Source organism: Oenanthe melanoleuca, chromosome 23 (assembly GCF_029582105.1).
Source record: "Oenanthe melanoleuca isolate GR-GAL-2019-014 chromosome 23, OMel1.0, whole genome shotgun sequence".
NCBI lineage: Eukaryota > Metazoa > Chordata > Aves > Passeriformes > Muscicapidae > Oenanthe > Oenanthe melanoleuca.
The window spans coordinates 1,863,344-1,976,109 of NC_079356.1; the positions used below are offsets into that span (position 1 = coordinate 1,863,344).

Below are 112,766 nucleotides of genomic sequence, written 5' to 3' on the forward strand. Positions count from 1 at the left end.
ATGGAACAAAAAAAAATAAATAAAGCTGAAACAGTACAAGGAAAAAAAAACAAAAAGATGCTAAGAGGATTCCTGGTACAGATTTTAGGCTGGGGGAAAGGGGAAAAAAACTTCCTTGCTTCAATCCAACAACAGGAACAATGTAGTGTCCTGGTCCACACCACAGCCCACTGGAAAGAGAGGGTGTGAACCAAACTGTGCAGGAGCCCAAGGCTCCCTGCCCCATCACAAAGCAACAACAGCCATTTCTGGGCATAAAGAGATGATTAGGGAATAAAGTATCACCATAAAACCACCCCAGGACATTGGGGAAGCCCCGTGTCAGGAAGCCATGAATGACACAGTGATGGAGGTGGCTGATGTGGTGACTTCAGCCACTGACCAACAGCCCAAGGGCTGGATCTGGCAGTTTGTCTGCTCTCCCAAAAAGGCCAGTCCATCCCTGGGCTGATGACAGATGGCAGGACAGAGGGGAAAGACACAAGCCTGGGGTTAGATGGGTCACACACAGTGTTTGTAAATTTGGCTGCAGCGGTTTGGGTCCTTAATCCTCGAGATCTCAGCACAACAAGGACCCACTGGTTGTTCTGGGCCAAAAAGAGCAATGAGAGAGATGCTAGAGAACTGGCCAGCCCTTCCCCAGCTCTGCTCCCCAGCCACCAGCTGGGGCTGTGTGAATTGCAGCAGGCACATCTAAGCTGGTCCCTGTAAAATAAAATATTACTGATTCAAGAAGAGGGAGCTCTCAGGACACAGAGCACAGGAAATTGGCACACACATGGAAGCTGTGGATCTCTGGACACCTTTGCCCACTGCAATGCCTCCCACCTTCCCTTCCTGCAGGCACTGGCTCTTCTCAAACACCCCAGGTAATGCTGGGGGAACATTTGGGGACAATGGCACAAAGCTGGCACACAGCTCTGCTTCTGGTCAAACTATTTTCAGACTGGATGAGCAGCTGATTGGTCTTACCCTTGCAGAAGAAGGGGCATGAGTGAGAATCATCTGCTGATTTGTTTCCAAAATGAAGGGCAATTTATCACCTTTGTGTCCTTCAGTAATGCAAATGCTGTGGAGATCCCTTTCCCACCTGCTACTCACATCCAAGAATTCCTGCCCCTGCTCAGGTCTTGCAGGACACACCACACCTCTCCTCCAAGTGAGAGATGTTTTCATGGCTGGATGCCTCTGAAAAGACAAGGACAGACACTCCCCCAGCATTTATTCCTCACCTGGGTGTGCATCTGCATGTGAACTTGTAGGCAGGTGGGTATATGTATGTGAGCGTGTGTTTATTAAAAATGCATTTGGCAAAATCTCTAGAGTTAAAAAACAATCATTACATAATTATATTGAACAATTAACTAACTGATTCATCAGCTGGAGCCTCACCAACAGCACCTGAAACCTATCCCAGGCACCTAACAAGGCAGAAGGTGGCACAAACAAAAGCAACTCCCAGAACATCCTGGAGATTTATGTCCCTGTGCTCAGTCCAGGGAAGAGAAGACACTTTTCATTCCTGGCATCTTGGAGCTGAAGGCTCTCAGGTGTTACCTGCTCTGAGCTGCTGGTTTAAAGTGTTTTGATATAGAAATATTCCTCGTGGTCAGTACCATTGCTCAGAACTCCCCTAAGATGCCCTTTCTGTCCAACTTAGACCTTTCCTCTGTTCACCAGGGTCTGCAAGCACCATGAATATGCAGGACACTTAAAACTCCACAAAACAACCCACTGCAAGCCAGCAGAAAAGTTCTGTCTGTCACTGCCAATGCCATGGTCTATAACACTGTGGTTAAGAGTTGTCTGGGAGAGGACAGAGACAAAACATGAAGTTGGGGAAGCAAGCTGAACTATGTAATTCCCTGCCTTCCAAGCAGGTAACTATGCAACACCAATATATTTTAAAAAGAAGTCTCTAGGTTCCTTCAAAACACAAAGCAGACAAGGAGCATCACCACTGTTGTTTCATACACTTCTGGAATGCAGCATGTCCTGAAGAGAGCACCAGAGCTGCTGTAGCCTAGGCCTGTGGTGTTAGAATTTGGCTAGCAAAGCTCAGTGGGTGGGCTGCACTGGGAACCTGAGACAGAGCTCATCTCAGAGCTGGAAAAGACACACAGCAAACAAGTGTACAATACTCTGATCACCATCTGTGTTGGGAAGGTTGGTGCACCTAGAAGATGCTGCCGACTGAGTACCAACCACGCAGGTGATGCCAGCAACTAACCTGGGCCCTGGGAGCACCTGGCAAGGGTGCATCCTTCAGCACCAGCCCAGAGGGACCTGCAGCCCAGCCTGGCAGTGCCAGCGGGTACACAGCCTTGGGCAGCGGCAGAGGAGGAGGGCACCGGGGAGATGGCACTGGAGACATGGCACAGGAGAGGTGACACCGGGGAGCTGTCACTGTCCCACTCGCAGCGTTCAGGGATGCGGCGGCGGGTGTCAGTGGGTACAAAGCTTTGGGTAGCGGCACAGGAGGAGGGCACCGGGGAGATGTGGATGTGCCGCTCGCAGTGTCTCAGGGATGCAGCAGCGGGTGTCAGAGAGTACAAAGCTTTGGGTAGCGGCACCGGAGAGGTGACTCCGGGGAGCTGTGGCTGTGCCGCTCGCAGTGTTTCAGGGATGCAGCAGCGGGTGTCAGAGAGTACAAAGCTTTGGGTAGCGGCACAGGAGAGGCGACTCCGGGGAGCTGTCACTGTCCCACTCGCAGTGTTTCAGGGATGCAGCAGCGGGTGTCAGTGGGTACAAAGCTTTGGGTAGCGGCAGAGGAGGAAGGCACCAGAGAGGTGACTCCGGGGAGCTGTCACTGTCCCGCTCTCAGTGTTCAGGGATGCAGCAGCGGGTGTCAGAGAGTACAAAGCTTTGGGTAGCGGCACCGGAGATGTGACTCCGGGGAGCCGTGGCTGTGCCGCTCGCAGTATCACAGGGATGCGGCGGCGGGTGTCAGCGGGTACAAAGCTTTAGGAAGCGGCAGAGTAGAGAGAACACCGGAGAGGTGACTCCGGGGAGCCGTGGCTGTGCCGCTCGCAGTGTCTCAGGGATGCGGCGGCGGGACGGGACGGGCGGCATTGCCGAGCCCAGCACAGCCAGCAGCCAGCTCGCCGCGCCTCGTCCTTGGCTCCGTCCCTCCGCGGGGCCGGGCCGGGCCGGGCCGGGCAGTCCGGGCTCCAATGGGCGCCGGGGCCGCCCCCCGCCCGCCCCGCCCGCAGCGCTATAAGTGCGGAGCGCAGCCCCCGCTCCCGCCAGCCCAGCGCAGCCTGCGGAGCTCGGCGCAGCCCGCTGGGAGCGGAGCCCTGCTGGAGCCCGGAGCGGTGCGTACCGAGCAGGCACAGCCCGGCGGAGGGAGCGGAGCGGAGCCTTGCCCCGGGCGGAGCGGCGCTCTCCGGGAGCCGGAGCCGGCTCGGCGGGAGCGGGGCGCGGTGCCGTCCCCGGGAGCCGTGCCCGAGCCGCCTCGGTCGGGCAGGGAGCTGGAGCCATGGCCGAGCATATGCTGATGCCGATGAGCCACGGAGGCGCCGGGCTGCAGAGCTACCGGATGGGGGTGAGCGGGCTGCAGGGACCCCCGCAGCACGGGCAGCATGTGCTGAGGACGCTGCCCGCCGCCGCTCAGATGATGCCCTACGGAGGGGCTGCCGTGGACGGGGCGATGCGGCCCAGAGCCAGCCTCGGCGGACAGATGGGCCACCACCAGATGCAGAACGCGATGATGTTCAGTGGCCCGGGCCAGCAGCAGCAGTACATGGGGCCGGTGGGCACCCAGCAGCTCATGGCCAGCATGCACCTACAAAAACTCAACACCCAGTACCAGGGCCACCCGCTGGGCATGAGCAACGGGCCCATGGGAGCTGGTGGGCAGCAGTACAGAGTGGGGCCGGGCCAGCACCCGGGCATGCAGCACATGCCCGCACCCGCGCTGACATTGAATGTTATGGACACTGATCTTATAGACGAGGAGGTCTTGACATCTCTTGTCCTGGAACTGGGGTTGGACCGGATTCAGGAGCTGCCAGAGTTATTCTTGGGACAGAACGAGTTCGACTTCATTTCAGACTTTGTTAGTAAACAGCAACCCAGTGCCATCAGCTGCTGAGGGGCTTTGAGCTCCTCCTTGTGTCTTGGTGGTTTTGAGTTTGTTTCTAACTTTTCCCCACCTGCCATCCTCATTCCTCCCCCTGCCTTGCCCTGTCCTGGATTCCTGCCCTCCCCAAAAGGACAATCATCGGACACTGGCTTGCAAAGGATTGCTTTTTTCTTCTGTGTGTTTTTTCTGTGTGGCAGTTTCTGGAGAGGGGGTTGGTACACCCCAAACAGAGAGCAGATCAAGAGCTCCTGCTGTAGAAATGCCTCTAAATGACATTAACAGGATTTCTGGCTTAAGTAGAAATAATGGACTATGACTTTCCTCAACTAGGCTTGGAGCACAAGAAGCAGTAGGCAGCTGGCAGCCCTGCTGGTGGATTCTGTGGTGCCAGTGGAGTTGAAGGATCCTGAGAGGGAATTGTCTCCCTGGTGCATGGTTTGAACCAGTTTCCCCTTGCAACCATGGGTGGGGTTAGTTATTTGTTGGGATGTTTTACTGTGACAGTAAATAGGTCTTCAGTCATGTCTGTTCAGCTCGGGAAGGGGCACTTCCCCATAGCAGGCTTTTTTCTAACTTGCAAAAATAAAGTATGCCTTGGGGAAGGGTGTGCGTTTGTGCCTAAATGTTCATCTCCGTGGAACTTCAGATCTCAGACCTGTACTGTTAATCAGCTGTAAAATTTACCAAGTGTTTGAGGTTGATTCAGGCATGAGGCTTAAAGCTGCAGTCTGGCTCCACTTTTTTTCCACCTATGAAACCAAATAAAGACCATGTAACTGTATATTTCAGTTCTAATCTTATTTATTTTCCTGTGATTATTTATTTGCAAGGGCTCTTTTTATCATTTGGCTTTGGGACTGCTGGGAAAGATGCCTGGAGAGTACTGCAGCTTTAAGATGCTGTCTTTGGGAAAAGCAAGCCTGGGATAGTTTTCAAGCTGCTCTGCAGAATAGTCCCTTCAACTCGAGATGAAGGCGCAGGACTCTAAATCCAACACCTTTCTGAGTGTGATAAAGATGACTCGATTTCCAATTCCCTTGCTCAGAGAAGGTGAGCTGTAAAAGGCGGCGGGGTTTGGTTTCCTCCTGGCTCCCGTTTCCAGGCGCTGGGGAAGCTCCGCTGACTCCTGGCTGCTGCTGCCCCCTGGTGCTGCCACTCGGATGGATTTGCGAATAAAAACTGAAATATCTCCCGTGTGCATTTGCTCCGTGCCCGGGCTGCTGCAGTGTGGATCATTAGTGTTGCCTTTGTTCCTGTTGGTGGGCTGTAGCCTGGTCACTTGTGTGCCCCACCTGATATTCGAGTTGGAAGGACTGGGTTTCCAGCTTGATGTTCGGAACTAAGTGCTTGAAGTGTGGCTGGGAGGATGAGATGCTCCTTCTCTGTACTGAGGAGAAATTACAGATGTGGATAGTCTGTTGCAGAATGGTTGCTTTTGCTGACTGACCCAGGTGATAGAATCCTAGAATGGTTTGGGTTGGAAAGAACTTAACTTTCATCTAGAGTTACTCAGACAAGTGAGTGGTGTCTCCTTCCAGACTGGGTGCACATCTGACAGCTGAGCTACAGCTCTGCTAGCAGTTTTCTGCAGTTTTTATACCACAAAGGCTCTAAAACTCAAGATAGATATTTTTCTCCTACTCTCACAGGGCTTAGATTGTTCTATTTCAAGGGTTTCCAGCCAGTTCCTTTGCAGAGTTGAGGGATATTCCTAAATGTGTAGTGGGGCTGTGGATACTAGTATTGGAATGGCTGAACCACTTTGGACTGTCTGTCAATGTCCCCTGGTCTTGTTCCTTGCACAACTCAAGACCTGTTGTAGAAGTCCTGTCCTTTTGATGGTTATGCCTGTACAGTCCAGAGAGCTGCTCTGTTTTTGCTGAAGGTGGCAGAGCCTGGCTGGGCTGTCAGCTCTGTGGCATTGGGCTGTTGGAGACCTGGAGGAACTTTGTTGTGTCTGTGCAGCTGCAGGTTGTAGGCAAGCAGTGAAGAGTTGGCAATCTCAGAATAAAAGTAATTCAACCACAAAACAAGCGTGTTCTGGGCTGTCAGTTCTTGTTGGGGGATGTAGGCTCTGTGGTGCACACCTACAGTGTCCCAGTTAGAATGGGGGAGCTGTGTCCAGCCCACAGATGAGGACTATCAGCAGCAATTTCTGCAGAGCTTTCCCAGGTTTCTGTGTGATAAGGGCTTGGCACTCAATGGCCAGAGGTGCATCCTCTCAGAGAGCTGTGCAGTGCACTGTGCTGTTGATTTAAGTCAGAGTATGGGAACTGATAATACCAGAGATGTGGAGTGACTGGGGGTTCACGGTCAGGACTTTCTGGGGAGTCTCTCCCAGCAGGCTCAGTTGAGGTTATTTCAATGCTTTCATTTCCCCAAAGACCCTGTTAGGTGTGGTCAGTCTGTGATTTTCTAGAATACCCAGGTCAAAACCACTTATTTCTGCTAGAGGCCTATTGCTTCTGTCTGGGCTGGACAAGTGCTGTGATCACCTCCTTTGTAACACTTTCTTAGTTCAGGTGCAGTCTGTCCCCCACACCCTTGTGCTGCAGGCTCTGTGCACCCTGTGTCAGGCACACAGGACCTGGACAGCTTGGACAGCTCAGCTCTTGTTCCCCACTCAGCTGTGGGTGCACCCTGCCTGCCTGGGTCCCCACTCTGTGTGCAGAGGTGCCAGGGGGCACAGTGGGACAACCCAGCTACCTGGGCTGCAGGCAAGTCCCCCAAAGGTCACCAAAGATGTAACAGGGCTGAGTTCTGCTTTTCCCATCCAGCTGACAGCTCTCCATCCCACACAGGCAGCAGGATGATCCCCAAAGCTGTGACAGGCTGTGCAGAGCACTGCACACTGCTGCTGAATGACAGTGCTCCTCAGCTTGGGAGCTTTGAGGGCATATAAGTGAACTCCTCACATGTTTACAGACAAGCACCTCCCCTCTGAGGCACCAGGAGATTATTTTCTTTATTGTGGCTGGATCCTCTGTAACACTCCAAATAGGTATTTGTGTGATGTCCAGGGCTTGAGGCAGCCTCTGGGAGTGTGTGAGTGTGAAAGCACAGAAGGACAAGGCCTTTCTCCACATCCCTCTCTGACCACGTGCTCCTGGGGTGATGAAGTTTGTTGATAGCACAGGGTGATGTAGAGTTGCAAAGGTGAAAGTCTGGTGCAGAGGTGGTGAAGGATCTAAGAGTGAGTGACCAGGCAATAGCAGGAGCAATGCCTGGTAAATACAAAGTGATGGCTAGAGGGTTAATCCTCCTTGACTTCACACAGTGCTGAGCTCTAAACTAGCTACAGCCCCTCAGCAAAGATCTTAGTGTTACAATAAATGTTTCAAAGAAAAAACCTCAGCTTGCTGTTCAGGAGAACCAGACAAGCAAAACGAAAATCATTAGAAGATGAATGAAAAGTAAAATCAAACAGTGAATGCCCCACAGAACCAACAGACAATTTATCTGCATCCTGTGCACTGCCCATAATGGTGAATTGTCAAATATTCTGCTCTGTTTAGAGAAAAATGATAATGTAAAACTAGAGAAATGATAGAAAAAGAAGAAACAACTGAGTAATGTTTCTCAGAAGAAGCCAGAGAACAGCTTGGGACTCCTCAGTCAGGAAGAAGCTGGGCAACAGAAGTTTATAATGCAAGTGAAAGGAGAAGGTGACAGGGAATTATTTTCCCCAAGTGTGATGGGAGAGATCTGCTGATCTCTGCAAATTCAGCAGAGGCCAAGGTCAAACCTGAGTGAACAGAGGTGTTTCTGCAGGCAATCTGTAGCTCATTGAAGCTCTTTCTGAGGTATGGGAGGTACATGGAGACTTGGGGATACCTGAATATTTCTGTATGACCAAAACCATTCATCTGTGGCTCAAAAGATCTCCTGAATCAAAGGTTCCCTATCCAGAAACAGGGGGATTTTTTGTTTGTTTTGTTTTAGGGATTTTTTTGAGGGCTCTTTTCCTGACCCCTGCCATCAATGGTGTCTGGGTGATGGGGAAGGCCACCACAGCCAGAAGGATCAATGCAAGGGGCTCTATAGCACCCCCCTGGGCCAGGCAGGTGGGATGGAGGCCCCTGAGAACCCCGCTGTGGAATATTCCTAGGGAATATTCCCACTTTGCTGAACTCAAAACACTAGTGCAGGAATTCCCAGGAGCCTCCACGTGTCTCTACATGAATAGGGATTAGGGAAAGCAGCTCTTTGCCAAATCCAAGTGATATTCCAGAGACAAAGGACTAAGCCCATAGTAAAAGCTTGGCAAGTGACTGCTTTCACAAGCAGCTGATCCCAGCCCAATTCCCAGATCAGCCTTTGCCCTGAAGAAGAGGGAAAACAGGGATCTGCACCTCAAGTCTTTGATATCATGCTGTCATGTAGAAAGCCAGTGGTCCTCTGTGGTCCATCTCAGCAGTGTTTGCATGCTGAGGGCTCTTCTGGGGCAGGTCGTTGTTCAGCATGTTACAACACTCCCGATTTTCAGATGCTGGTTACATTCTGCCGTTAGGTTGCTTCATAATTGCTACACCAAGGTATGGACCAAGTCCTGCTTTTCCTGTTTCAACTGTTAATGCAGAATTCAGTTGATTGCAATGCACTGTAGTGAGTTGAGGAAAGTTTGGACAATCAGCCAAGTTCTGTGTCAGTTGTGTGTGTGCAGCTCAGAGGCAGTGGGACCTTTCCATGTGCAGGGGCTGTGCTGCGTCCTGCAGCCTCTGGACAGATTATTATTTCCTTTCCAGATTTGCCAAAAATATCCCTGAGTTCACATTTCCAGGGAATTCTGCAAGTTCAGCTTGCTACAAACATTCATGACCTGCTCATGACCACTGAAATACCAGGGGGGTGAAGAGACCTCAATGCAACAGTTTTCTGATCTCTCATCAGAGCTGCTGGCTCTGGTCCATGGTCCATCCTTGCTGCTTCAGCTGCAAAAAGAAAACAGATTTCCCCATGGAAATGTGGCTCTCCCTGCATGGCTGAAGAGCTGTGTGTCTGCCCCATCCTCTCCCAAACCCTCTGCACACCTCTGCCTTTCTTCAACAACACAAAACTGCAGAAAGGGACAGAGGGTTTTATTTAATTCTTTTATTCTCAGCCAAACCCCTGTGCCAGCTGTTTTGTCCAGGCACACTGGCCTTTGTGCTAGAGCCACAACCAAAAACCATCACAACCCTACAGGTGGAAAAATACAGGTAATGCTGAAGTACTGTGAGCAGTGCCAAGAGCAAACCTGGTTTGTCAAGAGGGCAAGGTTTGTCAAGCTGGGTAAGGAAAGGAACAGTAGTTTCAATAACTAAATCTAGCTGTAGCTTCCTCAGAACTTCTGGCAGGGTCCAATAGAAGATCCCAGCATCCCTGAAGGAAGAAGAGCTCAGCACAGAGCCACTGGCCTGCTGAGGGAGGGAGGGAAAGTGTTGCCCAGTATTCCAACACAAACTGGAAAAAATCCAAAGAGAGGATTCATCTCATCCCGCCCATGAAGATGAGATTTGAAGGTGCCTCTTTTCCTTTCCCAGGTGTTGAGAGGAATGGGTTAAAAGACTGGTGAGGAGGATTGTAAATGCTCAACTGACCTTGCAGCTGGGAATAACCCTTGATAAAGCAGTGTAAGCAGCAGACTGGACCAAGTTTGTTTACCTCTGCCTGGCTGTTGCTTTGGGGATCCCTGGGACAGCTCAGCAATGGTAATAAATTTGCTCTTTGTGCTTGAGCCATGGGTTTGTGGCTGTCCTGACTGCCTGCCTGTGCTGACTCACACAAAGTTAGCCAAGGCTCCAAGGCTGTGTTTTAGACCTCCTGGAGCAGCCAAATCCCACCTCTAGAGTGTGGCTGCTGTGAACACTGCACTGTTCAGCATCTTGGAAATCATTTGGAATCATTCCTCCTGATTTCTGCCTGTCCACCAAAGGGATCTGTCCCTTTGGACAAGCCCAGCTGTGTCCCACATTAAAGGCACGACTGCCACAAATGGCCAATTTCTCCTGCAAAGCCTTTGTAAGATTTCAGGGTTGTGAGCAGCACCAACTGCACAGCCAAGGGATTTAGGGCTGAATTAGGTACTCACTGGAGTTCAACATTTCCACAGAGTCACTACAAGCTGTTGGTACTGGAGCATGCCTCCAGCAGATGGGCAGCAAGACCTGCTCTATTTGCTCCTGTCTGAAGGATCTCTGGGTGAGCTCAAGGCAGCAAAAGAAAATCTGCAAGAGTCCCTGCCCCCTGCAAGGGAAGGCTCAGCACTGCAGTTTATAAATAGCCAGTTTCAGGAAAAGGCCCTTTCCGTTCTGGTGTCAGTGCTCTGTAAAGAATAAACAGCTTTCAGAGCTGAAAAAAGCCCTCCTTATCTTCCCCTGCAAAACCTGCCCCGTGTGCTCAGCAAGCTCCAGCATTTAGGGACAGCTGGGGTCCTCTCACCATCAGGGAGGCAGGCAGGAGACCCTGAGTCACATCCTCCACAGAAATGTTTGTGGCAGTTTTGACGTGGCCACCAGGCAGAGGGCAGGCTCATTAACACTGCTGACCTGGGTTATTCTCCAGAGGGGTTCAGCATACTGGAATAGTGCCCAGGGTGTGAGCCTCTCATTAAAGAACATTAATACACTTTCACAGATCACCTGAGCTGGACTATGGGCTAAATACATGGTATCCTGGAGGAAAAACAGGTGAATAGTCTGCCAGTGTGAGACTGGACCAACAGAGCTAGGAGCAATGGGAGGGAGCCTGCAGCTTCTGCTCTGAGCACTGGGCAGCTCTGATGGCAACTTCTTTATGGACTTGTCTAGCTCAGAATAGCACTCAGACCTCTCTAGTCGAGAGTTTCTGGAATCTTGGCGCTTCCTGGAAAGCATACCCTGACTTTTCCTTTTGTCTTCATCCCTGGGAACCCAGGACTACTCTGATGCCAGTGCAAAGGGGTTGGAAGGGACAGGTGAGGATTGCCATTGGTAGGGGTGGAGGGGAGGAAAAGCCGTGTCTATAGCTGGGTCCATTGCCACGGCAGCATCTTGAAGTCAGCTCTTTGGAGTGCCCCGTGTAAAGCACAACAAACCATGGACAGGGTGTGATCAGTCTGTCCTCCCCATCCCAGCATGGCTGTGCCCAAATCAGGAGGGACGCTCAGGAGCTGCGGAGTGATCGCTTGGGGGCCACCGGCCGTGACCTGGTCCTGGCACGGGCACCGCTACTCAGCCGTGGTACTGACAGAGCCAGCGTGGGCAGGACAGGTCCCCGGCACCCGGGGCCACCCGGGGCCACTGGAGGCCACCCGGGAACTCCCGCGGGGCGCTGCTGCCCCCGCGCGGCACCGGGCGAGAACCACCGGCCAGTGCGGGAGCGGGGATGCGGGAGCGGGGTGCGGGGAGAGGAGAGCGGGGAGCGGGGAGTGGGGAGCGGGGAGAGGAGAGCGGGATGTGGGGAGCGGGATGATGGATGCGGGGAGCGGGATGCGGGGAGCGGAGAGCGGGATGCGGGAAGCGGGGAGCGGAGAGTGGGGTGCGGGAAGTGGGATGCGGGGGGATGCGGAGAGCGGGGAGCGGAGAGTGGGATGCGGGGAGCGGGATGTGGGGAGCGGGAAGCGGGGAGCGGAGAGTGGGATGCGGGGAGCGGAGAGTGGGATGCGGGGAGCGGAGAGTGGGATGCGGGGAGCGGGATGCGGGGAGCGGAGAGTGGGATGCGGGAAGTGGGATGCGGGATGCCGGGTGCGGGGATGCGGGGAGCGGGATGCAGGGAAAGGGCTGTGAAATGCGGGATGTGGGATGCAGGGTGCGGGAGCCGGGTGCGGGATACGGAGAGCTGGGTGCGGAATGCGAGGCTCGGGAGAGAGGTTCGGTGTGCCAAGTTCTAGGTACTGAGCGCTGGGTGCGGGGTGCCAGGTGCCCAGTGCTGGGTGGAGAGTTCAGGGTTGGAGTGCCAAGACCTCGGTGCTGAGGGTGCAGCACCGGGATCCCTTCTCAGAGGCAGGTGCTGGCCCCATCCTTCCCACGGCCGCGCTGTTTGCTCCAGAGACGCGGGATGTGTGGGATATTTGTATCAGTGGCGATATCTTCACGCTGTGCACCCTCAGAACACAGAGCCAGGAGCCAGAGCCCTGGGAATCCTCGTTCTGAAGCAGAACACACCGTGAGCACAGCAGCATCACGGGGATTCCCTCAACAGCGACTGCTGCCACTTGAACTCCTCCTGCAGAGCTCCCTTCCTGCCCCGTGAGCTCCCCATGTCCTCTTCCCACTTGTCACAGGTTGGTATGAGTGTGACTTCCACAGTGGCAGCTGGGTGGGCAGAAAGGCAAATTTCCCTTCTGGGGCCTCACCACCCTCACAGGGAAGAATTTCTTCCTAATATCCCATCCCCCCCTGCCCTGTGACAGTGGAAAGCCATTCCCCTTTGTCTTTCATCCCCTGTCCAAAGTCCCTCTCCAGCTTTCCTGGAGCCCCTTCAGGCACTGGAAGGCCATTACCCTGCAGCCTTCTCTTACTCTATTACACAAGTTTCATCCACAGCCCTGCTCCATATTTACCATCATTTTGACCTGTTGTGGATGCTTCTGAAATTAGGAATTTTGTGTTGTACCAAGCATTTCTCAAAGAAATATTTATACTTTACTTTATGCACACATAACTGACTTCTCAAGTTCTTACAGGGCATGACCCCAGTTTTTTTATTAAAAGATTGGATGTGCTTTCCTTAAAATACTACAACTACTGCAGCAGGGAACAGAATAGGATCATCTCTAAAATTCCTTTACTCTTGATTTGCATTTGCATTATTGCTGGTGGGATTGCTGGGAACTGGAAGGATGTGTCCTCCTGCACCCCTCACCCTGACAGGGTTTGTTTGATAAACTCCTTTAGCAGCATTCATGGTGAATAAAACCAGCCTTTTCACCATATTCACAAAATTCCTACCAAGACATGAAAATGTGTAAAAGACAGCTGATTGCAAAATAAGTGCCAGGACACATTTTATTCTTAAGAACTCCCATTTTTGAGCAGTTTTAGTCTCTAAGGGACCCTCAAATGGCATTCTCTGCTATGCCTGGCCTAGTAGCAAATCTTACCTGGAGCTCACAAAGGTGTTGGACAGGAGGAGCAAGCTGTCACTCTATGAAACAGCATCCTGAAATGGGCTTGTATGGCTGTACTGGGGCAGGCACACTGCACATCTCTAAAAATTAATGTTACTCCCAGGTGATGGAAGGATCCCATCCCATCCCATTATCCCATCCCATTATCCCATTATCCCATCCCATCCCGAGAGGGCAGCTAGGCTTGTGAAAGCTCTAGAAAAGCACATCTTATGAAGAAACCGGGCTTGTTTATTCTCAAGGAGGCTCAGGGGGGATCACAGAGGTTGTAGTGAGGCGGGTGCTCATCTCTTCTGCTGTGCCCGCCGTGAGAGGACACTAGGAAACGGCCTTGAGCCGAGAGCGCAGAGATTCAGAGGAGATATTAAAAACCGTTCTGTCAGGCATTAGAAGGGCCCGGGGCGGTGGTGGAGTCACCACCCCCGGAGGTGTTGAAGAGGCGGCGGGATCTGGCGCTGGGTGATGCTTTAGTGGTTTGGGGGTTCCAGCGGCGGTGCTGGGCGGTGCTGGGTGATGCTGTGTGATGCTGGGTGATGCTGTGTGATGCTGGGTGGTGCTGGGTGGTGCTGGGTGGTGTGGGGTGATGTTGGGCGATGTTCCAGCCCCGCATCCCTCACCGCGCTCCCCGCGCTCCCCGCGCTCCCTCTCCCCTCACGGGCCGCGCCCGCCCCGCCGCGCGCTCCCCTCGGCAGGGCGCAGGCGCGGCGGCCGCGCAGGCGCGGGGCGGGCGGGCGCTGTCAGTCCGCGGGCCCGCGCTCGCTCCGGCCCGGCCATGTCGTACGGGCCGCTGGACCCGCGCGGCCCCGGGGCAGCGCCGCCGCCGCCGCGGGACTTCGGCGGCATCATCCAGACATGCAGCGGCAACGTGCAGCGGATCGCGCAGTACAGTGAGTGCGCGGCCGGGGAGGGACGGGGCGGCCCGGCGGGCAGAGCGTCTCCGCGGCGGCGCTGCCCAGCCCGGCTGCGGGGCGGGGTGAGCGCTGAGGGCTCTCGGTCTGTCCTGTCGCCGAGCCCCCTTCCCTGACATCTCGCTGCCATCGGTGCCCTCAGTGCGACAGGAGCGCAGTGTCAGCGCTGTGCCAGGGGTGAGGGCGTGCGGCTTTGCCCTCGCTGTGCTGCCAGTCCTGCTCCCCGACGGGATGTTGGATTTTATTAAGGACACCGTGTTGCACTTCCTTGGTCGCCTGGTTGTCATTAGAGAAAGTTGTATTGTATGATAATCATAGAAATCTCAGTGCTGATCGCTGAAATGCTGCTCTTTGATATAATTCTGTCTAAGGATACAAGCTTCTTGCTAGAAAAGACATTAATTGTTCGAGTGCCCATGCGAGTTTTTAAGGGCAAGATGGGTTGAACATGTTGGTTCCTCAGAAATCTGGTGACTCCTCTGATGATATGTTACTGAAAATGCTTTGCTCAGTCATGCTCATTTATCCTTGGTGTGGGCATTGCTGAATTGCTTCAAAGTTCGCCAGACAGCATGGCTTGTTGAGGTTTTTCCCTTTTTATTTTTTCCTTTACACTCCTTGTTTCTTCCTGCCACGGGATTTCTTTGAGCCTCCTGTTCTAAGCAGCTCAGCTTCTGTCTCTCATAGGACAGGCTTCTGCTGTCTCATGACCTGCAGCCATCCTATCTCCTTTCTGCCTATCTCAAGTTAAACAAATAGCCTTACAGTTTTATCGAGGTGGGTGGGAACACACAGAACATCTGACTTTGTGTTACAGTAGTTAACTTTATTACACTCCATATAAAAGCTTTCTATTCAAGCCTTTGAGAAAAAGATACATTGAGGCCTTAAGGGTGTCCTCATTTCTACTTCCCCTCTGAGGAAGAGAGCAGGCAATTATACACAGCTGAGTATTACTGACTTCTTTGGGGAGTCTCTGTGGAGTGAGCATTTCACACAAAATGTACAGAAACCGATGGCCTGAGCAGGCAGAACTGTTGTTTGCTCAGGTAATTTAACAAGAGTTAAAGCTAGAGGAGCATTGAAGTGTTTCATGAAATCTTACATGTCAGATGGAGTGAGCATGTGGAAAGCTCTACAGCCTGAAATTAAAAGGGCTTGGAGATGGAAAGCTGTTGACTGGGGCTCTGTGTGTTGGTGCATCCCCACTATCCAAAGAATAAAGAGCTCCAGCTTCTTCCTTTCATTTCCCAGACACGTTATTCTCATTTTGTGTAGACTGTGTGTGTTGCTGTTGGCTGAGATAAACTGAGCAAAGCAAACTGCTGAACCTGGCTCAGGGCAGGACAGACATTGCCTGGCCTGGAAAAAGAACTGTGCAAGAATCTCCCCATGCAGAGAGAAATAAGTCACAGAATGTCTGGACATTATGGCACAAATGCTGTTTGCCAAGTCCTCAGCATCCACACACAGAGTGCAGTCCTTGTGCTGTTTGTCACCAGCTTGACTGTGAATTTTTTTGACCTTCCTGTGTCTGACAGAGCTGTGAAATATGTGCAGTCTTGCTTGCTGGAAGCCAATTTCAGGGTATGAGGAGTTGCCAACCAACTCCTCACTGTATAACCTAATAGAAGTCTGAAATTCTAGGTGAGAATACACTTGGTGGATGTAAAAGCTAATTACTGGCTAATGACTGATTAACTTGTATTGCAGCTTTAGCTGATCTGCTGTTGCTAAAAGCCACTGGACATCCCTTTAAAAGAAGTGGCCATTGTAGGGATCTGCTGCTTCTCCAGCAGCACATTTACTCAACTGCAGAGGCTCCAGGCTGAAAGCAGAAGTTACACAGGAGGGTGTCTCTGAATTGGAAGAAACTTTTGTTAAATTCATGGGATAATTCAGTTCCATTCAGTTGCCTGTGGAACTGTATTTAGGTGATCCTTGGTCTTGCCTCTCACTGGCAGGATGCAATAGCATAGATTTCATTATTGACTTGGGACAATCAATCTTTGTGTTGCTGTTCTAAGTGCTGAGCCCAGCACTTCAGTAATGATAAAAACTGTGCTGCTGCAGAATAAAGTGGATCAAGAATAAAGCTTCTTGATCTGTCAGAAAATAATTCTAAGGTAGAGGGAGTAGGGAGAGAAAATGTACTTGCTTTTCAGGTAGGTTAATGGTTTGATGTGATTCATTGTGTGGTTTCGTGATCATGAGTGCCTACACAAAGGAAATAGTGGGAAAACATTGGAGATAAGAGAGAAGGAGTCTAAAATATCTCTCTGCACTACAGCATGCTTTCAAATTGACAAAGGCAAACTTGGAGGGGCATGTTGCTATCTGCTGTTCTTGTTTGTGCCAGTATTGTGAAAGGTTTGGACTATCATGAGTAGAAAAATTCAGATCTGGGGTGAGAGGGGTTTGAAACTAATAGCAACACTTGGCATTGTATTTTTATTTTTTTAACAGAGCATTAATAATTTAAGTAGCTTTAAAATAAAGTAAAAATGGCAACACAGCATGGTGAAGTTTTTCTGCAGCAGTGATAGCCTGAAATAGCAAGGCTGATAGAAACAGCTCTGTTAGTTGGTCTAAAAAGATTGGAGCTCTTAGCTCCACTGGCATCTCTTCAGGGTATCTGTGCCTCACTATCACTTCTTGTCTGAAAGTTAGTTTGTTAGGCTGGTTCATGCATAGCTGGGGATGTTTAAAATACAGTTTGCATTTCACAGAATCCCAGAACTGTTGGGTTTGGAAGGGACCTCTGGAGTTCATCTAAAACAGGTTCCCCCTGAGCAGGCTGTGCATCAGGGCAGGTTTGAATATCTCCAGGGAAGGAGATTCCACAGCTCCTGTGGGCAGCCTGTTCCAGCTTTGTCACCACTCAACAAATGAATCTTTGTCATATTTAGATGGAACTTCCTGTGTTTCAGTTGTGGCTGTTGTTCTGTCTCCTGACTCTGGCCCCATCTTTGGCATCCTCCCATAAGATACTTGTATATATTTAAAGCAAAGAATGTAAGTGTTGCCTTACTAGATTAAGTCAGATATTGAAATAAATTTAGTTTTTGGCTTTCTTTTGGGGAAAGCTAAAAGAAAACATTCAAGAAGGAATAAAATATGTTTGAAGTTGTCTTATTAACTAATCTTGTGATCTCTTTATCTTCAGCTGCTCAAATAAAGAATTTGATGAGCCAGCTGGGAACCAAGCAGGATTCCAGCAAGCTTCAGGAAAATTTGTGAGTATTAAATGAGCAAACATTGGTATAAATGTTCTCTCACTTCTGTCTGTGTTCTTAGGGATAGTGGCTTACTTGCTGTGGGGAGATGCTTTATTAGATACATTTAATACAGGAAAAACAGTCAGGAAGCCCCATTACTGGTGAAAAAGTAGCTTGTGGTACAGATGGATGTGGGCAGTAGAAAGATTAGCAGTAGTACATGGCAAAGTGTCATATGTAATTTCAGAAGAATAATATGCCAGTGGGGGAGAATGTAGAAGACATTTAAACAGGTGTAGTTCAACCTGACCCCTGGAGAGGCTGTACAGGGGCTCTCTGTGTCTGTGCATCTTTTACAAACTCATGGAACATACATAGCACCTTATGGAAAGTATAATTTCTGAGATCATCAAAGAAAACCTGAAAGTACATTCTTCATGTGACAGCACCTTGAATCTCTGAATGCATGATTATCCTGGTTTTATAATAGTGATTTTTAGATAAATTCATGACTTGTGGTAGAAAGCATGAAGGATGAGATCAGAGTCCAATTGGAAGTAGAAGGGATTTGTTTCCTTGAGCTGCTCAGTTGACTCAATCTCTATTTAATCAGTAGATTAAAGAATTAATCACTGGTGACCAAACAAATGCCTTCTCCTTTAACATCACTGCATAATCTCTCTTCTTTGGGGTGAGAGTGACTGCATCCCACAAATTATCAGCTGCCAAGCAAACTTTCCAAAATGCCTGGGTGGTATGTTTAGTTTACATATACAGTTTATACAGTAATGGAGCCTGAATGCCTTGATTTGTGTGCCCATTGGGCCAAGTAAATGATTTTCACTTAAGCATCTTGTACCCATTGAATGCTAAAGAAATTGCTTCTGGTTTTAGTATTTTTTCTTGCTAGTTTGCAGTATAGGTTTTATATAGTAGATTATATTAGATTCTTCATAGTAATACCTTTGTATTGCAATGTTATTAGAAAATGTAAAGGCTCAAGGGAAGGCCTTGCAATTCCTGAAGTTCAAGCTGGATTGTTCTTCTTTCTGACCACTGTTTTTCACAAAAATGAAGAATTTAATGTCAGAGTCCCTGTGCTTTTATCAAATGTACATTTAACCAATGGAGTTGGGGGTTGTCAAGTGAAGAGTTATTAATTGGCACCATAAGGAATTCACCCTAAAAGAGGGATTATGTTCACTGAATAAAGTTGTTTCTCACTTATGCCAGAGAAAAAGATATTTTTAAGCTACTGAATTATACTAGTTAGCAGGGAGCAAAGAAATTATTTTAATCTTTTTTTTTAAATGTAGTCCAGAGTCAAGCTGATGTTAAAAAAGCAAAGTAGGTCTCTGATCCTTTAGGTTGAAAAAAACGTACTGTAAAGCTGTATGATCTCAGAACCCCTATTTAGTCATTATTCTGAGTGCTAAAATGTTCAGTGGCTGCTTTTTAGGTGGATCTTGTATAACTACTTTGGAATTTCTGTTTCAGACAACAGCTGCAGCACTCTGCAAACCGCCTTGCCAAAGAGACCAATGAATATCTGAAGGAGTTGGGGTCTCTGCCACTTCCCCTGTCTGCTTCTGAGCAGGTAGGCAGAACTTTCTGGACATATTTCTAGATCACTCATTTCATGAGGGTAGACCACAACATCACAAAGCTGAACTGGCAGAGACAGCAGCCTTGTGCAATGAAGGATGATGTGAGGCAGAGAAACTCATTGAGCTGGCTGCATCCAGGCTGCTTGTATGGCTCTGGGGAAACCATAGGTATCAAACTTCCCAAATGAGAATGAGAGGCCCTAAGTGTCTGGTGAGAACTCTGTGTGCAATTCTGAGTAAATATCTGCAAAAATAATCTTATTTACAAAGTGCTTTAGTGGTGGAAAGTAGTGTTTTAGGATAAGAAGTCAGAGCAAACTGCCTATCATCAGAAATGTGAGCATGCCAGAAAGCTTTCCCTTGCTTGTGATTTATTAGTGGTGGAGGGAGGGGGATGCTGACTCACTTTGCCTCATCGTATTTTGCTTTATTCAAATACAAGCAAAGATCATGATTTTCTGTTAATAAATACTGGTTCCTGCTCCAGGGAAGGGACAGTTCTCTGCTGCTAGTTCCAATCCACAGCTGCCTGCTTTTGGGGTGCTGTTGTAGGATGATCTGGGGATGTGGGTCAGCAGATGTTGTCTTGCTCTAATTCTGTATTTAAGGTTTATATGCCAGTTGGATGCATGACCGTGCTTTGCTGGCTTGTTCAGCAAATATTTTTCAGTTAATCTTCTGTGATGAACAAAATAGTGTCATGTGCACCTCCCTGAATGCAGCCCAGGGAAAATTCAGTCAAAATCTGCAGAAGCTGGAATCAGCATGCTGAGGATCTGCTCTGGCAGAAGGGTTCAGAGAGTTCAGATGGAAGCTTCAGTGTATCATGAGGCTGCTGTAGTGGCTTATTATAGAAAAAATATAATGGAAAATATTTATTTCCTTGAAATGATTGTTGAATTGGTACATGCTCATTGCAGGATTACAGTCCTGGAAATCCCACAGTTTGAGCCAGCTATTGCAAATCTACTAGAAAACATAAGAACTGATTTGGAGAAAAGATAAACTGAAATGGTTATCAGGACTAAGGATGTTATCTGATCTAATAACAGCAGGCTTGTAGTGTGGCATGGTTGGGAGAGGCAGCTGAGGAGACTCAGGGTGTTATCATAAGTTCTGAGAGTGTGGGGCTTCCTGTAGTTGTGAGTTAAGTGAATATTTGTGTATATTTTGTTAAGTACAATGAGGTTGGCTAAGTGAAGGGATGGAGGGAAAAGGTGTGTAGTAAATGTGGTGAGTTTTTAAATGTGATTAGAATAAAAGGAATAGTGTACCTGAGGCTTTAAAACTAGATTGAAATTGGAGAGCCTTGTTGCACAAAACTGTCCTGCAATTGGCAAGGTATTGAGCAGCATTGGTTTAAGGAATTAAAACATGGTGGGCTTTTTGTTCTATGCAGCACCCCAGACCAGTGGCACCAAAAGATCACTGAATGCCAGCATTCTTTGTTGTTGTTGTTGTTGTTATGATGGTTTTTCAGGTGTCTGACAGTCACTTTGTTTGTGTTTTGATTCTTCAGCGCCAGCAGAGGCTCCAGAAGGAACGATTAATGAATGACTTCTCCACAGCCTTAAACAATTTCCAGGCAGTACAGAGGCGAGTGTCAGAGAAGGAAAAAGAGACTGTAGCAAGGGCTAGAGCTGGCTCCCGAATTTCTGTAAGTATTTCTGGGAATTTTGGAGGGACACAGTGAACTGTAAGTCTTCTGAGAGATCTTGTACTTGCCTTCCAACCTCACACCTGTTCACTGACACCTGACTGAGTTAATGACACCTGACTGAGTCAAACTGAGCCTTGGTGCAGTAGTTTGCCATTCCAGGTGTTGGAAGTAATCTCTCATTCCAGTGTCCTGCAGTGTCAGTAGAGGAGAGAAGGAATCCTGGTAGCTGCAGACATTGCAGAAGATGAGATGAGTCAAAGCATATTGCAGGCTGCTCTTCGCTTCATGTCAGCCCTATGCTATAAAATTTAAGACTTCAGATGGAAGCTTACCACACCTTCAGTTACATCTCAGATCTCACACTGTGTTGCTTTATATTCCTATTATTTTTGTCCTGCTAGTATCTCCAATGTATGTTCACTGTTATGTTTTGACAAACTCCTGTGGCTACTAAGAATTCATAATAAAATGGCCAATGAAAGCATTTCTCTCCTCTTACCTCACGGCTTTCTACTAGCTCTGCATTCTTAATTTCTGCAAGGGAACACATTTATCTGTTGAATTATGCTCTAAATTTTTTGCTTCATGTTGGGAAAGGAGGTTACAAATATTGACAGCTGATCCACAAACATGGACTGGCTGCTTTTGATCTCTGATTTGAAGAGACAATCTGAATCTAAAAATTAAATCTAAAGATGAAGCTAAAACTAATTTTACATAACCTGAGTTAAATCTGAAAGCTGCAGTGACAGTGGCATTCTCCAGGAACTCTCTGGATAGTTTGTGCCTTGGCCTTGAGGATACTGCTGGTGGTTTTATGCATGCTCCTGGTGGTCTGTGAGAGCAGTGACTCCTTTATCTCTTCCAGGCTGATGAGCGGTTCAGAGAAGAGCAGCTTGTTTCATTTGATAGGTAATAACTTCTTACACTCTTGAGCTTTTCACTACATAGAACTAAAGTTTTTCTGGTGTGATATATTACTGGAACTTGGGCCAGGCTCTGCTGGCTGAACACAAAGCAAAAAGAGTTGAAAAGCAGCTATTACAGCACATGTAATATGCTTTGTAAAAAACTGCATATGACAGTATTTTATCCTCCTTAAATATAGATTGTGTGATTGCTACCCTGAGGGGAATAGTAGTGCCCTTAGGATGTGGCAGCTGGAGCTCCTGATGTTCTGGCCTGTAAACACATTACCAGACAGGATTTCACTCTCTGTGACTCTTTCCACAGAGAGCTGCATGTTTATATCATGGGTTTGGGTGTTCTCTAGCAGCCCAGCTGGAGCTACAGCAGAATAGCAGATGGAGCTGCATAAAATTCAGAAGTCCTAGACATTGTGCACTGGCAGAATAATCCTGGAATGTGCACAAGACTGCATTACTGTCACCTGTCAGACAGTTGTGCTGCTTCTGCAGTAGCAATGTGCCTGTGTAGTAGGTGGCTTTGTAAAATGTTCCATCAACTCTGCAGTATGGTAAAGAGAGTCTGAGCCCCTGCAGAAATATTTGTGATTAATGTGTCAACTGAGCTGAAATCTGTTGGCCCTGTCTGTAGAAATCTTTTCTTATCTGTCTCATCCTCCCTGTGCAGACTGCCCTTCATCTGCTCAGCTGCTCAGTGTGTGTCCCATGGTTATCCCTGGGCTTTGCCTGGGAGCCAGGGGAAACCCCAGGTGTTGAGTTTTGCAGGTGCTGGGATGGGTTTGAAGGCCTTGCACACTAAAGCAGTGGCACCCAGAGATAAGAGATGATGGCACACAGTAGCTGTTCCACATTCAAAGCTGTTCCTGTGTGCCACATGTCAGAAACTTCTGCTTTTGAGATCTGCAAACCTATGGTCATCTCAGGGCTGACCTATGGAATGGTCAGCTGTATCTGACCTACTCATGGAGTTTATTTTCATTTCTTTAGGCACTTCTAAGACTTTAAAACTTACTATTTAGTGTTGTACCAAACACTGGACTGGTACAATATTTTCTGGCACACTTCTCTGTTGAAAAAATGGAGATGTTGTCCTTAAAGAACATTCTAAGCTGATCATAGAGATGGCCTCTATCCATCTATTATGGATGCTGGCTGCACTCTAATTAATGTAACTTCTGCAGTTGTGAAGAACCAGCTCATCAGGAGAGAGGTAGACTGGGATGCAAAGTTACTTAAGTTTTAGTATCTCCTTTGCTGTGTAATTTAATTCAAAATTCCTACTAGGCTAATGAATTAAAATACACTTTAGTCTTATCTCCAGATGTCAGATAGGCAAGAATCTTTGAATCCAGATGCTTTTCAGGTGTTCTTCTGTTCTATTAATGTGCTTGCAGGCTGCTCTCTACCAGAACTTTCACCTTAATTTCTCCCTTTTGGAGGGATGGTAAGAAGCAAGGAAGGTACAGAACTGAAATAGGCAGGTTTCTTCTATAATGCTGTAGATAACTGTTACATTCTAGAACAGAGTATGCTGTGCATGTAACTTCTTTCCAGTGTCTTCACATTGCCTGATCTGTCCCTTTTGTCAGTTGTTCAATTTGTGACTTGTCACAAATCAGTCCTGTCCTTGTACACAGTGACAGGGCCAAGAACCTGGGGGTTGTTCTGTAGGAAACTTTAGCTTTAACTCATTTTGCCATAAAATGCAACATGGAAGTACCTATAGTCAGAGAGACACTGACTTTCCCTCTCTTTCCAGTGGTGAAGACTGGAATCAGATGCAGTCTCAGGAAGAAGATGTGGCAATAACTGAACAGGACCTTGAACTCATTAAAGAAAGAGAAACTGCAATCAGGCAATTAGAGGTGACCAGTCAGTCTTGTATAGTTAACAGTACTGGGAGATAAATGACAGGATGAAGTGTTAATTAATGGGATGAGCTGAAAATGAGGAATAGAGTTCCTCATAGACAGGGCTGATGCCAAGATCATCTCTCTACTCCTGTTGAAGGAGGTGTATTTTCCCTCAGTGTTGCCTGGTGATCCTCATGTGTTCATACTGTGCTGATTGCTGCTGTGATGAAACAAATATTCAGTAGCTGCAGTAATGCCAGCTGCTAATTAATCCCAAATTGCACAGCTGGTAACACCAAGTCACCTCAGTCAGTGAATGCTGGTGTCTATTCTCACCCTTTGAGTGATGGTCAGAAGTGGTAGTAAGAGTACTAATAGGATTAGAAAATACTGTACCCAATGTTCATTGTAACTTGTTAAACTGTTGTCTTCAGGCAGACATTTTGGATGTCAATCAGATATTTAAGGATTTAGCCATGATGATTCATGACCAAGGAGATATGATTGGTAAGTGCATTTGGATAATAAGAAGTTTTCTCTTGGTTCAGTTACATGTTTTGCCAACATGGATTAAACTTTTCAGTATTTTGCACTAAAAGCATTGTATTTATGGCTATAATTGTTAAACACTGAAGCTCTGAAATATTTTGCAATGAATTCTCCTGTTTTTTTCCATAGATAGCATAGAGGCAAATGTGGAAAGTGCAGAAGTCCATGTGGAGAGAGCCAGTGAGCAGTTACAGAGAGCTGCCTATTATCAGGTAAATTCTGTGTGATTGCTTGTTTGTCAGTGTATTGGGTGATGTTGGACATATTTTGCATGTGGTTTTTTTTGGATGGAGAAAGAAGTGGTTATATATAACTACCCTCAAATCCTTAGATGCCAAGTTAAAAATAGCTGGTGGACATAGTTTGCTGTGATGAAAAAAGTGAGCAAAGCTGTAAAATCCAAGTCAGTAATTGTACATGAAATCATTTAAATTGTAAAAATGCAACACCAAGCCTAAGTGGCCAAGGAGAGATTGTATCAGAAAACTGTTTAGGAGTTTGATTAGAATTACCTGAAAAATCTAAATAGCTAGAAAGGTTTGGCCTTCTCTGAGGATTTTATTTTCCTTAAGAGAAGCAAAACCTGTCACATTTTGACTTAACTGCACTCCTAAAATTACAAACGTTCACCTGTAGAATCATGGAGATAAGGAACATGTAAAAGTGTTCAAGCTACACTGGTTACTTCTCTCAAATAACTGTGGGTACCAAGTGCTCTTGTTCACCCAAGTTAGTAACATGAATGCTAGCCTTGCTTTTTCCTCAAGTGTTCCTCGTGTCAGTGGCTTTTCTTTTTTCTTCTCTTATTAGAAAAAATCTCGTAAGAAGATCTGTATCCTGATTCTTGGCCTTGCTGTGGTCTGTATAATCATAGGACTCATTATCTGGAAGGCAAAATGAAATCTTCCCATGGAACCCAGTCTCACTGCTGAGATTTTTTCTGTCAGAGCAAACAGGCTGACTAGTCTTGGAGATGAATTGACCACCCTGAGAGAGCACAAGTTGGAACTACTTCCAGTAATAGATATTAGCAACTAATGTGCAGATAACTAGTATTTGGAATTAGTGAACCATGGAGACAGTATTTATCAGTTTATATACAAATTATATTGTTTTATGTAACTAAAATCTTGTGGTTTTGCTTTCTGTAACATGTTATTCCCTGTCCCAGCTGTATGCTGAAGTGTGATCAATAATTGGAGATGTCTTGTTTTTGACAAGTCACACAACTTCAACATTTTGTATGTGTAGGTAACTTTGTTGGACTGGAATGAGAATGATGTTCCAAGACAGCCCACCACCAAGTCACATGAAGTCACATGATCCAGCAGTTTCTAAAGTCTCCAGTATCTGCCCCATGGTTTTATTGTCTCCAGGTGGCTGTGGTTCTAGATTCTCATGGAGAAAAGGATGTTGTCACAGATTTGAGAGGCAAGGAGGGAACGTGTGGATGATAATTTGAACCTCTACATGCTGGTCAGTTTAGCCTTGAGACTCATAACTGTTTAAATTTTTTGGGCGTGGTTGGGGTTGTTTTTTCACAAAATGCATCACTTGAGGACAGAATGTTCTTTGACTTAGAATCTAACAGTGCAATCTCCTTAGACAAACTAGCTGGTCCCTTGCTAGTGGACAAATAAATATTTTCCAATGCTGACTCAAACACTAAATATAAAAAGTTTAGCTGCTCACTCCCAATTGTTTTTAGAAGCTTCCAGGGGGAAAAACACTTAAAAATGAGGAAGTGGGCATCTAAGTTCACAAGCTAGCAAGATTAGTGAAGGGTGTTAGCAGAAATCTTGATTCTGAAACAGTGCTCTAGAAGCTCACTTGTAGTGTTGTAGTAAATATTATGTGTGGCTTGTGAACATTTGGTATTTTCAATTATTTATGAAACAGAAAGTGCAGAAACTGGCTGAGTGAAGTGCTAGGATTTTCAGACTGAGGATGTGTGTGCAAATGAAAAAGATTGCTGGTTCCAGCTCACAGGGTTGGGCAGGACAAGCAGGCACTCCCCACTTCAATGTAGTTCTGAACTGACATGCACTGAGGGAACAGTAATCTCTCCAAAGCCCAGTTGGGGTGATGAATGCAGCACACTGACCCATTTTGTATTTAATCCTTATTCCATGTCTTGTCTCTAATAAAGTAAAGGTGAAAGCTGGGAAGGGAGTGCTCTCCCAACTGCACAGTAGTTTGCACTATTGCGCCATCATTCCATCGAATAATCATCAATAAACACTTTTAAAAGCCTCTGTCAGAGCTCATTTCTGCAGTTTGGACACTGGTGTGTTTGCAGTTCCCTCTCTAAGCATAGTAGAGGACTTTACATCAGGACAGTAGTGTTTCCTGCAGCTTCAGTTCTGTGGTCCCTGATTTTTCAGAATGAAACGAGCTGAATACACGAAATTCATTTCATGAGGACATATGAAGTACTTCTGTGCAGAGTCCTGTACAAAAGCTGATCCCAGAAAAATGAATCTCATACCTCAGAGCAGCATTGGGACAGCTCTGACTGTGAGCCTTTTGCTAGAACTTGGAGGCATTGGTGAGCCTGAATGATAAAATCTGACTTGAAAGGGAACTCTATTGCTCTGCTCCTTTTTTAAAGTTTTCATTGGAAATGGCAGAAGCAGAGTCCTTTGGGTGTCACACTGCCATATAACAACAAAAGCACTTAGCTGGTCACCAGACCTAGAAGGGAGCATTGTTTGTAGGCTACATCCTTCTTCCAGCCTGTTTTAGTCCTCTGGAAACTGGAATTGAAGGGACAGGTACAGGATGCTGAGCTCAGGGTTTCTGTAACTGCTTGACTCCTTTCTCCTCTCTGCACTTTGTTGACCGTGGCAGTAGAACTGCTGCAGATGCTATTTTTAATAGTCTTGATAATGGTCCTGAGCTTGAAAAGCCACAATCTTCAAAACGTGAAAAGCTGCCGTGGCTGCAGCTCCAGTGTGCTGGCACGGTGTGCTGGCTCTCGGTGTGTTCTGCCCCTTCCGGAAGCGTTCCGGGGAGCCCGGGCGGGCACAGCCCGGGGTGACCCTGCGGCGGGGACACGGGGACAGGCGGCTCCGGCTCCTGCCGGCTCGGCCGGGAGTGCTCGGAGCTCTGCTCGGCCAGCGGCGCTGCCCCCGTCCGGGGTTGGTACCGGGGCTGGCCCCGGTCCGGGGTTGGTACCGGAGCTGCCGCCGTCCGGGGTTGGTACTGGGGCTGTCCCCGTATTCCAGGGTTGGTACCGGGGCTGTCCCCGGTTGGTACAGGAACTGTCCCCGGTCGGTACCGGCGCTGTCCCGGGTTGGTACCAGGGCTGTCCCCAGTCGGTACCGGCGCTGTCCCGGGTTGGTGCCGGGGCTGTCCCCGGTCAGTACCGGCGCTGTCCCCGGTATTGGAGCTGTCCCCGGTCGGTACCGGCGCTGTCCCCGGTATTGGAGCTGTCCCCGGTCGGTACCGGCGCTGTCCCGGGTTGGTGCCGGGGCTGTCCCCGGTCGGTACCGGCGCTGTCCCCGGTTGGTACAGGAGCTGTCCCCGGTCAGTACCGGCGCTGTCCCCGGTTGGTACAGGAGCTGTCCCCGGTCGGTACCGGCGCTGTCCCCGGTATTGGAGCTGTCCCCGGTCGGTACCGGCGCTGTCCCCGGTTGGTACAGGAGCTGTCCCCGGTCGGTACCGGCGCTGTCCCCGGTATTGGAGCTGTCCCCGGTCGGTACCGGCGAGGCGAGGGCGGGGCCAGTCCTTGGGGGCGGGGCATCCTCAGGCCCCGCCCATCCCCGCCGTGTCGCGCGGGGCACGCCGGGACCGCCGCGCGCCGATCCGCGCCTCCCATGGTGCCGCGCGCCGGCTGAATGGGGCAGAGCCAAGATGGCGGCGAGCGCGGCTCCGGCGGGCGGCGGGTCCCTGTTCGAGTGCCCGAGCTGGTGAGCGCCGGGCGCTGAGGGGGGCTGAGGGCATGAGGGGCTGCGCTCCCCGGGGCCGCGCAGCGCTGCCCGGGCCGGCGGGTCCGGCGGGGCGCGGCCCTGCGGTACCGCCATCCACAGCGCCGCGGGGGCCCCGGGCCTCCCTGAGTGCCGGAGCTTTTCCCGAGAGCTCCGACACAATACGTGGTGTGTAAAAATCAAATATCGTGCTGTGTGCGTGTATCCGGTACGGGATATCTGTCAGCTTGGACCTGACCTGGGCTTTTTATTAGCTTGAGTTAAGAAGTGAGGGCTGAGTGGAGTGTGAAGGAGCATCGCGACCTGCCTGGGCTGGCGGGGGATCCCTGCAGACGCCCCGGCTCGCCCCGTGCTGGAGCACGGCTCTGTACCGGGGAGCAGGGCTCTGTACCGGGGAGCACGGCTCTGTACCGGGGAGCACGGCTCTGTACCGGGGAGCACGGCTCTGTACCGGGGAGCAGGGCTCTGTACCGGGGAGCACGGCTCTGTAGGGCGGAGCAGGGCTCTGTACCGGGGAGCAGGGCTCTGTACCGGGGAGCACGGCTCTGTAGGGCGGAGCACGGCTCTGTACCGGGGAGCAGAGCTCTGTACCGGGGAGCACGGCTCTGTACCGGGGAGCACGGCTCTGTACCGGGGAGCAGAGCTCTGTACCGGGGAGCACGGCTCTGTACCGGGGAGCAGGGCTCTGTACCGGGGAGCAGGGCTCTGTACCGGGGAGCACGGCTCTGTACCGGGGAGCACGGCTCTGTACCGGGGAGCACGGCTCTGTACCGGGGAGCACGGCTCTGTACCGGGGAGCACGGCTCTGTACCGGGGAGCACGGCTCTGTAGCGGGGAGCAGAGCTCTGTAGCGGGGAGCACGGCTCTGTACCGGGGAGCACGGCTCTGTACCGGGGAGCACGGCTCTGTACCGGGGAGCACGGCTCTGTAGCGGGGAGCAGAGCTCTGTAGCGGGGAGCACGGCTCTGTACCGGGGAGCAGGGCTCTGTACCGGGGAGCACGGCTCTGTAGCGGGGAGCAGAGCTCTGTAGCGGGGAGCAGAGCTCTGTACCGGGGAGCAGAGCTCTGTACCGGGGAGCAGGGCTCTGTACCGGGGAGCAGGGCTCTGTACCGGGGAGCAGGGCTCTGTACCGGGGAGCACGGCTCTGTAGCGGGGAGCAGGGCTCTGTACCGGGGAGCAGGGCTCTGTACCGGGGAGCAGGGCTCTGTACCGGGGAGCAGGGCTCTGTACCGGGGAGCACGGCTCTGTACCGGGGAGCAGGGCTCTGTACCGGGGAGCAGGGCTCTGTACCGGGGAGCACGGCTCTGTACGGGGGAGCACGGCTCTGTACCGGGGAGCAGAGCTCTGTACCGGGGAGCACGGCTCTGTAGCGGGGAGCAGAGCTCTGTACCGGGGAGCAGAGCTCTGTACCGGGGAGCAGGGCTCTGTACCGGGGAGCAGGGCTCTGTACCGGGGAGCAGAGCTCTGTACCGGGGAGCACGGCTCTGTACCGGGGAGCAGGGCTCTGTACCGGGGAGCACGGCTCTGTACCGGGGAGCAGGGCTCTGTACCGGGGAGCAGGGCTCTGTACCGGGGAGCAGAGCTCTGTACCGGGGAGCACGGCTCTGTACCGGGGAGCACGGCTCTGTACCGGGGAGCAGAGCTCTGTACCGGGGAGCACGGCTCTGTACCGGGGAGCACGGCTCTGTACCGGGGAGCACGGCTCTGTACCGGGGAGCAGGGCTCTGTACCGGGGAGCACGGCTCTGTAGGGCGGAGCAGGGCTCTGTACCGGGGAGCACGGCTCTGTACCGGGGAGCAGAGCTCTGTACCGGGGAGCACGGCTCTGTACCGGGGAGCACGGCTCTGTACCGGGGAGCAGAGCTCTGTACCGGGGAGCACGGCTCTGTACCGGGGAGCAGGGCTCTGTACCGGGGAGCAGGGCTCTGTACCGGGGAGCACGGCTCTGTACCGGGGAGCACGGCTCTGTACCGGGGAGCAGGGCTCTGTACCGGGGAGCACGGCTCCGTACCGGGGAGCACGGCTCCGTACCGGGGAGCACGGCTCTGTACCGGGGAGCAGGGCTCTGTACCGGGGAGCACGGCTCCGTACCGGGGAGCACGGCTCCGTACCGGGGAGCACGGCTCTGTACCGGGGAGCACGGCTCTGTACCGGGGCACCCTCCTTCATTTGTGCCGTTTGTGCATCGCTGAGGAGATCCTGGCTCTGCCGCCTCCTTTGGGTGCCAGAGCACGGGCACATCACCGCACCTGGCACTGAGCTCTTCTGTGCTCCAGCCCTGCCTGTCCTTGCAGAGTCCGGGCTGTCCCTGCTCACTCAGCTCTGTTGTACCTCTCAGTGCCTGAAGGTTTAGTTTAAACCTGCTTTTAAGTGCCTGCTTTTGTTGGTAAACCCTCTCATGGAAGAGAATTCCTCATGTATTTTAGGGTCTTATTTGTGCTGAACATACACAATAATAAATATCTACACAAGACAGGATGGTGTTCCATAAGATGATGACACAATAGACCAGATAAAGCTAAAATTATTCTGGATATTCAGCTTGAAATTTGAAGTATCATCCTTTTTGTTCCCCTAGTGTTTTTATACAACAGTGATCACAATATGCATTATATTCCTGGTAAGTTGGAATGACTTGTGCCTTTGGAGGCTGTAGATGGAGGAGCTGGGGAAGCACAGCTTGTGAAATGCTCAGCCTCAGGGACTTGCATGCTATTGCAGAAGAATTCCTAAAGAAACTTACTTTTGCAAACCTTCTGAGGTGGCTTTGGGTAGTAAAAGTGACTTCTCTGAGGTTCAGATTATCTGGTGTGTAGTTTTGAAGTGACCATCAGATGTTTAATGGATATCACCTGCCTGTCCTTTTGTCCTAGTGTAACTTGTATTTGGAATTGTGACTCTTTACCCTCTTTGACACACCAGGAGTGGGGATGTCAGGTTTGTCCTGGAATGGACATACATTAGAAATAGTTCATTTGAAAGCAGCAGTTGTTTCTCTTTAGTTTCTTTGACCAAGAACTGGCAATTCCTGGCAGTGCTTTTACACAGATTTGTGGAAACTGTGAGTTCCAGAGTTCTGCAAATTCCACCCTGTCCTTGAAGCTGGACATGAAGGTGTGTGCACTACTCACAGAGGCCAAGATTTTTAGGAAGTGGCTAAATTTAGCTTCTGAGTCCACATTTAGAAACCCAAATAATTGACCTAATTTTAAACTAACACAATAGAAGTGTGGTTGTCCTGTCTATGTCCTTAATAGCAACAACCCAAAATTTCTTGTAATGACTTACTTCAGTCAGGCTGCTGAGTTTCAGCTGGATATAGATCTTGTAACCCTGTTGGCATGTCAGCATTGAATCTGCACTGTGGAGGAGATCCTGGCTTGGAAAACTTCAGTTCTCTTACTTGGCACATTCCAAAATATTAATGGCCTTGTCCTTCTTTTCCTAAATGGTTTATCTTTGTTATAGAGACATGGCCTGGCCTGTGGAGCATGAGGTGAAGAAAGCAAAGAAACACAATTTTCTGTTTCTAGTACAGAAGAAATATTTCTTTGCTTGTAGATATTTAAATCATTTAAAAACCCGTGCTGGAATCTGGTTTTGTTTGGAGGTATCCTATGCAAATATTTAACTGCTGATCACTGTAAGCAGTTGATGTCTTCTCTAAGGCCAGCAAATCCAGGCTGTGGATTTCCTGTGGGAAATCCCAAGCCTTGGCATGTCCAGCTGCCTGGCCATGAAGGGAAGGGACTAATTATGCAAGGCAGCAAAACAGAGGTGCTGCCTGCCTAAGGCTGTCAGATGGACCATCTCTCTTCAAGTCTCTTTCTCACAGGATGCACAGGAAATGATCATTTTAGCAAGCATTAGAGGATTCAGACAAGAGCCATGCATTTATAATATATTGACTTAGAGGAGGTAATGGCAGTTGAACAGAATCTGTGGCCTGACCCTATTGGTGTTGGGGTTTACACTTCCAATATATCTGTTCTCACTCTGAAAATGTGGGAATAATCTTATGAAACAATGGTCCCATTGTTGCTCACTACTAAATACTAGTTTTCTTATTTAATTCAGTGTCATTTGAATTAATTTTTGATGTCATAAAACCTGAAGTTCTCTCTAATTGAATATTTATGGCCTTGTTCTCAAAACATTAAATTTTTATACAATTTCCAAATTTCACTGTATTCCATGGAGACTTTGTTCCTGAGTAAGTAACCAAGGGAACCAAAACAAGCCAGTATCACCTAGTTCTGTGTGGAACTGCATTGTATCAAGAAAAGGTGCACAGTGCCAAGGTGAAGTTGGGCAAATGCTGTAATCCAAGTGGAATGCTCTGTTCAGTCAAGGCAGGCACGTTTCTAATCAGAAATCTTCCAGAAAACACAGTGCAGTTCCTTCATTCAGTGAAGATCTGTAATCATCCAGTCTGAAGCACAGCTTTTTGAACTGTGTTGAGTACAATTGGAAGTTTAACAAGAATGCTTCTGAGCCCTCTGACTTTGCTGTGTGACATTTCCAGATCACTCCTGAAAAACACTTTAAAATTAGCATCACTTGATATCTGCAGTTCTGACTGACAGTGGTTTAAGCAATAGATTACTGAACTGTTCAAACTGGTGTTTGAGTTCTCTTGGAGTGCCTGGCTTGGAGCTGCCTGGGGTTTGCAGTTTGTCACTCCTTTTATCAGTTCTTCACTTGGACTTTTTGAGTTCCTTGGGCTCATTGTTAGAGAAGAAAAGCTCTAAGTGTGGGTATCCTCCCATCTTCTCTCTGATCCAAAGAATTTCTTTAATGATACTGGTGATGCTCATGTTCTCCTCACCAGTTAATTCTCTGGAAGACTTCACATCCCCCCTGGGAGCTTTGGAGGATTCAGGAGGCAGTCAGAGCATCCTGTGTCTCAGTCAGATACTTAAGCATCACAATCAGTGCATTTGCAGGTGTTATTTTCAGGTCACCTGCAGGATGTTGCCCTGGGGAGGCACTCAGGGCTGTGATGCACCATCTGGAAGGCACAGAAGAAGCTGCTTGTTTCTCATTTTCAAACACCAGCACTTGTTCTGGAGCCAATTTGATAGGAGAGCATTGGCAGTGCTGAGGGCTCTGTGTGTTCTGTAGGGAGGACAATCTGCTGACCTCAAGTCATTCTCCATCCTTCAGAACAGTGTAGGAAAATTAGTGGATATTTTAGCACATTAGTTAGTGGAAAAGGACTTTTTTAACATTAAACATAGCTGGTGTGTGGAAATTACCAAAAGTTGTGGTGCAAGGTAACCAGAACTTGGCAATTTCAGAAGAAAGGGAGAAAACAAGTTTTTCAGTGCTCAGAGGCAGATGGAGGGAACATTGAGAAATGGACAGGAATCCATGAAAGGAGCCTGTGTTTCAGTGAAAAGTGAGCACTGGGATCTGCAGGAGGCACAGGGGGACACAGCAGTGCTCAGCTGTGGCCTGGCTTTAGCTTGAGAGGAGGAGCTTCCCTGGCTGTGCTGGAGGGACTTCAGCTCATCACACAGACTGTGTCCCACGTTTGGGAACATTTCTGATTGGTGGTCTGCCCCCCACATCATCACAATCCCATTTCAGTGGTGAAGTCCCCACTTCAGAACACTGTGCTGGAGTTTAGCATCCCCTGCTTTTGCTGCTGTTTGTTCATCCAAAAGTAAGAGTCAATATTAACCATTTACTTCTTAGGGTGGTATATCCACAGTCTTTGAGAAGGGCTGACAAAAAAACTTATGAAAGTCTCAAGTGGTCAATTCAGGAAGGGCCAGAGAGAATTGGGCAGGCTGGTATAATGGGTTGGAAACAAGAAAGGAAAATGCTTAGGAAAGAAATAAAGTGGAAATCAGTGGAGACTGTGTTCTTACATGAAATTATTGAGAGGAGCTGGCCTTGCAACACAGAAGAAACCAGTAAATGTAAGGCACACCCAGAAATATGCACATCTCTGTTTAACCCCTTCAAACAACTTCAGCTAGCAGTGACTTTCTTCAGGCAGCCTGAGAGCATCAGTGCCCATTGTCAGTGTTCCCTGGGCTGGCTGCATGCACTGAGCAGAATGGGAATGTGATCTCTGCAGAGTTCCTCAGCAGGGCATGGTGCAGCTGGGAACTGGGTCACTGCTGCTGCCTGGAAAGCTGGTCCAGCCTTGGAGACAGGCAGCAGAGTGTTATCTGTGCATCTAGAGCAGATTCTGAGATATCTGGGCAGGGAAAGGTCCTTTGCTGCTGAGAGCTGAAGGATCCTGTGTGGTGCAGGGCAGGGTGTTGGTACCACAGCAGTGACCTGCCTTTGAGCATGAGAAATGTCAATATGTGAGTTCACCTCTTGTCTTGCTGGGAGCTGCTGAGTCCCTTTGCCCAGGTGGGTGCCCAGTGCTGGCAGGTGGATGTGCTGCAGGGGAGGTGAGGAGCAGCAGGGCTGGGGAGCTGTGCTGGCTGTGTGCAATGTGCTGCTGAAGGGCAGGGTCCCCAGGACTGCAGCTGCTGTGTGTCACCTGTGCTGGCAGAAGTGTGACCACAGGTGAGTGTGCAGAACACTGGCTCTTGGCCAGCACTTCTGTAATATTACAGGTTTTTGCCATCACCAGCCTAGAGAGGAAAAGTAGAAGTTTCTGTTCCTCTCAGCAGCCAAGAGTGGAGATGTGCTATTTTGAGGGTGACATGAGAAAACAGTCCCATCCTATCCCATCTCCAGTTGTTGGTCTCTTCCTGCCTCATACCATGTGCTCTCAGGACTTGTTCTGTTTATTGTGTAAATCACATGGTTTTCACCTGGAGAGGTAAAGCTTGAGATGCTTCATGTCCTGTTACCTTCACTCTTACCATAAAAAAATAATATTGGTTTATGTGTTGTCAGAAGGAATCTGCAGGGAGGAAAAGAAAATTATGGGATTTTCATATTTTCCCCAAAATACTTCTGCTTACATTTGTGTAGGTTTGGTCTGTAGCTCGAGCAGCTCTAATACTAATACAATTTTTATTAAATGTTTTGATGCTATATTTTTCTATATTTTCCAGGGCAGGGAAACCACCACCTGGCTTACACCTGGATGTAGTGAAAGGAGACAAGCTCATTGAGGTATGGAAGTAGGATTTGATGTATCATGTGCATAGGAACCAGCAGCAGAACATTCCCCATCATTTCCCACACTTATTCATAAGTATTTAATTTCTCTCATGTATTCATTATCTTCAGATCAGTTTTTTTGCTCTGAAACAAAGAATGAAGTGACTTTTCCCTTGCCTGTGCAAGGCAGCCTTGTGCAGGGCTTCCATCAGTTAAACCTCTTCCCTTTGTACTGCTTGTTTGAGAAGCATGTCTGGTCAGTTTATTTTTTTATTTTGCATTACAGTCAGATTAACCAGGCATCCTGTGTTTCACAGGAGTGCTGCTCTGTCCTACAGTATGAAATACAATCTGATTTCATTTTTCCTCCCACATTCAGGATCTGTGAACAGTGTTGTGATCAGCACAGATACAGCAAGTTATTTTTATTACAGCACCACCTCATTCTCTATTTCATATTGTCTTATATCACACTGAAAGTAACAAATAAAGAAAAGTCTCTTTACCATTGATTTACCAAAATCAGAGTATTGGTCTCGTACTCAACTGTGATGGACAAAAGACTCTCTAACAATTTAAAGTTAGAAAGTGTGTGTTTATTGTGAGGTAATCCCCTAATACACACTGCAGAATCACAGGTGATCACAGAGTCTATTTATTGACAAAGGATTCAAACAAATCCATATTCATAATAACAGCCCCTCCCATCCCCACTCCCTGTGGTAATTAGCTGGAATAGCTATTAAGCATTGATTGACTTCTTAAATTAAGTCTGGGGTTGTTTTTGTGGGGAGGGGTCTTAAAAGGAGGAAGTAAGGTGAGTCTTCCTCACCCTGAACTCTTCACCTTTTCTATCACTGACAATACAAATGATTTCTGGGGACAGTCCAATTTTCCAAAGAATGGGTTTCTGGTTGCATTGCCTGTTCCTTTGGATCTGCTCACTGGTTTGGTCTTTTCCCATTGTAAGCACAGCTGAGCAAACATGAAATGACAGACAATCAATTATTCAAGTTTCAGATAACTACTCCCTTCTAACTTTTAATTATTTTCAGCAAGGTAACTAAAATCCTAATGTTCTAAGATGAGTGTTTCAGGCAGAGAGAAGCCAAACCAGTGAATGTATTTCAGCTGTGGTGAGACTCCTCACTTGAAGCTGACTGAAACAGAAATGTTTCTGGGTCTAGTGGTTTGACATTGGCCAGGCACCAGGCACCCACAAAAGTCATTCACTTATCCTCTCTGAGCAGAGGAGGGGGGAAAAATTAATGAAAAATTAATGAAGGGCTCATGAGTTGAGATAAGGATTGGGAGAAAAAAAAAACACAATAAGGGCAAAACAGGTTCAAATTTAGAGGGATAAAGTAAATTTATTATTAACAGAGTTGGAGGATAACAAGAAGTAAAACAGGCCTTTAAAACAAGGGTTTTTCTCCCCCTAGCCCCTTTCTCTTTCCCACCAACAGCACAGGAAGACAGGGCATGGGGATTTTGGTCAGTTCATCACTCAAAAGCTTTTTCTGTTCACTCAGGGAGAGGAGTCTTGTCTGTGCCATGGGGTCCCTCCCACAGCAAACAGTCTTCCCAGAGCTCATCCATGGGCTGCAGTCTTTCAGGGCTAGGCTGCTCTAGTTTGGGTGCCAGGGTTCTCTCTCTCTCTGGGTCTCCCCTGGATCCCAGCTTTCTCTGGCATCCCCCTGCTCCCCATCAGCACTTTTCCCACGGGCTGTGAGTGGGTCTCTGCATCCCCCATGGATTTCATGCACTGCAGGGGACAGTTTGTGTCACCATTGTCCTGCAGAGGAATCTCAGCTCTGGCTGCTGGAGCACCTCCTTCCCCACTGACATGGGTGCCACCATGTTGTTTCCCCTCATGTTCTCACCTCCTCCTCTTCTGTTTGAAGTAAAAACTGCTGCTCATAGGAACCATTGCCAACAGGCTCCACTAATTCAAAGAGACTTCCAAGATCCCATAATGGTGGGGCAAACAGTGCTTGGGTGTGATCCTTGTGTTTCCCTGTTCAGTACAGGTGGCAGAGTTTTGCAGTTTAGTATGGTAGTCAAATCCTCTGGCAAGGATTTACTGAGCACTTGATACTAACCTAGCCATCAGTGCCCCAGCCTCCTGCAGAGGCCTGAGGGTCACCCTGTGATTGCTGGGTCTGCAAAGTGCAACAGCAAAACAAGCCATGCAGTGTTTAAGCTCAGTGTGTGAAGGAAGACACTGGGTTATAGCTCAGAGGCACAGAACATTTTGGAAACATTATCTTAAATTAAAGGCAATAAAATTATCTTCTCTGTTGAGGATTTGTTGCAGTACCTCCATGAATTTGTGTCTTTACAAAATCTCTTGGAAGTGCTGCCCAGTCAGGGCAGTATTGTTTGTGTGTAACAGGTGCAAATGAAAAATTACAGGATCCTTTTGGTTTCAGTTGTGGGCAAGAATGAGAAATGGTTTGATCACTTTTTGTGGTAGTTGAAATTGTGAGGTGACTGCTTGCAGAGCTGATCAGTGTTTGTGGAGAAATAAATCAGCTCCCACTTGGTATCAGAGCTGTGTTTATATAGGACTTACTTTGAAATTTGCAATAAAAGGAAAAGTTAATTCTCATCTTTTTTACAGCATGGAGTCATAGAATTCATTAGTGCAAAGGTGTTGAGCGTGGGAAGAGTCAGAGTGCTAAACTGAATGAGTAAGGAACTGCAGAGTATGGGATAGAAATGCAATGCTGGGAAATTAAATCCCCAAAAATCCTAACTAGGGTTCCTCAAAGGATGTGATGTAACAAACAGTTACAGTGTTCTTGGATCAATAGCTAGGTGAAACAACTCTAATCTTAAGGGAAAATATCAGACTCATGAAATTATGGTTAAGAAATGCAAGGAAAACCAGAGTGTCCAGTGTTGGCTGGTAAAGAAGGGAATAAGAGCAGATTTGAGTTTATGTATTTAGCAGTGCCCAGCTAAACTGAAATATTGATGAGCTGTTGATGCTTTGTTTTGAATTTGCTCTATTTATTCACGTTCTTGAATTTTTTTCAGGAAGATCCAAAAGTTTCTAGGAGTCTAATGAGCTTCTCTGTTTGATATTCTACCTCAGAAACTCATCATTGATGAGAAGAAATACTATCTCTTTGGGAGAAATCCTGATCTGTGTGATTTTACCATTGACCACCAGTCTTGCTCTCGAGTCCATGCTGCCTTGGTCTATCACAAACATCTCAAGAGGGTTTTCCTCATAGATCTGAACAGCAGTAAGTAGTGTGGCATTTAACCAGACAGAAGAGCTGTGCTTTAGTGCTTAAAGGTTCTTCCACCTTAGACACTTTTTCCTTTTCCATTGTTGTCTGCACTGTGGGCAAATGGATATAATTGGAATTTGCATCATAGGGAAAGAGAAGGGTTAGGGCAAAGGAGTGTTTGCTCCAGTCAGCCTGCAGCTGCCTTACTGGGTGTGTCAAACATTTCCAACTTGTAAGAGGGCAAGGAAAGGAGGAGAGTGACTTGGCCTTCCTGTCACAATTTTAGTGAGGCCTTGTCTTCTGAGGGTGATTTCCCAAAGTCTAGAACCTGTCAGGTGGGTTTTTGTACTGTCCAGACATTGGGATCTGCAGGAATACAGAAAGTAAAAGGTGCTTTTATTTATTTCCAGGTATAATTTACTTCCAGTGATTTTTTGAGGACTTGTGCTGTGTGTTATCTCAGTTTGTGAGATGGGTGCTTAAACTTTGGAACAATTGTTCCAATTTCTGAGATTCTCAGACTTGCACAGCAATACCATGATGCCAAGCAGGCTGATTTGCATTTTGCTCTCCTCAGCACATGGCACTTTCCTGGGCCACATCCGTTTGGAAGCTCACAAGCCCCAGCAGATCCCCATTGACTCCACGGTTTCCTTCGGCGCCTCCACCCGCGCCTACACCCTGAGGGAGAAGCCCCAGACCCTGCCCTCCGCTGTCAAGGGGGATGAGAAGATGGGTGGGGAGGATGAGGAGCTCAAGGGTTTGCTGGGGCTGCCAGAGGAGGAGACAGAACTGGATGTGAGTATGATGGAGCACTGCTGGCCAGGACAGCATTCCCTGCTCCTTTGCTTGTACAGGTTCTAGTAAAAGTTAAAAACATACTTGTGTTTTCAGTAAAGGCTCCAAAAACATCGTTTTAAACAGGACAGAGCTGTACTAAGAGTATTGCTTGCATTTTTCAAATAAAACAAACCATATACATAGTTTATATGTAACTAGTGTGTTAAAAAACTAAAATTCTAATATGATAAAAAGTAGTGGTCCAGTGTCAGCAGAGCACCCACTGAGTTTGCAACTGGCCAATTGTTTAAGCCACTGACATTTCAGTCTGTCACACAGGCCCACAAGACCCTAAACCATGTCCTTCAGTGTCTAAATGTCTTTTAAGTACCTCTGGGAATGGTGACTAAACAACTTCCCTGGGTAATACTCTCTTAGGTTCAGGTTTTTAACTTCGTGGCTTTGAAGACAGTCTGAGGTGTCTTCTGCTACCCAACCATCTCATCTGCAGTGATTAACCTGTGACCATGCTGCTTCCCAGAATCATGGATCTAGTAATCTTACTGTGCAAGGTTTGCCAGGGATGTGCTCTCCAGCTGACATTGCCCCAGGTCAGGACAGTTTCCCACTCTGTTCCCATTGCCAGTCACCTGTGAATGCTTCCCTGTTCCCTAAGGTAGCTCATTAAGAGGGAGGAGCAGTGTCTGTGGCATTCACAGGCTCTGGATATGGGAAAGGACCTCTGAGAATCATCAGCCAGCTCAAGCATCTGGAGTAGGCTGCCCAGATTTGTGCCCCACTCTAAAGATCTCTGCAGAGACACTGCAGCCCTGAACCTCTGCTTGTTCTCAGGGTCTGAAGGTGAAACTAAACAACAGTCGCATGATTAAATCAGACTTCATGCACTAGTTGCTTAAACTCTCTCATTTCTGAATTTGCTGTTAGAATCTGACAGAGTTTAACACAGCCCACAACAAGAGGATCTCCACACTGACCATTGAGGAGGGGAACCTGGACATCCAGCGGCCCAAGCGGAAACGGAAGAACTCGCGGGTGACGTTCAGCGACGATGATGAGATCATCAATCCGGGTAAGGAGTTTGCTTTCATCCTCTGCTGATGCCCTTCAGGGCCTCCTTCCAGAGTGCTCATAGGGATTCCTCATGGCTGCATATGGATAAGGAGAAAATAAATTTGGCAGTCAAAATAAGCTGCTGCCACATCTCACTGAAGTCTGTGACCTCTGTTTCTTCTGTTCTACCTGTAAAGTAGCTGCAAGCAGGATGGGGATGTCAGACTCAGCTGCATTGTTCTGTACTCTGTCAGATACTGGAGAAATGTCATGGGTCCAGAAGCAGGAAGGTGGTTTACATTGTTTGCCCTCTTTAGAATCTCAGTGGGAACAGAACTTGTTTGCTTTTCACCTGTCCTTTAATGCTTTCTTTACCTGCTGCCCCTGGCATGTCTCGAGCTCAGAGGGTTTTTGCTACTTTTCTGCACGTCTGAATCAAGTCATCCCTAATCTTCATTCAAACTGATGCATTTGAAGATGCATCCAATTCCATATTAGCAATTTTTTCTCCCTTGGCTGTTCTGTATTAATGGCATTCTTATCAATCATACTTTATTGGGATAATACTCCTGTTAATAAGAGCAGCTAATTAATGAGAAGGTATTTTGAAATACAGTGTGGAGGTGGTTCCGTTGGCACCCAGAGTGACCATTTAGGTTCATAATGTGATGCAGTCAGTGCTCAAAACATCCTATTGCAAACACCAGTCATTCTCATTACAAAAAAAAAAGAAAAATAATTTTTCTGGACTTCCAGAGGCTGACTGCTTCTGACTCCTCCTTCAAGACCCCCAAGGACTTTAGGGACTGGCTGCTGTGTCTTTAGCAGTGCCTTGGCAGCAGCAGCTTCAGCCCAAACTCCAACCTGTCTGATCCCAAACCACTCATCCAGCTGCTCCCATTCTCCATCTGAGAGAAAGCCAGGATGCCTGATGAGCCACCTGGAGACAAAGCCACTGTTCCTCCCTTCATTTGGTCACACTTGAGCTTAATGGGAGCTGCTGGAGTGCTGGCTTTGGGAGGAGAAGGTCTGTTCCAGTCTTTCATGTAGATTCCTTTACTCCACAGAGATTCTGTTTTTCCCATGTGCTTACTGGAGGCAGCACTGGTTGTGTTCACTGCAATCATCACTGTTTTTTTCACTGCAATCATCACTGCTCTGCTGACTGTTGTTGTTTTGCAGAGGACGTGGACCCGTCTGTGGGGCGCTTCCGGAACATGGTGCAGACAGCAGTGGTCCCTGTTAAGGTACAGAGTGACTCCTGACTCTCTCATTAGCACATTTTCATTGATGAACTCACTTTATGATTTATGAAACAGAGTGCTCCCACATGGAAAGTGTCTCATTGCTAAGCAGAAGTTATGTCTGTGTTTCACAGTTGTCTTTTTTAGCAAATTTGACCATTTCCCTTTGAATCCAGCTTTAGCTTTTTTCTTTAATAACACATGGGATCAATTTTTTTTCCTCCTAAAAAGAAACACTTTCCAGAAATTCAGTGCATTAGTTCCAGGCATCAAATAAAACTCTGGGAAATGTGGAAAATAGAAGGGAAAAATGAGAGTTTGTTTATTTAAATACTGTGTTTGACATTTCATAAGTTTGTGTACTAGTTTAGGTTTTGCTCCAAGATGAGCCTGCTGCCAGTGTTCTATTTAATTGGAATATGCAAGGAGGAAGAAAGATCTGCAGAACTTCAGAGCAGCTAAGGCACTGTGTAACAGCAACTTCACCTGTTGCTGGTATAGACTAAATAACATCATGTGGAGAAGGATAATATTCCGTAAACCAGACTGCAGGAGAAGATTTCAGTGATCAGGAGCTGATTACCCAAGTGATCTAGCAATTGCAGTTTCTTTCTGTGGGGTAGGGAAGGTTTGTGTTATAATGCTCTCAAGCACAGGGTGAGACTTGGGCTGTCATGTGCAGAGCCAGGAGTTGGACTCAGTGACCTTTGTGGGTTCTTTCCAGCACAGGACATTCTGTGACCTCTTTGTTCAGGGCAAGCTCGAGACTGGCAGGAGTGTACAGGAGGTGAAGAGATGCTCAGACTTCATCTGAATTACACCTGAGAGTCAGCTTTGTGCATTGTGCACCTCTTAGAATTTATTGTTGTGGTTTTCAAGGGAACCTGGGGGAAACCTTGTAGGACAAAGACTGGGACACGGTCTATTAGCACTTTGTGTTAGACTTAGGTGTGACAAAGGTCTGTTAGCACTTTATTTAGGTGTGACAAAGACTGGGACATGGTCTGTTAGCACTTCGTATGTGATAGATTTAGGTGCCTCTTGGGGGAAATGGTCTTGACAGCCAGTTTAAACAGGCTGCTGTTTGGCTGCATTGTGAGTAACTCTCCCCTGCCTGTGTGTGCAGAAGAAGCGCCTGGAGAACGCGGGCTCGCTGAGCACGGACGAGTCGGCGTCGCGGCGCATGCAGAGCTTCCCCTACAGCGGCGGCTTGTACGGGGGGCTGCCCCCCACGCACAGCGAGGCGGGCCCGCAGCCCCACAGCGTGCACGGCACGGCGCTCATCGGGGGGCTGCCCATGCCCTACCCCAACCTCGCCCCCGACGTGGACTTGACTCCGGTTGTGCCCTCCACAGTGAACATGAACCCAGCTCCAAACCCCGCTGTCTTCAACCCCGAAGCTGTGAATGAGCCCAAGAAGAAGAAATACGCCAAGGAGGCCTGGCCGGGCAAGAAGCCGACCCCGTCCCTGCTGATCTGAGCCGGGCTGGGGAGGGCAGGAGTCACCAACCCCAGAAACTTTCCATGTGCAGTATCGTCTTTTTCAAATTTCAGTGTCCTAACAGATGTAATATCAAGATTGGAGGAGTGAAATATCCTTTAAAGATCTGTCTTCAAATGTTTTTATATGTCTGTTAAAAAAAAAAAAATACAGCTCCCGTCTCCTTTGGAACCAAAACCCCTACAGCCTTTTCTTGGCCACCACTGTCCCAGAGGTCTTTGTGCTGAGTTTGGATCTACAAGTGGAAGGGGCAGTCCCACAATTTAATTATCACTTATGGCATGACCCTGCAGGTCCATGCATTTCAGTGCTGAGCTCGCTGTGGTGATACTGTTCCTGCTGGACATGCTCACAGCAGGGCAGCTCTGTCAAGAGGAAATGTTTGTGGGGCCAAGCCTTGCAGAATCTCATTGGAAGGAGTTATAAAACTTGCAGACTATAGGTCAGCTTTTATTTTTTATGTTTTCAAAACCCCACCAATGTGGGGCATTCTCTTTTTTTTATTATTATTATTTTTAGTTTGGCTACAGCTTGTTTTATTTTCCACATAAAACACTAGCTGATCCCATGGGTCATGAGTTGAGGTGGATAAGCAGCAGGTGGGTTCCTCAGCTTTGCAGAATGCAGTGTATGGGATGGATACAAGGTGCAGAGGATCAGCATTGTGTGCACTGTGCTATGGGGACTCACCTGGAGAACTCAGGGTGAAGCTAACACAGTGCAGTTTCTTTTAGATTTGGTGGCCCCTGTAACTTAAATAGTTTCATTTTTATTTGCAAATGGGACTTTTAAGTTTGAAGTATATGAGATTCAATAAGACAAAAAGCTGGGAAGACTGGCATGCTTCCCACACACAGGTATTTTGGCTGCTTGGAAGTGTAGGTGAGAATTGAGTGCTTCTGAGAGGCAGAATAGGAATTCTCTCTGGACTTGGGTTGTTTCTCAAGCCCTTTAGTTCCTTGGGTTTATGTTTGAAAATGATTCACATACTCAGACATATTGTGGCTGTACTTTACACAAGGTAAGGCCAGAGTTCTATTGTTCTTCAGTTCACTCTGGATTTTTGTACACACTGATGCAGTTCAGCTACAAGTCACATTCCTTTGCTGTTTGGGGGATCCAAATGATCCAGAATGAGAGCAGGTACCTGGCTGTTCACTGTGTGCAGGATTGCAGCTACTGGGGCAAGTAGTGCTGAGTTACTGAGATGGTGTTCAGTGAGCTGGGATGTTGGATGGGGCTGGATCAGTGCTGAGTTCCAGTTAGCTGGGATGTTGGATGCCCCAGAATCTGTGTGAGTTCTGCTCTGCAGTGATTGCTTCTATCATGTCCCTGAGGTGCCAGCAGGCAGCTGCCCAGCTCACAAGAGCTTTAGAGAGTGCTCTGTTCCCTCCCCACACCATCACATCCAGCTCAGACTATTCTTGTGTGGATTCAGCACCTGCTCCGTGATCCACTGTGCTGCTCTGTGTTTGAGTTGCCATTGATGATTCAACTGTTGGGCATTTGTTCTGCTCCCACGAAGACTCAAAATCTTCTTGTCTTTAGTCTGGCCTCTAGGATTTTCATTTCCCAGCCAGTTGCTTCTGAAGGCAACTCTAGTCAGGACAAACAAAAGTTGAGCAGGTTTCCTTCTTTTTGTTTTGGGATATTTTTGTTTTATTTTGGGGGGAAGAGGGTTGGGGATTTTTGGGAATTTTTGTTTTGCAAGTGGCTCTTTGCAAGATTTTTCTTGACATGGGAAACTTCACTGCTCGTTGTTTTTTAAAGCTCTTCTCCTCTCAGACTCTGAACCAGCTCTTATTATTTCAGAGCTTAGGGGCCACAGCTGGCCATGAGGGGATAGGAACATCGAGGGGCTTTGTACAGACATTTGTACACTTGTGTAATATGTAATAGGCCTTTTCACACTTCTGTTGAGCTTTTTACCTGTAACCTTTACTATGTTGTAAATTAAATGCAGATTTTGCCAGGTTGGAGAATGTAGTGTGTTCGTTGCAGTCTGCAGAGACTGCCCATGGTGCTGTGGCTCCTGGGAGGATCCTGCCACGGCACAGTGCTCTTCTCTTGTCCTTGGGCTGCCTCAGGCTGCAGCTCCTAAAGCTGCCCCAGCTGCTTTGCTGCCTCATGCTGCACTTTGGTACACAAGTGACACTTAGCAGTGGATTTTGAACACTGGTTGCTTTTGTTTTCCAGGTCAAGCTTTCTGAGGTTCTGGCATAATCCTCTTTGTAAGCTGTACTCCAGAGCCAGCTCTGCTGCTCTTGTTACCCAGCCTGCTCCTCCTACAACCTGCCTTGGGCAGGCTGAGGGCACCATGCCCTGGCTCTGGATCTGCACCTGCCCTGGGCTCTCTGGGGACAGCTGCAGTGACAAACAGCAAACTGGGTACAGGTAACCACAGGTAACCTGTAGGGTTAAGAGAAGCTCCCCAGCTTTGCTGAATTCAGTACTATTCAGGGCGTACATAAAGTTTTTTCCCAGTGCAACAGCAGCTGGGGCAGGTGCACCTGCACTGCAGTGTTGGCAGAAGGCTGAAGTTCACAGTTCATGTGCCAGCTGCTCACCTGCCACAGGCAGAAATAGCTGGAAGAGGTGAAGGTGTTCCCTCTGTGGTCTGACACTGCCAGTTTGGGTGTATAAATCTGTATTAAATGTAAAAAGAAGGGAGGAAACTCGCAGAATAATCTGAAGCCCTCTGCAGTGAGAATGCAGAGATGGGAACAAAGTGGAGACTAGTTTGCAGCTGAATCAATGAGCTAAAGGAAATGGTGGTAGTGTCCAGGAACATCTGTCCCTGCAGAACTTCCCTTCTCCCTGGTTTGGAAATACATAAATAAATAAAGTCTGCAGCATCCAGCAGGCAGCACAAGAGCTTGATGTGAGGTACCCCATGGACAGTGAAGTACCCAAACATCAGCCCCTGTGGCAGCAGGACTTGTTGGGGTGGAGATGAGATCGCCCTGGGGCCCTTCAGGAGAGCAGGAATAGCTTCCAGAGCAGAGCAGGTGAGTGGCCAGGTGAAGTGTGTACTTCTGCAATTACACCAGAGTAAAATCTGAAACCTCTAAGTGTCCCCCACAGCTCCTGCCCATGCTCGGAGCTGCTTCGGAAGCAGCCTGGTCTCACAGCTGCTCTGTTGGGAGCTGCCAGCTCGGCCCCCCTGCTGCAAACAGGAGCATTTCAAGGCAGGCAACACCGACAATGACTGCCTGTCTCCCCCTGCTCCCTCTCACATCTGCCTGTGCTCTGGGGAGCCCTGAACTCAGCTGGACGGGGCGGGGCTGCGAGCCCCGCGGGCAGGGAGGCACCGACACATCGGATCCGCCCCTACCTGGCTGTTTGAGCCCCACTCACGGCTCCAAGGACGCTGAGGTGGTGCCGGGGCGAGCACCAACCCCAGCGAAAAAAGCAGAATTTTCCCCCCTGCACTCCTCCCCTGTCAGACCCCCGGGAAAGCCCAGAGCCCGGCACAGCACAGAGCGCTCACCCTGCACCCCCAGCCGCCTGCAGTCCAGCAGCAGCACTGTGCCTGGCTCCCTGCAGGGTCTCAGACCTGTGCTGTAAAGCAGCACCTCAGCCCTCACTGGCCAAGGGGCCCAGAGCAGCTGCCAAGCCCAGCTGAGGGAGGGAACTCGGGAGGTGAATGAAGAGAGCACAGGAGAGAGAGTGAAGAGAACTCTTTATGCTCAACATCTGAGGCACAAATAATCATCAGTACTTCACCTTCAGCACTGAAACACCAAAGTTTGCTGAAGTCCAAACTCTGCCACTCCACCTTGCTTTGCTCATAAGCCCTTTGTTCATAAGGCTGCTGTGGAACAAAGCCACACAAGACTTCCTGAGACACCAGCTGTGAAAAAGTGTGTGCCAACATCAGGAATGTTGGCAGCAGCCTCTGGAACATGTGGCTGCTCCCTACCTCAGCCCTTGCCAGTTCATGCCCACAGGGAGGCCTGGTCTTCATCTGATTTGTGAGGCAGTCCCAGCAGAGGGGAGACACTCCTTGTTGCAGTCACTTTGGCACAACAAGGCTCTCAAAAACATTGCTCTTCACACATCAAGCTTGTCTAGAAAATTTCAAATCAGCATCATAGGGCTTTAGTAAACATTGACAAATTTGTCCTGGTTTCCAAGCAAGTTCTCAATGCCAAAGTCACCAATTCCCATGCAGTGTAGTGAGATCTCGTGCCCTCCTCCTCTTCTCTTGCTCTTGGCCATCACAGCCCTCGCTGAGAACTGAGAAATCCTAACAACATGCAGAAAAGCAAAAGCCAAACACTGCCAGCAGCAGAGGCAGAGCTGTTGGTTTTCACACACTCATCATACTTTACAAAATCGACTTCCCTGATGGCACACAGGTGATCCACACGGCATTCCTGCTGGCAAGGCTCCAGGTCATACCTGGCAGAGTTAAACTCATAGTACAGCTGCAAGTAGTGTGGGCTCCTGGAGATCCTCTCCAGCACCATCTGCATGGAGGGTGCAGAGCCATCAGGGACCTGGAAGGCTTCTGTCAGTCTGTACTCTTCTTCCCACACTGGGAACTCTTCCTCCCGTGCTGCCCCCACCATGTTGGCACGAGTAAGGTTCAAGTAGTAAGTCACCATATCCTGAGGGAGACAAGAACAGAACTGGGGAGACATGGGGCTCCCTGGAGAGAGACACTGGGCTGGGCCTGGCCCCCACTGCAGCACCCTCTGCCCCAAGGACCCAGCTGCCCTTGATGGGGCTCCCTGCTGAGATTGGGCACCTGGGGACAGCTCAGGTGAGACCCTCCAGAACCCACCCCAAACACAGCCTGTTTCCTAAGGGGTGGCTTTGCTCTGCTTGACTTTGACCTCCAAACATCAGAAGCCTGCTTCAACATCAGTTACTATCAACACTGTCCAGCAGCAAAGCAAGGGCTGCAGGAGTGTTACTTACTAAGCAAAGTTATCCTCTCAACAGTGAACAAACTCAAGAATCAAGTTTTCCACAGCTTCTGTTCTCAGTCTCTTGCCCTTTTTCTGTTTCACTGGCTCCCCAGCCTTGCACTGCACATTTTAGCATTCACTTCTGTGCTATAAACATGTAAACAGAGCCACTATAGAGAGCTTCATTCACAACTTCATCCCAAAGGAGGCCATAAGAACCCATCCTCCACCTCTTGGCAAAGAGAAGCTGCCCCTACAATTTACCTCAATTCAGATCCACTCCAAATGCATCATTTTAGCAAGAAGAGGGACATAAATAATTTTTCAGATGGTTTGAAGATTTTGGAGGGGGTCTGACAATTTGTTATTACTCAAAGAGTAGTTCTGTGATGCATATTATCTGGGGAGCAAAGCAAATGTCAAAGGGAACTCATTAAGGACATGAAGAACACAAAAACTGTCTGACCCTGGCTGGGGGAACTCATCCCAGCAGGATGCACTGGCTGCCAGGGCCATGCTTCAACTCACTGACATCTGACTAAGTCTTTGTGCCACACACGAGGCTGAAATATCCTGGGTCAGAGTCCTCTCCCACACAGCCACTCAACTTCTGTGGACTGAGAAATCCTGAAAAGCCTGTTTTGACTACAGGGGGTAGTGTGCAGTGTGGTGCTCACAGGGATCCCCTACCAGGACCTGAAGGGTGTCCTGGTCATAGTCGATCACCCGAATGGCAGGGTTGTTGGCTCCATTGCTCACTCCAGGTAATGTTGTTTTCCAGGGACTCACTCCAGGGGCCAGGAACATCACATTGATTGGAGCACCTTCACAGAAATGCAAAGCAACTGTGACTGGAGACCATGGCTTGTCCCACACCCTGTCCCCAGCACAGTGAGAACCTGAACAGATTGTGCTGCCAATAGCACCTTTGTCACCAGCTCCCAAAGGCACCAGCACACACAAAGATTAACACTGAAGAAAACTGGGGACTGAGCACAGGGCTGCTGCAGCCAGCAATGGGCTCTCCAATGCTGAATGGGCTCTTGCAGTGAGGGTGGCCACGGAACCACACTCAGAAAAGGTGTTCACACAGAGATTCAGCACTGCTCCCTCAGCAATGCCCAAACCCCTCAAGAGGGAACAGGCAAGAAGCTGCCAGGCACTGAGGGGAAACAACAATATTTAAGGGTGATTAGGAAGGAGAGCAGGAGCTCCAGACTAGGGGTAGAGATGAGAACCACTGCTGCCTCTTGTTGCCTGAAGCATTTCAGCAGCATTTGCTGGCTTTTAGCTGCTTTCAGCCAGCAGCCACTAAAGCTCAGGCAGTGATCTGAGAGCTGTCAGAGCTGCCCCAGCAGGAACCTGTGTGGCTGTAGAACATGCGGAAGCTGTCGGTGTGGTGGTGCCCGAAGAACTGGGCAGCGATCACGCGGTGGTGCTGCTGCACGATGCCCAGGTAGCGCCGGTTAAAGCCGCCCCGGAACCAGGGCTTGCCCCGCGTCTTCTCAAACAAGCCCGGGGGGACGTGCCCCACAAGGTACACCTGCAGAAACACAGAGCCCCATCAGGAACAGCTTCGGGCTGGGAGAGCCCAGGTTGTTTATTCAGTTTTTTAATACCATTTCATCTGCTCTAGAGGCGTTGGTCAGTGTTTCCTCCAGCCACTGGAACTGCCCTGCAGGATCCTCCTCAGCAGCTGTCTCATTGTTCTGCTCATAGTACAGGTTGGTGTTGAGGACAACCATCCGCCCCCTCGCCCCTGGGCCAGGCAGCTTCTCGCTGTAGAAAGCTCCTTAAAAATGCAACCAACAGAGGAAGAGCTGGAGGTCTGGTCACACTGTGGCTGCGATCCCAGAGCCCTTTGTTTCCACCTCTCTCTGTTCTCCTTAGCAAGAGCCACAGCAGGGTCAGTGCCTGGGCCAGTGCTCTGACCACTCCAGGATGTGGATTTGGGGTGACTCTTCCTCGTGTGTCTCTTACCACTCGTGCCTCTCCTGATGGAGGGAGGCCTCAATGGGTACAGTGGGCAGCACCAGGAGCTGGGCAGCTCTGGAGAGCCCCAGCACTGCCTGCACCAGCTGCTGCCTTTAAGATATTTCTCCCTCTGCAGGTCACCACTCTGCATTCTTTCCAGTAATTTGTGGCAGGAGAAACTAAAGTGTAAAATAATTTCTCTACTTGAAAGCAGAACTCCAAGACAGAAATTAAATGGGACCCTACCTCTGCAAATCCTCTATGAATACTGTTGCTCTGAGCATAGAAACAAGGAAAATTGTTCATGGTATTCTCCTACCCCTCCTCATATCCCCAGCATGCTCTAAACAGGAGCCAGTGGTGCCAGACCTGCTCTGAAGAGAGGAAGGGAGGCATCACTCAGCCAGGGCCGCCACAGTTCTGCTGTTTGGTTGTAGATCCTGTGCTCCTTCCCAGGAAACTGGTTCTTGGGGTGGAAGTCATGATTGCCCATGGCTGCATAGACCTTAGTACCTGGAGACAGAGCCAAGGAGAGGTCAGTGCTGCAGAGCTCCTGCAAGCTCCCCCAGGCACTGCCAGCCTTGGGAAGAGAGCTCTGCCAAGGCCAGTCACCCTCTGCCCCCAGGGCCACCACACAGCTGGGACAAGCCACCCACAGCCAAGTGACTGAGCTGTCACCACAGTAACACTCCTTGCTGACACAAGTTGTGTCTGAGGGGATCTTGCAGCCTTTTCTGCATTCATGACCAATGACAGAAGCCTTTCTTTTCCCCTGAGTGAGCTAACCTGAAACATGAGTGTGCATCAGTGCTGTATGGCACAGCAGAATTGAGGCCACCAAACAAGTCCCAGTGACCACAGCCCTTCTGTGCCCTTCCCTGTCACAATTCTGTCATTTCTCCATCCTGGTTAGCCCCTCCCATGATTCTTCTCATCTCTTCAAATCCTACCTGGAAATGTCTCTTTTATCAGAGAAGTCAGATTTGCTATGATGTGCAGAACCTTTTCTTCTCCAAGCTGCTCATTGGGGACATGGGGAGTGTCATCTCTAGAAAAAAGAAGCAGCACAGTCACTGTCTGGGACTAACAGGACCTGTGTTTATAGCAATGAGCAAGGCAGAGAAACTTGCCTCCTCTCTGTGCTTCCTGGAATAAGAATTTTAAGTTTCTGTGTGCAGAAGTCAGTGTTATGTTGACTGGCCAAGACACTGAGGGAGTTTCAAGAAATTGCTCACAGGGAAAATGAGCTCCACACCAAATTTGCCAGAGTCAAGGAGTGTTCAGATAACACTCTCAGGGATGCACAGGGGTGTCTGTGCAGGGCTAGGAGTTGGAATCCATGATCCTTGTGGGCCCCTTCCAGCTCAGGATATTCTGTGATTCCACAATTCACTTTACCTTAAATCCCAATGCACAAGGGTGTAAGGAAAGGCTCCCTCTGCCTTGGGGTGTGTCACAGGCACTAAAGCTGCCTGGAAACATTGCAAGATCAGCATTTGACTGAGGATATCTGATCTGCAGTAATGAAGCAGAGCTGTTTATATAATTGTGTTCACCATGAAACATGGGACATTCAGCAATCTAGGGCTGCTCCATGTCTGTGTTTGCATTAACATGCTTATGGCATTTGTAGATGATGCTGGGCTGTCCACAAGCCCACTGGAGAGAGAATATTCAAAATCATGTCAAAGGACTGGGGGAAATTGCTTGAGGGAAAAAGAATAATCAACATAAGGTTACAAGAACCAGTAACTGCACCTAAGCAGGAACAGGCTTCTGCAGGGACAGAAAATGAAAACATGGGACAGGCAAGAGCCCTGAAAACTGGAACTGGAGGTTCCAGCAGTTTGAGGCTGCACTGTTCTGAGCCCATACACACAATCACCATACAAAATAAAGCTTTTACCATCTCTAAGTGTATTGAGGCCTTCCATAGGACAGGGGACCCACCCCTGGAGACCACACCAGGAGAGAACATCCTCCACTGGCGGGGTTTGTCTGACTGCTAAAGTAAAACTTTAAGTCCCTTTCTGAGACAGCTCTCCCGGGTGCCTCAAGAAATGCTACAAGCTGGTTTACAGTGCTCTCCTCGCACGGGCCTGACCGACAGCGGCAGATGCAGGGACACACAGCCCACAGCTCCTTCCCCTGGGCGTTCCAGGCACTCGGAGTCACTGCGGAACCGGCACGGCCGGACGGGAGGCACCAAGGACGGACACTGAGTTGTGATCCTTTTGTCACCTCACTGCCACAGCGTTGAGAGCCCTCGCTGGGCTGGTGCTTTTGCATTACAAGTACATCCTCCCCACTTTTCAAAGCAGAGACCATGGAAAGAGCCGTGGCACAGAACGAGCTCCGCGCGGGCTGCACAGCCCGTGTCCCGCCCGGCGCGGTGTCCCCTCACCCGGTCCAGAGCACGAAGTCCGGCGCGGCCAGGCGCTCCCTCATGGCGCGCACGGCCGAGCGCAGCAGGCTCCAGGGCGCGTCGCACAGGTAGCTGCCCCAGCGCCCGGCGGGCCCGGCCCGATCGCCGCCCGAAGGGCACGGCCGGCCCGCCGCCGCCGCCGCCTCGTACCCGGGGTCCCAGTGCAGGTCCGTGAGGTGCCAGAACCTCCCGGAGCGGGCACGCGCAGCGGGCACAGCCACGGCCAGTAGGCACAGCACCACGAGCTGCTCCATCGGCTGCATGGCAACTGCGCTGCTCGTACCTGTGCCCTGCCCTCACCTGTGCCCGGCCCTCACCTGTGCCCGGCCCCGCCCCTCAGACCCGCCCCTCAGACCCGCCCCTCAGACCCGCCCCTCAGCGAGTCCAGGTCGGGCAGCGCCCGCTCTCAAAATGGCGGCGGCGACTTCACCGCGGCCGCCTCCCATTGGAAGCAGCCGAAAGGCGGAGGGACGCGATTGGTCGGCGCCCGGCAGAGCGGCGCTCCGGGATTGGGCGGCCGGCAGAGCGCCCGCTCCGGGATTGGGCGGCCGGCTGAGCGGCGCTCCAGGATTGGGCGGCCGGCTGAGCGGCGCTCTGTGATTGGGCGGTGCCCGGCAGAGCGGCGCTCTGTGATTGGGCGGTGCCCGGCAGAGAGGCGCTCCGGGATTGGGCGGCCGGCTGAGCGGCGCTCTGTGATTGGGCGGTGCCCGGCAGAGCGGCGCTCTGTGATTGGGCGGTGCCCGGCAGAGCGGCACTCAGCGATTGGGCGGCCGGCTGAGCGGCGCTCTGTGATTGGGCGGTGCCCGGCAGAGCGGCGCTCCGGGATTGGGCGGCCGGCAGAGCGGCGCTCCGGGATTGGGCGGTGCCCGGCAGAGCGGCGCTCCGGGATTGGGCGGTGCCCGGCAGAGAGGCGCTCCGGGATTGGGCGGTGCCCGGCAGAGAGGCGCTCCGGGATTGGGCGGTGCCCGGCAGAGCGGTGCTCCGGGATTGGGCGGTGCCCGGCAGAGAGGCGCTCCGGGATTGGGCGGTGCCCGGCAGAGCGGCGCTCCGGGATTGGGCGGTGCCCGGCAGAGCGGCGCTCCGGGATTGGGCGGCCGGCGGCGCGCGCGCGTCGCTGCGCTGCGCGGGTGGCGGCGGCGGGTCCCGGAGCGGCGCGATGTGGAGCGGGCACGGTGCGGAGCGGGGCCGGGCGGGCCGCGCTTGCTGCCCCCGGCGGACGCGGGGAACGCGGGGACTGAGGCCGCCGCTCCCCGCGATGGCGGAAGCGCTGGGACAGCGCGCTGCGCCACCGCCTCACGGTTCCTCTCTCTCCCCTCCTTAGGGAACTTCGATGGCGGGTACGGCAGCATGGGGCCCCCGGGCGGCTACACGCAGTCCCCGGGCGGGTTCGGGTCGCCCGCCGGCGGCCAGGCGGACAAGAAGCAGGTAGGCCGGGCGGGGGCGCGGGGCCGGGGCGGCTCTGACCCTGGCCCTCGCTCTGCCTCCGGCTCCGGCTCTGACGGTCCCTGCCTTGCAGCGGAGCCGCTCGCAGAACATCGTGCCCTGCACCGTGTCGCAGCTGCTGGCGGCCGAGCAGGCCGACGAGACCTTCCGGATCTGCGACGTGGAGATCTCGCAGGTGGGCACCGGGGCGGGCCCGCGGCCGGGCGGGCAGCCATTCCTCATCCTCATCCTCCTCCTCTTCCTCCGCAGGTCACCATGGTGGGCATCGTCCGGCACGCCGAGAAGGCGCCCACCAACATCCTCTACAAAGTGGATGACATGACGGCAGCCCCCATGGACGTCAGGCAGTGGGTTGATACCGATGTAAGCATTGGATTTGCCGCGAACGGGCTTCTTCAGCAGCTGTGAGAGCAGTGGGTAGAGAAAAGGTGTAGAATTATACAGTGTCTCGACTGGAAGGAGCCTGTAAGGATCACTGATCAACACCAGCTCCCTGCTTGTCACAGAGCTTTACTAATCCAAAAGATGTGGCTTTTCTGGGAAATATTTTAGGGATAGCATATTTCTGAAGTCCAGTGGAGATGCTGCTGTAGTAGAGGTCACTGATGTTTTATATGACTGTCTGCCTGTTTAGTGTGGCTGAGCTCAGTTGAACAGTTTTGAAAGGCCAGTAAGGCAGATGTTCAGTTGCCTTACTGCAAGTTTAGCATGAGCTCACAAACAGCTCTGGCCTGCCCCTTCCCCCAGCCAGATTATGGAATTCAACACTTCATTTTTTACTATTCAAGTTTCCTCTTGTTGCACTGTGAGAATTTCTCATAAGTGGACAGAGCAGAGCAGACAATTGGCTCTGACTGCTATGAAATGTGTACCAATGTTTTTATTCATTTTTTATTTACACTTATTTTTTTGTAACTACTCTTACTGGACATAGACACGTGCATCATTTATTCTTACTTGAGATGAGCCTGCTTTGCCAAGTTGCTTATTGTGATAGTTGAAAAATGGAAACATAAAACAGCAAACCTCTCTTTTTACACCCTCTCTGTTAGGAGGCAGGAGGTGAGAACGTTGTGATACCTCCAGGAACTTATGTTAAAGTAGCAGGCCACCTTCGGTCATTCCAGGTAAGGTCGTGTTACCTGTGTGTGAGTCATGGCCATGAGGCTGGAGCAGGGGTGGGAAGGATTGCTGATCTTAGTGCTAGGGGGCTGTTTTAGAGTATCCACTTAATTGTGGTCTCTGCCAGGGTTATATTTAATAGTATTCTAATTGTTCCTGAATGCAGAGGATTATTTAAAATGAATCCTTTTAAAATTCCCCTTGCCATCAGTGTGTTTTCAGCAGAGCAGAGTTCTGGCCACCAGGTTCTGGGGTGCTCTTACTGTCAAGCTTAGACCAAATTCTGGTTCATGGGGAGACTTCTCTTAGCACTTCATGTAGCACATGAATGTTCAAATAATGCAATGTGCATTAAGGCAAGATGCAATTCATTCCCAGCTGGTTAGAAAGAGGAGTGACTGTCTCCATTGTCTTTCAAAATCACATCCCTTCCCCACTGCTTGTTTGCTCCCAGTGGGATGGAGGGAATCAGAAGAGTCAAAGTTAATGGTTCTCTTTATTTTGTGTTTGTTTTGGTTCTTTTTTTTTTTTTTTTTTTTCCTCTGAAAGAATAAGAAGAGCTTGGTAGCATTTAAGATCATGCCTCTGGAAAATATGAATGAGTTCACCACACACATACTAGAAATTGTCAATGCACATATGATCCTCAGAAAAAATCTTATGGTAAGTACAAAGATCCTGATTCCATCATGGCCCTTCCTGTGATCTCCCAAAGAGGGACCTTTCCCTGGGAAAATTGCCTCATTTTGGGGCTGGAAAGCTTAAAGCTGGGCAACACTGAAGGTGTAACAGGAGTCCTGGCTTCCTTGGAGAGAGATTGTGTTGCAATCCACTTCCATAAGAAACCATTTTTACTTACTGGCTTAGAAATAACAGTGAGTCTTTAACTCTGTGGGCTTGGGCAGCCTGGGTAACCACAGCACTTTTATTTTCATATTTTCCAGTCAGCATCAAGAATGCCACAGTCATTTTCCTCCACTGGGATAAATGACATGGGAGGCTATGGAGGAGGAGGCAGCCTGTCACTGAATGGGCTCACAGCACACCAGAGCCAGGTGGGTGCCAGCAGCTTTTCTGGGAGCACAGCAGTGGCAGCAGAGGCTCCTCCAATGTGATGTACTGTGGTTCTTTCTCATCCAGGTGCTGAACTTGATCAAAAGCTGCCATGTGCCAGAGGGGATGAGTCTACAGGACTTGAAGCAGCAGCTCCCCAGTATGAGTATGTCAACGATCAAGTAAGTGTGTAGAAATGAAGGATGCTCTGGAAGTCCAGGCAGAGAGGGCAGTGAACAAGCCCAGACACTCAGCTGAGAATCAGGGTGGGTAATTCAGGTGGTCCCAGCAGCACAGGAGCCAGAGCTTTTGAAAGATTCACTGCCCCAGATGAGCTGTTGGCAGTTGCTTTGCTCCTTGTTTTCAAAACAAGCTGTTTATCAGTTCAGTGGCAATGTACTGCAGTGCCTCAGTAGCATTTCTCCTGTTCAAGGACTACCTTGCTCTCTGCACACTGATAAAAAATCTAGGCATAGTCTACTTTACTGTCTCTTATAACTCCTTCTTGAACCTTAGAAAAATAGTCATTATCTTCCATGATCTTTGTATGTTCTGTCCGCTCTGGAGCAGAGTGGTGGGTTCCACCTGGCAAGTGCAGAGTGGTGATTCAAACAGTCTGAACTTCAGGGGGGCACATTGTGGAGAAACTTCCTGTGTCACTTACACTGCTTGCAAGACAGAGACATCAAGAGCTTCTCTAGGCAGCTGCCAGGAGGGAGCTGTGGGGATGGGTCTGTAAATGGCAGGAAGGTGGTGACTTACCTCCCTTTGCTAAATAATTGTTAACTAGCCACCAACTGTGGGGTTTTTCTTCAAGGCAAGCTGTGGAATTCCTCAGCAGTGAGGGACACATCTACTCCACGGTGGATGATGATCACTATAAGTCAACAGATGCTGAGTGAAGTTTCTTCCATCTGATTTGAGTTCCAAGCAAATGTTTATCCATGTTTCAAGATAGCTTGCTGAGCTCTGTTACATAGAGGGAGACCTTTGCTCTTTGTGGGGAGTCCTGGTTACTTGGTGAATGCTGACTCCTTGGAATTCAAGGACGAGCAGAATGTGTGTGATTCTGGTAATTGGACCTGATTCTATGCTCTGAAAGCATAATCAGACATGGGAAAACTGAACTCCTCAAAGCTTCAGAGCTTTCACTTTGTTTTGGCTCCATAGAGAGTGCCTGTTAGAAAGAAGAACCTCTTTATGATGTCCTTTATTTCTAGAACTGTTTCTCCTAACTCAGCTTCCATTCCATTTTCTTTACAAAGTGGGTAGCCAAGAGTAACCTTCCACTAATGTACAGCAATCATGAGATGTTTTCATTGTTTAGTTCATGCATCTAAATCTATATTTGTACTAGAGCTGATCTTCTTCCTGTAGAGCTTTTAAACTTTTCCAATAAAATGGTAACTTGGAGCACCTTGCATCATGTCTGACTCTAGAGGCTTTGCCTTGAAGAAAACTGCTTGACAAAACCTGGGGATAAAAGCACAGAATAAACTTTCAGTTTAATTATCCTTATTTTTTTCTTAGCTTTTTACTTTGAAGGTTCAAACTGAAGTGAATGTCTGGCCAGTAAGAAATTAAATAATTTTACTGCTGAAGAAAACATCTATCAGTGTTCCAAATAGGGCCAGAACCATTTCTGCCACCAAAACTGAAGGGGTTATGGCCCCAAGGCTACTAGAGCTCAAGAATTGTTTGGACAACACACTCAGGCTCAGGGTGGGATTGTTGGGCTGTCCTGTACAGGGCCAGGAGTTGGATTCAAGGATCTCTTGGGGTCTCCAGCTCAGAACATGTTATCCTGTGCCAAAATCCATGTATGCTGTGCTTTTAGCAGAAGCTCAAATGAATTATGAAGCAAGGTTTTGTTCTTTAAACCATTTTTAAAGCATAACAGAAAAAACAGAATACAAGTTGATGGTGGTGGATTGAGATGGAGAGAAAGAATTTGTGTTTCCCGTTTCTCTGCACCCCCTGCCTTGTTCAGGAGGCTGTGGGGTGGCTGTTGCACGGTGTTACTGTCCCTGCAGTCAGTGGTGATTGCACGGTGTTACTGTCCCTGAAATCGGTGATGATCTGCATGTTACTGTCCCTGCAGTCAATGTTGAGTTTCCTGTCACAGGAAGCCGATCTGGCTGCGGGTGCAGGGCCGGGCTGAGCCGGGAGCGGAGCTGGCCCGGGGCGGGACACCCGGCTCAGAGCAGGACACACGGCTCGGGGAGGGACACACGGGACACCCGGCTCAGGGCGGGACACACGTTTCAGAGCGGGACACCCGGCTCGGGGCGGGCTCTCTCAGGGGGTGGGTCCGGCCCGTGCCGGCGCCGCCAGCGCCGGGTGCGGGTCCGGGTGCGGGTCCGGGCGCGGCCGCGGGCGCCGATGTCTCCGCGCGCTGCCCCGCCGCGGTTCGGGCCGCTGCAGCTGGCGCTGGCGGCGGCGGGGACGGCGGCGGCCGCCCTGGACCTGTGCATGGACGGCTGGGTGGCGGCGGAGTACGCGCGGCGCGGCCACCCGGGCTGGGCCGCGCTGTCGCTGGCGCTGCTCGCCGCCGCCTCGGCCGCCGCCCAGGCCTGCAGCTGGCTGTGGCTGCGCTCCGACCCGCCCGCCCTGCGCCCCGCCGTGCCCGCGCCGCTGCTCGCCGCCCTGCACCTCCTGCAGCTCGGCTTTTTCTTCAGGTACGTCCAGCCCCGCACCGCGTTCTCCTCCGGGCGTCCCGCCCCAGCCTCCCCCCGTGCCCGCTGCCTCTGGGCCCCTCATGGCACCGGGACGGGTGAGCGGGGCCTCGGCGGCCGGGAGCGCCGAGAGCTCGGGCTGGAGCGGGGTGAGGGGTGTCACCTGTGAGGTGAGGGAGCCTCCTGTGTCCCCGCAAGGGAAGTTTCCCTGCGGCTCTGCTCTGTCTCCCGCTGCTGTTACCGCCGCCCTCTAAACAAACGGAGCAGCGCCCCGAAACCGCGGCCCGGCCCTGGCGCTGCCGGCGGCTGAGGGGAGCAGCGAGGCCGGGCCGGGGAAGGGAATAACCCAGGCACGTCCGCGCTCAGTTTTTTACACTTGCACTTCTCCCGTATCTGGGCATCGTGTGGCTGCTGTGGTGCGTGGTTTGGGCCGGAGAAAGGAGGGGTTTGGACATAACTAGTGGGGTTTGTTGTCCTGTCAGGGCAGTGTGGGGACCGAGGTTTGCGGTGCCTTGCGTGTCCCTCACCCCAGCAGTGTCCCCTCACCCATAACCGTGTCCCCTCACCCATAACCGTGTCCCCTCACTCCCGCCATATCCCCTCACCCCAGCCATGTCCTCTCACCCATAACCGTGTCCCCTCACCCATAACCGTGTCCCCTCACTCCCGCCATATCCCCTCACCCCAGCCGTGTCCCCTCACTCCCAGCCGTGTCCCCCCCAGGTGCCTCTATGCCCTGAAGGTGGGCTGGAGGGTGTGCTGGGCCAAGGCAGAGGAGGAGGATGAGCAGAGGCACATGGCCTTCCTCTCCCACGACATCAGCATGCTGCGGCTCTTCGAGACCTTCCTGGAGAACACCCCGCAGCTCACCCTGCTGCTCTACATCGTCCTGCGGACAAACAAGGCGGAGCTCTCCCAGGGTGAGGGGCTGGGGGTGCAGGCTTGGGTGGGGCAGATCAGAGAGGCTGTCAGGAGCTGGAGCACCCAGCGAGACACTTATAGAGTCATTCTGCTCTCATGTCACTTCTCCCTTTGACATGTCCCCCTGTCCTGCACTCACCTGCCCCAGTGGATTGTGTTTGGCTTGTGGTGGGGAGGGTTGAAGCTGGGGGACCACTGTGGTCATTCTCTTATGTGCCCCAGGAGAGGCTGAGGGTCAGAAATCAGGCAGAGTAGCAGTGCGAGTTCTAGTAAAAGTTAAAAAACATGCTAATGTTTTCAGTAGAGACTCTAAGACCATAGTTGTAAACAGTACTTATTATACTTATATATAATAGAGCTATAGTAAGAATATTGCTTACATTTTTTAAATAGAACAAAATAAGTTGTGTGTGGTAATCTATTCATAACCTAGCATGCTAAAAAACTAGAATTCTAATAAGTTAAAAAGTAGTAGTCTGACCTTACATCCTAACTTGTTAAAAAGTTCCTATATAAAAATTAGTATTAAGAAAAGTTAGTACCTTTCCTACTTTTTCTGCCATTGCTTTTTGCTTTTGCTTCACTCATTTTAAAAGATAACCCAACAAACTTAATGCCTAAAGCACTTAAAGTTCTTAACCTCACACTTCTGGGGGGTAGGGAGGTGCTGATGTTGGTGTGGGTGAAGCACAGGCTGCTAACAGGTGCTGTGGTGCCCTTCCCAGGGTGGGGAGCAAGTGTCAGGGAAATGAGGAGCCCAACAACGTGGAAGCCAGCACTCACTTCCCTGTGTGGGCTGAGGGCTTCCATGCTTGGGAGATGAGCTCTGCAGGGCCATTCCATCCCAGCACTTCTTCCCCATCCTCTGAGCAAGGCACCAGCCTCCCTGTCCTTGGGAGGGCAGAAGGCCAGGGGAGAGATGCAGGATCCTGACAGCACCCGCTTTGTGAGCTGGGGGGAAACTCATTTTAGCGGTGGGCAGGGAGAGGTTTGAGTCCCCCCTCAACATTTTCACCTCTGTGTTTGCAGGCCTGGGGATGGTCACTGCCTTCCTGTGTGTGTCCTGGTCTCTGCTGGACTACCACCAGTCTCTGCGCTCCTTCGTGCAGGACAAGTACGAGCTGAGCCTGGGCTCCTCCGTCATCTACTTCCTGTGGAACCTCCTCCTCGTCTGCCCCCGCATCCTGGCCGTGGCCCTCTTCGCCCTGCTCTGGCCCTACGGGGTGGCTGTGCACTTCCCACTGGTGTGGCTGGCCATGTTCCTCTGGGTCAGCCTGCAGGGCACTGACTTCATGGAGTCCCCCTGCCCCGAGCAGCTTTACCGGGCCGTGGTGGCTGTGATCCTCTACTTCAGCTGGTTCAACGTGGCCCAGGGCAGGACGCTGCAGCGCAGCATCATCTACCACAGCTTCATCCTGCTGGACAGCTCGCTGCTGGCCCTGGCCTGGCTCTGGGGCAGGGCTCCCTCTGAGGAGAGCTCCTACCTCCTCCTGCTGCTGGCTGCTGCCCTGCCCTGCTACCTGCTGGGGCTGGGGCTGAGGGTCACCTACTACAAGTGGCTGCACCCCAACGTGCAGGTGCAGAAGGAAGGCAGATACGACGAGGTGGACGCCAGTGGAGGGGAGGATGGGGTGCAGTTCCGCTCGTTTTTGGAACCAGACCTTGTCAACAGGCGGATGCAGTATCTGGCCCAGACCCACCTCTCCTTGTCCCAGCTGGCACAGCAGCACTTCCTGAATGGGGCTGCTGCTGTGGAGTCTGCTGTCTGAGGGCAGGAGGTAAACTTGCTGGTTGTGCCCTCCAGGCTGTTGTTTTGGACACTGGGGGGGCCTGGCAGAAGCCAGGGGTGATGTGGAAACACCCAGTGAGTCCCATGGCACTCAGCATGGCTCCCATGGCTGTACCCTCAAGGAAAGACTGTTTGTGATGAGTCCAGCACATTGTGGCATATGGCTGAACTGCTGTGTCAACTTTTCTTGTTATTTATTACTAGCTTTTTCAAAGAAGAGAAATGAAAACAAGAGCACTGGTTTATTTTCTCTGTGCCTCTCCTGTGCCTGCTGCTGCCATTGCTGTGCAGGGATATGGGTGGTGGGGCAGGGAGAACTTGTTTCCTCCATGGTAATGGCTATCTCACCTTTCTATTTCCAGCCAGGATTTTCCTCCTTGTGTTATGTTTGGTGTTAAGGTCAAAGCTCATCTGTTATCACTGTGTTCAGGGAGGGATGGGAAGGAGGCCTGTGCTGGGAGGAGTGGCTGCAGGGTGCCTCAGGGCTGCTGGATTGTTATGGACACCTCAAGCTCCCTTGGCTGCCATTCCCACCACCACAGCCTGGGCAGTGCTCACAAGGCTGTGCCCAGGCTGGAGCTGGCTCTGGTGTTTCTCAGCCATGGGTGGCTGTTGATGTGGTCAGTGGGGTCAGTGCTGTGCCAGCTCCTGGTACAAACACTCACCACTTCCTGCTGCCTCCATGCAGCTGTCCCCAAACCCAAGCAGGCTCCAGAGCAGCTCCTGCCTTTTGCTGCGGCACATCCTGGCTGCCCACAGCTGCTCACCTTTGCCTCCTTCTCCTCACCTCCCTCCCAGCTCCCCATCCCAGGAGGGAATTTCCATACCAGGGAAGGATCTGGAGGAGCAGCTGAAATGCTGTTTCACAGCTGCTCCTGTGGGAAGCCCAGCCCTGCCCAAGGCCAGCAGCACTACAGCAGAGGGTGGGAGAAGGGTGTTGCCTTGTGCAAAAGAGAATGGGAAAGGAATGTTTCTGAAGCACCACGTGCCTCCCCATGGCACCTCAGCAGGGCCCAGGAGCAGGTCCCTGCCCCACTGACCCCAGGGCAAGGGGGCTCTGGTGGCTGCACTGTGACCTGTGGCACCCTGAATGCTCCTGGTGCTGCTTGGGCTGTCACAGGGTCAGGCACTGACAGAGGGGCAGAGAACAGGCTGAAGCACTGACTATAGAAAATAAAGACTTTATTATTTTTTTTCCAGTTCACAGGACAGTTCCCATTACAGACCATGAACAGGCAAAGGCCCTACAGCCAGCAGCACCTGGGACCCCCCCCTCCCAGCACAGCACAAGAGGTGCTGTGGGCTCCAGTGCTCCTGCTGCTTCCCACCAGGGCCAGCACAGACACTGCCCCAAGGGCTGCTGGAGGCAACAAATATTAGTGGATCAGGTGGTTTTTAAAGCCTCTGTGGCTGTGTTGAAGCTGAGGGGAAGCCAGCAGCACTCAGGTGAGCCCAGGTCTGGGCCTGCAGGCTGACTGTCCTTCAGGTGTTCAGGTTTGCTCTCTCATCACCCCTGACCTGACTGTAGCTGAACTGGTGACAGAGACAGGAGAAAATCAATGCTTAGATAGAGATGCTGTTCTTGCCTCAAGAGAGACAGGAAAAGGCTTAAATTAAGCCAGTAGGGGAAAAAATAAAATAGCCAGGTCACCCCTTTATTAACAAACACAGACATGTACCATCAACCTCCTGTTATAAAAGTACTTTACATACATTCAAGGAAACATCATATAAATACCAGTATGAAATGTCAGTGGCTGCGAGTTCCACACTCAGCTAAAATTTTACCAACATCTTAAAATTTCCTTAAAACATTTGAAGTAAACAAACACAAAGCACAGCCAGCTGCCAGGCAGCTCAGGCCTGCAGGTCCAGCACCTGCTGCCAGTGCCTGGCAAACCCAGCCCCTCTCCAGCACAGCCCTGGTCAGCTGCTTGTGATGGGAGTGAAGCACACAGGCTGCTCAGCCCGTGGTGGGAGGTTAAGGCACAGGTTTTAGTCCCAAAATTCAGCCAGCTGGGTAGGAGACATGCTCCCAACAGGCTGGGACAGCTCCCAGACCTGCTTACAGGAGACCTTTGGGTCTGAGGGATGTTCAGCATCAGCACAGACTCTTCTCTGACTACAAGTGAGTCCTGATCCTCTGACATTTGCAACCCTGGGAGCAGTGAGGTTGCTCCTCACCACAGCTCTGGCACTTCACAGAACTGGACTCTGGACCCAGAAGTAAGGGAGCTGGAGCTGCCTCAGCTGCCTGGGGACAGGTGCAAACCCGAGCTCTCCATCTGGTGTAGACAGAGAACATCCCTGGGTGCTGCTGCCCTTTCCAAACCCACTGCTCAGCACTCCCAGCACAGCTTGTTTGCCCCCCAGGCTTTGCTGGGCCAGCAGCCCCCAGGGCAAACACCTTTCCCTCTGCTGAGCTGCCCAGTGACACCCACACAGACTCCTCAGATCCTCCTCATGGGGTGAGCAGTTCCACTGCAGGCAGGCAGCATGTTCCTGCTGCAGAGCTCCTGGGGAAATACACACATCTACCTGGGATCAGAGCACAAGGCCAACACCTGGCAAGGAGCTGAATGGAAAGCAGATCAGTCCTGACTAGAGTGACCACCCTAGAGAAAGAGAATCACCTTTAATTCCAATTTAATTAATCTAAAAAAACCAAAATATAAAAGGAAACTGGAGCTGGTACCATGTGTACCATGTGAAACAGACCTCCCAAGTCAGTCCCTGAGCATGAGGTATCCAAAGCCCTGGCTCTAGGCACCTTCTGCCCCATGGTCACTGGAGCTGGCCCAGGAACAGCTGCTCCCAGGGCCCAGCAACTCCCCCTGCACTGATGGAGATTAACCCTCAGTAATTAATGCCATGAAAGGAATGCAGCAAACACATCCCTGCCTGTGGGCACAGTGAATGGGTCAGTGTCTTCCCTGCAGTGACAGACTTTCAGCCCAGTCTCCCCATGGCTGATGTGGGGCTGATGACCCAGTCTGGAGGGGTCTGGGTGCAGCCACAGGTCTGGCTCTGCAGGAGCAGCAGCAGCTGCTTCTGGGCACAGCACACACCTGTCCTCAGGGCACCTGCTGATCAGGTGCCATCAGGGTACATGGGGAGACCACCAAACACAGCCTGAGTTGGCACAAAACCAGCCCCAGTCCCTTGCTGGCTGTTCCTGGCCAGGGGAGCTGCTGGTCACTGACTCCAGCCTCTATTCTGAGACAGCAGCAGAAAAACCAGCATCACCAGCCCTCCCAAGTGCTCCATGCTGCCAAGTCACAGTGTCTTAGAAAATGAAGTCCCTCTTAACAAGGCATTTGTTTCTCACTATGTAGTTAGGCTAATGCAAAGAATACAAGAAAACTGAATCTGATTCTACTAAAAGGAACTTACAAATAGGGTCAGGAATACAGAGATGAAGGTTATACCATAGCCAGAGCCTTCTCTGCAACATTCATGAGGATTTAGGAATTTGATTATTCCTAGTCCAGGTGAAGACTCTGTTCACATCTGAGCAGTCTGCACCTGTCTGCTGTACCTGATCTTCACAGCAGTTTCATTTTTCTTTACAGGGACAATCTGTGGGATCTACAGTCCAAACCAAGGCTGGAATCTAGTGATCTCCTGCTGGCTAAAAGGGCTTGTGCACACATTGACTAGAAGCCACTGGGATCAACTCAGAACACCAATACTTGCCTCTGCAAGGAACCACATACCCCAGAAGTTCCCTTACCTTTATATTTTCCAGTCATCCCACACTGAGGAAATAACATAAGGACATTGTAATAAATTAACTGTTTAACACCCAGGGAAGGAGAGAGGACACATTTTACAGCAATAGAGGTATTTTTGACATTTTCATTAATATTTCCTATGAAAAAAACCATAGCTCTTCGGCTTTGCAAAACAAGGGAGGTTTAAGCTCTGCCATCAGCATTTTCCTATAAAAATAAAGTTTTGTGTTTTCTTGGGTTCTACAACTAAGCTGAATAGAAAGGAGAAGGCTCTTACAAATAAATCTGCTGTTTTATGGCCCCTCCCTCTGGAGACACCTGCCAGAGGCATTCAGCTGGCTCTGTAAGTCCCTTCTGCAGACAAGCAGGACTCTGCTGAGCCTAGGGCTTCCTTACAGGACACCTCTGGGCTTGGCAGGGCCCACGCTCCCAAGGAACAACCTGCTGTCACATTCCACTGTACAGTTTGCATTAGGTATGTTTTCTTCATCAAGCTGAAAAGTGAGTCCCCAAACACATGAGATTTCTGCCCCCCCAGTAGTGGAGAGGGCTTGCAGGAGCTGCAGTCACATCTCTGCTCCAAATTCTTACAGGAAGTCTAACTCAAGGGCTTGGTGAAGGGACACGAGGTCAGCATGATTTGTGATCCTCCAGAATGGCATGTTGTGCTGGAAAGAGAGAGGACAGTCAGGTTTATGCAAGGATTTTCAGCTGGGGTGAAAGCAGGGCTGTGCAGTGTGGAGTTTCTGAGCACACAACTCTCAGGTGCACATCTGTATCTGGAGCCCATCTGATGTGCACATCTGTGTGTGACAGGCACCAGCACTGACTCTCAGCTGCTGGCAATGGAAACCTTGGCTGTGAGCTGCTGCTGCACTCAGGAATGCCTGTCCAGGGCCCCCAGAAAAGCTGCACAGGTGACAGCTCTGGCACATGGCAGAATGTGTGAAGCCTGCAGAGTCAGCATCCTGACAGCCATCTCTGTACCTCACCACTAACCCATCCAGGCCTGTCCAAATCCATCAAACTCTTTGCTCCTTGTTTGTAATCCAGCCTAATGGCAGGTGCTGTACTGATCTGCTGCTGTTCCTGAGCCCTGATTCCTCCTCACTCCTGAGAAACTGCAGTACCCCGATAGTCACAGGCTATGATCAGCATACAGAACCATGGAATCATCAAGGGTGGAAGGGACTTCCAACATCACTGAGTCCAACCTTTCAACATGCTACACTAAGACAGTGCTGACAGGGACAGTGTAATATGCAATCCTAAACAACAGTAAAATAGAAACTTTAAACACCCAAGAGCCAGAAAACTGCCCATCTTAACACAAAGGAAAATCTCTTGCATCAAAGACAAACTTTGCTTCTGGCTGCCCTGAAGAGTTCAGCCCTTAGAACAAGAGTCCTTGTAGGCAAAGCCTGCAGCCATTCCCTCTGTGCTGCCAGCTCTGCACTCAGACCCACCTGCTTGGCTGCCACCTCCTCATCACGCCCATCTCCGATCACCACGTACGTGACCTTCTTTCCGAACCGTGACACGATCCTCTCGAAGCAGCTCTCTTTACCTGCCAAAGACAGCAGCCTGTAAGGAGCCTCAGGCAGAGAGGAAGAGCCTCAACAGATCCCTTCCTCCCAGTAAAGAAACATTTCTTATCTTACTGGGCAGGGTAGCAGCCAGTTCAGCTCCCAAGGCCAGAAGCCTCAACCAGGCAGAGCACAGCACAGGGCTGCTCAGCTGCAGAAATGGCATTTCCCCAAATAAAAATCCCAGCTAATTCTCAGCAGAGGCCACAGTGCCAGACACTTGGCACAACCCCTTACCTATTTTTGTAGCACTATAAATATTTTCAATGGGAAACACCTCGCCCAATCCATACAGAAGAACTTTGGCAAGAGCTGGCATCAGTTGGGTAGTTGTGATCAGGATGTTCTCACAGTTTTTTCTAAAAGAAGAAGAACACTTTTAATAGCACATCTACAGGCAGTGGTGCCAAAACTGCTCCTGGCAGACTGATCAGCTTCCCCAGGTGCCAAGTGCTTTGCTGTCCTGCTCTCAGAAGGCATTTGCAATTTTTGCTTGTTTGCTTCTGGCAGAATTCCCTGTCAGAAAAACCATTTGGTGAGCATGAGGACCTTGCTAACTACAAGTGATGGAGCAGAGAAACAGGGGTGGAGTTCTTGTCCTCGGTCATTTGGCACCTGTGCTGAATAGCAGCAGTGTGATGGGGCAGTCAGCAAGAAAGGGCTGAGAAAACCTCACATGCACTCCCAGATTCCATACCTGGACTGGATGAGCAGCAGGGATTTTAATGCAGTTTCCAGCCAGGAATCTGTCAGCACTTTTATGTCAGTCCTCAGTCGCTGCAGAGCTTCCCTCTTCTGTGGGCTAAGCAGGCCTGGAAGGTGAGGAACATGTGTCTGCCTGGCAAGTCTGACATGGGGAAGGCTGTCCCCCAGTGCACCTGCTGCCTGTTCTGCAGTAAGTAACAGAACTGAAGGCCTCTGGAAGCTGGACTGTCTCAAAAGCAATGAAAGAAACCAGCTCCCAGTGACATGAATGAGCCCAGACATCCATCCAGGAGTCTGGGTTTGATTATTTCAAAGCATTTCTCAGGAGCACTCACAGTAGCAGAGGTGAGCTGCCCCAGCAGTGTCCCTTTTCCAAGGATGGCAATGCCAAGATTCAGACTAAACATAAAATTCATCTCCATTTGCTCATGGTTTGCCTGATTATGACTGCTTTGGAGTTGAAAGGGAAGCAAAACTAGAAGGCTTTAAGTGACTTTGTGAAGAGAGAGCAGAGAAGTCAAGCCTGATAGCCCAGGGGTGACCACTGTATTTCCTGACAATGGCATGACCAAAGGCAGACTTGGTGGAGACATGAATGAGACCTGAGCAGCAGGGCAAATGAGTCATTCAGGGTCCTGCTGAGCAGAGAGCCAGGCAGCCTTTCATACCAAATCAGCAAAGGGATACTATCTGCACCAAAACTTCTGCTTCTAGGACTGGGTGAGCATCCTTATCTCCATTCTTAGATTCCATGAAAATCTGATCCCAGTTAGCACTAGGAGGATGCTTTGCTCCCCATGTCCCCACATCAGGAAGGCCCAAGCTGTGAGGAAGGACAGTGCAGAGCTGTGCTCAGTGCCAGGCAGGCGCAGGTGGCACTCACCCCCCACGTTGCCCCGGTGCTTGTTGTAGATCTCGCGCACGCGGCGGTAGCGGAACGCCAGTTTCCTCATCCAGTCCACGCCCTGCACGGCCACCGAGGAGCCGTGGTTGGCACTGCTGCCCGAGCCACTGAAGCCATCCGTGGAGAAGTTGTAGTTGCTGTTCCAGGAAAGCAGATGTGTGAGGTGTGCCACTGTGGCATTTCTGGCAGGGCTCTCCCTGAGAACACCTCAGAGAGGAGCAGCAGGAACACCCTGGCAGCTGGGGAGCAGAGCCTGGCTCCTGTGGAATGCTGACATCCAACTACAGCTGCTGCTGCCTCTGAGCTGCTGCACTGACAACTCCTTTCAGAGGCCCCACTACAAAACCTTCCTTTACTCCTTGGCTGCTCACTCCTCTGCCACACAGAGCATCCTTCCCACTGACCCTTCCTCATCCTGCAGCAATAAACCCCAGCACAACATCTTCTAAACATAACATCCATGCCTTTCCATCACAACTGCATCTCCACAAGCAGATGAGCTTTCACCAGTTTATGACTGCAGAAGGCAAGTCCTGCTTCACCACTTTCCCTGTATTTCTTTCTCCCTGACAGATCTCAGACTTTTGCATGAGCTCAGTAAAAAAACCCACCTTCCCCTGTTTGCTAGTGAGCACCATAAGCTCTCAGAGGGATGCAAACCACAGGGGCACATGGAATCACAGATGGTTTAGGATGGATTGGACCTTCAAGATCATCTCATTCTAAAGCCCTGCCATAGGCAGAGACTTTTTCCAATAATCTAATTACAGTAACCATTAGATTAGGTTACTAATCTAATGCTGTCATCATGAGAATTGAAGTGTTGGCTCTCCATTCCTCACTTGTCAGAGCACAAAGGCAACACTCAGCAGTGGACAATATAACTCACAATATAATTTCAAAACTCTTAATGCTTTGTAGATCTTCAAAGAAATGCCCCTCAGCAAACAAACACTTTGACAGGTTTTGTTCCCAGCATAATGCTGAGCTCCATCCCTTAACCCCATCTGCACAATCTGGTTACAATACATTTCCTGCATTCATCAGTACAACACCTTAGATCTTGGCCATTGTCATCAGATGCCACATCTTCTATGTGTACCTGGTCACACTCCTGTTAAAGACAAGAAAACCCCAAAAATGAAGTCATGTTGTGGTAATCTAGAAAACACACTGACATTTGTAGATTAAAAAAACTGTCATAGAAACCAATCCCTTCACACTTCCCAACAGCAACAAGCCACAACACACTGGCTCCTCAAACCCAGAGAGCTCCATCTGCCAGTACTGGGTTTTACTTCCCAGCCCCTAGAGGTCCTTGCCCAGCCTGGGATCTTAAGTACCAGAAAGGACTGAAAAAAAGCACATTTCTATGGCATTTTGAGTTGTCTGCACAAAAAGAACATCAACACAAGGGACTACCTGGCATTTTCATTTGGGTTTTTGTTGTTTTTTTCCCTGAAGCAGGAAGATAACTTATTACCACCTTGCAAAGTTCACTGCTGCCAGTAGTCAAAGCCACAATGGAAATATCACTCAAGCCTCTATTTGCATCAAATTTGCATCAAAACCATCTTGTTTTTCCATGACGTGCATCAGTGATACACCTACAACTAAACCAGTTCATACTCAGCCTTCCTAAGCCTTAAACTAGTGCTGTCAATTCTGCAAATTACATTGAGTGGAGTTAATCAAAGACAACACAAAAGAAAAAGGGAAGCTGTTGTGGGACCTCCATAGGTGGAGCCTGCTTGTCCTTCAAAGCTGTTCCACAGCACCATGCACCTCCTGCATTCTGTCCTTGGCTTAATCACAAGCTGACATCCTCAAGATTGCCCTTTCCTCACATCTCTGGTCTCCATTTCAAAAAAGGACCAGGGGAAGCAAAGTGCCCACCAGTCCAGAAATGCAAATACAGGATGGATCAGACTTCACTCTTTTTATTTCTAGGGGTTCAAGCAAAAACCTAGCAGAAACTAAGAGAGCTCCTGACTCTAGAAGGCTGCAGAATGCTTGTCTCAGTTAAAAGTGCACCCCTGATCCGGCTGTGCTTCCAACAAGCAGTAACAGGCTCTGAAGCACAGAGCCCTGACAAAGAGTGAGGTATAATTCTGACATGGTAACATGGAATTCTGCCTTTCAAACACATTTGCCACATACCTCCAAGTCATTGAAAAACAAGTGAGTATCAGCAACTTCAAAAATCATCTCCTCCATGGACAGACCTGAGCCAATCACTAGAGTTGGATCCTGGAAAGAACACAAAAAGAAAATGTAAGTGCACCGTGGACACAGGCACAAGGGAATTGTCATAAATCTCTCATCAGTTAAACTGCACAGTTTTCCACTGTCTGTCAAACCTGGCATAATTCCAGCTACATTCAATGGTGTGAACTACAATTTCCCTAATATTTTAAACAACTCAATTGGGAAGAAAAAAAATCAAAAAAACCAAACACTTCAGTGCTCCAGAGGAGAGACTGATACATTTTCACAGTCAGCATATACAAAACATTCAAAAATCTACAATGTATTTTAAAGGAGAAAAAACACTACCATTTGTGTGAGGACTTCAGTTATTCCCAGTGAGGATGAAACCAGTTTGACAGATTTGCATTGTAAGTAGGGACATGTTGGTGATGTCCATGTCCTAGTTCTGTATAAAGCCAAATTTAATTCTTCCCCTGGCCCAAACTGACAACTACTTAAAAGTACCACTGTAGAGAGTTAAAAAAAAAAACCCTATTCCTTTTCCAAAGACTAACATTTAATTCTGCATGGGTTTTCCTCCATGGAAAATACAGCATTACCTTGCCATATTTCTGAGCATAAGACCCTGTGAGAAGAGAATGGAAGATGATGATGGTCTCATCCAGGTCCCAGAGGAACACCCGCTGCAGAGAGAACAAGAGCAGGTTAGAGCTGAGATATTCCAGGCATGGAACTGCAATAGAGGAACAAGTTTTAATTTTGTGGTTAGCTGCAGTATACTTTAACAGGTATGAACAATAGTTGTCATCTTACAGGCTCTTCAGTTTATTGCAGTGGAGTTTATTTACTGCCACAAAAGCACACACTCAGGCTATGGCTGTTTGGTCAAACTATTTCAAAAGCTTCTCTTGCTTTTATATTTATAAAAGTAAAGTTTAGAGTGCAAATGAAGAGAGCCCAGCTGAGGTAAAATGTACTTCCTGTGATCTGGAGAGCACCAGGTACATGTCCTTGGTGCTTGTCAGAGAAACCTTTGTTATAAATAAGGCAATGGGCTGCCATGAGGAATGGTGGAGTTTTGGTACAGAAGGACTTGGACAGTGAGAGCTGGGCCAACATGTGGAGTAGAATAACCCCTCACACTAGTCCAGGCTGAAGGAGCTAGAGGGCAAATTGGACACCAGTACAAGCCAGTAGCACTCTCTCCTGTGGATGACTTTCCTCCTGGAAAAAGTGCACCAGAAAGGAGGTGCTGTCTCAACCTATTTGGCACTGGGTCATTGCATCCCAGAGATCTGTGAGGAAATGAGAGTTGCCAGCAAAATGCTATTGAGATGGTCAGCAGCCCAGAAGAGGCTAAGGAAACAGGGATGGCTTATCTCAGCAAAGAGGAGACCACAAAAAGGGACATCTAACAGGAGACACAACTAATTGAAAGGGAACTGCAAAGGAGATAGAGACAAATTCTTTTCAGTAGTGGCAGATGGAAAATTGCTGTGGAAGAAGAAGGAGAAATTTGCAGTATGGGAGATTCCAGCTGGAGACAGAAAACCTCCTTCCCTGGGTGGATGTGGTAGTACTGGGACAGATCACAAGGCACAGGATCTCACTGTCTAGGCACAGGATCTCAAAGCCTGGGAAGCTCTTGTGGCTCAGGCAGACACAGCCACAGCCCCAGTGCTGGACAGCCCTGCTCTGAGCATGAGCCTGTAGTAGAGACACCTCAATGACTCCAGCAGGATTCCAAGATGCATTTAAGTGATTATTTGGATTTGAAATCCATCCAGTTCCAACCCCTCTACCCTGGCAGGGACACCTTCCACTAGACCAGATTGCTCCAAGTCCCATCCAACCTGGCCTTGGACACTTTCAGGGATGAGGCAGCCACAAACTGCCTGGGGCAGCCTGTGCCTCCCCACCCTCAAAGGGAAGACATTTTTTCCTAATATCTAATCTAAACCTACTCTCAATTTGAACTCATGGGGAGAGACCTTTTAGTAGGGCCTGTAGTGACAGAACAAGGAAGAATGGTTTTAAACTCAAAGAGAGTAAATTTAGACTAGATGTAGAGAAGACATGTTTTTACAGTTAAAGTGGTGAGGCACTAGCACATGTTGCTCAGAGAGGTGGTGGATGCCCCATTCCTGGAAACATTCAAGACCAGGCTGGACAGAGCTCTGAGCAACCTGACATCTACTTGAAGATGTCCCTGTTCATGGCAGGGTGGTTGGACTAGATCACCCTGAAAGGTCTCTTCATCCCAAACCATTCTACAATTACCTTCCATTTCCATGGAGATGGAATGAAAAAATGGAGGAGAATTTTCACCATCACACTACAATGCTACCTGTAGAAAAGAAGATCACTATTTACCTCCAGTTCACTGTCCTGTGAGGAGGAGGTATCTGCTTTCCTCTTCCCTCTGTTCTTTCCAGGAATGTTTTTTCTTGCTTGCTCATCTAACTCTTTACTTGCTGTTGCTCTTGGTAGCAAAGGACTTGTGGATGCATCTCCTGGAAGAAAGAAATCACACAGCTTTCATCCCCTTGTGTCTTAAACACCAATACAGCATTGGCCAAAATCCACCTTAGCAAAGCTAGGATGCTACTTCACTATGTGGATCAGTAGTAGTTGAACCCTGATTAGAACATAAACCATGATTTCTTTGTCCCATCATTTCAAACCAGCTCCATCTCCTCAATTCAGTCCCCCAGAACTGAGCTATTAAAAGAGTTACTGCCTGCAGAGCAAAGCCAGAGCAGAGCACCCTCCATGCTAAGGCCTGGAACCCTGCAGTCATTTCACTACCCTAGAACTACTCTATTATTCAACTATGTCTCTTTTATTTAATAGACAGTTGAATAAGAGTAACAGCAATGACACTGGCCCTGGAGACACTGCCTTGGCCAAACAGCATGGAACATGTGATGGAGCCTGTTCTGCTACTGGTAAGAACCCCTTCCTAGGGAGCACAGCACCACCTCCTGCCCCCTTCTGCCCTGCAGCCAGCTGCTCAGAGCTCCCTGTCCTGGGGCAAGTCCTGGAATGGCAGCAGCACAAGGCTTCTGCTGCACAAGTTTGGCTGGCCCACTGTAGCAGTGCACACCAGTGAGAGCAGTGTGACAGGGGAGGCAGTGTCCCTTGGGGCCCAGCAGCACAGGATGCTGCAGGAAGCTCTGGAGGTGTTTCCCCACACTGCCCTGCTCAGCTCACCGGAGGGAGCTCTCTGCACCGCCCGTGCTGCCACCAGGGCACTCGGCTTCTCCTCTGGGAATGTGCTGGAGGCCAGAGCCAAGCTCTCCGTGCTGCTGTCTGCTGCTGGCACCACTCCAAAGCCTGAGCTGGGGTAACAGGTCTGGTACTGGCTCTGGCCAAGGATGGTGTACGTAGGATACTCCTGTTGGAGGAAAGAGTTAGTGATGTAGCACACCTCATTCAGAAAACACTCTGGATCAGGATGACTTCTGCATTAGAATATCCTGTCCAAGAAAAATCCCAGCAAGAGCAGTCTGACTTTGTGCTGTTCCATTCTGCATATGTAAGACATTCCCAAAAGGGGCTGAGAGCTCTGGCTGCCCAATGCCCCTGCACAGGCAGGTTTTGCAGAGGAGACCAGTGATCACAGGGCCATTCCTCTGCTTCCAGTGTCTGAAAACATTAATTCATAATGAATGAAGTGACAGTAACAGGGAGTTGAGTGGATGCCAAGACATCAGTGCATTCTGTGCTCTGGAATGTGTGGTTTTGTCTTGCATTTGACTTCCTGCATTTGACAGTGACAGAAAGTGACCCTGGGCCTCACTGAGGGCACAACTAGAGGATAAATGGCCCTCACTCATGTCCTGACTCCATCAAGGAATAATTCTGCATGCTGGAAGGTATCCATTTAGAAAACCACTTAATTCATTTAGGGGATCACTCAGCACCTGGAGCTGTGCTTGAAGATTTTAACTTGTGCTCCTGACAGTAAAAAATGCAGCCACCCCAAATGCCACATCACACTGTTCTGGCACACACTGCTCTCCTGATTCCCTTGAAGAGCAGCCTGGGTTTGTGAACCAGGTACCTTGGTCTGAAATACTAAAAGAAAATCTTTTTTTCACCATACTGTTCCAAGAAAGTTTATGTTTAAAAAGCAACATAAGCACAGAAGGATTGTTGTGCATCCATTTCATTTTCCACACTTCCTGTATTCTCTTTCTGAAAAGCTGGACACTAAAGGCTTCCTCTGTATATCAAGTATTCAGAATGGCAGTTGATCACCCACAAAGGAAAAAGGCAGAGGGAAATGGTCTTTGCCAGCTTGCAGGACTGTCTCACTTTGTTCTAATCTACCATCAGAATGCACACCCTACTTTACTGGGTTGGGGTTTTGTTTGTGTGCAACCTCATTTCCTATTCTTGCTGAGGGAGAACAAAGGTATCCAAAAAACATCCACCCCTAATCCTCCCTGCAGGTTTAGTCCTCAAATAGCTGAATTGTTTCTTCCCCTCTATCTCTCAGTTTTAAGACTCACCTCATAATTTGTAGATGAGGCAACAGCTTTGAACAGATGAAGTGAGTTTGTTGCAAAGGCCCAAGGGAGAAGCATCATTGTCAAAGAGACAGCAGAAGTCATTTGGTGACTGAGTTACACACTGAGCCCCATTTGAAGTGACATTTCCATGTTAGTTCTGAGCAACATGTTAAACAAAGGTAAAGGAGATGGTGCACATAAATTTACCAAGGAAGTTTTACCTGTGAGATACTGGCTACTGCTGATGTGGAAATATTGACAACAGTTGAGGATGTAGAGACTGGACTGGCATTGGTAGTTGATGCTGTAAAATTGAGAATTACTGCATTAAATATTCTAGAAAAGTGTAAGAAATGAGAAGTTGTGAAATAAATACTTACTAGGCAAATGTGCAAGCATTTGTGCTTCCAGCAGCACTCTGCTACTATTAGCCAAAAAAGGACTGGGGTGTATTTTGACACCAGTCACTTTTCAACTGGGTTTACAGGAAAGGAGAGCTAGTACATCTTTAAAAACAGTCCTTTCAAATGGTTCAGAAACCTTTTCCCTCCATGGTTGCTAAGCAATTGGTGTAGAATTTAAAAGGTTTTAGATCTTTATTACATGTTTTGATAAGACAACAATCCCATTCTGATGATCAATCAGCAGCAGCTGAAAATGAATCACAATAAATCAAGAAAAAGGACATGGGTGTGTTTAAATCAGTTCTGTTTAAAAAAAAATCTGCATCAAACTCAGCATTTTTAGTCTAATTAAATTTAAAATTTAAGGAAACATTAAGAATTTTTCCAATAGTAGAACAAGAGTGTTTCCTGCTGGAGAAAACAAGCATCTCTCCCAATACTCCTGTGTCTAGAACTGCTTTTTGGATGAGACTTTCTGAAATAATCTGTTAACAGCTCATAGGATGAATTCTTAGAGATGTGTAGCTGTTAGTACCAACCTGAAGTGTTTCATAAGCTTTGTGTCACTGCATTCAGTTCTTCCAAAACACAGAAAAAACTGCTAGAGCAGTTTTGGGAATGCCAGTCATTTAGCAGTTTTTGGGGGGTTGCAGACACTCCATTAAACATTCCTTAATATGGAGTTTTGGGACTCACAAGGATAACAACAAATAATTAAATCAGCAGGAACAAAACCAGAATGTACAAAAACAGATGCCACCAAGAACTATTTCCTTTTCTAAACCACCTTCCTCTGCACACAAATAAAACCAAAAAGTCACTTTTAGATGCTTAGGTAAAGACTTGCAGAAATTCACAGTATCTCTATTTTACCATCCCCCTGAGAAAAACCCTTCTTTTCTGCAAATAGCACCAAGCAGAATTCACCCCAAGAACTCAAGAAGTCCTGCTCCCCCAGGGAAACAGACCCACCAGGAACTCTCAACAAGAGTTATGTGTTGTATGTTGTGCTATGGCAAGCACCAACACCACCTGGTGCCTCTTGGAAAGAGGAATGGATCTAAAATATCCCTCAAAAAAGTTAAGAAAATAAAAAAAATTGATCTTAAAAGATGTGTAGAAATTCACAGTATTTACAGGAGATGAGAAATATGAAGGGTGCCATCTCTGTGGAAGCAGAAACAAGGGGATGTAATTAACCCCAGAAACATTCAGAAAAAGGCAAAATGACAATGAAGACACTCAAGGACCTACAGAAGCTCCACAGCTTCTCGAAGCCCAGCTGTGAGAGCCAAGGAACCTGTCACAGACACTACTCACAAGTAACTGCTCAAAACAGGGGGCAGTTTCCAAATAAAGCTCCTTCCACATACACATGGAAACTATCAATGTTAGCACCTTAAGAGAAGATCCCTTCATTGGCCCCTCAGCTCTCCAGAAAAGACTTTTCTTTTTTTTGTTAACTGAACCTGCCATGCACTTCAGACCTCATCCTCAGACATCACATCCTCTACCTTATTAATCCAAACCTGCTTTGCTTCAATAATTTTCAGAGAGCCAAAACCAGAACCAAGCACTGAAATCCCCCTGCTGTGGGTCAGCATCACTGTCTGACTGTGTTTCACCCTGCTCATTTGAGTGGAGACAGAAGACAGATATTTCAGAGATTATTATTAAAACAACTCTGTCCATCCTTCCAGCTCTGCCCTCCAGCACCTCCCTGGCACCAGTCCTGGACTGACCTGACCCCTTGGTGGGCTGCTTGAGAAGGAAATACAGCAAATCTGAAAAAGGAAGTTTCCTGCAAGTCTGCAAAAGTTTTCCAAAAAGCAGCAGTATTTGTGCACTTGGAGTGACTTTTGCACACTTCAGGGTAACTTGTGCACAGTTTCAGAGCAGCCTGCAGGGAAACATCTCACATCACACATTTTCCCAATCCCTCTCCTGACAAAGCTGGGGTTGAGCAGTTTGCAGAAGAGAAGATTCCAGGGTGACCTGGTGGAGAACGTGCCCTGCAAGGGGCATTGCAGGGGAGAGGAGAGGAGGTGGCTTTGGGGACCTGATGCAGCCTGATGGTACCTGCATGGACATTAGTGAAAGGACAGACAGAGGCTCTTTTTGCAGGTGTGCAGCAGGAGGAGAGAAATGGTCAAAATGTGGAAGAGGGAAAGCTCTGAGTTGATAAAAAAAAAAAAAAAAAAAAACAAAAAACATTTCATCATAATGACAGTCAGGTTCTGGAACTGGCAAAATTTCCATCCTTGGAGGTTTTGGAGATCCAAAATCTGGTTCTGAATTCTTTATCAACCACTTTTTGAGCAGGAAGCTGAACTAAAAATTTCCTAAAGTCCCTGAATTATTCTGTGAAAATATTCCAGAAGAAATAGATTACAAATTCCTGAAATGCTTTATAAAATATCCAGAGAAAGAGACAAATTTTCACAATTTGTCACCAAAACATAAATGGCAGCCTAAAGAAAAGGTATCAATTTGCACTAAGTGCCATAAGCAACAATATTCCATTATTCAGCTGACATATTCACTCCTAAAAACTGCTGGGGAAGCTGCTGAAATTCAGCACCTGCCTTCTTAGATGTGGCAGTTCCAGCAGCTGCAATATTTAAATGGCAGTTCTACACTGAGAAATTCACTTCCTAGCAGATCTACCAACCCAGTGCGTGTGTGATATGCAAGAGCCATCTACCTCCAGAATGAATTCAAAACAAAGGTTTAAAAATCTCACTGCAGTCAGCATATTTCCTGACATCAGACCAAAGACCAGAACAAAGAGAAATGCAAGAGCATTCCCAATAAAGCATGCAGGAACACAACATCTCTTTCCCCTTCCCACTTGCTGTTCACCCTGTTCAGCCCAGCAGCATGGCACCAACGAGCCAGCCTGGTGCACACACAGGAGTGAGGCAAACACAAACCCAGAAACACACAGGCACAGGAGAAAGGAGGCAGAGCATGAGGAAGCATGCACAAACCAAGGACAAGCCTCTCTAGAGTTTGCTATCTGGACTCAGTTAGGTGGAGAGAGATGCAGATAAAAACCATGCCAAGTTACCTTCAATGGAATAAGAATAATGTGCTGGGCTGGGCTGGCTTGTGGTTAACCCTGTAGTGCAGGTAAGAACACTGTGCTGACTTGTAGATGGAGTCTGAATTAAACCACTTTCAGGTTTCATACCTGGCCACAGTGCACCTGAATCAGATAAATTGGACCAGTTATAAACAAATATGCTGGGACCAAACAGCATGCTCCTACCTCAGATTAAGATTTTTGCTCATCACAAAAGCAAATAACAAATGACACAAGGAAAATGTTTAATTTCAGCAATAGTAAGCACTGACTGTCAGGCTGTGCAGGGATTAGAGCTGGTGACAAAATGGCTGAAAAAGAGAAAATTAAAAGCACCAAGGAGACTAATTTGCAAAGCTTTTAACTAAGAATGTTTGTTTCACTAAGATTCACTGCCCATGCAGATAAGGACCTGCCAGTTGCTGTGATTTTGGGCTGAGCTGCACAGCACTGCAAGTGACATCAGCTTTTATTCAGTGAGGCCAAGGCTGGGATCTGTGAAGGCCAAGCTCAACACTTCCACTTCACTGGGCTTTGGGATGAATATTTTAAACCAAGCCACAAGTCAGTAACTTTCCTAGAATGACAACAATAAATATAGAGCTAAAAAGAAATTAAAAATCAAAATGTTTCCTCCAGATTTCCTGTTGTTTTGGAACAATTTTGTAACAACTCTGGGCACAGCACAGAGAGCAGAGTGACTGTAGTTATGTAATTATGTGTACAGGGCACACTTAGCATGTGGCTCAGCTCAGGTGCTGTGCTAAGGTTGAGGTCTCTGCACTGGCAGGTGCCAACAGTGTCCAACTGAGGCAGCTCAGCTCAGGCCTCACTCTTCAGGGCTCTCCAGGCTTTGAGTGGCTCCAAATCTACAGCCAAAGCCAAAGACAGCTCTCCCTGGCCCTGGTTAGAAAGCAGAAATATTTTGAGAGGACCTACTTAAAAACAAACAGGAGTATGCAAAGCAGCAAGACAAAGGACATTTGGAGCTAGACAGAGTTCAGGGCCATCAGAAAGACCACTCTCCTTTCTCAACACCCCAAAAACAGCACCAAGGAAGCCACCTGCAGCCCTCCACCCACTCCAGCAGGACTAAGCCATGGGCTGTGAGCTCTGGGTTCTTTCCCAGAAGACATGGGAGACTCCATCAGCCTGGACATGAGCAGCAGCTCCAAGAGGTTGCTCCATGCTGCAGCTTTGTCAGAACTAAATTCTTCAATGGCCCTTTGATTTATTTACATATCTGATCTCAAACTGACACCTATGAGTCAACTTAAATCACTCCCCTCTGCACAGCCACCCCAGGGTTCGACTCTTCAACTCTCAAGTTGTGTCTTCACTAAGGTTTCAAACCTCCAGAACTTCAATAATTAGCAAACAAAAAGGAAAGGTTAATTTAAGAAAGACTGTAGATACATTGCAGAAACTCCAGAACAAAATATATGGGAAAAAGATCCTCCAAGGAGAGTGGGAGTAGCTGTGTTTGTTTAGTCTGGAAAGGGAGTGCCACCATCTGCAAATGGGTGAGCAGTACAGGGGACAGCAACCAGAAGCTCCTTAGGGCACAAGGCAGAGGGACAAGGAGCAGAAGGAACACACTGTGATGGTGACATGATGTGCAGAAGTGCCAAACAACCTGAGGGTGGAGCACAAACCCACCCTGAACACTACAGGACAGTGGGCACCCAGGGAGTGTGGCACCAGCCCAGACACACACTCAGGTGCTGGCAGCACTGGGTGCAGGGCAGGAGCTGGTTCAGGTGATGAGCTAAGGCATCTGTCAGCCCCTGCCTTCCTGCCTTGTCTTGCTGTCACAGACAAGATGAGACAGTCCTGCTGTTACCTCCCCTCTCATTCTGCAGGACATCATTACAAGCTAGCACAGCCTCAAGGATGATGGAGAAGCTGTGAGAGGGGGAACGAGACTCTTCCATGTCCAGCAGCAGCACTGCATGTCACAGAATGTCACAGCACACATCTGCACACATGTGAAGGCCCCACACAGGACATCTGATCACTTGTAGGCTTTTCCTGAGTTAATGGAAGCCATCACATCCATGGTGTTTCTAACACCAACTTACAGCTACACACATGCAGGCTGGATGCCACTACTCTAATGCTTCTTTAAAAATCTCTCCAGACCACAAGGGCATCCCATGCAGAACAATGCACTGAACACCAAGAGAGGTGACAAATCAGAAGAGCACAGGCCATCCCTTCTCTAAAAGGGGCATCCTGACTTCAGCCACCTCCAGACTATGCTTGTGTTTGTCAGCTTGCCTGAATTTCATGTGCTTTGTCCCAGTTAGATAACCCATGGTGCCTCTTTCTGGCATAGAAACAAATACATGGTAAAAAGACACACCAACCTCCATAACAAGCTCTCTGCTGCTGCTAAAACATGTGACAAAGCTGTTGGCTCTCACCTGCTCACTGGAGATTTTGTGAGCAGGACAATTTCCAGAACTCCCTCTGCAGTGTGCATGTTCAATCCTCTACCCTCTACCTCTCCATCAAACCATGCAAGGTCCATCTTCTCAGCTTGACTCAGCAAGTACCCCTCCACTATGATGGGAATAATGACTTTTAACATCTTCCTCACACTTGATTTCACACTAAAAATTCAGGTGTTTAACAACAGACCTCAAAATCCACACCAGACTTCAGTAACTGATGACATTTTGGATATTTTACAGATGAAAGCTCCCTTGAAGTCAATAGTAAATGCAAATCTCCTTCCAGGTCTTCAGAATAATTTCTAGTCTTACATTTAGGCTATAATATTGAAGTAGATGAGTACCCCTGCACTTCAGAACCTTTGGCATTAAAAAAATGAACACTCCCCCCCAAATACAGCCACCACTATTGCCACCAACAAAACATCACACACACAACACACCAACAAAACCCCTACACCTTCCCTCCAAAACTGCAGAAGTCTAAACCACTATTTTAAACAACTTTACTGGAGCACTCCACGTATTTATAAATATTTGCCTTTAAAAACACCAACATGCCACACATTAAAACACCCAGCAGTACACAAGCAGCTCAGTGCACCATGCACAACACACTATTGAGAAACACCAAATAAACGAAGCAAAGAAACCATCAGCCACTGTTCAGACACAGCAAAAACCAGTGCAACAAGGCACTGAAACCAAAGTGCAGGCACCCAGTGAGCAGGATGTTCCAGCAACCATTAGTAATTACAGTATTAGTAATTTAACTTATGTTTAACAAAGCCAAGTCTGGATTTATTATCTTTCCTACACCATCCTTCAAATACATCATGGCAAATCAATTGTTTTTTGTAACCTTTAGAAAAGCACATGCTCTGTCAGCAGCTAACAAAAGCCAGAAATGTAGCTGGTTTTATTCAAAGACATCTAATTCTTTAACTAAAGAAATATTCATCCTTACCCACATCAAGGTACTTAGATTTTAGCACTACAGATAAATCTGCAAGAGGCTCAGTGTGGTTGTGCAACCACAAGCCCCTGAGACATACACTTAGAATCACAGAATTGTGATAGCTGGAAAAAACCTTTAAGATCATCAGGTCCAACCATTCATCCAGCACCACCATGCCCAGCACTAAACCATGTCCTCAAGTGCCAAATCCATGAGTTTTCTGAACACTGCAAGGGGTGGTAACTCCACCACTTCCACAGGCAGCCAGGGTTGCTCCCCCAGGCTCCCTGCAGGGTGGCAGGATGCTCCCCCCTCTCATCATGTTGCATGCTAAGAGATAAAACAACCACTGCTCCCTTCCCTTTTTTGACAGCTGCATTTGCAAAGACTGGAATAGCTATCAAGGGGGCTCAGTTATTAGAGCAAATTAAGCAAAATTATTTGCCTAGTAAACCTGGAAACATTTTAACATGAGCTCTCATTTGGTGAAAGATGAAATAAAAATGTCTTAATCTTGGACAACAAAAAGGAAAGGAAAAAGCAGGGAAGTTGTGGTGGGGTGTTGTGTCATTTCACTAACAAGGAAACTGCACCAACACAGCTATACCACAACTAGAGACAATTATGATCCCAAACCAAGAACCATATGGCAAACTTCATGGGGAGATCCAAAATAACAGCTTTGTAAAAAATCTCATTTTTTAAGTTGAAGTCCCATTATGAGATCAGTGTCTATTTACAATTAAAGCTATGCATGTGATCCTCTACAAACTCTTCTCTCCAACACACCTGGTTAAGCTTAACATTGGCTTTTTATTGAGACATAAACCAGTGACTGCAGGCAGGGAGAAGTGTTTGAAAAGTCACATTTTACCAAAAGGAGGTAGTCCATAGGTCTGGGTGCTCTGGGGGTAGATGGTGTAGGGCTGGGACTGCTGGAGTGCTTGGTACTGAGGCTGAGCAGGGTAAGGGCTCACTGCTTCCGACACTGGCACAGAAAGGATATGTGCATATGGCCTTGGGAAAAGAGAGAACACAAGTCAGAAAGAACTCTGCACATTAGGCATCTTTCAGCTTCAAACCAGAAGACACATTAAAAAATTGCTGCAGAAAGGAGAAACTACTCAGAGTGACATGTCCTCTTAGTGCAATAAGCTCCCTGTGCTTCTCAAGGCAGGCTCTTGAGTGAGTAGCTGCTGCCAGCTTCCTGTGGTGACAGCAGGGAAACTCCCTCCTCCCCAGTGCCAGAGCACCAGGGCTCATCCAGGACTGGGAGGGACAAACTCCCCATTCCAACAGTCAGTCCCACTTATCATGCCTCCCCACACCAGACCCTGAAGCTGCTGTAACCTAGCAGTGTCTGCAAGAACCCGGGACACACACAGAAACTACACAAAAACAAGCAGCAGGGGTTAAGCCCTATCCTGCTCCAACAGGAAGAACTACAAAAATCCCTAAACACAGTAAATTATGAGAAAATCTTATATTCCCCTTATATTTATTTATGTTCAATTTGTTTATTGGATAAATATTATGCACATTATTCATCAAGACTATCATGTTAATTACTTGAAGGGTCTCATTTATCTTTGTGAACATAAAACAACAGTCACTAAAGCAAAAGGGTGAATTCTGTAAGTTCAGTGTCCTCAGCAATAAGTATTTGCTGCCAGCAGTGGGATTTACAGCACTAGAGAAATACATAAAGATATAAAAAGATTACTTCAGAGAGAAGTAAGAGGTACAGAACTCAGTAACAATTTCTTGACTTACTTTGCAGAATACATTTGTGAGGTATAATCATTTGATGACCTTGGGATATAATCAGTGCATGTCATAACTGAAAAAAAAATAGTTTGTGTAATTACAGAAGTGCTTTCAAAACCCAACAAATAAAGACAAATATCAATACTAAGGGTACATTTCAGTCAACACACAGTATACACAAAGAGTTTGTGTCCTGAATATCTGTTTCAAAACAAATTTTCAAAACCACACTGTTAAACTGGCAGAAAAATGTTTTGCCAGCTCACAGCAGGTAGATCAGTCAGTCATGCTGTTCCTCCCTGTGAAACAGTGCTCCTTATCAGCTGGTACCATCATGTTTTGCAACTGGCATAAAAATCTTTGATTTCAGACCTTCCCAAAAACATGCATATTTGCCAAAGGGGCTTCATCTGCACCAAGGGTAACATTTCTGTGTCCTGGAGCAGAGATCAAACAAACACCTGCTCTGCAAAGCTTTCCTCTAGCCCCACATACTGTACCCATGCATGGCTCCAGCAAACAGAATTTCCTGTAAAAAGGGACAGCTCCAGCTCAAGGAATTTAACCACACACATCCAGGGAAGCACAGCTGCAGTGCACAATGCTCAGAGATTCCTCTGAAGTAACCTGGAAGTTACATTTAACCAGATGTTTCCATTTTTCTGCTTGAATAAATCCACTGCAATTGCACTCTGCAGCTGGTAAGGCCATACATGGATTAAAATAGCAAAGATTAAATCAATTACAATGGAAAGTGACACCTTACACACTTTCAACTAAGATGAGCTGACTTACACTTCAAAATATGTATTGGCAGTCAAAGGTACACCACACAGGAATCTGACTTTCCTAATAACTTTCAGAGACTCTTTTTCCAAGAGAAAGGATACACTCGACTCTTCACTTACTATGAGATCTTTGGATCCCCTGCCTGTTTCCTCTGTTTATTTTCTAAGAGCTTTCTGCAGACATTCAGTACAATTCAGAGTCTAAGATGAAGTTATGGCATATTGCTACAAAGGACCCAACCAGCTGTACAGAGAGTGATTTATAAAACATGTTTACAGTAGGCATTATAATTGATACTGATTCAACCCTCAAGAAGAATCAAGTCTAAGACACAGCAGTGCTCAGAAGCACCCAACAGCAAGCTGAGGGGCAGTGATGCAAAAATATTTGTTAGAAATAGATATTTCCTTGCCATCAGGCATTAACACTTTGCAAACAGTACAGAAACATTCACTTTACAGCTGACAGTGAGGGCAGGCTCAGGATTACAAGGAGACAGCCTGTGGCTGGTGAGGCAGGGTAGCAGGGACAGACATGAGCAAAGACAAAGGGAGAACTCCAGAGATACTCACTCTCACTGGACATGGGAAGGTCTGAAGCAAGTTCTGAAGATTCAGTTTTCTGATCACTGACTTCTGTGCTGCTCACATGACTGCCAGGACAACAAAGGCTCAGTATTAGCATTATGAACTCTTAAATGAACATCCTTGGGCACCACAACCCCTGGGTTTGCCTTTCTGAGCAAGGCAAACTAACTCCTCACAAAACCTAGCCCTGCTCTTTGCTATTTCATGAAGAGATGATGAAAGAGATCTGCAGCTGGAATTAGACACCAAACTATATAGGATTTGAGTTGCCAGGGTTTGATAGAGGGGGGACTGCAGGGGTGGCTTCTGTGAGAAACACCTCTTGGCATCTCCATTCCCCCAGGCTGCAGCAGACAGAGAACTGCTGCTAGCAGTGGTGTGACCCTGCTGTCACAGGCTCCCCTGCCCAGGGGCACTGCCTCACTGCTGGATTTGTCCCTAAGACCAGTGCTGAAACATCCTTGAACTGGGGGACACTTCTGTACTTAGGTATTTGCAGGTTACTGGATTATTTTGGATTTGTCCTGCATTGTTTCAGTTCCATGTCAATGTTGCTTTGCTCATGGACAGAGCAGGAAGTACAGGTAATGTCTGAATGAAACTGGTTTTTCCATTTGTGAAACTTGAAATCACGTACAGATTTATAAAAACAGAGCCAGATTATTTAAACAGAATATATAATCAAGTTAGAAATGCAACTTTATCTCTCCCCTCTCTTCTATTTTCAAATACTGGATGTCTACATTTTTAAAATACAAGGATGTTTACACTGAGATCTGGAGCTCCCTGTGCCCTAGGGAAGCCATGGCTGTGCTGAAGCAGAGTGACACAGCAGGAGAAGGGAGAGCACCCTGACATATCCATACCAGCCCATGCTGCCCTCAGACTCTCTCTATCCAAGAAAGGAAAAAAACCCTCCCTAGGATCCGATTCCTCTGACCTCAGATGGACCAGAAAGGGAGCTTGTGTGATTAGATCAAAATTCTAATTTTCAGAATATACCACTTCCACTCCTGCAGAAATGGCATTTCCTCCTTGCTCCTACTGGAATGGCAGAGACTCCAAAAAGAAATATTTCTTCACTGTAGTTGCTGCTACTCAGAGGAACAGAATAAATCCTAATATAGCTATTCTTATTATAAGCAGTAATAATAATAATAATAGTTAATTCCTAAATACAATACCCATCAGAAAGCATCCTACTGTGGCTAAAAATAGTATCAAACAACAGGAGAGGCTACCAATTCAAGAGTTTCATTTCTCAAAGAAGTTATCCTCACAGTTTCACTAAGAATAACAGCACAGATATTAAAATATCCTGAGTCTCACCATGTGAAATGCATGTTATGTGCAGTATGTGACAGTCTCATTCTGTGAAAGATGGGTGTGATGATGCCATCAAGACTCCTCGTGGCCACTTTTATAAAAGCTTTATATCATAGGGCCAGTTAATTATTTTTTTATTGGGAACTTAATCAAAATTATGCCAAATACAAATGCAACTATATTTTCCATAGCTCTGTAAAAAAATAAATCAAGAGGCAAATTTCTAAAATGAAAGCTTTATAAAAAACCATAAAGAACTGTTCCACACTAAAATCAAATTTAAAATCCTGTACCTCAGGCTCTGCTCTCTGGATTCCTGCATCTTAGCTTTTTTCACCTGCAAAGACAAAAATGTTCAGAGCTACAACTAACACAAGCTGGAGGGTTCACAGTGGTGAATAAATACCTTTATTATTAGAATAGCCTTGTCCTGCACTCCAGAACTCACCAGTGTAACCATGGCTTCTTCATCTCCAAACAAGCCTTTTCCTCACTAGAAAACAAGGGCTAACCCTGGATCTTGTACGGCAGAATTGTTACTAACAGCTGCTGAGATATACAGCCACAAAAATGGCTGGGAAGGAGAATTTTGTGGAAATTGAATAACACACCATAGATTTTAAGAAAATCTTATTCTGCACAGATTCAGCACTACAGCCACAAACTTTGCTCTCTTCCCCCTGTATTTTAATATTGCATTAAAGATAGGAACATGAGTGCTTTTTCTGTAATAAATTAGGAGGTTTGACTCTTGACTAAAACCAACACAGCACTTTTTCTCATTTTGTAGGTGCCAGCTGGATCCTGTTCCTGTACAGGATATTACACCATAGCACTGGCTTGGACACAAATTTGGTTTCTGCAGGCTACAAACATTACTGAAACCCTCAGTAGGATGCCAGGGTGAATTCCTCCTGCAAGAATGTGCCATTACACCCAAAATACCACCTCACTCATTCATATGATCCATCTAATCTCATATTCTGTCACAGAATGACTGACTGGTATCAGGTACTTAGAAGAAATTACCAAGAAAATCTTTGGCTGAACATTACAGCAGAATCAATGGACACACCACTGAAAATTAGTTGTACCCTGAAGAAAAAGGACAGCTTTCATTATATAAAGATGGATTTAGAGAGACTTCCTTTTTTAGTACAGGCAATTAATTTTTAAACTCCTCAAACAGCTGGAGTACAAATGATTTGGTCTTGCTGCTTAGTTTCACATTTTGTGGATCATTTGCAGGCTGTGGCAAGCCAGGCTCTGAATAATTTTAAGTTTACATTTCCACTTACTTTGACTTTGCTCCTAAGTCATAAAACTGCATACATGATATTACAATGTATTTTTTAACTAGTTTAACTGAAGAATGTTAAATTCTCACATTAAAAAGGCATCAATCACAGCACATCCAAAGTGCCCTCAAGTACATTATTCTGTTCCTGTGTGTTTTTGACAAGGTCTCAAGATTACAAGCATCACTCCTGCTGTAACTTGGAGATTTCTTGTTGAGTTTGTACCAGGCTTATTTTGGGAACAGGACATTAATACAAACATTTCTGCTTAATTCCTATGCTTTTATGTTTTGGATACACAATTTTATTCATCTCATACAGTATTGATAATTCTCTACCCAACACTTCAGTGCTGTGTTAATATCAGTTATTGATAATGCAAACAGTAATCATTTTGTATAGAAGCACCATAGAGTTCAAGTACATGTAACTATTCCTTTCTTACCACTGTCTGTACAATTATAGCAAATTAAATGTACAGCACATTTTACAAACAATAAAATGCTTTTTGTTCTCTGGATAAATACACTAAGTATAAACCTTCTTTTCCAATATTAGTTAAAATAACTGTGTATACTGAAAGTGTGAGATCACTAATTTGTTTTATATTTTCATTTTCAGCATTTTTTAAATGTACTTACTGGTTGTTCGGGTAAGTCTTGTGGCTCTTCCATGGGTATTACTATTTTAATGCTTAAATGATTCAAATGGTGTGTTCCTCAGCAGTCTTCAAGTCCTGTCAAAGAAAGGTGTTCATAGCTTTATGTACTTTTGGGGGGCTTATCATATAGGCTATCAGAGAATATTAATTGTTATATACTCCTCCCACCGAACTCGTGCGGCCATCTCCCAAATAAAATACAAAACCTGCATATGGAAAGATTTCATAAACAAGGGATTTAGCTTTAAGCTTCGAAGATACAGATTTTTTCATGCACATGGCACATTTCTACATCATTTACTCAGACCCCACTGACTGCAGAAGCTAACACACTAATCAGACACGTGCACCATGATTTTAAAGACACTTTAAATGATCAAGTCTGGTGTACTAGGTCAGTAAACAGCATGATTCAATCTAACCTGTTTTAATTTAGAACATTTATGTAACAATCAAAAAAAATCAGGACAAGACTGTACACCTAAATGCATTTACACACAGTGCTGTTCCCCACCAAATTCACAAAGCAAGTTCATTATTTTAACTTCAGCTTTCAAGAAGAGAAGTCTGATTAAATTTTATAAAATCATTTTGATTTTGGAAGCATTTACCATAGAGATCTTATATACTACATCAAAAAGCTGCTGCCTTCCAAGGGTTTGAGCTCATGAAAAGAAAATTTGCGGAATATTTTCACAACCTGATTAACTTTTGCAATTTGCCTGTGTCCTCCTGCCCACCTGATGTGCATGAGCAGTATAATTTGTGGTTTTGTTCTTTCTCCACCTCATTTTGGAGCCAGGTTATTAAAGCCAACCCCAAACCTCCTCAGAGCAGCTTTTCCTGCGCTGCCTCCTCCGCCACCCCAGCAGCACATAGCACAGCTTCAGGGGATGGCAGAAATGCTGAAAAACACTTAGTGGGTTGGAGAAATCAAATCCAGCAACTTTCTGTGCTGAAGTACAACCTATTCCTGCCTCCAGGGACAGAAAATTCGAGCTCTAGGTGTCTGTAGAGATGAAAGGGATATTTTACACACCACTCCTGCTCTAGCACCTGCTGCTTACCCACCCTGCTTGGAGCACTCAGGCACCTTCAAACCATGGCATTATCCCCACACAGAGTGACTGACTGAACTAGTTTACAGAAACAACTTTCTGGCGTCCTGGAAAGCACATGTGTGTCCCCTCCCTGACTCCTGCCAGACCTACTTAAGCTGGGAGCACGTGCAGCCTGCCCGCAGCCGCTCCCACGTGCCGCGCACAGGGATGCTCGGCAGCTGCCATCAGTTCCTACCAACCACGGAAACACAAAAGGTTTCTCCCTTTTCAGGTCAGGTCTTATGTGTCAGCGTGTATTGTATGCACCAGGATAGAATTTTATTGATGGGTTGAGGATTTTTGCAAGGCTGCCACTCCATATCAAACCTACTTACTGTTACTGCCTGAACTCTTAAATCAACTGAATTCACAATTAGTTCCTTCCATAATTCAGGTTCTTTGGAGACAACCCTATTCACAGCACACAAGTCTACAATACAAAGCACTTACAGTCACCTTTACAGTTTTTCCTCCACAAGTTTCAATTAGTTTCATTTTAAATATAAATCTTGTTTATTTTTTGTAGAAATAACAGAACAATTAGGACTGAATAGAAACTCTGTCACTCTCAGATTATAAAAAGGAATACAAAATAAAGGGCCAAGAGGAAGAAGACTTGAAATTTATACCAAGAGATCCTGTCCCTCATCCTTCACTTCTGGTATGTAACACTGCTTTGTAATTTCATAGAAGAATCCCAAACTAAACTCTTCAATATGGAAAATATTTCACATTCCACTGATCCATACAGCAGTAACTTCCCATGCCATGCTTTGCTTATAAGCTGTGAGTAGTTCTTTAATTTTAGTTTTGAGAAAAATTTAAATAATTTAATTTTAAAAGACAAAATGATTCTCAGAGTCCCACTGGAATATGTTACATGCATGAAGAAAACACTCTTTCTAAATAAGCTGGGCACCTTGAGCACCTGGAAGCAGGTGAGTGAACCAAATCAGATGAATAGAAAGTGATTGCCTTAATGGCAGGCAGAACTTGACCTCTGGTGGCTTCGTGCCTTCTCCCAGGGAAGTGAGAATTCCAAGTGAGAGCTTTGCCCAGGGTGGCTTTGTGCCTTCCCTGCACCTCCAGAAACAGCAGCACAGGCAGAGAACACCTCCCAGTGGAGCTGTGCCTGAGGCTGTGTCCCACAGACCAAGCAGCAGTGTGTGTCTGGGTGAGATGGAGGCACTGAACACATCTGGGAGCAAGGGCTGAGGGCATCCTGCCACAGCCACAGCCACAGCCACAGCCACAGCCACAGCCACAGCCACAGCCACAGCCACAGCCAGCAGCTCAGAGTGGTGTGGGAGCAGGGAGAGCTCCTGCCTCCCCCAACCTCCTGCACCCCACTCCTGCCTGCCTGACACTCCCTCCACAGGGCCTGTGTGCTTAAACTGCAGTCTGCATGTAGGATCTGCCAAGGGAAAAGAAAGAGAAAGAAAATCCAGAGAGACCCAAGCACTGTCTTTCTGCTAAGATGATGTCAGAAAGACATCATCTGTTCCAGGGGAGCCAGCAGGATGAGGGTCAGGAAAAACACACAAGCAGAGCAGCAGGATGTCCCTTTTCAACCACAGCCATGGTAAATGAAACCATACTTTTATCATCCACTTGATGTTTCACTTTGATGAAGCAGAGACATGACAGCAATAAACATACAACACCCTTACCTGTAACACCCACCCAAGCACCAGCTCTCATGCAGAGCAGGCAACATGTCCTCTTACAGCTGGGCACACCAAGTCCTTGGATGCTGGCATGGCAGGAACCTCTCTCTCCCTGCTCTCTGCTCCTGCACTTCAGCTCCAAGGCTGAAGCCACCAGAGGGGGATCCAGATCCAGGGAGCAGCTGCTCCTGCCCTGCTCATATCCCTAAGAGCCCTCTCCACCACAGTTAATCCCCCAGCCCTTGGTGGGTCCCTGCCCCAGGGCCCCAAGCCCCTCCAGGTGCTGTTGGTCTGAACCACCCAGAGCTTGAAAAACAAACTAAAAAGCTAAAAACAAACCCAGCACCTTGCACTTGCTCAGCCTGGGCTGCCTCAAAGGAGCACACTGAGCCAGCAGGTCACCTGCAACAAAGATGATTTTTAAAAAGTGAAAATACACAACACTGTTTTTTGGTTGGTGTTTTTTGGGGTTTTGGTTTTGGTTTTTGTTGTTTTGGGGTTTTTTTGCACATCAAATCTCAAAATTAGATTTTGACTTGTATAAAACTCAAGCTAACTGTACTTCACGTAAGCTTATCACATGTTATTAGAGAATATTTTTAAACCCTAAGTGAACACAACAGCAGAAGTATCAGAGATTCAGGTGGTGAGAAAGCTCCTGTGGGCCAAGGGGTCTGTGAATGAGAAAAACAGTACAAAATGGAAGCAAGTTTGCAAGAAGCCATTAAATGAGCTGCTGCAATGAAAGAAACATTCAGAAAAATGGGTTCATTGTTCTGCTTCTGGAAATCAGCAAAGTACCACACTTTTTTCCTTTATGGGATGATTTTTGTTAATTACCTGATGAAAAGTATTCAGTAATATGTGAACTAAACACCAGGTTTTATTTGATCTAGATTTATTTTGAATAACCATCCTGTTTAATTCCAACTTGCATGGAACACCAGCAATGCAAAATATTAAGAATTTGGTTTGTATGCCATTTTATTTTGTTTGCCCAATTTAAGGAGCCACATTATCTAAACTTCAAACCAGAAGGCATCACAGCAGAGGAATGGGCTGCAGAATCACTCTCAGCAGCTGCCTTCTGCTCTGCACATCATCTTGATGCCAATAATTCACCATTAAAAGCCCTGCCAAGTGATCTCCAGCTTCTTGCATTAAATCCTGTTTTAAAAATCCTAAAATACAAAGTCCAGCTTGGTTAGGCTTTCTCAAACTAGATACCCTGGATAGGATTTCTGAAAGCTGCCTGCTAGGAGCAGCACCTGAATAGACTGCTGTTTACTTTCAGCTTGTGCTTTTCAAGCCCATCTGCCTTGGCTTTGAATATAAAGTTTCATGCAAGAAACAGTTCTCCCAAGCTGCAAATAATTAAAGCCAGGATACTGTGATAAAATCAACACACAGTAATTATACTGGTTAGGGAAAAAATGGTTTTATATTACTTTAAAATAGTCACTATTTCCCCAAGAACAAACCTTTGATTGGACTAATGAAATTACAACTATTAAACAGAGTTGGAATAAAATAATAGGATCATTTATTTTGGAAAAGGCCTCCAAGACCATTAGGTTCAACCAATACCCAGCACTGCCAAGGCCACCACTAATCCATGCCCCAAGTGTCTTGTCTTTTAAATCCCTTGAGGGATGGTGACTCCACCTCTGCCCTGGGCAGCCTTTGCCAGGGCTGGACAGCCCTTTCAGGGAAGAAATTTTTACTAATACCTAAACCTCCAAATCTAAACCTTCCCTGGCACAGCTTGAGGCCATTTCCTCTTGTCCTGTCCCTTGTACCGTGGGAGCAGAGCCTGACCCCACCCAGCTCCACCTTCCTGTCAGGGAGTTGTGGACAGCAAGAAGATCCTCCCAAGCCTCTTCTCCAGGCTGAGCCACACCAGCTTCTGCAGCTGCTCCTCACCAGGCTTGTGCTTCAGCCCCTTCCCCAGCTCTGTTCTCCTCTCTGGACACACTCCAGCCCTTCAGTGTCTGTACTGGAATGAAGTCTTTTTCTGATGGGCCCCCTTGTAGCCACTTTCCCCCCAGCCTGGAGTGCTCCATGGGATTGCTGTGCTCAGGATGCACTCCATTCCCTTGCCCAGAACATTCATAAAGGCACTAAGCAGGACTGGCCCCAGTCACACACTCATTCACCCTGATGCAGAGCTGGCAGTAGCACAGTGCATGCCCTCCTTCCCATGGTGTGCAGGAGCTCATTTCCAACAGGCAAATTCAGGTTGCAGTGTCCATGTCTGTGACTGGTGCCCACAGCCTCCAAGCCAATGGGAATAGGTACCTTAACCTAGTGTTTGAAAATCAGATGAAGTAAGAAGAAAAAGGAAGTGGGATTTCTAACTCCACACTGTGGGGCCAACCCCTCTGTCCTGAGTCCTACTTTCTAGTACTATTGACTCCTCAACAATCTTGTTTTCCAAAACAAATCTTGAAAATGCTGTTTAAAGTCCATCTTCAAGCTTGAAGGATGGTGTCTTTCTCTCATTAAATCCATCTCCTTTGTAAGTAGTTTCCTCTTCATTTCCTTTTTCTGAAGCAGAGCTGAAAAAGGACTCAAGTTAATGAATGAAAGCTGGGCTACACACCAGCCTGCTGTTGTCCTGAACAACCCAGCAGAGCTCACAGCAAACAGATACTCCACTATTGGCTTTTCTCATCCTCCACACACACCCACATGTCCCTAGGTACAACACACACAGGTATCTGCAAAATATTGTGACAACCAGAAGAATAAACCTTTGCAATGAGCACTGCTGGATGATTCCCTGTTCTCTTTCCATGCTCCTTCCCTCCTTCATCAACCAGGAAATTTCAGAATCAAACACTGTAAAAGTTACAAGGAAGGCATTCTGTATGCCCTAATTCTGAAGGTATGGATGGTCATGACAAGTCTCCAAATGCTCTCCTGTAGGACTGAAAAATCATGGTTTGATTAAAATTTCATAACCTTAAAATGAAAAAAAAAAAAAAAAAGTGCTGTGAGAAATAAAATAAGAAATAAATACAGTGAGAAAATAACTGAGATCAAACATGGAAATACAAATCTAGGTTTTACTAAGCAATGGCTGTTCCATTGACAGGAGGTTCCCCATGATTTTTAGACCCTTGAAGAGCTATCATGCTCTGCTGTCTGCAGCTCTCTCTGCCTGACCAATGACACATGCTTGTTTTGCCAGCTCTTGTGCAATGCTTCTTCAATCCCAGTTTGAAACACAGCGGGGAAAATTTTAATGTGTTTTCACTAACAGAAGATTTGGAAAGAACAACTTCATCCTCAAGAAAAACAACTCCCACTGAGCCCAGAAATCATGTGGCAGCTCCTGCTGGACAGAGCCAACATGCATCACTCACAGGGCACAAGAACACAGAACTGCTGCTACCTTTCAGTTCAAAACCAAAGCACATACAGAAACATCAGCCAAGTAAAAGAATTTATTCCCTCTCCTCTTCCTGAGGATGAAACCTGCAGTGAGATCAGACAGATTTCCCCCTGAAGATCACACAGGGTGTGGTACATAAAATAACCTCCCAGCCCATTATACATTTTTGTGTTTCTGGGAATTAATAAACAGGTAGCAAACTTCTAGATCTGCATCCCTAGACAAAGAAAGAATGCTGTTTGATTTTCATGGTTTTAAAAATAAACTTCCCAACAGCAGGACACTCTGCCTTGAATTCCTAAAAGCCACTTCAGACAAATTCTAATAGATTAGGACATTTCCTGAACAAAAGACTGAACATTTTAAACTTCTTTGTCAAACAGCAAATCTGCATCACGTTAACCACAAAAAGGAATTACTGACATTATGTAGTTCTAAATTTCATTTTCAATAAAATATTTGACTCATACAGATAAAAAAAATCACATAGCTAGCACCAGAGGCTACCACAAAATGCACCTATACTTGTATTAGAGAAACTCCTTCAGTACTCAGCTGTGCTCAGTTCAAGGTCCCAGGAGAAGTGAAGATGACAAGTAACAAAATAAACAGCCAGCTTCCAGTTTGTTCAGAAGGCTGATCTGATCTGTACAGTGCTATGGGGGGCTGAAGAGGTAATGTCTGATTCCCCAAGCACAAGAGCCCAGTCCACCCCAAGAGGCAAGAAAATGAGTAAATGCAGGGGAAGAACAGTTTGGCTGGAGAGACAACTTCTGACTAAGCTCAAAAAGGAAGAATCTGGGAAGTCAAGCAAAGACCAGGTACCTATGAAGATTTCACTAAAACTGTTGAAGTGTGGCTTCCAGGAGGAAATGAACAAGATCATGAAGGTATCTCCATTGCTATAAATATATTTTCTTCAGACCTTGGCACTGAGAATCAATCCCCAACTGGATAAGAAGCAAATCCCAGTAAAACCAGTGCTGTATGTCCTGGATGCCTGATGACCACAGAAATCTCAAGTGCAAGATGATTGTGAGCAGATGAATGACCTGGTCATTGCTTTACTAACAGATCTGTAATTAGTTTTTGTAATTAGTAATTACACTAATTGGTGTAATTAGTCTGTGGCCAGTGTTAAGATTGTGCACTTTCATTTCAGCTGAGAGGTGTCATGTCATACAAACTCCAGCAGTGATAACCAAAGCATGTTTAACCCAACACTCCATGAAGTTACAACCAGGTTTATCTGACAGCTGGGACAGGTGAGGAGCAGAGCACAACTCACTTCCACAGCTCTGTCACCTGTGACCAAAGGGCTGCTCCCAAGGGCTCTGGAAGAGTGAGAAACAGGACAGAAATTTGGGCAGAACCAGATTAATAATCTACAGAATTACTGTAACTACTCCTGCTATCTTGTAAAATTCCACATACCATTGACTCATAGGGACTTTCTGGCTTTCCTCAGGTCAGGCAAGAATGAGTATTTTGTAATTTTTAAACCAGAAGAATTCATTTTTGCTCGTACCCAGAAACATCAACATAGGAGGAGACTTGGCATGTGAGCTAACTACTGGATAGAAGGGGGAAATAAAAGAGTAGAATAAGAAGAACTAAATCTCATGTCTGTGTAGCTCTACAGAATACCAGCCAAGCTAATGAAAAACTGAAATGCCCCTGTTAACTCTGAATCACAACTTCTAAAAAGGCCAGCTCCCTTTCTTGTACCCCAAAAGTTCTGAATGGACAGGAAATGGGGATTTAAAGTACACAGAATAATCAAGGCAACAGCTTTGAAATTTCTAGAGCTAGTATAAAGGCAGGGAGGAAAGCACCAGATATATCCTGCAAATGGGACCAGACTTGCATGTGAAATTTCAAAGTCCTGAACCAACAGTGCTGTTATCTGTGACAGTATTTTCCCCAACAGGTAGATAAAAACAATATGCCTTTACCAAAGGAACAGCATGAGGAAATCTGAAGTACAGAAAACTAGTATCACTGTTTTTCTATCCAAAACACCTCCATGTGGTTTTGAAAACAGCTGCTACATTCTCCTCTGTTCTGAATAAATAATGATTATTAATCTTGTCCTGAATATTCATTTTTCTACCCTGATCATCTTAAGTCAGTAATATTTAAGGAATAATTTCTTAAGCTCTCTCAAAAAGAACAGGGCAAAAAAGCGTCACAGGAAAGTCACAGTATGAGACTGACTTGTAAAACCCCAGAAATGGAATTCCACATAACAGTGCATTCTCTATAGAAATAGGAACCATCACCTAAGATTTGAAGCTACTACACACTTTATGTGATGTTCCAGCTGGTGACTCTCAAAGAAAGAGCAGTCAATATTCAAAAACATTTCAAGACACAGCAGGAAGCTCCTGAGATGCAAGAATAGTGTTCTGGTCAAGTCTTAACTCAGGAGAGACTCATCTGCTACTGAATTGTTCCATCACCTCTGAGATTAGGCTAGACATACCCTTAACCCAAATAAAAGTTTATTTAAGAGATTAAAACAATCCCCAGTTGGCTCCATCACAATATTATATTATTTTTCTAAATACAAGGCTTGTTTTCTAGTTAGCTTGTTCAGTTATAGAACTGATGGGTCACAACCTGGAAAAGACAAGGAGCAGTGTGAACCACAATGACATCAAACCCTAAAGAGGCTGCTATGCCCTGCTGTGTCACAGCCCTCTCCCAAACATCATGTTGGGTAAGGCATCAGGAGGAGATCCATGCCCTTGCAACATCACCTTCACTGAGGCTCTGGAGGCAGCTGCAAGAAGAAAGAAAGTATTTGAAATTACTCCCTTGGGTACTGGAGTACCTCCAGTCATGGCATCTGCACAAATTATCCCAGAATCACTGCTGGAGAGGGGCCACCAGGGAATTCTGCTGAAGAGATGCTGGTTTGCAGCTCTTTAACCAAGTAAAGGGAAAAAATTCTAGACAAACTAGGATGAAATAAAGCAAATCAATTAAGGGTAAGAAAAACTGAAAAAGACCTACCTCAACTTACAACCAACATGTAACCTACACCATGCCACTGTCTGGAGAGGGGTGTCTGCAGACACTGCTTGGTGCAAGAACATATATAAAACACCAGTTGTTAAGTCTTGACACAATTCTATTTCAGGCTGAAGTTTCCACACCTCTCCATCCTGGCAGCTCCTCTTCCAATCATAGGGTTTTGCAGACCCAGTAAAAGTTTTATCAAACATCTGTTTGCTAAGAGCAGATTTCAGGGAAAAAGAGCAGAGACTTGCTGAGAGGGGAAAAAAACAACCCTACTCCTGCTAACTGAGAGTACAGGCATGGATCTACTCACATCCCAATGCCATATTATCTGCTTTATGCCTTGAGTACCTTGTGTACAGCATGGCTTGCACACAGAACACACCCCTTGCCTGACTCTTAGCTCAATTACAGTATTTCAGTATATTTTATCTAGTTTTATTTTTAGCCATCTATAACTACCTTTTGGTACACAGAAGTTAGGAAATGGTACATTAGTCTACTGTAGAGGGGCTCCAACTCATTCATACAACACATGGAAACCCATTTATAGTGTCCTCTGATATACTCAACTCAAAATTCATTCAACATCTGGGTGTTTCCAGGGCAAAGTTTTGAGAAGTTATAAATACTTCTGAAGTCATCAATTACTTGGGAATTCCTACAGCACACATCTGTGACAGTTTTTCCAACAAATTATTTGAAAAGCAACAATTTTTCAATTGGGTTGTTGCACAACCCAATAATAGAGAGTTCCCAGGAGTCATAACTGCTGCTGAGGCCAAGGGAAGAGCTGAGGGGGACACAAAAGCTGCAGGCAAACACTGCAGGAATTGCAGCAGCTTGGAAACTGCAGGACTCAAGCTCAGCAATGTTTCAAACACAGCAGGGAGAATGCACCAGCAGATCACTGCTTCTGTGGCAAAAGCTGGATAGCAGTCCACAAGTCAGAGGGATCACACCATGACAAGGAAAACCCCTCAAACACAGCAGGTTCAGCCCAACAAGCCTGAAGGTTTGCAGGCTGAGAAAGTCACTATGTTCATGCATTTTTAAAAGTAACTTATTATGAAACCACTGACTTGAGGCACATGAATTGTGATTCTCAACTAAACATACCTTACTCAGCTTCCAGAGTTTAAGATAATCCACAAGAGACAAAACTGCAGGAAACCAAACAAGTGGCAGATAAGACTTTCATGATTATCATTATCCTAACCAGTACGTTAACTGTTTATTACCAGTTGGAGGTTACTACACTACATGTTAAGTGTATCACAGAGGCAGAGCAAACTCCACCGTGACTCTGTTTGATGCTCCATCAGAATGGCTACAGCTATGCTCCACCAAGGGCTAGCTCTAGGCTGGAAACCATGCAGCCACACCACGCACCACAGCAACCAAACTAACAGGGCACCGTGCTGCAGCTGGCTGTACATAGAGCTCCAGCAACTCTGCACAGCATTCCCAGAACCAGGAACATCCAGCAGAGCCGATCTGGATCCAACCTCGCTTGTGAGGCCCAAGCATCCTAACAGACTGCACCAGCAGGTAAAGCCATCCGAGAGCGATGCGGGTGTGCAGAACTGCGCCCGGGGAAGCCGGCACAGCCTGAGCCCGGCCCTCCCACGGCCATCGGTGAGCCCCGGGCATGTCTCTGAACCCGGGCTGCCTCTGGCCGCCGCTGCTCAGGGAGCCGGGCACTGGCCCCTGCCCCTCCGGCCTTTCCCCCAGCGGCGAAGCAGCCGGCACAGCCGGGCACACCCCGCCGGGCTCGGGGGCGGCCAGACAGGCTCCGGCCCCGCGCCCCTGTCCTGCCGCGGCCCCGCGGGCCCGCGCTGGGCAGGCAGCGGCAGAGCACACGCCGAGCACACGCCGAGCACACGCCTCGGCCTCGCCGCCCGCGGACCCGCGGCCCCGGCCGGTCCCAGCCCGAGCCTATGAACAGCACCGGGGGCTGCGGGAGCGCTCCGTGCGCAGGGCCCGAGCGGGTTCTTACCGAGAAGCGGCTCCGGAGCCGGGCCCGGGGCCCGCAGCGGACATGGCAGCGGCGCCCGCGCTCCCCGCCCGCCGCCGGAACAGAGCGCGGCGCCGGCAGTGGCGTCACGGCCCGGGGCGGGACCGCGGGGCTGAGAGGCTGAGGCGACCGAGGGGACAGAGGGGCTGAGGGGACCGAGCCGGGGCCGAAGGGACCGCGGGGCTGAGGGGGCTGAGGGGACCGCGGGGCTGAGGGGGCTGAGGGGACCGCGGGGCTGAGGGGGCTGAGGGGACCGCGGGGCTGAGAGGCTGAGGGGACCGCGGGGCTGAGGGGACCGCGGGTCTGAGGGGGCTGAGGGACCGCGGGGCTGAGAGGCTGAGGGGACCGAGCCGGGGCCGAAGGGACCGCGGGGCTGAGGGGACCGAGCCGGGGCCGTGTGGGAGCCGCCGCTGCGGGTCTGGGCGCTGTCGCCTCCTGAGGCCGCCCCTCCGCTCACTCTCCCCGCGGGTATTTCAATAGAGGGGACCCGGCCTGCCCGGCTGGGTGCCGCCAAAGCCGCTCCATCACCGCCCTCCTCAGTATTTCAGGAACAGACGGCTCTACTGCGGGTCCCCCATGGGGTCACAAGTCCCGCCAGCAAACCTGCTCCAGCACGGGCTTCTGTCTCCGCAGATCCTGTCAGGACCTGTGGGAGTTCAGAGTGGTCCTCTGGCCTCCCTGGGGGTCTCAAAACTCCCCCGGCGAGGATCTCAAAGACCCCTGAGTGAGACCCTGGTGTCTCAGGCGCTGAATTCCAACCCCTGGGGGAAATTACCAACACAGAGGGAATGGAAACAAGCCACCAAAATTAGTAAAGTGTAAATTAGGTTGTTAGAACGTAGATAAATAGACTTTTGGAAATGTTTGTGATAAGAAATACGTGGCCAAGATTGAGAATTTGGGGGTGTGGATACCTCTTCCTCCTTCTTCTCCGTGTCATCCATGCTGGGTGACATGCTGGCACTTTCAGATTGGGTAGGGTCAGATCTGGACTGTTTAACAAGACTGTATTGTATTGGAAAATTGTTATAAACATTTAGCACGTAATTTAGACTATACAAGACCAGCCCTGCCTTCTCCAGGCAGATTCCATCCTGGATGCCCGGCTGAGAAGACCGCTGTTAGCCGGGCAAAGAGTTCCTGAGACAAGAAACAATAAACAATCCTTGAAGCCTCTGAAAACCGTCTCCTGCAATCTCTTATCGGCGGGCATCGGAAAAAACAGGATTTAAACCACCTTTATGTCCTCCTGAGGTGATCTCAAGGTTAAGGAGACACCACGGGCAGAGACAGGACCCTGCTCCAGCACGGGCTTCTCTCTCCACAGGTCCTGCCAGGACCCTGCTCCAGCACGGGCTTCTGTGTCCTCAGGTCCTGCCAGGACCCTGCTCCAGCACGGGCTTCCCAGGCGGTCCCAGCCCTCGGGCATTGCCCTGCTCTGGCGTGGGCTCCTCCGGGGGCTGCCGGGGCATCTCTGCACTCCCTGCCCTCCCTGGGCTGCAGAGGAATCTCAGCCCCAGCACCTGGAGGAGCTCCTGCCCTTTCCCCACCGTCCCTGGGCTCTGCAGGGATGCTTCTCTCAATTCTCACTCCCCTTTTCTTTGGCTGCGAATTGCTCCTGTGCAGTAACTTTTTCCTTTTTTATTATGTTATCCCAAAGGTGCTGCCAGCATCACTGATGGGCTTAGGTCCGACCTGGAGCCTAATGGTTTTGGTTTCATTAGACACAGGGAAAGCTGACAGCTTCTCACAGAAACCCCCCCTGCAGCCCTCCCCACTCCTCGCCTCCTCCACTACTACAAAATCAATCCATTAAAATGGTTTGTCACATCACAGCACAGAATTAATCATATACATTTCCCATATGCAGGTCGGAGAGTTCAGGGGGTTTTGTCTTGTTGGGTTTTGGAGAGCTCTAGCAGATTTTTCAGGACTTGTTTCCTATCTGAAGTTATTTCTTCACCTTCCCTCTTAGCAGATAGAACCTTGCTGAGCCCTTAAATTTCACTCCTCCCAAGGGTTCATGTGATGGTTAAAAAAAAAAAAAAAAAGACACATTGAAGCTGTTTCGGTGTGGTACCAAGGCTTTCCCTCAAATATAAATACAGAAAGATAATAAGGTGGGAAAAGTTAAAGGGCAAACTTGGAGAACACACTTTATTTAAAAAAACTTTTGAGGATCCATTTCATTGCAAGGCAAAGTAGAGTAATGCTACATTGTGGTAAGAAAAGAAAGTATTTCCAGGAACAGAAGTAGCAGCTTAGCCTGGGTTTTAGAAATGCAATTTACTGACTAGTTAACATAACACCTCCTGAAGTGGCTTTGGGGCTTTCCCCTCTGCTTATCCTCTTCCTCAGATGCAAGTTTATGTTTGTTCCCTGAGCCCACGGTGCTTGCTGTGGAATAAAGCCTGTTATGTACCCATGGTAAAGAGCCAAACTGTAAACTGTTGGAAGCTTTCCAAGAACCAGGAGCAGATCATACATCTGCCAGCTTTAAGACTTAAAAATCCTTTTCATTTCCTCCAAGAGTTGCCAAACTCGATCTGTCAGGGCTTTAGGGTCTGTGAAATGAGATCTCCACTATTTCTGGGAGCCAAGGGGGGAAAGCAGGTCCCCCCATCTGCCAGCTGTGAGAGCTGCTCCTCCAGAATGTGCTCACAGAAACAGATTCCTCCAGCAAGCCACATTTAGGCTTTTAAGTTACAGAAATTGCTCCCTTTCTGTGTGCTGAGGCTCTGCAGATTCAGGTGCATCTTTGAGCACACCTGAGGTACTGGCAAGTGTTGGTTGTGTGTTCTGCCATTACAGGAGCAGAGCCCAGCACTAGGAGGGAGATGCATTCTTACTGTGATCAGACTCTTCCCTCTGGGCCTGGAGTGCAGGGCTGGTCCTCATAATGGCCTTAGAAAAATAAACATCTTAGTTCTTTTCCTTACTGGCACCAGCACCCTGAGGAACTCCAGAGGACACATCTGAAGGATATATCTCCACTGGGGACAGGCAGAGCAGCACATTGGTCCTGTCTTTGGAAAGACTTGAGCTTATCTCTCCTGTTCTCAGGGAGGTGTGGGAATGCTGCTGTCCTGCACATGAATAATTGGTGTCACAGGTCAGATACACTCTTCCTGTCATCAACAGACTATGTTTTTTAGGGAACCAACTACTGTTGTGAAAACAAGTAAGTTCCCTTCCCTGCCCAATTTCCTGTGCTAGATTGAGCAATTTGGGTCAGAAAAGGAGCCCCAAGTGTCTCATGACTGGTAACAGAACTCAGCACCCATGGAAAACCAATTTGCCCTGTGCCCCAGTGGACTGCATCCAACCCTGGGTGAGGTCCTCCAGTGCTGTTGGAATGTATGAATTATTTGTCTGCCAAGTGTCCTGACCTAACACTTCACTTGCTCTAGATCAAGAACTAGTCAGCTTTGATTATTTGCAGCACAACTAGAAAGGCTGGAGGAAGGCATAATGTCATGGCTATAACCCTAATTTAAATAAATAAGTACAAAGGTACAAAGGTACAGAAGCATGTTAAGCTTTTTTTCCTTATCATAATGCCCATGCTGACAGTAGCCCTCTGTTACCTGGAGCCTCCTGAGCAAGACTGGGTGTCTGCAGACACATGCAGTCAGTCAGAAATTACCAAACTGAGTGCATGAGGCCACTGGCTGGCCAGCTCTGCTCTCACACAGGAAGCCAGGGCAGGCCGTGGCTCCCTTTGGCCATAATGCTGATGTGGTGGAGGGAGGGGTAGAGATGTGCTGAGGCACTGCTAATTTCTCTTCCTTCCCTGCTTTACTGCCCCAAGATCTGCAAGCAAAGATTCATTATTTCCATTCACTACTGCTCCCAGACACTATCAAGTTTGGATCCCAGCAGTGAGTCACTAAGAAGGGATGAAGGCATCAGAGGTGCAGATCTCTTTGACAGCAGTTGAGGAATTCTGTGGACTGCATCCCTTGCAGCCACTCAAGATCTTCATCAGCTCAGACTCTCTTCACAGGACCGTGTAAGCTGCTTAGAAGGGCCACACGATGATAGTCAGAGCTCAATCTGTTCTTCCAGGTCTTTTAGAAGTCCCTTACAGCTGACACTGGGTCCACTGCAAGAGCTGTGAGGGCAGGCAGGGATGGTGCTGTCTGGACAAACACAATGGGTAATTTTGGTACACTCAGCCTCTAGCTGCTGACTGCAGAGGCTCAGTGACACACTTCTTTCATGTTAAAGCAGGTCATCTGAGCTGTTCTCAGTGCCCATGAGAGCACCAGCCTGGCCAGAGGCAGCTTTTCTGCCAGGTTCCAGTTCTGCCCATTGTATGTGACAGAAGAAATGAGCGCCCATTCTTCTGTCTAATGGGAAAAAGAAAGTGTAAAATCCTGGTGGTCTCTTGTGTCCCTTGGTGCCTCTTCTTGAGAAAAGATGAGTGAATGATTCATGCCCCTCCTTGTGCAATCAGAACACAGGAGTGACCCTAACAGATCCTCATGACGTCCTCTTGCTGAATTGTGCCCTCAATCACCGTTTCTGTTGTTTGCCTGGAGCATTTGCGACTCCCTTTCATGCTTTTCAGGTTTTCTGAAAGATGCTTCTGGAACTTCTTGGTGAGGAAGCAGTAGATGATGGGGTCCAACACACAGTTTGTACTCAAGAGGCACAAAGTCACCTGGTGAGCATCGTTGAGCTGCTGGCGCAGCTGACAGTTTTCCTTCTTCCACTGCTCCAGAACAGTCAGAGTCCAGGGCAGGTCCACGATGTGATGGGGCACAAAACTTATGATGAACACAGCCAGCACTGTGCACACCATCCACAGAGCCCTTTGCTTGACATGAGCACTCTTCCGTGGGTGCACTGACTTGGAGAACAGGGTCCTGATAATGACAATGTTCCAACCTAGTATTAAAAGGAAAATGATATAGAAGAGGATGCAGATGATGACATGAATGGCAAGAACAGCTGAAACACCAGCCGAGGTGTCATAGCGCTCAAAGCACCGTGTGAAATTCCTGGAGCCGACCTTCTCCTGGTTAGTATTATTGTCAAAAAGGTAATACAAAGAGCTGCCCACTATTATGATCCAGATAGCTGCTGACAGGTAGATTCCCCTTCTCTGGGTGGTCAGCTGAGCTGCTTTAATAGGATTAGTCACAGCTTGGTATCTGTTGTACGTGATGACCATCAGAAAGGCAACAGAAGAGTAGGTATTAACAAAAAATAAACAGCCAGCCACGTTACACAGGAACTCAGGCATGATCCAGTCTCCGTGGTGGTGGTAGTAAACAATCCACATTGGCATTGTAATTAAGAAGAGCAAGTCAGCTACTGTCAGGTTCATCATGAATATCTTGATTTCATTGAGTTTCTTGGTGGGGTAAATACGGCTGAAAATCCAGAGAACATAGCAGTTGGCAACAAAGCCCAGAATGAAAATAATGCTGTAGAAAACAGTGAAGAGGTTGTAGCGAAACTCAGAGTCTATGTGGCATGAAATGTAGAAGTCAGCACTGTCTTCCACACCTCCTTGGTCCTTCCCAGGCACCATGGTGTTGATGGGCACGTCTGAAGCACAGTTTCCTGCCACAGCTTTTCTTCTTACCTAAAAATAGACAGCAGAATTTAAGCTGATTGGTTTGGCACCATTGCTAAGCCAAACCTCACCTTTCATGATCAGTTATCTATGACCATAGGAGTTCTGCTGATGCCTTGGTTCCAGCCAGACACCTGCCATGTCTCCTTGGTCCTCTCTTTGGTCCCATTTCCACAGCATGCAAACCTGTGTGTCTTCATCCAGCACTGTTTGCTGCAGTGAGTGATCACTGATCTCTAATCTTAAATACTTTTCTGCATGAAAGTTCTTAGACAAAAATAATCTGTTACTCTTCCCTGTCTTAAGTTTCTTAAACTTTTACTAGAATCATGAGTGTTTTCTATGATTCCTCTTCTCCATGCATCTGGTTCTCCTTTCTGCCCCTGCCAGCTCCCCATGCCCCTACTTCCCACCACGGTTCCTGATACTTTCTAACTTTTTTATATTTCTTTTAAAGAATTCCAGATGTGACAAAATATGTGGTAAAAACGTCTCACAGAATCTCACCTTGGGAGATCACCTGGCCCAGCCCCTGCTGAAGCAGATTACCCTGAGCAGGTTGTGCAGGATGACATCCAGGCAGGGTTTTAGTAACTCCAGGGAAGGAGACTTCTCAGCCTCTCTGGGCAGCCTGTTCCAGGGCTGTGTCACCCTCACAGTCAAGATGTTTTTCTCTTATTCAGATGGGATTTCCTGGGTTTCAGTTTGTGCCTGGTGTCCAGGTCCTGCTGCTGGGCACTGAAAAGAGTCTGGCCCCATCCCCCTGACCCCTCCCAGCAGACACAGACAGGGATAATGTCCCCCCACAGACATCTCTGCTCAAAGCTGAGCAGCCCCAGCTCCCTCAGCCTTTCCTCAGCTCCAGTCCCTTCATTATCTCTGCAGCTCTACTGGAATCCACTCCAGGAGCTCTATGGCTTTCTTGAGGGGTTGAATTATAGATGGAGGAGCCCAGAAGTGTTCATAGCACTCCAGATGTGGCCTCACCTGAGCTGAGTAGAGGGGCAGGATCACTTTCTTCCCTTGCTGCTGCTGAGCAGGTGCCCTCCTTCCAGAGCAGTCTGGGTCCTCCCCAGCAGCAAGGAGTGCCAGGAAACCCCAGCCCATACTCTGTGGGCTGAGTCCCCCCCGGGTGTCCTTGTGGTGCTGTTCCTCATTTACACATTTGCACATTTGCAATTTTCCTCTGCAAATGAGGAAGTCAGCTGGAGCTGAAGCTTGCTCTCTGTTTTTTTTTTGGTTTTTTTTGCAGAATTGCAGCCCTCAGTGCTGCTCTCCAGTCATTAGGAGAGGAAGGCAGCAGTCATCTTCCTGAGGGTCCTGTCCTTCCTCACCCCTCTCAGGTCCTCTAGGGACATGACAATTACAAGATTTGGACCTTCCCAGGCATCTCCATGTTGGGCAGTGCTGATTTCCAAGCATCCTTAAGCTCAGTCTTCCAGCCATGGAAAGGACACCAGACGTGGCAGTGCTGGGAGCTGGCCCCAGGTGACACTTGTAATCCATCTGTATTTCTCCTCATTTACCTTGATCTCTGCCACCCTCCTGAGAGCCCCCTGAGCTCCAAAGGGCAGTAGATTATTCAGGTGGTGGCTTCATCACTAGTCTGACATTAGACTAAGGAATAAAAACCCAAGAAGTCCTAATTACCTAAGATCATTAGAGAACTCCTTCTTTTTTCTCCCCCCCACCAAAATCTGCATCATAAATTCACACTGCTGGGACTATCTGCAACACCAGTAAATAGTTCTGGTGCTTAGGGCTGGGATCTTTGCAATGAAAGGTGTTCTATTAATGTGGCACTAGACCTGAGGATACCAGGAGTAGGGGGGAAAGAACAAACAGGTAATGCAATTCTCCAGCAGTATTGATGTGGAGAAGTTCTTCCATCCAATACATGGGCACAGCTGTTGTTCACAAAGTCCCAGGGCACTGTCCACCCACACCTCCCTTTCTGCTTCTGCACAATGGCATGGTGGCCATCAAACTTTGCCCAGGAGTTCTGGAGAACTTTCCTGTCTGCAGATTGCACACCAGCTGCCAGAGTCCTGCACAGAGCGTGGGCTTGAGCACAGGGCTGTGCTCTGGAGAGCAGTTCTCTGTGAGAGCTGCTTCCAGTCTGCTGAAATCTCTGTGGGAGATGGCAGTGCCCTTTCTCTGCAGCCTGTTCATGCTGCCTGTGCCAGCAGAAAGGCACCACAGGCAGGGTACAGGTGGCTGTGGGTCCTGTCTCTGCTGCAGCAGCCTCTGCTGCCTGGCCAAACCCCCTGAGACCTCCAGCCCAAGGCACTGCCTTGCCCACAGTCCCCCAGCCAGTAACCCCAGCTGGTTTGTGGGGCTGAAGGTGGGAGTAACCAGCACGCTCAGGGCACCTGCTGATCCTGCTCCCAGTCCATAGGCTCTGCCATGGACTCTGCCCCCCTAGTCAGGATTTACTGGCTTATAGATGCAAGCAAGCTCTGCCATCAGCAAGAATATATTCCAAGAGGAATAGAACCAATAAAGTATATTTTCTGCTTACCAGAGTTGAAAAAATTCAGCACAATATGTCCATCTTCAGCCTTAGTAGCAGTGGAGGTTTCACTGAGGATGCTTGGTTGTGTCCCAGTTGTTATTTTCCCTGCCCTGGGGCTGGACAGTGTCCACACTGGCAGCTCTTAAGACCAGGGCACCAGAATGGGAGCAACTGTAGCATGACTGCAGAGTCACCGGAAGAGAGGAAATGTGTTTCTTCAGTTAAAGGAAATGAGAAATAAAATAAGTTGTAGAGGAAAGACAATTAGCCACAGCAAAGGTCTGGAAAGTCCTTGAGGCTTTTTCCTCAGTGTCTCTGCTCCTGGTGATCCTGGAAGAGGGAAAAGTTGGGATTTTCCTCAAAAGGCAGAATAGGAATTCACTCTGTGTCCCCAGTTAGATTTGGGATTAGACAATTTTTTGAGCATCTTCTTCCCAAAATGACAAAGGGCAGAAGAGCTTCCATTTAATAACTTCCAGGGAAGGAAGAGACAAGAAACTCATACATGGACAGACTCATTTCCTAGCAGTCTCCTTCACACTTCAGGGAGAACTCCAAGACAACCACAAGTCCATGGGCACCACAACTGGCACAGGGTGGCCGAGGTAACTGGGAGCCCCCGAGCTCCCAGTGTGGGAGCTGGGATGTGAGGGAGCCCCAAGGAAATGGCACCACATGGGATGGAAGCCTCAGCAGGGTGGGCTGCATGGGGGGCTGGCATGTGGAGCAAGGGACAGCCGAGCTCTGGGTCAGGCCACATGAGGGTGAGCTGAGGCTCCTGCAGTGATGCTCCAGAGCTGTGCTGGGATGGAAGCTGCAGGCATCTCCTTCCCTCTGCCACCACAAATCCTCCCTCCCTTCCCCTTCCCATCAGCTGCTGTGAGGATAAAGGAACCTGACCCTTCTTGGATAAGAGAGAGCCCCAGCTCTGCCCTTTAGGCTGCTCCTGGGGGTTTAAACTTAAAAAGAAGCAAAAGCCAAGAGCGTGCCACGGGGGTTGGCTGGCAGCCAGCCCAGATCTCTGGGGAGAGCAGCCAGGGATGTGGGGAGGTAGCAACACTTGATAAATCTTGGTTCACTGTCCTGCCACAACCCAGCCCTTAGAGGAAATGAAAGCCCAGGGAGTTTTGGGCTGGGGAGGAGCCTTCAGAAGTCTTCATCCTTCCTCTGCTCAGCCCTGCAGCATGGCCATTCTGCATTGCCAGGTCTCTCTGCCCCCAGACAATGCCCTGCTCCTCCCTTTTACTCCTTTCCCACCTGGGGATGCTCTTTCCCTGCTCTCGATTTCTGAGCATGTAACTGACTCCAATATTAAGATGCATTTTGCCAGTGGAGGCTGGGCTCGTTGAGCACTCCTGGCAGTCTGACTGCCCTGTACTCTATTTCCTGCTCTTCCCACCCAGGGAATGCACACACTGGCTGACAGCTCTGATGGCTATGCAAGGCTGAGTTGAGAAAAAAGCCAATCTTGAATACTTTCATCAAGCCAACTTGCAAGCTAATAAATAAACAAATAAACTTTTACTCTGATTCCCATATATGCTGTTAAGAAGCACAGCTAATCCTTCAGGGTGTTGTACGTGCTGGATCCCAGAGCAGCAGCCCCAAACTCCCCTCTCTGGGGATGCCCCCACAGGCTGACTGTGGGCAGGGGCTGTTCCCCGTGGGTCTGGCACCCAGCAGCATCCTCATGCTGCCATGGCAGATGCCCAGTGCCTCCTGTAAGCCCCACCTGCCTCTGGCACATGTGGTCATAGCCCATTAGCTACACACTCACTTTGGGTAATCATTTGTAAAGTTTGGAGGGATCAGAAACTCTTGGGTTTATAGGCAAATACTCAGAGACTTCTTACCAAGAGCAAGCTACACTGCATTGGCAGAGAAGAGCCCTCTAAGGAGTGCAAATGGAAGAGCAGCATTTCAGCTGATGGGTCTGTGATTGCCCTGTCGGTGGCACAAGCAGCAAACAGGGACAAGATGAAATACCAACATGCAGCCTGTGACAGCACCAGCCACTGACACACAGATGAGCTTGGTCCCTCCTGGTTCCAGTCCCCAGGACACATTCTTGAGTGCCAAGATGGGTCATGGGAAAAACCACGAAATTCTTTTGGAGCTGCAGCCCACACTCAGCTGGTGCTCAGTGTCACTGTCTGTGAGCTCACACTACTCATGGAACACTCCACAAAATTTTCTTTTGCTTGTTGCAGGAAATAAATACTAAATAAACTCAGCTTGCCCCATCATGAGCACAGCCTGTCCCCACCTCACTACCAACTCTACAGGAATGTGCCCTGCAGCTGGACTTGCTCAGCAGGAAAACACACCAACCTAATGGCCAGAAGCCACCCCTGGGCCAGGGGCACTCCCTGGGTACCCTCTTGAGGCAGGGCATGGCTTCAGCTGCTGCTGTGCCACAGGGATTGCCCAGGCTGGCAGAGAATGTCACTCCTGGGAGCTGGACAGCCTCACCAGCAGTGGGTGAGGTGAGGCAGCCTCCAGCTGGGTTTGGCTCCCAGCCCTGCTGCACTGGGCAGAGGGGCGAGTTCACCATGTCAGGATTTGTGTGCTACAGCCCCAGGCTGTCACAGCTCTGCTGGAGGCAAAAGCCATGTCCAGCCTGAGCTGCCACAGCTGGGACAGAGCTCCTGCCATGGATGGGACAGAGCTCCTGCCACAGCTGGGACAGTGCTCCTGCCATGGATGGGACAGTGCTCATGCCACAGCTGGGACAGTGCTCCTGCCACAGCTGAGACAGAGCTCCTGCCATGGCTGGACAGAGCTCCTGCCATGGATGGGACAGTGCTCCTGCCACGGATGGGACAGAGCTCCGGCCAGGGCTGGGACAGAGCTCCTGCCACGGCTGGGACAGAGCTCCTGCCACGGATGGGACAGTGCTCCTGCCATGGCTGGGACAGAGCTCCTGCCAGGGCTGGGACAGAGCTCCTGCCACGGATGGGACAGAGCTCCTGCCACAGCTGGGACAGAGCTCCTGCCATGGATGGGACAGTGCTCCTGCCATGGCTGGACAGAGCTCCTGCCATGGCTGGGACAGAGCTCCTGCCAGGGCTGGGACAGAGCTCCTGCCACGGCTGGGACAGAGCTCCTGCCATGGATGGGACAGAGCTCCTGCCAGGGCTGGGACAGAGCTCCTGCCAGGGCTGGGACAGAGCTCCTGCCATGGATGGGACAGAGCTCCTGCCGTGGATGGGACAGAGCTCCTGCCAGGGCTGGGACAGAGCTCCTGCCATGGATGGGACAGAGCTCCTGCCGTGGATGGGACAGAGCTCCTGCCAGGGCTGGGACAGAGCTCCTGCCATGGATGGGACAGAGCTCCTGCCAGGGCTGGGACAGAGCTCCTGCCATGGATGGGACAGAGCTCCTGCCATGGATGGGACAGAGCTCCTGCCAGGGCTGGGACAGAGCTCCTGCCATGGATGGGACAGAGCTCCTGCCATGGATGGGACAGAGCTCCTGCCAGGGCTGGGACAGAGCTCCTGCCATGGATGGGACAGAGCTCCTGCCGTGGATGGGACAGAGCTCCTGCCAGGGCTGGGACAGAGCTCCTGCCATGGATGGGACAGAGCTCCTGCCACGGCTGGGACAGAGCTCCTGCCATGGCTGGGACAGAGCTCCTGCCAGGGCTGGGACAGAGCTCCTGCCATGGATGGGACAGAGCTCCTGCCATGGATGGGACAGAGCTCCTGCCAGGGCTGGGACAGAGCTCCTGCCATGGATGGGACAGAGCTCCTGCCATGGATGGGACAGAGCTCCTGCCACGGCTGGGACAGAGCTCCTGCCATGGATGGGACAGAGCTCCTGCCATGGATGGGACAGAGCTCCTGCCACGGCTGGGACAGAGCTCCTGCCATGGATGGGACAGAGCTCCTGCCACAGCTGCTGCCCTTCTGCCCCACATGCCTGTCCAGCCTGGCCAGGGGCTGTGCATAGTGGGATGAGAGACCTGCCCTCCCTGAGAGGCTCCAAGCACTGCCTCCTCTTCCTCACAGGAGCAAGGGCCAGGCAGGGCTCCATGTGCAGGGCTCCTCACCTTGCTTCACAGCATGGGAGTGAAGCCAGGGTGGCTGTCACTCAGGGGTGGAATGGGACCTTGGTGAGAGCAGTCCCCCTCCCCACAGCCCCAAGGGCAGCAGCAGCAGCACCCACCTGACTCAGGCTGTCCTGATGCACCTCCTGAGCTCACCCTGCCTGCTGGGCTGTGCACAAGGAGTGCCTGCCCACACCCACGCTGGGAGAGGGATGATGTCTCCAAAGCTCTCGGCCCTGTCTGAGATCCACGGGGGACAGAGACCCAGCTACCCAGACATGGAAAGAGCTTGGGGAGGGAGGCCTGGGAGAGCAAGCAGAAGGGAAAGGAGCATCTTACCTTGGAGTCACAGAGCACCTGCTCCAGCTCAGTCAGACCCCAGCCCCAAGTCTGTGCTGCAAGTGGAGCAGCAGGGCTGAGCTGTGTGTGTGCTCCTGCCTGGGAAGAGCTCTGACAGGAAAGGAGTCAGCCTGGCTTTCAGGTGAGTGACTCACTTCCCTCTTGGCACTTGTTACATGCTTAGCTGTGCCCTGGCTGCACCCTGAACCCTGACACCAGTTCCTGTGGTCCTTCCTCGGGCAGGCAGTGCAAGGAACACAGTGCCTGAGGCTTCACTGATGGTGAGGAGCTTGTCACACTCCTGTGGCTCCTGGTGCCTCACAGGCCAGAGATGGGATAGCCCAGCCCTGGAGCAGCTCTGGGCCAGGGGCACAGAGGAGGTCCCAGGTCAGCAAGAGGGGGCCAGTACTCTCACCAGATCTGTCCTCTGGGCTCCTCATTTCCTTCCAGATCCCAGGGTCAGGAGGGAGCCCACTGAGTGCTTGTTCCAGGGTTTCCATGACAGGTGGAAATTCATTGGGCAAAGTGCCAAGAAGGGCATTGCTCTGCTGTGAAGTCCTCAAAACAGAAAACCTCAGCCAGAAAGTATCCCAAGCTATGGCAACTCATTCCTGTACCCCTTCTGCAGGATTATAAACCACTCTTGGTCCTTGTGCTCCTTCAGCCTGGGAAGAAAGGGTGGCTGGGCACATGGGGGACCCTCTCCTTCCTGCTGCCACTGGCACTGCCCTGCCCAGATTCCACATGGGGGTTTCCCCATCATGATCTGTGGCACTGGCATTGCTCAGATCAGGGGCACAACATCCACATGAGTCACTCATAACAAGAAACCACATGTGTTCCTGTCTGCTCCCTTTATGCCCCATGGGTTATTTAACAAGGAAATGTTCTTGGGGTTTCCTTGTTGGTAAGAACTGGCTCTTACTTTGGCAGGAAAGGAAGTGTGAAGCTTTATAGACAGTCCTGAAGGGCAAGACAGTCATAACCCATAGGTGCACAAAGGAACTGGCTGGCTGTGTGCCCTGGAGC

The 112,766-nt window shown here is 48.6% G+C and overlaps 8 protein-coding genes and 1 non-coding gene across 13 annotated transcripts; 6 read left to right on the forward strand and 3 right to left on the reverse strand.

Annotated features, from left to right (window-relative positions):
• The first annotated feature begins 3,257 nt into the window (after positions 1 to 3,257).
• LOC130262141 (cbp/p300-interacting transactivator 3) lies at positions 3,258 to 5,956 on the forward strand. The gene has a single exon (XM_056508967.1). The coding sequence runs from the start codon at positions 3,479 to 3,481 to the stop codon at positions 4,091 to 4,093; it is 615 nt and encodes a 204-aa protein (XP_056364942.1). The 5' UTR covers positions 3,258 to 3,478; the 3' UTR covers positions 4,094 to 5,956.
• Positions 5,957 to 13,868: 7,912 nt separating this feature from the next.
• Positions 13,869 to 26,146, forward strand: STX12 (syntaxin 12). Its single transcript, XM_056508884.1, has 9 exons — positions 13,869 to 14,059; positions 17,247 to 17,316; positions 18,796 to 18,895; positions 20,425 to 20,562; positions 21,434 to 21,477; positions 23,251 to 23,356; positions 23,779 to 23,851; positions 24,023 to 24,105; positions 24,704 to 26,146. Exons 1-9 carry the CDS (start codon positions 13,945 to 13,947, stop codon positions 24,791 to 24,793), a joined length of 819 nt encoding a protein of 272 aa, XP_056364859.1. The 5' UTR covers positions 13,869 to 13,944; the 3' UTR covers positions 24,794 to 26,146.
• Positions 26,147 to 27,668: 1,522 nt separating this feature from the next.
• On the forward strand, positions 27,669 to 44,711 carry PPP1R8 (protein phosphatase 1 regulatory subunit 8). The gene is made up of 7 exons (XM_056508883.1): positions 27,669 to 27,804; positions 34,851 to 34,911; positions 38,000 to 38,153; positions 38,719 to 38,939; positions 39,867 to 40,011; positions 41,175 to 41,239; positions 42,363 to 44,711. The coding sequence occupies exons 1-7, from the start codon at positions 27,749 to 27,751 to the stop codon at positions 42,714 to 42,716; spliced, it is 1,056 nt and encodes a 351-aa protein (XP_056364858.1). The 5' UTR covers positions 27,669 to 27,748; the 3' UTR covers positions 42,717 to 44,711.
• Positions 36,985 to 37,149, forward strand: LOC130262375 (small Cajal body-specific RNA 1). Its single transcript, XR_008842109.1, has one exon. It is a non-coding gene; the product is annotated as a small Cajal body-specific RNA 1 (non-coding RNA).
• A 1,691-nt stretch (positions 44,712 to 46,402) lies between the features above and the next one.
• Positions 46,403 to 52,377, reverse strand: SMPDL3B (sphingomyelin phosphodiesterase acid like 3B). Its single transcript, XM_056508882.1, has 7 exons — positions 52,032 to 52,377; positions 50,578 to 50,675; positions 49,997 to 50,140; positions 49,273 to 49,445; positions 49,016 to 49,196; positions 48,344 to 48,477; positions 46,403 to 47,350 (listed from the first exon to the last, which is right to left on the reverse strand). Exons 1-7 carry the CDS (start codon positions 52,313 to 52,315, stop codon positions 46,958 to 46,960), a joined length of 1,407 nt encoding a protein of 468 aa, XP_056364857.1. The 5' UTR covers positions 52,316 to 52,377; the 3' UTR covers positions 46,403 to 46,957.
• Positions 52,378 to 52,988: 611 nt separating this feature from the next.
• Positions 52,989 to 57,091, forward strand: RPA2 (replication protein A2). Its single transcript, XM_056509087.1, has 9 exons — positions 52,989 to 53,224; positions 53,374 to 53,477; positions 53,569 to 53,670; positions 53,745 to 53,858; positions 54,548 to 54,622; positions 55,167 to 55,280; positions 55,562 to 55,672; positions 55,758 to 55,852; positions 56,488 to 57,091. The coding sequence occupies exons 1-9, from the start codon at positions 53,209 to 53,211 to the stop codon at positions 56,570 to 56,572; spliced, it is 816 nt and encodes a 271-aa protein (XP_056365062.1). The 5' UTR covers positions 52,989 to 53,208; the 3' UTR covers positions 56,573 to 57,091.
• An 825-nt stretch (positions 57,092 to 57,916) lies between these two features.
• XKR8 (XK related 8) lies at positions 57,917 to 61,300 on the forward strand. Its single transcript, XM_056509088.1, has 3 exons — positions 57,917 to 58,348; positions 59,069 to 59,265; positions 60,296 to 61,300. Exons 1-3 carry the CDS (start codon positions 58,053 to 58,055, stop codon positions 61,033 to 61,035), a joined length of 1,233 nt encoding a protein of 410 aa, XP_056365063.1. The 5' UTR covers positions 57,917 to 58,052; the 3' UTR covers positions 61,036 to 61,300.
• A 920-nt stretch (positions 61,301 to 62,220) lies between these two features.
• On the reverse strand, positions 62,221 to 99,327 carry EYA3 (EYA transcriptional coactivator and phosphatase 3). 2 transcript variants are annotated; one of them, XM_056509079.1, is made up of 18 exons: positions 99,231 to 99,319; positions 88,024 to 88,118; positions 86,378 to 86,421; positions 84,744 to 84,823; positions 83,389 to 83,455; positions 82,490 to 82,632; positions 78,187 to 78,324; positions 74,934 to 75,016; positions 73,409 to 73,592; positions 72,569 to 72,708; positions 70,795 to 70,878; positions 70,145 to 70,234; positions 69,040 to 69,098; positions 67,964 to 68,121; positions 67,073 to 67,187; positions 66,613 to 66,734; positions 66,256 to 66,356; positions 62,221 to 65,457 (listed from the first exon to the last, which is right to left on the reverse strand). In XM_056509079.1, exons 2-18 carry the CDS (start codon positions 88,054 to 88,056, stop codon positions 65,377 to 65,379), a joined length of 1,722 nt encoding a protein of 573 aa, XP_056365054.1. In that variant the 5' UTR covers positions 88,057 to 88,118; positions 99,231 to 99,319; the 3' UTR covers positions 62,221 to 65,376. The 2 variants fall into 2 exon arrangements, with proteins under 2 accessions (XP_056365054.1, XP_056365056.1); XM_056509081.1 differs by lacking the exon at positions 78,187 to 78,324 and having other exon boundaries at positions 99,231 to 99,327.
• A 2,051-nt stretch (positions 99,328 to 101,378) lies between these two features.
• On the reverse strand, positions 101,379 to 111,842 carry PTAFR (platelet activating factor receptor). Of its 4 annotated transcripts, none has more exons than XM_056509226.1 (3): positions 111,738 to 111,842; positions 107,357 to 107,532; positions 101,379 to 104,844 (listed from the first exon to the last, which is right to left on the reverse strand). In XM_056509226.1, exon 3 carries the CDS (start codon positions 104,788 to 104,790, stop codon positions 103,723 to 103,725), a length of 1,068 nt encoding a protein of 355 aa, XP_056365201.1. In that variant the 5' UTR covers positions 104,791 to 104,844; positions 107,357 to 107,532; positions 111,738 to 111,842; the 3' UTR covers positions 101,379 to 103,722. The 4 variants fall into 4 exon arrangements, with proteins under 4 accessions (XP_056365201.1, XP_056365200.1, XP_056365199.1 ...); XM_056509225.1 differs by having other exon boundaries at positions 107,357 to 107,565; positions 111,738 to 111,840; XM_056509224.1 differs by having other exon boundaries at positions 107,357 to 107,680; positions 111,738 to 111,838.
• Positions 111,843 to 112,766: the final 924 nt, after the last annotated feature.

Bases quoted from the DNA above. Each gene is read 5' to 3' on its own strand.
- EYA3 (XM_056509079.1), bottom strand. From the start codon at position 88,056: ATGGAAGAGCCACAAGACTTACCCGAACAACCA. The intron at 69,099-70,144 runs GTATGTGGCAAA...TGTCTTTAACAG, and splicing joins TGTTTTTCAATGACTTGGAG to GAGTGTGACCAGGTACACAT. The intron at 67,188-67,963 runs GTGAGTGCCACC...CTCACCTTCCAG, and splicing joins GCACCGGGGCAACGTGGGGG to GCCTGCTTAGCCCACAGAAG.
- PTAFR (XM_056509223.1), bottom strand. From the start codon at position 106,008: ATGTGCAAATGTGTAAATGAGGAACAGCACCACAAGGACACCCGGGGG. The intron at 104,845-105,822 runs GTGAGGCCACAT...GTCTATTTTTAG, and splicing joins TGCCCCTCTACTCAGCTCAG to GTAAGAAGAAAAGCTGTGGC.
- SMPDL3B (XM_056508882.1), bottom strand. From the start codon at position 52,315: ATGCAGCCGATGGAGCAGCTCGTGGTGCTGTGCCTACTGGCCGTGGCT. The intron at 50,141-50,577 runs GTAGGATTTGAA...CTCTGTCTCCAG, and splicing joins GATAAAAGAGACATTTCCAG to GTACTAAGGTCTATGCAGCC. The intron at 49,446-49,996 runs GTCTGGCACCAC...TGCATTTTTAAG, and splicing joins CCTTCCTCTCTTCAGAGCAG to GAGCTTTCTACAGCGAGAAG.
- RPA2 (XM_056509087.1), top strand. The intron at 53,671-53,744 runs GTGGGCACCGGG...CTTCCTCCGCAG, and splicing joins GCGACGTGGAGATCTCGCAG to GTCACCATGGTGGGCATCGT. The intron at 55,673-55,757 runs GTGGGTGCCAGC...TTTCTCATCCAG, and splicing joins TCACAGCACACCAGAGCCAG to GTGCTGAACTTGATCAAAAG.
- PPP1R8 (XM_056508883.1), top strand. From the start codon at position 27,749: ATGGCGGCGAGCGCGGCTCCGGCGGGCGGCGGGTCCCTGTTCGAGTGC. The intron at 34,912-37,999 runs GTATGGAAGTAG...ATTCTACCTCAG, and splicing joins AAGGAGACAAGCTCATTGAG to AAACTCATCATTGATGAGAA. The intron at 38,154-38,718 runs GTAAGTAGTGTG...TGCTCTCCTCAG, and splicing joins CCTCATAGATCTGAACAGCA to CACATGGCACTTTCCTGGGC.
- STX12 (XM_056508884.1), top strand. From the start codon at position 13,945: ATGTCGTACGGGCCGCTGGACCCGCGCGGCCCCGGGGCAGCGCCGCCG. The intron at 23,357-23,778 runs GTGACCAGTCAG...TGTTGTCTTCAG, and splicing joins CTGCAATCAGGCAATTAGAG to GCAGACATTTTGGATGTCAA. The intron at 24,106-24,703 runs GTAAATTCTGTG...TTCTCTTATTAG, and splicing joins AGAGAGCTGCCTATTATCAG to AAAAAATCTCGTAAGAAGAT.
- LOC130262141 (XM_056508967.1), top strand. From the start codon at position 3,479: ATGGCCGAGCATATGCTGATGCCGATGAGCCACGGAGGCGCCGGGCTG.
- XKR8 (XM_056509088.1), top strand. From the start codon at position 58,053: ATGTCTCCGCGCGCTGCCCCGCCGCGGTTCGGGCCGCTGCAGCTGGCG. The intron at 58,349-59,068 runs GTACGTCCAGCC...TGTCCCCCCCAG, and splicing joins CAGCTCGGCTTTTTCTTCAG to GTGCCTCTATGCCCTGAAGG. The intron at 59,266-60,295 runs GTGAGGGGCTGG...CTGTGTTTGCAG, and splicing joins CAAGGCGGAGCTCTCCCAGG to GCCTGGGGATGGTCACTGCC.